Here is a 144,179-nt window from a genome sequence, read left to right on the forward strand (position 1 = left end):
GGTGATTCCTCCTTTCACTTCCCCCTCCTTCCTTACACCCGTTGTCATTCTTTTAACAAACCTTAAAAAGGCATACTATGTTCTTTATTCCTTTCAAGGACCCCATGGGGAAGATTTTACCATGTCCCTATTTTTCGGATAGGACAGCCAGTGAGGACAAGGGCCCTGCTGGTAAGAGGTGAAGGCCCAGACTCACCCACGTACCTTTCTGCCTCCCGTCGCTGGGCCCTCGCAGGTCACTGGGCTGCAGGAATGATCAGAGCCATGCTGGCCTGTGGGGAGCTCACAGCCGGGGGCAGGGGCCTGATCTTTGGGGTTGGGAGTATGTCAGGGAAGGCTTCCAGAGGAGGAGACCTGGGATCTGGGGCGAGGGAAGGAAGGTCGGAAAGTGATTCCAGTGGTGGAGAAAGCATGTGCAAAGGCCCAGTGGTGTGGGAAAGGGAAGCTTAGGCCAGTAAGGCTAGAGTGAGGGTACAAATGGAAAAGGACAGGAGATAGAGCTCTGCTCAGACGAGATGAGAGTAGATGAGGGTGGTGGAGTCAGATGGGGCTCAGGGGCCTCCAAGGCTGCAGGGAGGAGAGCCTCGACTGGCAGGCATGTCCCAGACACTTGTCAAGGCTGGGCCCCCAGCTGCCTGGGTCCTGTGCCCGCTAGAATGGGCATCTGTTAGGAGACCTGTGTGACTCAGTGGGTTAAGCATCTGCCTTTGACTCAGGTCATAATCCTAGCGTCCTGGGATCGAGTCCCACATCGGGCTCTTTGCTCAGCAGGGAGTCTGCTTCTCCCTCTGCCCCTCCCCCCACTCGTGCTCTCTCTCTCTCTCTCTCTCTCTCTCTCTCTGACAAATAAATAAAATCTTAAAAGAAAAAGAAAAAAGAAAAAAAGAAAAATCTTAAAAATAAAAAATAAATAAATAAATAAAATCTTAAAAGAAAAAAAAAAAGAATGGGCATCTGTCTCACGGGCTTAGGATCCCACAGCAGGGACAGGAACCCCTGGCAACGGGGACTTGGGGGACAAGCTCAAGGGTTCTTCCAGGCAAGAGAGGCTGAATTCCTTGGGGAGTGGCTCCCCTCTTCAGCTCTTCTTCGCAGGATGCAGCTGCCTAGGTTGGGACCTTCAGGGACTCTGGGTCCTCACACTACTTCCTGAAAACCTTATTTATACTAAAGTGCCACTGCCTCGGGGCACCTGGGTGGCTCAGTCATTAAGTACCTGCCTTCGGCTCGGGTCGGGATCTCAGGGTCCTGGGATCGAGCCCCACATCGGGCTCCCTGCTCCGCGGGAAGCCTGCTCCTCCCTCTCCCACTCCCCCTGCTTGTGTGCCCTCTTGCTGTGTTTCTCTCTGTCAAATAAATAAATAAAATCTTTAAAAAATAAAAAATAAAGTGTCAATGGCTCAAATGAAATGTAGCAGTACTCAGTTCCGGCTGTCTAGAATCATCTGAGGTGTGTGTGCTTTTATAAAAATAACACTTGCCTCATTCTCAAAAAACCAAGACGAGTGATACAGGAAAGTACAAAGAAGGAAGCAGCAACCTGCCCACCCCCATTAGAAGGCCAGCTTCCTAAGGGCAGGGTCTTTTCTCTTCTCTGCTGTCCTCCCAGCACCTGGAATTTCCTGGGACAGAGTGGATGCTTAATACAGCCCACTGCTCAGTGTTCACATTTGGGGGATGTCATCTATACACAGAGAACTTTGGAGAGGTAAAGAGGTGTCGGTAGACAGGTAAATAGGTCCAAATAATTTTAAAAGATGGGATTGTACTGCGCCTGCTAGATTTAAAACTAAAAGTAATTTTACTTGAGTTTAACAGGAAAAAAAACACCCCAAAAATTGCTGAATCTTACTTAGATGAGTTTTTACTTTCCACAGAGGTATTCGTTCATGATGAATGTGTCTCATGTTAAGAAAAAAGATGATGAAATTCATCAAGAGATTGGAGTCTTGGGGCAAAACAAGAAATGCTTCACTTGGGCAGGTGCCATCATTCCTCAGGATGAAAAAGGTGATCACCTGCCTTACCGGCCTTCTCTCTGTTCCTGACTCTGACTCTAATATTTTCCCTTTGTCAAGGTTTCTAACACTGAGATTCTGCTCTGCAGCCACTGTTCTCCTAGTATCTCATCTTAGTCCTGTATTTCAATGGATTCCATTTCCTTTTTTTTTTTTTTTAAAGATTTTATTTATTTATTTGAGACAGCGAGAATGAGAGACAGAGAGCATGAGAGGGAGGAGGGTCAGAGGGAGAAGCAGACTCCCCGCCGAGCAGGGAGCCCGATGCGGGACTCGATCCAGGGACTCCGGGATCATGACCTGAGCCAAAGGCAGTCGCTTAACCAACTGAGCCACCCGAGCACCCCTCCATTTCCTTTTTTAAAGCACATTTTGTCCCTGAGTTTTGCATTAGGAGTCATCTCCTGGTTGTACCAGGAAAAGTGGGGGGAAAGACTTTGAAACGGTATCCCTGCCCCTAAAAACAGTCTACGGGGGGTCCTGTATTTGGGGACCTGTGCCTTTCGTCATCTTGGAGCAAGTCTAAGTTGTAGAAAACCTAGGGCAATGCAAATGGGTCTTGTTCAGAGACATGGAAACGAATTTTGTGCGTTGGAATGCCTCGGAATGCCGCCTCGTGGCTCTTGTCAGTTACATACGTGTATGTACATTCATTTAGGGACTCCTTAGCTGCCTGTTTGTGTGTACTTGTTCTAATTTTCCCTTAAACCAGTTGGAACCTATTACTTGTTCCCTAATTATTTAACGGGTTAAATAAAATTTTTGACATGTGTTCATTTTATATTGTAGGAGAGTCATGATTTTACCTTTAAAAAAAAATGGACCCTTTTAACTTTCGGCTAGATTTTCATTGCTAAATAGTTTTTTTTTTTTTTTCCCCCAAAGAAGGCTCAAGGGTGCTGTTTTCCCTGATCCTTTCCATGTTGTCTATAAATCAGAACAAGCTCACTGGGTGTAATATTCTTGGGTTCCCCCTTTCCACACAACTTTGAAGACTAAGCTCCCTTGTCTTCTGGAATTGAATGTTGCTGGGGGAAAACGAGAGGCCAGATTGATTTTTTTCTCCCCTTGTTTGTGACTTGGGTTTTCCTCCTAGGAGCCTGAACGCTTGTTTTCTCTGTCCTTAAAGTTCAGTAACTCAGCCAGAGTCGATATGTTCCTGATGGTGATCATCCTGAATCCCTCTTGTGCCCTCTCCATCTCTAAATATTCTTGGGCTTCAGCTGTCGGATAATCAAGGAGCCAATCCCTCTTAGGTTGGAGGCTCTGGGCTCCATAACGACCATCTTCTATTTGAGTCTGTCCTCTGAGTTCATGGTGATTATTTCACCTATTTCACCTTTCTCTCTGCGCCGTGAGTTTGCTTTTCAGATGTGCGTGCTACACTGTGACTCGGTTTCTTAGATGTGCTGTGGTCCTACTTGGGTCCTCCTGTCTGAGAGCTCCCTCGGTTATGTCTTGATGTGGTTTCTCGACTGTCTCTTCCTGGTGCTCTTATATGTTGGATTCGGATTCTCACGCACTTTCCTCTGTCCCGGGGCTGCTGGTTTCATGGAAGCTGCCTTTGATCCTGGGCCTCTTTCAGCTTTCATGCCCTCATGTGATTTCCTTCCCTTTCCTGGTACTTGCCAGGGTGGTCCTGCAGGTTCGTTTCATCTGCATGGTTCGCTGAGCATGTCCCGTGGTCTTCTACTCGCGGCTGTAACATGGGAACCAGCCTGTGTCCCCCCAGGACAGTTGTGAGGGCTGCGTGGTTCTCAGCTCCCTTTTCAGTAGCCCGGGTGTGCAGGGACGGAGTCCTCTACGGAGGCCGCCTGGCTGGGGGCTACAGGCCTTGTCTTTGCTGCTGTTCCCTACACACTTTGCACCCAGAACCCTCTCTGCCCGGCCAGGAGGGTGTCCTTCACCCGCCACAGGGCAGCCCGGGATCCGTGAAGATGGAGGATCCTGGAGGCCACAGCTATGGAGACTCTTCTTGGTTTGTTGGTCATTCTCTTCATAAACAATTTGTCATTGTTACTCATTTCATCTGTATGGGGTGGGGGCGCCCGAATTCTTCCCCTCACTCTGTCCCCCAAAGTCTGAGCTCCTCTCCTGGGCAGCCTCCTAAGAATGCCAGTGTCCAGGACCCGAGAGACTGCTTCTGTGGGTCTGCATGGGACCTCTCCCTCCCCACCCAGAGTGGTGGGGTGTCTAGACCTGGAGGCGAGAACTGCTGAGTCATCTACCAGGGCCATTTGCATTTTGGTCACATTAAAGGAAGATGGCTCTGATTATGTGAAACCACGTGGCTCTGAACGGTTCAGTTTTGGAATGTCTAAGTGGGTGGGCAAATTGGATCACTCATTCTATTGGTGAGGGCGCGGAGGCCCAGAGAGGGGAAGTGACTGGCCCAAGGTCATGCAGCAAGCCAGCAACAGTTTTGAAGAAATGGAAATGCCAACCCCAGACATGGTGCCTGGGGATCTGGGTAGCCCACCTCTGAGGGCAGGGAGGGCTTTGTTGGTGGCATGAGGAGCCCCCCCTTCCCATCTCCCGGCCTTGCAGAGAGGAAATGGTTGTGGCCCTGCTCCTGGGGAACTGTGGTCACGAGCTTCCTTGGGGGAGGGTGGCCACCCCAGGAGGCACACTGTCAAATCCAACCCTCCCGGAAGGGGTGGCCCCACTTCCTCTCACGCCTGCCCCCCCCCCCCCCCCCCCCCCGCTTTCAGCACGAGCCGAGGGCCTGCTGATGACCCGGGGCCAGGCGGCAGGTGGAGCGGTCCTGGTCAGGAAGCAGCGGCGGGAAAGGCAGGGAATCCAGATGAGTGCCGGAGAGGGCTCGGGTCAGGCCTCTCTCAGAGGGTCCCCCAGCTGCCAGGGGAAGGGGCTGCCAAAGCAGCTGGGCCCTGGCTGGGCAGTGCAGCTTAGCACTCTGACCAGAACACTGGGCCGGGACCCTCAGGGCAGTCGGACAGAGATGCTCGGCGTGTCCTGGCTATTCGTCGGCCCCTGGCTCTGTCCTTGTCGCACCCCACCAGCCTGGGCAGCGCAAGGAGAAGCCCGTTTCCACCCCCTCCCTCCTTCCACGGCCCTCCACAGCTCCGCTGGCTCAGGAAAATAACAGGACCCTCTCCACAGGGTTGTGGCGGGGATTAATTCCTGCAAAGGCACACGGGGACAAGGCTCTCGGTAACGGGGCCGCCGAGCCCAAAATAGATCCAGTCCACAAGGTAACAAGAAATATCTCACTGGAGTTTTTTGTGAGGTGATGGGGAAAAGGAATCTCACTGTCCACCACAGAGCTGCAATTTTCTCTCTGGGGGCATTTCTGATGTTTCCCTGCTAAGTCCCCCCCACCCCCCACCTATTCCCAGCGTCCCTTCTACTGCTCAGGCCCAGCTCTCTCACGGCCCCCCAACTGTGTCCTGGGGAGTGTGTGAATCACGACAATGGCTGCAACTGGCGCCAGGCTCCGGCAAGCACCCGGTGGGGACTCTCCGGGCCCCACCAGACCCAGGAGCGCCCAGGGAGGGAGTGCCGACTCTGGCCTCAAACTCAGGCGCCCAGGCTCCAGCTGCTTCCACGGCGGACGCTGAACACGTCCCCTCCGTGTCCGGCCTTCCTGGGTCTTCACAGCAACCCCGGGGGGAAGAGGGGCCAGGCAGCCACCGCCAATTCTGGCCCCATGGAATCCCGTTTTTTGGATGAGGAAGTGAGGCGAAGAGAAGCTAAGGGCTCATGTGGTGGAGGAATGGACCCCAAACACCCCTCCACGTCTGACGGTGTGGCCGCCCAGCCGTCCCGCTGAGCAGGTCATCGCTGGGTCTGTGAGGGGCAGGCCCGCTCCCCTTTCACGGGGCCCAGACCGCCTCGTTATTATGGCCAACTGTCGTCACACAGTTTTGCCTGGGATTTCACCCTCCTCATTTGCTCTCACCATCTTACTATGGAGTCCTCCTCCCACTGTGGAGGAAGCCTGGCTCTCAGGGAAGGACAGGCAGGGCTGAGCGGCTCCCCGCATCTCTGCCCCAGGGGCTTGGCTTGGGGGAGGCCCTGTGTGTTCCCGGGAGTGGCTGTACTGTCCGGGGAGCCTGGCCAGGACCTCAGGGGCGCTGGCCCCTTTGACAACCTGATGAGAGTCGTGGCCTCTTTCCCAGAAATCTGCACAGACTCACAAACATAAACTTATAACTTAGGAGTTGATACTCCCTCTGACGTCTCTCCTTGGGTTTCCCAGGGGTTCCTGGTCTAGATTAAGGCCTCCTACGTTACGGGGTGCTGTGTGCCAAGCTCCAGAACCCCAGAATCTGGATGCTTATGATGTTTGGATAGCTGGGTGTGGCCATGCCTGAAGCAGGCATCTTTTTTGGAGAGAACAATTTTATGAGAGGATTATGTTGAGAATGGCTGACCCCACTGAGAACGATGTCCGGATTATTCGCCAGCCAACTCTGACACAGATAGAGGCCACATACAACAACAAATACATAGCGTGGGTCTTTGCTAGAATGACAGCCACCCACGTTCAGCGAGTGCCGGGCACCGTGCTGCATGCTGCTCATGTGTTATCTTAAATCTTCCTAACAAGCAATCCCACGGGGTCATGCTATTCTGATCTCTCTGAGGCAAAGGAAAGTTAAGTTACTCAAGGTCACGCAATACGCTGACCCAACCGGTGGCCTTTGACCCAGGAGCCTGTGACAGTCTTCCTTCCTGTGAGCTGGTGACAGCCAGGGCAGGCCAGCCCCGATCTGTTCTGAGACAACTCTGTCCCCAGCTCAGTTGGATCCTGTTGGGTCTGGGCAAAGAGAGCAGGCGCCAAGTAAACACCGAAATGGCGTTTTTCTGGAAAGCCTCTGTAACACATTGGCGCCCCGGCCCCCTTGTCTGAGAGTCCCCGATGGACCGTATCATGAAGTGGCATATCCCTGGCCCCAGTGGGGAGACAGAACTCCGCTCTCAGGCAAATTTGGCCGGTAATGTGATCCCATTTGACCCCGCAGGCTGGCAAGGCCTGGGAAATGTCAGCTTACACTCCTTTCCACCCTTTCCGAGGGGGTTTGCTTTGCCCCCGGGGCGCTCTGCAAAGCTGCTTCCCTGCAGCCGAGCCACAGGTGAAGATGTACGTCGGCGCTGGAAGGGGCTGCAGAGCCTGGCTCTCTCGTGACACCAGACCCCTGCCTGCAAAGGGCCCCCGCTGAGCAAGGCTGTCGCACTGCCATCTCCTTAAACGCCCTCCGGGCGCTTCTGCCCCACCCGAGGGGCTCGTCCAACATCATGCATGGAGGGAGCTTAGTCATCCGCGGAAAGCAAGGGTGAAAGCCTTGCCCAAGGCCCAAAGCTAAAATTCACAGCAGCCGAGGTTTGTATACACCCTGAGGGCTGACCCCTGGTGCCCTTTCCTCTACCTGAGGCCAGGGGTTAGGGGCTGGGATGGGGGTGGGGGGTGGTGGTGAAGGGACTGGCAGCATCTGCCTCACGGTGAGGGGGAGGGGGGCGGCGCTTGTCCTGACTGCAGACCCTCGGGCCCCAGCCCCGATCTTCGGAATCAGAAACCGTTTGCCCTACTCCTGTAGTGATGCCGAAGCTGAGAACCACTACCCTAGGCCTCCGCCTTCTTGGCTGCGACGTGAAGCCCTGTCCAGGCAGGAATGACTCAAGTTTGAATTCCCACCCTCCCCGCACCTCGGCCCCTCCCTGGAGCCTTTCCCACGCGTGATGACTCCAGATACCTCGCAGAGAATAGGGAGCTGGAAACAGATGCCGGTGACGGTACAAATCTTAGCACGTAGCGGATGATGCATCTCCCAATCAGTAAGTGGGGAAATCAGCTAGCTCTCTGATAACCGAAAACCTCAGCGAACACACACAAAAGGGGACCGAAGTGAACAAGGCCAACTGGAGGGCAACTTCCACTCGCCTTCGTGAAGCCAGCAGAAGCGGTGAGGGAAGCCCGGAGGGACGGGTCTGCCAACTGGGCTGTGGGATTCCACGGTTCAGCAGGCCCGAGGCCCCTGTCGCCAGCCTCCGACCTCATCCTCCCATGAGGAGGGCAGTCCAGGCAGACGCCTTTACAGCGGCCCTCTTCGTCCGCCCACCCACCGCTCTACCCATCCCCCAGCCATGCCCCATCCGACGGACGTTGTCAGGCACCTGTCGTGTGGTAGCTTCTCCCACCACAACCCCAGGCTGGGCCAAAGCACAAAGCTGAGGTAAGGACTGAGGAGGGAGGGATGGGACTTGTGGGGTGGGGGTCCTTGCAGCTTGGCTGGGGCCCCCTCCCGCTTCCCCTGTGCAACCCCGGCTCCTTGAGCGGGAGTTCCTGCTGTGCTCCTTGGGGCCCCCTAAGCAGGTGACCCAGCCCAGGGTGCTTGTCCCGCTGAAGGGAGGAGGGCGGTCAGGTGGAGAAGGGTCACTTTCTGCTCAGAAGTGGGTTCCTGGGCTGGCTGTGGTCCTCTCAGCCTTCCCAGAAGGTGAGGAAAGGAGAGCCAGTGGGGCTGGATGAGCCCTGGGACCCCTGGCCTGAGGGCTGCTCAGCCTCCCCCGGCCCAAGTCCAGCCCCACTGGCGCCAGCAGGCCTGGCGTGGCTCTGGGAGGGGGTGGTCGCCCGTGGCCCCACAGCCCGTTCCGAGTCCGCAGGCATCCCTACCCCACAGCCCTTCAGCAAAGCTGAACCCAAGGTGGCCGAGGGGCTGTCTCCTTGCTTTATTTGATTATAAAAATGACACAGAGCTTGTTGTAAAAGTCAATCAGTTCAGCAAAGTAAAAATCACCTCAATCCTGCCACTTTTACTGTTTTGGTCAGCAACCTTCCTACACACACACACACACACTCTCTCTCTCTTTAGTAGCCGTGCTGTTCTGTAGCCTGCTTTCAGGAAAAGAAGAGCTGATGTTTACAAGCCGTATGACCACCGAGCCCCCCCCCCCCACAGCTGTGGTGACTCCCCAGGCCAACGAGCAGTGCATTCACCACATGCTCTTCGATAAAACATAACTTAGCACAGAGGGCCGTGTGTGGCCTTTGAGGGATCACTCTCTGAGCTTGGGGGAGGCGGTGTGGGCGAGAGAGAGAACACACGCGCACATACACTCACGCACATTGGGGGAGATCCCGAGCCCAGGCGGCTGCACCGGGGGCCCCAAATGGACCCTCCAGGCAACAGTGACCTCCCGCTGGGGAGTGGGAGGGACTGTTGGTATCACTCAGGCAGACACGCCATCCCTCTGGGGTGTCACCAGAGCATGTTGGCAGCCCCTGGCCCTGCCCATTTTCCCTCCTTGGCCAGTGGGATCGGTCTGCTCCTGTCGCCTATGACCCTGAAAGCTGCCACGGACAAGCAAAGGCCTACTGCCTGTCTGCTGGCGTCCAGCTCACCTGCTCTGGTCTTTCCTGACCCTGCGGTCAGGGCAATTTATCTAACACTCACACCAGATCATAGCTCTCTCCCGCTTTAGCACCTTGCCTGGGCGCAAGGACCGTGTGGACTGGCTTCTTTCCCTCCCCCAGCCTGTCCTGAGCCCGGGGAGACCCCCTAATGGGCCGTGCTCTGTCACACCTTCAGCCCTCCCCTCTGCGGTTCCCTTTGGCCTGGGGCCTCCTTCTCTTGTTCTGAATTCCTCCTCATTCTTCAGGGCTTGAACTTCACTTCTCGTGCCCCCCCAGACTGGACTAGGCCTCCCCTGGGGGCTCCCACGGCACCCCAAATACTGCTCCGTTCTCCTTCTCCTGGGGCATGAGAGCCTTTGTCTCCCTGACCGAAGCTTGCCGAGGGCCAGGGCCATGCCCGAGTCTCTGGGTTCCGGGCAGCATACGTTCATGGAGTACGTGACCACAGCGGTGCCCACCGCCACCATGGCCCGCAGGGACCCCGTGTTTCCTGTATTGTGCGGATGAGAAACGGAGGCTCAGAGAAGCCACGGAGCACACAAAGGTCACTCACCTAGTGTGGCAGGCGCCGGGTTGCTTGGCTGGGTGCCGAGGAGCCGGCAGTGACAGAGGGACGGCCGTCCCTGCACTCGCGGTGCACGTGCAGGCTGAGTCGCAGTGGGGCTCGCGTGGGCGACTTCTCTCTGGCACTAACTGTTAAACCACAGCCGCCGCAGACGTTCACGCTTCTGTCTTGAGGTTAGAAGGGTTACAGCCTCCCGAGGGTCACGAGAGGCATGAGGTCCCTCGCTGGCGAGGCCCAAGGGTGCTGGGTGTGGGCAGGACTCCAGCTAGAGGTCTCAGTCTCTGAGACGCACTTCCTTCCCAGCTGGGATTCAGTCTCATGGAGGTTCTTCAGACCCTTCCTAAATCCGTGAAGGTCGGCTGGGTCAGGGTTCCCAGCTCACCACCCTACCTTCCACTCCAGGGTTCGCTGCTCTGGGTTCTGCCCCACGGAGGGAGCTCTCTCTGCGGGAGGCAGGGACCTGCGTGCTCCGCTCTGACCGGGAGCTGGGCAAAGGGCCAGGGTCTGACCCTCGTGGGGCCTCAAGGCTCCTGTCAGGGACTGGGGACATGGGGCCGGGACAGGCTGACACCTGCGGCCTGTGTGTATGCTGGGCCCTGTGTGGGACCCAAAGGGACAGGCCCACGGGGGTGAACTCCAGCATCCTGAGAAGGCCCAGGGGCCATCCAAGTCACTGATGGTCACCAGTGGTCACCAAACCCTCTGTGGGATGGAGGAACCACAGCCAAGCTGTGAGGACACTGACTCCTCAGGCCCCCATCCCTGCTTGAGGGATGCCTCCCCTCTTTAGGGTTCTGTGGACTCAAGTTTGGATTTCTGTCTACCCCCTTATCCTGTCCTCTGTCCTCCCCCAACAACCAGGAGAACAAGGGCCCAGCGGCCACCAGAACCACGGTGGAGTCTTGTTCCCTCTCGTTTCTCCCCCCGCCGGCAGGGAAAGCCGGTCTGGGGGTGGGAAGAACATGAGCATGAGTGCTTTTGGGAAAGCAGGAGCTTTCTAAAGGCCAAGGGTGCTTGTCCTAGCCGCTCGGCGGTGCCCTGCACAGTTGCAGACGCTGAGGCCGTGCCTCACAGCAAGAGGGGGTCTGGTCAGGGCTGGAGTGCCCTGAGCACGTCCCACCAGCCGGCTTGTCCAAACCGTCTATGAGGCCACGTGGGGGCCGAGGCAGCTGCACTGAGGGAGAAGTGGCCGCTGCCGGCTCTTGGGGACTCCACCCTACGCTCACAAAGGGCCCACAAGGCCAGTGTCTCTCCGCCCAGATGTCTCTGCCAGGGTGGGAGCCCAAGGCTGGAGACCCATGGCGGCTGCCGACCCTGGGAACCGCTCAGGGTCTGAGACGGGGCCGGGGCTCTGGGAGAGGCTCCCGAGGGCTGGGAGCAGCTCCAAGTCATAGGAGAAACAGTTTCTTAGAGCAAGAGGGCCTGGACCACAGCCTCCACTTCCTCTTCCGTTCTGGAGAAAACCCCGCAGCTCAGCTGTGCTGGCTGATAATTCTGCAGCTCTATCCCTGGAGCCTGACACTTCAGCAGGTAGTGGCAGGTGGCCCCTGGGGCTTTGGATGGAAAAATGGGGTTGGGGGGCGCCTGGGTGGCTCAATTGGTTAAGCGACTGCCTTCGGCTCGGGTCGTGATTCTGGAGTCCCGGGATCGAGTCCCGCATCAGGCTCCCTGCTCGGCAGGGAGTCTGCTTCTCCCTCTGACCTTCCCCACTCTCATGTGCTCTCTCTCATTCTCTCTCTCTCAAATTAAAAAAAAAAAAAAAATGGGGTTGGGAGAGGAGGCTGGATTGTCCAGGGAAAGAGCACAGCTGGATTCCTCAGTCTATTGTCTAAACTGGAGCACTTTCAGGAATGAAAGGGAGCTGTCTTAATTACTACACTGGGACAGCAAACACCAACTGGGACTCTTCCGGGCAAACAGGGATGTACGTTACCCTACTTATCACCACTTCCTAGCTGTGCGGATTTGGGCAGTTACATAACCTCTCTGTGGTTTCTGCATAAAAAAGGCTAATATCTTGTGCCTGCCTCCCAGGGCTGTTGGGAGGGATTAAAGGAGTGAATTAAATTATGTGAAAATTTGTGGAATAGCCCTCGGCAGAGAGTGGGGTTTGCAGGTTTGTTCTCCTCCTGTGAAGAAGTGGGGTCCCTATTCTTAAAAGCAAGCAAGGATCTGTCCGCTTGTTGGAGTCCTCACGGTGGGAGAGTCCAGCGAGGGTATGTATACAGCTGGAGTAAGATTCTAGTCCTTCTTGTGTCCTCCACAGGGCTGATGGGGGAAGGTGGTAGAGCCCTAGACCCCCGCCCCCGCCCCCCCGCCCTCAGGCCTTCCTGTACCTGGGGAGGGTGGGCCAGTGAAAGGTCCTAGGCTGGAACTCTGGCAGACTTGTCCCCCACCTTCCTTCTGCGCCACGGTGATTTCTGTGCATGAAGACCCCAGTAGGGCCCGGTGGCTTTGCTGTCACTGGCTCTCTTTGGCTGCTGGGGGCACACAAAAAAAGTCTGTGTGCTTCTGTTGTCCTGAGATTGCCCCACGTGGATGTGATGTGGCCTCATTCCCCCCCCCCCTCCCCCGCTCCGGTCCTCCAGCAGGGGGATCTGAGAAGGCTGGAGGCTGAAATGGAGGAGGAGGCCACTTATATTTTCTGTGCCTGTTCCTGGGGCCTGATGAATTGACCAGAGCCTGTTCCAACCCCGAATTTCTAAAAAGAGGTGGGTGCGGGGCCCTGCTCTGCTACTGGACCCTGGGCTGGCCCCAGGTTCCTGCTGCGAGGTGGGGTTAGGGTTAGGGTCAGAGTCGGCTCCCTCTGCACCGCCCTTCTCCAACCCCTGGCCCCGAAGATAGGGGCACTCCCGCAGAGATAGCACTCTCCAGGAGCTGGGCAGAAGAGGCCTCAGGAAAGGAACGAGTTAGGTTGGAGCCAGGAAGTGAACCATTGTCTCTGCGCAGAGCTGCCCCCTCACCCCCCCAAAGCTGCCACAGGTGGATGTGACCTCCTGCCAGACCCCCTCATGCATTGCCAACATTCCCAGGTGATCCTATCCCAGCAGCCTCAGCCACAGGCTACTTTTGTCCTGTGTCCTTTCCTCACCCAGAGAAGGTTCTTCTGGCTGTTCGAGTCAGAGCTTGCTGGAAAGATGGTTTCTTTGGAAATGTCAGCTCTGGGGGCCCCTGGGTGGCTCAGTCGTTAAGCAGCTGCCTTCAGCTCAGGTCATGATCCCAGGGTCCTGGGATTGAGCCCCGCATCGGGCTCCTGCCCGGCGGGAAGCCTGCTTCTCCCTCTCCCACTCCCCCTGCTTGTGTTCCCTCTTTCGCTGTGTCTCTGTCAAATAAATAAATAAAATCTTAAAAAAAAAAAAGAAAAAGAAAATGTCAGCTCTGGAAGACATCTTGAGAGAACAGGGCACAGCGCTCAGCAGACTCCTGTCGGGCCAGTCTCCTCCGTTCAGTGTGGAGCCCAAAGCCCCAGGTGGCAGTCACGGGAGCAGGAAGTAGGTGTGCAGCTGAGGGCTGCCCCTCAGGGTGGGTGCAGGCTCCACGGCGCAACTGAGCCTCCGGGCAGAGGCCACAAGGCTTCTAGCCACATCCCACCTCAGGACCTTCTGCCCAGGCAGGGCCTCCTGTGCTCCACTCTCCTGACTAAGGTCCAGGAGAGAAGTGGGACACGAAACAGGTCACCAGGGTAACTTACAGCTAAGAGACGAAAGGTCTCCAAAAATGAGGTACTAAAGCTCCAAAAAGAGGTGCTAAAATCCCACGTTAAGACTTTCTGGCCAAGCAGCCTACCTGCGGAAAGTCTTGAAAAGTGAGGCCTCCCTAATATTAACCATAAACAGCTCCTATATTCTCACCAGTAGAATGTTTGACCATTCTCTTGTTGGCCCCAGATTTGGGGATATTATCCACTGTTGACAACTTAAGTGGCAGAAGAATGGCATCTCATTGTTCTAATTTATATTTGTAACTGGGGAGACTGTGCGTTTTTCACATATTTGTGGGCCATTTGTACTTCTGGAAAGAGCCTGTCACAGCCTCTGTTCATTTTTCTACCGAGCTGGTTTTCTTTTCTTTTCAATGATTGATATAGGTACTCTGTATTATGGATATTAGTTCTTCGTCAGATATTTTTCTCTGTTTCCTCTGTCATTTGTCTTTTAATTTTGTTTATGTCACCTTCTGCGGAGTTTTACAGTTTCACAATGTCCCAAGCATGTCTCTTCCTGCAGCTTCTGTGTTTCATGTCGTGCTTAGAATTTCTCTCGCTGAGATGATTCAACTGCTGCTTCAGTCGTTCTGAGAAATGAAGGCCACAAGGCTTACAGTGGTAGCAAATCATGCTTATTCAAAAGAAAACGTTTATTTTAAAAATAAGAACTGTCACCCCAAGCATTTATTTAAATATTAATAGTTATGTGTAAAAATTATAAATGGTATAACAAAACTAACAGCTTTATATTCACAGATGGTGAGATGCTGACAAACAAGAAATAAGATCTATGTACATTGAGATTTGGTTGTTATGAAAATGCATATGAAGGCTTAAGAAACGGTCTATTTATAGGCTTTGGTGGAGCCATAATCCCCAATTTTCTAGTGGCTCCTGATGCTGCTTGAGAACCATGCACAGAGGAATGGGGTCCAAATATGTTGGAGGATTTACTTTTAGAAGATGTCTTTCTGCACACGGTGGACCCCCTAAAAGGTGACAAAGAAAAGAGAATTAAAATGTTAAATAAAATCAGAAGTGAACTTGCTCTCAGCCTGCACAGAGCTCTATAATCAGTCTGCGATTTTCCTTGCTCTTCCGCATCTCTGTGCATTTCCTGCCTATAAATCCCCTGGCAGTTTCCTTTACAATTCAAGGAATAAAGGACTGCTGCCCTTCTCGCAATTCTGTCCTCAACTTGTCTTCTTAAAATGGCAAGGACTGTTTCTTAATTTTGGGACTTGAGACCAACCCCCTGTGCCTGCTCCCCACCCACACCATTCACGTCTGATAATCAAAACCCTCCCTCTGGACAACAGAGCCCAGATCCACAGTGCTCAATCTATTCTGCCCAAGGAAGGGAGAATACCTTGATTTAAGGTCCCAGATGCCCGAACAATAGACACAGTGGAGTTACAGTGCTTGCCCAGCTCAGAGAAAGGTAGCTGTGTGGCTGAGTGGAGCTGGGGTCCTGCTTTCAGCCTAGCGGGGTGGCAGCAGAGCACAGCGGGGAGCCTTCTCCGGGTCAGCGGTCCCAGCGCCGGGAGGGCGGCAGATGCGGCCCCCCGGGGAGGCACCTGGGTCTGGCACCTTGTCAGGGTCGCCAGCAGCTCGCTCTCTTGCCCACTCTCCTCTCCTACTAGCTGCCTTTAAAACCAGGCAAGAAGCCCCGCCACAGCCTATTACAAAGTCCTGCCAGCAGCTTCCCCCGCACCCCCCCCCCCAACTGAAGATACCAGCTCTTTTCTCCCTGCTAATGAAACGAAAGAAGAGAACCATAGGGCTAGCATTTTACAAGGATAACGGGAGAAGTCTTTCCAAACTGCTTGGGTTATTCCCCATGGCTTGTAACCAGGCTGAGTCCGTGCCCAGAGTTAAATCGGTAACATCAGGGCCTGCAAGTGGCCTCCCATCTCTGAATGTAGAGGCCAGGGTCTCAGGGCCACCCATCTGTACTTAAGGCATTCAACTGGGGGGGGGGGGGGGGGGAGGAGTGCTTTTTTCAACCTTTTTAAACTCTTGCTTGAGGGCAGTTTTACTGCAGAACTGGCAAAGATCTGCTGCACCCGGCAGAGAAGCAGCCTTAAATTTCCCTACGCTGATTTCCTGCTGAGAAATTAAGCCCTGAGCGAAAACCTGCTGTTTATGTTGATTTACAGAAGGATTCTGCCAACAGTGGTCTCTGGCGCCCAGGCCATCCATTTCACGCCCACTCTGAGAGACCAGAACACAACTGGTTCATTGTGTGTTATTCGGAAGATGTAAAGCTCGGAAGGTAGAGAAGGGAGTTAAGGTCTCTGGCACAGAGCCGCCGTATTCCGGGGCTGCCTCTCAGCCAGGTGAGCAGCCTGGAAGTGGTGGGAAACGGTCACAGTGGTTCAGCGGCAACAAGGGGAATGAAGCACGTGCACAAAGAGGCTGCTACTGAGGGTCAAAAAAAGTTACAAAACTCCCTGGTTTTGGCCAGAAGGGATTAGAAGAGAATCCCACGGTAAACACGTAGGTTAATTAACAACCAGCATTCAAATCAGTACTGGCTTTTTGAGAAGTGTGAGTTTTACTACTTCTTCCTAGATTAGGTTCGAACCCACAGGGCGAAGTGCTTCACTCTTACAAACAGAAGTTGGAAAAACTGCAAAGGGAGCCAAGGGCAATGAACACTGAAATATGGCGCGCTCTGTTCGAACAAGAAAGAATGGGAAGATCACAGTCATGTGTAAGGGATCTCCACCGGCAATGTGCAGAAATGAAAGCACTCTGGGTGGGCGTGGGTGAGCCAGAGGCCGGTCCTACTTGGGAAATTGAGACCCGGCTGGGAAAAGCCTCACACAAGCCTTTCCCAGGCCAGGTCTCAGCTTCCTCATCATAAAACCCGGGGGGGGGGCTGGACCAGAGGCCTTTTAAATTCTCCTTCTACTCCCTGAGCTCCTGAGGAAATGAGTATTTCCCAAAACAGAGGAATAAATGAGGAAAATAAGAAAATGTTGCCACTGAAGAACATCTGCTGGTCATTTGCACACGAAAAACCATAGAATTAAACTAACAGTTACTAACGCCTTTAATTTCTGTACCCTGGCAGAGGGATCAGCACATACAAGGTGTTTGTATATGGACTTAACAAGAAAATGACAATTTGGTAACATTTGCCTTCCTTTCTCTTTCCCCACTCAATTTTTTTTTTTTAATTACCCAGCAGGAAAAGAGGTAGAAAAACTGCAAAAGAATAACAACAGCTTGCAAAAGTTTACTGAGGACTTGCTTCCTTTTTCCTGTAAGCATTTCTGTTAGGTTATGCGGTTACTTGGGGGGCCACGTTCTCCAGGCTGACGGGATGGTCCCGATCCAGCCAGACCTTGCTCACCTACAAGGCAAGGGCAGTGCAATTATGAAGACATAAGAACACTGTACAGATCATCGGCCAGGACCTGACAGGGCCTCGGTCCCCGCTGGTGTGCAGGGAGCGCCCTAAAGGTGCCACATCCCAGCCCCGGGGCCAGGAAAATGTGGGAGAGGGGAGGTGGAAGACATTCCTGCAGCCCCTGCAGGCCTGGCTTAACTGACCTTCAGGTTTCCTCTTCTCTGCTACCCTGCACAAGTTGGGAGGTCGGTTCTCCCAGGTCTTAAGGAAGGGCAGGGAGTGAGCAGGGCCTGGGGGCAAAGGCCGGGAGCTGCCACACCAATGAAAGCAGTGTAGAGGGTACTGATGGAATCATAAAAGCAACGGGAAACAAAACCCTTTGTTTACTCAGCTAGTATAGGATTTATAGCGTTTTAGGTGGAAAAGTCCCTTAAGAAGAGAAATTACAAAGAAAAAAATTTTTTTTTCCAAAGGTAACATTAAAACTGGAGACATTTTGGCAAAGCAGACAACTTGAATGATAACTTAGGAGTAGAGATTTTAAAAATCTGAAACAAATGTTTCTGTTTTGGATTCAGTCTTAATCATCACTCCATTCACTAGAGAGGCAACATTTAACAATGGCTCATTTTGATAAACGCTCCCGAGCGCACGGGAGCCGCCGCGCTTTTGCACTCTCCTCCCTGGGGCACCCGCCGCCTCGCAGCCCTGGGGGCAGGACCTACCCTTCGGTCTTGGAGCTACCAAAGCTGGTTTTCCTCCTCTTAGGCCTTTGGGAGGCTGACATTCTCTTCCTCTTTCTTTCGCTTTTGGTTTTCTTTGCAAAGTAGTGAGAAGATACGGGTGTTTCCTCATCGAACTCCTCGGCGGCGCGTCTTCTGGTGCCTCTGCGGCTGCCCGGGCTTCCCCGTGGGGAACCGTCCTCAGCTACAAATGGATAATGCAGACGTTTGTCCCTGATGCTGTGACGGCCCAGGCGCTGTGAATGTCCACGTGGAAGAACACCAGCAGGGGTGCAGTTGGGCTGATACCCAGCTGCTTTCCTGGGGGCCTCCTGCCACACGGGTTCAACAATTCCACAAGAATGGAAGATTTCTTTTATGTCAGAGCCCCAGAGTCCTCAATGGAAATTTACTTTTAACGTAAGGAGATCAGAATTTGTTAAAGAAACTGGTGAGATATATATAAAGTAAGCTCTATGCCCAGTGTGGGGCTCGAACTCACAACCCTGAGGCCAAGAGTCACATATTCCGCTGCCTGAGCCAGCCAGGTGCCCCAGAAACTTGCGAAACTCTTTAACTTAACTAGAGACATCAGGTGTCTGTTGCACATCATCTGTGTCCCTGTTATTGCTTGGGCAGTTAATCCTGCTAAGCACTTTGAAGAGTATAAAGTGCTATATAAAAGACAATTTTATTTATCATTTAACACAGGCTGTAAAAAAAAAGCCCAATATAAGAGAAACATAACAAACTATGCTCTGTACCTCACGTTTGAGCAACAGTTAGGTAGTGCTAGAAAACCCCAGACCCTATCATACTCTTCAAAGACAAAAAACTTTTCTTTGTTATGGTTGTGAACATTTCACATACCATGCAGGAAATGGGTCGGGATGAAAGCACTAGTTTGCAAAAAAGGTGGTAACTTCCACGAGTATTGGCATCCTAAGGCACCTAAAAAGCATGAAACCTCCTTGTGGGTCCACAGGGATCCCGGCTCCATTCTCGAAGGAAGGTATTTCGGGGCTGGTCTGGCTCCCCCTCGGGCTACGCTACTGCCTGACCGGAAGGGCCCTAATCCATGGGACTCCGCGTCCGCCCAACGGTTCACACGGGGAGGCAGTACGGCTCTGGTGAAGCTGTCATCCCGTCATCCTAGCTGTGGGGCTTGGCAATAAAAAGGCTATGAAATGGGGTGTTGTGAGGACTGAATGATACAAAACAGGCCAAGCTCTTGGCACGGCGTCTGTCCCTCAGTAAGTGGGAGCGATCATCACCACACTGTGGGCTGTTTCCACAGAGCAGCCTGTCTAATGTGGGCAAAAATCCCCTTCCAAACAAGTTACTACACTAAACAAATGTTAAGTTCCTACCAATATTCAAAGCAAGGCTCTTAATGGGATAATTACCACACAGAGGAATTTATAAAAACCCCACTTTTCAGCATTTTGTTAATGGGTAAAAAACGGAGGAGGAGGGACAGAACTTGAAAGAAATGCTCACTCATTCCTCATTCTGCTTACCTTTCCCATCAGCCTTGGGAAGAAACCCCCGCTGTTTGTTACAGAAACAGGAGAAACATTGAACTTGGCTTGTCTACTGGCCATATGCGGGAGGAGGGCATGGGACCTCGTATCTCCTACAAGATCTCTGTCTCGATCTTCTCACAGTTAATGCTGTCTATAGCTCAGTGAGGAGGTTGACAATGAGGGGCTACATGACGGGACCACTGTAACTCTTGGGATTGTCTGCTAACGATGCGCTCCCTTGGGCAGATTCTTTCTGATAACCGTGATTATCTAGCATTCCAATTGCACATTCATTTTCCCAAAACATTTAAACTCCGCTCTTAAATTTTATCTTTAGACATGCTTGTCAGATAACATGTTCCTCCCGCAGATAAGGAAACCAAGCACAAAGAGGTTATTTGTGGTCTGCCAAGGATAGCAGAGTAGAGATGGGAGTCCTTGGGCACTTGCCTTAACAGAATTGGAACTCCTGGGCCCAAAGGTCCTTCTCTGGGTCCTACCAGCAGGTCCAGTCACGGGCGTTCCCCCGGGGGGCCTAAGCACCAGTGTCCTCTAAGAGGTGCCTGGCACAGCACTGGGACTGCTCTGCACTTGAGTGTCAGTGTGACAAGGTGGAGGAAGCATTAATACAACCCAGAAACCACAAAATTCTAATCCAGTGAGATGCATTGCTTAACATTCAAACAGGCTTTTAGAAAACACAGAGTTAGCTATATACCAAACCTGGCAATGTCCACTCAGAGTATTTCTGTAATACTGGAATCACTTCTGCACCATATTTTTCCAGTTTGTCTTCAGTAACACCATCAATTTGAAGCAAAACCTCAGGATCAGAAGATAAAGATTCTGTGCATGGGCATAAAATTAGGAATTTAAATTACCACCCATAGAAAACCCACTGAATTCACACTCATTCACTCATTCAGCACATGCCTGTGAAGTGCCAACTCGCTGCAGGGCACCAGGCACACGGGCTAATTTTCTAAAAAGCAGTGAGAGCCAACAGAGGCAGCCGACAGGCCCGGAGGAAGGAGCCCCTCGAGCAATTCCAGCAGCAGAGGTGTGTAAGTCAGGGCAGGGGCGGCAGACGGTGAAGGGCACCAGGGGAAACTGGAGGCGGGTACCTCTGCTACGCGCCTCCGAGTTTAACCAGACTTCGCTCTCGCCTGCTGTTCTCACAACAAAGACTTGTCTAGCTGCCACACTGATGCTCCCTGTTTCTGGAGAACGCCCACATTTGTATTTCCCAGCTCCGATTGCTCCCCAGCACTCCAGACATGGATATCATCTCTTCCATAAGGCCGTAACTGAGTTCTTCCTCCACCCCCAACCCAGGCCGGTGCTTCCTCCAGTCTCTCTGCATGGGAGCAGCTGGGGGAAGCAAGTATTCGGACTTGAGCAAGTGGGCCATTAAGAGTCCTCTGCATACAGATGGCCCATCAGTCTTGTAGCTAGACAAGCCTGTCATTTTAAAGATCACTCTGGCTGCCGCATGGAAAATGAATTATCAGGGAGAGAGGAAACTGGGAGCCTGGGGGGAGCCCCTGCAGGAGAAGGCAAAGATGCTGTGAACTAACAACTCGGTACTGGATTCGGTCGGTCGGGAGAGAGATCTGGACACATTTCAGAGGCCGGATCTGGCTCTGGGGAGTGAGGAAGTGATAATTCCTACTATTTGAGCAAAGAAAGGGCTGATCTCAAATCTGTGATTTTCACATATTTCTATGTTTAGAGGAAAAGGAACAGACCTGTGGGACAGACCAGCAGGTTTAGGGAAGGTTAATGGAAGATGAAGTTGGACAGGCAAGCAGAAATCTGTCCCTCTTCGAAAAAGCTGTTGGAGTTTTAGCGGACTCTGTGGGAGATTAAAAATGGGTCTCCTGTTCGTATCTGGAGTTAGAGACCAGGTAGGGAACTCACTAATAGCCTAAAAACAAAATGCTGCATTTCCTCGATTCGAAGACACACCCTTTTCCACGCTGTGCCATTCCTGAGGTCAGCATGCGTCTGACAGGGGCTGCTGGCGAAACGGCGGCCGCCACACGAAATGTCCGCCAGAAGAGACTGCGAGAGCACTGGAAAGGTGACTGTGATGCAGAAAAGCTCAGGGTCATGGGGAACGGATTTGGCACGAATAAAGCCGATGTCTGCCTTTGAGGAAAAGCCCGTAAATTCCCTAACTTCTTGCGAGCCACAACCAAGTGCTTATGGGACCCGAAAAGGACGCCGGCAGCCAATGGAGCATCATCACGTTTGCGTCCCTGAGAGATGTGCGGCCTCCCGCCGACGCCTTCTGGCATCATCGGGGGACACGCCACCATCACATCAGAGCGGCTGGTGTGGGATTTGGTTAAAATGCCGGGGAGAAGACTGGAGTGTGCTAGAAAGGCTGTGTCGCTAGCGTTCTCAATGACACGAGGGAAAGACACGGACAGCCGAGTCCAAAAGTGATTCCCAAGAGTCGGGCTTTGGATATGAATTTCTCTAAGCACCTAAATCAACTTGCTTTGATTTTATGCGATTTTCATATATGCACAGAGTTCTATAAAATAAAAGTCTGTATTTAAATAGGTCAGAAACAATTCTTTCCATAAAAGCACTGTGTCACTGTTTAATTAGCATAATTTTTTCTCTCTTAATAGTCCACAAAATAGCAGTGCCTGAAAACAGCATCTCAGAGTTGATGAGACGCCGTGATGACCTAGGGTGGTAGGAATGGGAATGGAACAGAGAGGAGGTGTGCATCATGAGATTTTATGAAGGAAGGATGTAGAAGGCAACATGTACACTCATCAGTCAGCTATGTGAAGGACTTATTTCATTTTCCAGGTGCTTTCCTATTAGGATTCTGGGTTGAGCTGTCAGAAGCTATGGAAATAACTCAGGTCAGCATGTATTTCTTAACTCAAGATAAGCAGTGTGCTAGATCTGGGTTCAAAGAAGCATGAAACATAATGTCTTTTCATAAGGAACGTTAGCTCCTCCTTGCAAAGACATTTGTACTTAACATAGCCAATCATCATAAAGCAGGCAGAAAATGAAGACAAAATCTCTGAGTGACGGGTGGTATTAGAGATTACAATTATCCAAATCCTAACATCCGGCATTAGAGGGAGAAGTTTAAATTAAAATTATGCTGTGTGTCCGAATAACACAGTACTATATGTATCTTATTATTATTTTTAAAAGATTTTATTCATTTGTCAGAGAGAGAGAGAGAGAAAGCACAAGCTGGGGGAGTAGCAAGCAGAGGGAGAAGCAGGCTCCCCACTGAGCAGGGAGCCTGATGCCGGACTCGATCCCAGGACCCTGGGATCATGACTTGAGCTGAAGACAGACGCTTAACGACTGAGCCACCCAGGCGTCCCACTGTATACATCTTAAAGACCAGATTTCATCTCAAGTTTGGGGAAGTTGTTTCTTTGAGCTCTCAATTTAGAGATTAAATAAAAATAATGAAAATAAACTGAGCTAGATCTATGCACCTAAAAAGTTCTTTAGCAAGATTAACTTTTGGCTTATTAACTCATGCCACGTAACAGAAGATTCACCCATACCTACCTGCAAGCTTCTTGAGAGTGACAGTATTAAAAATATTGAAGTAGTGAACACCAAAAACTTTTCCCAGAGATTTGCAGACTTCTGTCAGTTCTCCAAGACACTTCTTCACCACCTCTTCCCTCTGAGATATCTTTGCCACTAACGCTTTCTGTTTTTTCACACTGGTGGAATTTTCCGTTTCCATAAAGTCTACCTTTGAGAGAGAGAAAGTGATCACAGGAGTGGGTACACACGCACTTGTATCCAAATACAGGCTTCATTTAATTCTTAATTGCATTTGTGTGCCCTTTTTTTTTTTTTTCTTGTTTTGTATTTCTGTTATGCTAAGTAGCTATAGCAAGCCCGTTAGGAATAGGGGCTGTGCATTCCTCATTTTTACATCTCCAGTGCCTGGCACAGAACAGCTTCTTGATAAACGTTTACCTAATGAATGTATGATGATTCAGAGATCGGACGACCCAACTGAATTTACTTTGGCAGGTGCTACATTACTTGGGTTCTATTTTAAGCTCTCTTTCCAGATTAAGAGGAACCGAGTACGTTCATAGGACAGTATATATAAATTCAGTATCCATAAGCTTTGGAGAAGACCCTCTAATTTGCAGTAATATATTTTTGCCCACTACTGTAAGATAATTAAAATAAACATTTAGAACATCATACCTTTAAATGCCCATTTAGTACAGTTTGGGCTTTATTTCCCAGCATTACATAGGCAATCGGCTGGTCATTGGCGTTGATATATAAGTCTTCATCCAAAATCTTGTCAAGTATCAGTTTTTTAAAAAGTCTTTCGGCATTGTGTCGTGAGTAAGTAGAGCCCTTTCCAAATATCCCCGACTGAATTTTTGCGCTCTTACTCCCTGGCAAGGAGGCCCAAGGAGTTAGATTAGTAAATGTAGGTACGTCAGAAGCCTCTAGTAGGAGAGGCTGAAAAAGTCATTTATGGACAGGTCTGGATAAATGGGGTAGATAATCTGTTCCACAGGAAAACCCACAGCACAAGTAGACACCCATTTCCATAAAATGAGAATATTTGAGTAGAACTCTAAAGTTTCTATGGTTCTATGTACTTTTCCTCATCTTTTTATAACATGCATTGACCAAAACCAGCAGCAAAATAAGGCTATCATTTTACGATGGTGCACTTACAACTTATAAAATTACATTAGAGCAAAGAAATCAAAGAGAGAGTTTACATAAACTTTAAGCACTTCATATCACTGTGCTACATTAGGATAACTGTGCATTACTGATCTAGTTACAAAAAAATTTGGACAACCATTTTCACAAATACTATGTCTGGTCCTATACTGAAAGCACTACTCGTGTGCAGTCCAATTACTGAAGCCCATACTTTTTGTGACCCTCACAGAGGAAGCCTTTAGACTGTTAAGACAAAAACACATCACTCCAGGAGACTGCGTCCTTTCCTCCTCCTCCTACTGGCTAAGAGCACCACACTGGGCTGGATCTTTGGTCTCATATCCAATCTGCTGTAATTATTAATGTCTTCATTGTAAACACAACTTTATTATTGCAATCTACTTAAGAAGGCTTGTGATGCTGATTATAATCAGAATTAACAGTTACTCTGTAAAGCTTTAGTTCTATTTTAAGAGTTCCAAATAATTACATTAGTGTAAATGTCAGATGGCTTCTGGTCATATATGCCTCATGATTCAAGTTTTCCTTCCTTTAGTGGTTTGTATCCCTAAAACATCACATTACAGGACTAGCCCTAGTACTGGGGATAACTAAGCAAGCTGGAAAAAAATAAACTTAAGTAAGGGGGGGACTGGTTTGAGTTCGAGCCCCACACTGTAGAGATTACTAAAAAAATAAAGCTGAACCACAATTTTCTTAAAAACATGAAAGAGCTAATGAGAAACTGGGTATGTCAGAAAAATGCTTGATTTAGTAATCTTTCTAGGAAACTACATGAAAGGTGCAATCAGAGATGCAGTTGAAGGTATACTTAAAAGGCCATTTATCACATCATTATGTATAATAGAAAAATATGTCCTTAAATAAGACTACTTAAAAACATCTCATCAATATGATAAAATATAAATTACTAAAAATTACTTTAGAATAAAAAAATTAAGAAATGCTTTTATCTTGTTATATAGAAATGATATAAACTATATGTACAATATGATAAATATGTGATTGTGAACAAATACATCTTAAAATATTAGCATTTTTTTCTGGAGTTACTTGTATTTTCTACACACTGCAATGTGGAGTGATCACATATCAGTCTTATAATACATTATTTTATCTGCAACCCCTTGTTCCTCCTGACTCCCGAAAGAAGTCCAAACTCAAAGGCAAAAATCCAGAAAGGGGGCGCCTGAGTGGCTCAGTCAGTTAAATGTCTGACTTCAGCTCAGGTGATGATCTCAGTGTCCTAGGGAGTCCTGGGATCCAGCCCCACATCAGGCTCTGCGCTTAGCAGGGAGTCTGTTTCTCCCTCTCCCTCTCCCTCTGCCTCTCCCCCTGCTTATGCTGTCTCTCTCTCCCAAATAAATACTATCTTAAAAAAAAAAAAAAGGAGGGACGCCCTGGGTGGTTCAATCCCTTAAGTGTCTGCCTTTGGCTCAGGTCATGATCCCAGAGCCCTGGGATCGAGCCCCGCGTCAGGCTCCTTGCACAGCGGGGAGACTGCTTCTTCTCCCTCTGCCCCTCTCCCTGCTCGTGCTCTCTCTCTCTCTCTCTAATAAATAAAATTCTCCCCCTGCCCTCTGCCCCTCCCCCTGCTCGTGCTCTCTCTCTCTAATAAATAAAATCTTAAAAAAAAAAGAAAAGAAAAAGAAAAAAGAATCCAGAACGGGAAGACCAGCACTAAAAGTTGCTTTTGTCCGGAGGAAAGAGCAGATCCAGAAGGAATAGTTGAGGAACTGAGTAAACCACATTCCTACACCAATCTAGGTTATTAATGTTTTAAAAAATAAATGCACCTATTAATTGCTTTATCTATTTTTTAAATTAAAGTAAGGTATGTACATGGGAAAAATAAAATATAGTACAGAAAGGTTTAGGATGAAAAGCAACATTCCTCTGTCCCATCCTTCCCTCCTCCCATCCTCCTCTCTTCTGGAAAGCAATCATGTTTTATTATTATTATTTTTTTCATAGTAATCTCTACTCCCAATGTGGGGCTTGAATTCATGACTCTGAGATCAAGAGTTGTGCTCTTCCTGGGGCACCTGGGTGGCTCAGTCAGTTAAGTGTCCGACTTCGGCTCAGGTCATGATCCCAGGGTCCTGGGATCGAGCCCGCATCGGGCTCCTTGCTCAGCGGGGAGCCTGCTTCTCCCTCTGCCTGCCGCTCCCCCTGCTTGTGCTCTCTCTTCTCTGTCAAATAAATAAAATAAAACCTTAAAAGAAAAAAATATATATATTATATATATAAAAGAGTTGTGCTCTTCCTACTGAGCCATTTGGGCGCCCCAAGGCAGTAATTTTTTTTTTTTTTTTTTAAGATTTTATTTATTTATTTGAGAGAGAGAGAGCATGCTCAGCGCACACACAGGGCACAGACGAGGGTGTGGGGAGGGGCAGAGAGGGAGGGAGAGGAAGAAGGAAAGACTCCCAAGCTGACTCACGAGCCCTTCTCAGGACTGAGATCATGACCTGAATGGAAGCCAAGAGTCGGATGCCTAACCGACTGAGTCAGCCAGGCACCCAGTCCTGTTTTAAATAGCTTTTGTTTTCAGCTCTTCTGGTGGCCACCTCCACAAGGAACCTAAACCCTTGCTGTCATTCCACTAGCCAGAGCCACTGCCTGACATTGACCTACTGACCCCCCACCACGTAAGATGAGGCTTCATCTCATTAGACTACTCCCTATACTTCGCCTTGCCCCAAATTCGGCTAGTTATATAATATTGTTTAATCTAATGATTATTTTGTTAACTTTATTTTTATTTTATTTTTTTAGATTTTATTTATTTGACGAGAGAGAGAGAGAAAGAGTGAGAGAGAGAGCGAACACAAGCAGGGGAAGCGGCGGGCAGAGGGAGAGGGAGAAGCAGGCTCCCTGCTGAACAAGGAGCCTGACGCAGGGCTCAATCCTAGGACCCTGGGATCATGACCTAAGCCAAAGGCAGACACTCCACCCAGGTGCCCCTATTTTGTAACTTTAGACAGAACTTCTGGTTACTCTACCTTTTACATAGGAGGTTATGAGCACCCCAAGCCTTTTATTTATTGGACTTTTATTTTTACATCATCAAGGTTAACACCTCCTGTCCTGTTCTCTAAACATATTTCAGTCTATACGTTGACTCTAACTGTTGCAGCTCGTTAGCAGTGTTTATGACAAGTTTCCTTCCCTACTTAGAAGGTCCTGACTCCCGTGCAACCCTCAGGAGAATGTCTAGTGCACCCAGACAACTGGATTGCTTTTTGTACATCTTATCAATTACTCAAAATCCTGTAACAATTTCCTTTGTTTTACATTTGACCTTGGCTCTCTTTGTATAATCTTTCCCATGGAATTTCTAAATGTCTTTCTCCTTCTGTTGAGAATTAACATTTACATTCTTTACTGCCATCAAAAAAGATCATTTCTTATTCCTTCTCACAATGCTTGGGACCTATTTTTCTTGACTTTGTTACAATTTGCACAGACTGCTTACTATACTGTGGATCCGGGCTTTCTTTTCCCTGGACTGATGGGTCAGTTCCCCTGTTATAGTATCAGAATGAGTGCACTCACTCTTTTTTGCCTTCTAGCCTCTAGGGTTGCTGATATTAATCACCAGTTTGGGTTTGGTTTCTTTCTTTCCAAAGTTTTCAGGATTATCTCTGAAGGGGTCCAGAATATGCCACTGTGGCATAAAAATTATTTTGAGCAGGCTTTTGAGTTCCTGAAACCTCTTATCGGCAAAAAAGCAGAGACCCCCCCCCCAAAAAAAACCTCAACTGTCATAAATTCTCTCCCTGAGAGCAACCAAAGAAGACTAATTCTTATCACTGGAGATGAGAAGTCTCCATACCACTCCTAAACACTGTCACAAAACTATTCTATCTCCCTCTCATCTATTCTCCTAAGGGCCCACTTATCTTTCCAAAAAATCATTTGTTTTTCCGTAAGTGTTCTTCTCCCCCTCCCTTTCTGCTATTAAGATGGTATATAAGCCCCAATTTTAATTGGCCCTTTGAGTCACATTTTGATGAAATCTGTCTTTTGTCAGTTTAATTCACAGGCTCCCAACCACTAAATCTAACAGGATGGAGGAAAAGTTTTTCCTCTCCAACATCAATTTATTCTTGGTATTCTCAAATCTCATGAAGCATCTCCTTTGGCATTCAGTGAACATTTTAATCTGAAGGCTTTTTTCTCTTTCACTCAGGGAAATTTTCTTATATCACTGATTTGATAACTCCCTATATCAAAAATTTTGTCAGATTTCACATCTCTTAAGAATTGATCTATATTTTTTCTCTCATATTTTCCATATATCTTTTTGCTCAGGTCTCAGGAAATTTTCTTGACTTTATCTTTCAACATTTCCACTAAATTTACTTTGTCAATCATTTAAAATTTTTAACAGCTCTTGGAACGCCTGGTTGGCTCAGTTGGAGGAGCCTGCGACTCTTGTTCTTGGGGTTGTGAGTTTGAGCCCCATGTTGGATGTAGAGATTACTTAAAAATAAAATATTAAAAAATAAATTTAATTTTTAAATGTTTTATTAAAAAAATTTTTTTTTTAAGTTTTATTTATTTGTCAGAGAGAGAGAGAGAGCACAAGCCGGGGGAGCGGCAGACAGAGGGAGAGGGAGAAGCAGCCTCCCCGCTGAGCAGGGAGCCTGATGTGGGACTCGATCCCAGGACCCTGGGATCATGACCTGAGCTGAAGGCAGATGCTTAACTAAGCCACCCAGGCGTCCCAAATAATAAATAAAATTTTTAACAGCTTTCTCACTCTTTGTTTCTTTTCCATAACATTCTATTATTACTTAAGTCTTTGTGAAGATTCTAAATTAGGAGTTTCTCCTCCGTTCTCCCTAAAGCTACTGCTTCTTTTCTAAATTCTCTCTATCCTCAGGGTCAAAAACTTATTTGGTTTCTCTGATTGCCCAGTTGTATTTACCTTCAGGGATCAGGTTAAACTTTTGAGGTGGATTTCCTCTGTTATTAAAAAAAAAAAAAAATTTTTTTTTAAAGATTTTACTTACTTGTTTGAGAGAGAAGCGTGAGCGCCCGGGGGGAGGGGCAGAGGGAGAGAGAATCTCAAGCAGACTCTGGATCCACTGAGTGTGGAGCCCAATAAAGGGCTTGATCTCACGACCCTGAGTTCATAACCTGAGCCGAAACCCAAGAGTCAGATGCTTAACTGATTGAGCCACTCAGGCGCTCTTCCTCTGTTATTTTATATCTATTTCCTCTCAAATTCCTCCCCTGAATGGGAATATCCAGGTTTGCTTTCGGGTAAGTGGGTGGGCTGGGTGGTCCCCAAATGCCACTTAGGCGCTCTGGCCCCTAACTCAGCTGCCTTTCTATTCCTTAGGCCATTTATTTCTGTTCTAGAATCAATTCCAGGCTGGCATTTGCTGCAGTTCTTTCCCCCCTATTTCTGGCTCCTCTGCTTTCACTCCCACCCCCTTGGACCCATAGACTCAGTCTGAGGCCTCCTGATCAGTGGAGTTCTGCCTGGTCCATAGTCCCCCCCCTTCTATGACACTTGCCTCTACATTCATTTTGCAGGTGGCTTATTGTTATTTCATTCCACATGTCACCATGCTTCTAACCATTTCCTAAAAGATTTGAAAAATCTTGAATCTGATGATGGTCTCCCTCTGGTTCTCTATGCCCTAATGAATTGAATCCCCATTTTATTTCCTATTATTTTAATAGGGTCTCAAACAAACAAACAAAAAGAAGACATACTTTTACCCAGGCTGCCATCCGGAACTGGAAGTCACTCAACAGGTAATTCTCCAAGCAAGTTATATTCCACTAATTCAGATGAAATTGTATATGCTATAATAACTTCTGTGTATTTATTTATTATTATTACTATTATATTTATTATCATATAGTTGACATACAGTATTTTATCAGTTTCAGGTGTACAACATAGCGATTCAACAATTCTCTACATTACACTATGCTCAGCATGATGGGTGTAGTCACGTTATTACAATGTCATTGACGACATTTCCTATCAGGTACTTCTCATTCCCATGACGTATTCATTTTATAACTGGAAGTTTGTACCTCTTAATCCCCTTCACCCATTTTGCCCTATTATTTGTTCTTCTGAATGTGAAAACCTCACCTTAGTAACATATAAATCCTATATAAATAATTGGTATAATTCAATAAAGTTGATTTTCTTTCATTACTCGAAAAGTTTTATTCTGAAATCTTTAATTTCTACAAGACAGACAAGAGAGATTTTTTCTATGTACTTGTGATGAATTCTTTAGATGTTCAATTTTATTTTTAAAAATATTTATTTATTTATTTGAGAGAGAGACAGAGTGCACGCCTACGTGAACGAGCACACAGAGGGAGAGGGAGAGGTAGAAGCAGGCTCCCTGCTGAGCAGGGAGCCCAATGCGGGACTCGATTCCAGGACCCTGGGATCATGACCTGAGCCAAAGGCAGACGCTTAACCAACTGAGCCACCCAGGTGCCCCTAGATGTTCAATTTTAATTGCTATAACTCAAACAATAAAAAAGATAACTTACCCAAGAAAATGTCGACCAGCATATTCATAGTAAATCTCCCAGAAGGACCTATATGGTTTTTATTTCTTGTTCCTTGCGATGAACTATGTTCTTGAACAAATCTGACAATATTTTCTACATCATCAGTCACATCTCTTGTCTTATAATCCTATGAGTAAAAAGAGATTACCTTCTGCTGTAATTAAGATGATACTTAGATCACTAGGGTTTCACACTGTGGTAGTCTCATAACAAACCATTTCCACACCAAAACCAAGATCCAAGCCCAAATTTCAAATGTTCTTTCTTTTCTATGCTCTTACATTAAGCTTGTGTCTAGAACATTAGCACTCTACGATGTCTATGTTATTACTGGGTTACAGACATACCTCTCAGCATGCTGTGGGTAGGAGTATCCTTTGCTCCTTTTCAAACCCTTCATACCCTCTAGAACAGTGCTCTGTCACTTGGATGGTGATTTCTGGGATCAAAAACACTGTCCAACCATGCAAATCTGTGAGTTCTGATCACTTTTGGGGCTTTGGTGTCATAGTCAACCCTTTTAATGATCTCCTGTCAGTTCCCTTTCTCCATCTCCTCACTGGTCTCCAAACTCGGCCTACTTTTTAAAGCCCCCATTAACTGTATGGTCTGTCTGCTTTCATCCATCCTAGATCTCCAAACTAGCAATACTAACCAGCCATTGTTCTCAAAAGCAGCATCATGCTTCTGGCCTCTGTCTATGCAGCCTCCTCACCTTCTAACCTTTGTTCCTCTGCCACAATCTCACAACCTCAAGACAAACAGGTTTCTTGTCTTATTCTAACAGTTAGTAGTGATTCTGAGGCTCTATCTAGAACCATCACGAAACAGTGCTCTGTCATTCTCTCCAACACCATTCCTGCCTTAATTCTTGGTGACTCAGCAGACAGATGATCCTCCCATCTTGGCCTCTGGCATCTTGAGCTCCTCTGCCCCACTGACCCCATCTTCCACGTATGCCCGCCGCTCACTCCCTTGGTCACACCTACGACCTTGGCCTCACTAAAATCAGCAACCCCTTCATTCTCTGACAGCCACCTCGTGCCATCTAGTATATTCTGATTCCAACAGGCCACTGAGCCTGACTATCCACTCACTCCCATCCTCGGATGCTCCCCTAACTCAGCTTAAATTCCATAACCCCTCATATACCTTCAGCTTCTTTGCCCTCAGGTCAATTCATCCCATTCGTTGTTTGACGATACACACTAGATCCAACTCTTCACCATTCTGTGCCTAAACCTCGGTAGCCAGAGACCTTGGCTGGAGAAACACATGCAACCATGTGGAAAGTCTGCACTTTCAACACATGGCCACAAACCTCAAGTGGACCCTTCACGCAGCCAGGTAATCATCACACATCCTTGGTGTCCCACTCCTCTGTTCTAGAACAGGAGTCAGCACACTAAGGCCTGTGAGCTGGATGCCTGTTTCCGTACATCAAATTTACTGGAACACGGCCATGGAAAATCGATGTATTTATTGTTTATGTCTGCTCTTGGGCTAAAAGAGCAGAGTTGAGTACTTGTGACAGAGCCTGTGATTCTAAGGCCCACAAAGCCTACCGTACGCACTCTGGCCCTTTAAGATAAAGTTCGCTGACCCTTGTCCTAGATGACAAGACTACTTCACTTTCTCCTTTCTCTTCAATCCCCTCTCTTATCCTGACTGTCAGATGACAACTTGGCCTGCTACTTCACTGAGAAAACTGAAGCAACCACATAGAGCTTTCACAAACTTCCCTCACAACATCGGTCACCAGCAAATGCCCCACATGGTCTTCTGCCTCCTCCTGCTCTTACAGATGAAATCTCTCGGTTCCTGCCTGAAGCCAATCTCTGGACTTGCACACTAGGTCCCCCTCCCCCCCACCTATTCAAGGACATTGCTTCAGTGGTTCTCCCCTTTCCTTACACATCAGCTTTTCATCCTATGCAAGTATGTTCCTATCAGCCCAGACAGATGTTACTTCTCCTGTCTTTTCCTGACTCTACTTCCCTGCCAGTTGCCGTTTCATTTCTCTGATCATCCTTGAAGCAAAACTTGAAAGAGTTCTCTGTATTCGTCGCCTCCAGGTTTGCCCCACTCTGTGGAAACTGTCAAACAAATCGAGCCACGTCTTCTCAGTCCCTTCCTGCCTGGCTTAGCGGAAGCACTCCCTCCTCCCTGGGACGCTTTCTGTACGGATTTGTGCTTTTCCTCTTACCTTGCTAATTCTCTTTCTTGGTCTCCTTCTCTAGTCCCTCCTCTTCTCCTTAATCTCTGAATGTCCCAGGACTCGGTGGTTTGGTTTTCTTCTCTTTGGTCTAACTTTATACCCCTGAAGATTTCATCTGCTCTTATGGCTCTGAATACCATCTGTACACCAACCACTCCCAAACTGGTAGGTACCACAAGCCTCTTTTCAGAAATTCTGAATCTAACAGATACATCTAATTCAAAACACCCCAAACTGAGCCGATTTGCCCTGCCAAATGGCCATCCCCAGGCATTTTGGCTGAAGGTCAGTCACACCACCCCTCCAGCTGCAGCTCTGGCCCGTCATCTCTTTCCCCCCGACTGACTCTTAGCCCTGCTCAGCTACACGCGCTCCCTTTGCTATCCCTCATATGCACGGGCATGCCCCCTACACCTGGGGGCCAAGAATGCCCATGTCCAGGGAGCTGCTCAGCTAACTCCCTTTTCAGGTGTCCCCTGCTCAGGCTGGCTGCATCTCTGTGATAAGACTTCCCTGGGCCACCGCACCTGATCCTGCAGCTTGCATCCCACCCACTACTCCTGGCTCCCACACCGCTGAGCTTCACAGACCCTTACACTGTCCGTATTCAGCCTCCCTCAGCCACAACGTAGGCCCCGCAAGGGCAGGGATCTTTTTATTTTGCTCAGTGATGCATCTCAATCTCCTAGAACAGTGCCTGCCACACAGCAGGCATTCAAGTATTTGTTAAACAAGAACTGATACTGATTGGTAACGTCTGCAGGGCAGGCCGTGGGGGGTGCAAATGGACGTGAATCTGCAGACCCCGCCCTCTGCGCTGGCTAGTGCTGCGGATCTTTGTGACTGCTTATCACGCAGCATCATTACAATCATGTGAATACGTGTATGTCTGCCCCCCTCCCGTCTATGACCTGGCCCGCAACAGGCTCGTTTGTGAGTCCCCGGCACCTTGCACAGGCGTTTCAAATAATGTATCAAATGTGAAAATGCTCTGTAAACTGTAAAGTACGGAGACATTAAAACACAGAATTACCAGGAAAGGTAAAATTAAGTACCTAATGATTGAATTTAACAACTTCTCACGGTTATTTTTAGGACAGATGATAGCAAATTCATCTAGAAGCTATTGCCATTAATTCTTTATAGTTTTTAAATAACCAATTTATAGTATAATGTAATTGACCTGATTCAAACACACAGTACACCAGTTATTATAACTCTTCAGAATGAGAACTTCAAATATATATTGGGATTGAATCTAAATATTCTACCTGCCCATGTTGATCTTTTTGGATATTTACAGATTAATGATATTTCTAAAATATTCTATAGTACACACATATAACTTCAATATTTTAGATAGGTCCACGATATTTTTTTATAGGCTTCTAATTCAAAAGCTATTCCACAGAATTACTATTAAATGTTTTCTATTCCAAATTACTATGGGGAGGAAGCCATCTTTCCCCGGTTCAATCCCTGAGGGCCCATTTATGGTAACCTTTGTTATCTTGTATCTTGTATCTAACTTCGCTAAATTAAAGTGTTGGCAATTTCCTGAATTACAAGGAATTTAAAACTTTCTTATTTTACCTTTGTTTTACAGCAATTATCACAAGAAACATCTGGGTATTTCTTACAAAAATCAGGATTAAATCCATTTTCACCAAAGTAAGCCAAAAGCTGTATTCTCCTGCATTCTGTTATATTTTCACAGTAATGCACCATACTATACAAATTATTCAAGTGAGTCTCTCTGGTATGATGGTTTCCATCTTTTTCCACTAAAAGAGGTAAAGAACAAAGTAAAAATACTTATTAGAGTAGGAAAACAGAAGAAAATATCACAGAAATATTTGTAATAGATTCATATAACTTTCAATATTAAATGAAATAAAATTACTAATAGCACTATAGATCAGTATGACATCATTCTATATCATGACCAATCTTGTACTTATGTTTATCCCTCAAATTTTTAGTTTTATAGGAATAAATGAGTAGCTGAAAAAAACGTTCAAATCTGCATGATTCCCGATGATGAAGATCTGAATCAAATTTGCCGTATTTATCAGACAAGCATGTCCTTAGCCGGACGTCCCAAGTCAGCAGAGCAGGCAATTACGGCAGTGGGCCAGGCACGTCCCTGGGTATCTGGGGTCCAAGTAGTTAAGCCAGTGGTCCCAAAGCCACGTGCCAAGGAGCCCTGGGGTGCTGCGGTGAACTCACGGGGGTGTTGGCAGGGTATTTTAAATTTAAGGGAAACACAGCAATATTCGAACACCACCCAAACTGCCAGTCTGAGGACATGGTGCCCTACACTCCTTCCAATGCCATCGCTGCGAAACTGAACTTTTGGCAGTTGTGATAAATACAAGTACCTCCAGAAAATCCATGTGAAACAGGAAATAAGGGTGGCAGTGTCTAATCTAATTTCAAGGTTTGAGAATCACATGCACATACTTTCCGTTTGTAAGCAACTGAGGTTACTTAAGAATGCAAATAAAATGGTTTTTTCTAGTTTATGACTATTCTTTTTTTCAAAACGTTGCTAAGCATTTAAAACTTAAATGCTTATTGAATTATTTGGACCTAACAATATAGGTTCTGTTAAAAACACAAACGGTCATGCTAAGTTTAAAAGTCTCATTTTTATTTTTTTAAAAAGATTTTATTTATTTGGGCGCCTGGGTGGCTCAGTTGGTTAAGCGACTGCCTTCAGCTCAGATCATGATCCTGGAGTCCCGGGATCGAGTCCCGCATCGAGCTCCCTGCTCGGCGGGGAGTCTGCTTCTCCCTCTGACCCTCCCGACCCTCCCCCCTCTCATGCTCTCTCTCTCTCAAATAAATAAATAAAATATTTTTAAAAAGAAAAAAAAAAAGATTTTATTTGAAAGAGAGAGACAAAGAGAGAGAGAGAGCACAAGGGAGGGGAGGGTCTGAGGGAGAAGCAGGCTCCCCGCTGAGCAATGAGCCGGATGCGGGGCTCGATCCCAGGACCCTGGGATCATGGCCTGAGCCGAAGGCAGATGCTTAACTGAGCCACCGAGGTGCCCTCACTGAGAATCATCTCGATAGAGCGCAAGGGGCGTGGACTTTGGGGGCTGGATAGACTTGGGCCCCATCAGGGCTCTGCCACCTACTGGCTCTACATCTGCCGTGCTCCTGTGTGAAATGAGAGTAACAGCAGTACCTGGAGGCCTGTTGTGATGAGGGGATATGATAAGCAGCTAAGACAGCGTATACAGCAGGTACCAAGCAATGTCACCTGTCAGTACTGCTACCACTGCATCCCCCCGCCCCCCACTCCTACCACTGCTGCTGCCCATCCGTGCTCTCTTGGAGGCAAGTTACAAAACCTTAATGAAGTTCCCTCTTACCATGGGATGAAGTCTACCTCAAAAGCTAGGGATGTGGGTACAAAAGATGACCCGATATTTGGCACAGTGCCTGGTAAGTGTCATATCCCATGTGTAGTATCTCTGGCAGGATCCATTCAAAAGTGGTCTCAAAATAGCAAATTTATTTAGGAAATATATTCAACTATCACAACTTAGTAGAACAGTGGGCAAAAGACATAATAAGATTCTAAAATATGTATTCACTTTGACCTGGCAAGTCTTAAGTCTGGAAATTTATCCTATGCAGACAATTGTCCAAATGCCCAGAGATACCTGCAAAAGGTGCTCAATACTGCACTGCTGATAACCACGAAAAACAATAAACAATCTAGGCACGTATTCCAAGAGGACTGGTTAAACAGACATGGAGGGTGCCCGGGTGGCTCAGTCAGTTGAGCGTCTGCCTTCGGCTTAGGTCATGATCCCAGGGTCTTGGGATTGGGTCCCGCATCAGGCTCCTTGCTCAGCAAGGGAGCCTGCTTCTCCCTCTGCCTGCCGCTCCCCCTGCTTGTGTTCCCTCTCTCTCTGGCAAGTATATAAAATCTTTTATTAAAAAAATAGACATGGAATTCTATGTAGTTGAACTACATGTATCAGTTGGAGTCATAATTCCATCCTAGTGTAGACTGAAAACAAACTATATGTACGTAACAAAGGCATATAATATAATCCCAAGCACAAATGGCAAAATATATGCACATGGCAGGGGTAATCACCAAATACAAGATACTGCTTCTCTCTGATGGGGGAGTAGAGGGCTGAGGTAGGAGAGGGATATATGGGGGGTTTTATCTCTTATCCCGGTGGTATGTGAGGGTTCGTTATTTTTCCCATTCTACCTTTCTGCATGTTTGAAATATGTGTTACATGCAAGGACGCATGCAGAGGTTGGATCTGGAAGGATACACAGGAAGCCGACAGCTGGAGTTATTTCCTAGGCCAGGACTGTATGCAAGGCACGGTCTGGACATCTTCTGCCGTGTACATGTCTGTATACACACGTCCATATCATTTGAGTTTTACATGACAAGCATGTAATATTTTTATAACCATTTAAAGAAAGCTGGAGCAAAAGCACCACAATGGTAGGAGCAGACTCTATCAGGAGACTGAAGAGGACAGGGGCTTAGCTTACTTAGTATGAGCCTCCTCAGTCGGGTCACATCATGATAGGTATAGAAGAGCAGGCAGTGCGATATCTCCCCGTCTCTCCCAGCTCTGCCGGACTCCTGGTAGTAGCCCTCCACAGACTTAGGGAGAGACGCGTGGATCACAAACCGCACGTCGGGTTTGTCAATCCCCATTCCGAATGCTATTGTTGCACAGATAACCTGATGGAAGAGCAAAAGCCGCTTAGGCTCATAATAGACAGAAAGGAACATTTTAGTAACAGGCGCCTCTAAAAGCTCTACCCTCTATTTTACTTTAAAGCGCACTCTACATAGCAATCTAATATCTTAACTTGGTCCCATTATTTAGCATGACTAATGTGAGGTCTTACTATTGATGACCTGCAATCCTTTGAAGACCCGAGAGGGTAAAGAGGAGCTTGCGGCGGCAGGCACTTCTTGTGTTATTTGGTATCATGGAAGGGGCCAGAATCAAGAGCCATGACGTCTTGGTGGGCGGCCACTGCCTGCTCTCTTCCATTTCTGATACGTGAGGGGCACTGTCCACACGGCCATGACATCCAGCGCCAGGGTCAGGAACGAGAGTTCCCAGGGCTTGAGCTCCCAGAGGTCACCTCTGCCGGTTTCTCTGATGCTCTGGGAGCAGTGGCATATTCTCACCTGCCCCCGCGCTTACCGTCTGTGCTCCCAGTGGGAGCAGCTGATGGATCACACACCAGCTCCTCTTCCTCAACAGCTGATTTCAAAGTAAAAACTTGTGAAATTTTCATTGGAACTCACGTGGGTGAAAGTCTGAGAGGTGCTTATACTAGAAAAAAAGACTGGAGACTGTGGATCTTGGCCTATGCAAATTACTTAGGACAAGCAAGGTGACAGTTAAATTTCAGGAGCTTCATAACTCCGCTTTTAGTAAAAAAAAAAAAAAAAAAATCATTTTCAAGAATGTCCATTTCCGTTGCAAACGTAGGACTTATTAACCCAGACAAAAACATTACATCTCCAGGCAAGATTATATTATACAAATAAAGGTGCAAGACTTTTTTTTTTTTTTAGCTCTCAAGAAAATAAGTAGCAACTGCAAGAACAGTATTTCAAAAGCAACTGAACTACCTGGCAGCCACACTGAGGCTGAGGACGTGGTCTCGGTGACTGAGCACCAGGGCAAGCAAGTGCAGGCGGTGGAGAAATGGCCAGCGAACGGGTGTGCTCGGCAGTGCTGGGGGCAGCTGCGGCCTGAGCTACAGGCCAGTCAGCCCTCCAAATTTAGGGCACTTTGATCGAAGGAAGTGTCCTTGGAAAAGAGAAAGTCTACTGGAGCCTCTAGTGGTGGAGAGCAGGTGAGAGGTGGTGCAGGGAGGTGTGGGCAGCCCGCAGCCGTCCAAGAAGCGGGGGTGCGGGTGTGGCTCCCCAGGTCGGGGGGGCCTCGGCCGTGAGGCAGTGTGCGGGCTCCCAGTGAGGCAAGCCCAAAGCCAGCTCCCCCTTGAAAGCCTTTACTTCTTGTCACTGGGAAAACCGGCTTAGTCGAGCTGTTACTTCCTTATTTCTGTGCTGCTTTTGAAACTTCAGACTATAATCATCTCTTCGTGAAGAAAAACAATGAAGTTTTATTCTATCTTACAAATCTAACAAGATCAAGGTTGTCCAGTGACTGTATAATTATATCTTGACTGCGAGGATTAGTCTGAAAACAGAAACAAAAACTCACCCATTTTCTTGAACTGTATTTTTGATCAAAGTGTTTTATATACATATATACAGGTATGTATGTATGTGTGCATTGATATTGTAGAATGTTTATACTATACAAAAAGATTTAAAGAACTTGAAAAGAATTAGTTTTTCTTTTTTTCTCATCTATTTTTCTATTAATTTTCTTTTTAATTTTTTTTTAAAGATTTACTTATTTATTTGAGAGAAAGCTAGAGAGAGCAGTGGGGAGGGACAGAGGGTGAAAGTCTCAAGCCGACTCTGCACTGAATGCAGAGCCCAATGTGGGGCTCAATCCCAAGACCCCAAGATCACGACCTGAGCCAAAACCAAGAGTCAGACGCTTAACTGACTGCGCCACCCAGGTGCCTCTCAATTTTCTTTCTTATGGTTGAGATTTCACTCATTTAGGTTCTATTTGTCCCTATGTTTCTCCATCATTGACATCTGAACATTTTCATATCATTATGAAATTCTTTATAAACCATTTTCAATGCCAGGAACGCACTATAATGTACCCAGTCACTCTCTCAGGACATTTAAGCTACTTAGTATTAAAAATAATACTATCAGGGCGCCTGGGTGGCTCAGTTGGTTAAGCGACTGCCTTCGGCTCAGGTCATGATCCCGGAGTCCTGGGATCGAGTTCCGCATCGGGCTCCGGCTCAGTGGGAAGCCTGCTTCTCCCTCTGACCCTCTCCCCTCTCATGCTGTTTCTCTCTCTCTCTCTCATTCTCTCTCAAATAAATAAATAAATAAAATCTTAAAAAAAACATAATACTACCATACAGTCAATGATATTGTAATAACTTTGTATGGTGCTAAGTAGTTGGTACAATTACTGTGGCGAGCATTTCGTAATGTACAGTATTGTTGAATCACTATATTGTACACCTGAAAGTAATATAATACTGTATACATCAGCTATACTTCAATTAAAAAAAAAACCAAAAACCCATAAACAAACACTGATGTAAATTCCACACGTGCGTTTCAGATCTGAGGCTCCTATAACAGTCTGCCATCTTCTTTTCCAGAAAGGCTCTCAGGAACATTGCAGGAAATCGCCTCTTATAGCACCGTCCCCAACAGGTAATAAAAGTTTGCTGATACAGAGGTGAAAATGGTCTCTCACTGTTTTAAGTTTGGATTCCTTTAATAATTAGCAAAGTTGCACTTTGAAAAACAATTCTACTTAGCCTTTTGTGGCTCCTTTTCGATGTCTCTTGATAGCCTGGGATAATTTACTATTTGAGACTCATGTTTTTCTCACCAAAGTTTTGGGATGTTTTATTTGCAGAAGACATTATTTCCCTAGTTGTTTTTTATTTGCTATTGCCTTCAATTTTGTTCATCGATATAGAAGTGTTTAGTTATTTAGATTTTTAATCATTTCTAGCAATTACTTCCTTTTGAGCTCTTTTTAAGCTTGGGTTCTCTTCCAGCCAGAGTTCATACATTTAAAAATACCAATACTTCTGGGGCACCTGGGTGGCTCAGTCGTTAAGCATCTGCCTTCGGCTCAGGTCATGATCCCAAGGTCCTGGGATCGAGCCCCGCATCGGGCTCCCTGCTCAGGGGGAAGCCTGCTTCTCCCTCTCCCACTCCCCCTGCTTGTATTCCCTCTTTCACTGTCTCTATCAAATAAATAAAATCTAAAAAACAAAACAAAAAACAATACTTTTATTTACCTGTAATTAATTTTGATAAGAGGATCCAAAATGATTCCCCCCAGCAGGTAAGTGGTACCACTGGCTGGATCATCCTCCTTTCTTCATTCTTTTTCTTTAAAGATTTTATTTATTTATTTGACAGAGAGACACAGTGAGAGAGGGAACACAAGCAGGGGGAGTGGCAGTGGGAGAGGGAGAAGCAGGCTTCCCCCTGAGCAGGGAGCCCGATGCGGGGCTCGATCCCAGGACCCTGGGATCATGACCTGAGCTGAAGGCAGACGCTTAACGACTGAGCCACCCAGCGCCCCTCCTCATTACTTTTCAATGCATCCTTGCCACATATTGTTTTTACATGTTTTCCTTTTTTTTTTTTTTTTTAAGATTTATTTATTTTTTTCGGGGTGCGGGGAGAGAGAGGGAGGGAGGGAGGATCTCAAGCAGACTCTGCCCTGAGCACGGAGCCCTATGCGGGGCTTGATCTTACGATCTAGAAACCAAGAGTTGGATGCTCAACTGACTAGCACCCAGGCACCCCGTTTTACATGTTTTCCTTCCTAATTCTGGATTTCTGTGTCACTGAACTGTCTGCAATGTACTGCAAAAATCAATGTTCATGTGTTTTCATTTTCTTGCCAAATTCTTTCAGTTATTTTAACTTGAATATTCTTCCAGGCAAACTTTAGAAAAAGTGTATCAAAGAAAAAAAAACCTACTAGAATTTTGCTTATTCAATATACAAATTAGGGAAGACTGGCATCTGTCATTACTTGAGTGAAGATAAGCTGGTGATGCGTTTCTGGACTTGACGAATCTGAAAGTGCCTTCCTGTTGGGCCCAACAGCTGTGACAATGAGCTGGCTGTGAAATCCTTCAGTCCCAAGCTTCCCTCCTGTGATTCAAGACAGTGTGTTCCTGCTTTTGTTATTTAGTGGGACAGTCTCAGGCCTGCCTGCTTTTTGTAGAGCATCCTACCTCTGTATCTTCGTGAATATAATTTTTTAGGTCTTTGCAAATCAAACAAAGTGGTGACCTTTGTCTACATGTAAGTTTTCCCCCAGCGACTCTGAGATAATGCTTTTAAATTTGTTAAATATTTGTTATGTATTCATTTAGAACACATCTGACTACTTTAGCTACTTCAGCCACCTTCATTTCTTCCTAGGATACAATGATTATTCTTAGGCTGACATTTTCAAGTTATTCACTACCTGACTGATGCAGATGTCTGCACCGAGTTGAACCATTTATGTCTTGATAGTGATCCTACTTGTTTTTTTGCCTTTTGTGCATTTTCTTATCTAGATAAACTGCATTTTTATTTGTGCCTTCATCTCAGCCTGTGATCTTCTTATGGCAAAGTACTTCTAGTTCATATACGCCAGGTATTCTGACATCTTTCCAAGGACACTAGGCTAATATCCTCTAAGATTTTCTCCTGTTTTCTGTTACAAAATAATTTTGAGAGATATTTTTCCATTGAATCTTTGGAGTAATTTCTCTTTTTATGAACTGAAAACTTCACAGGCTAAAAAAAAAAGTTATTAGTCATTTTTCTCAAATTCATCCTTGTATTTAGAAAGATCTATCCAAGGCTGGCACCTGCCACCGTACGGGATGCCTAGAGTGTTCTTAGCTTCCTCCCTCTTGATCCACTTGGGTGACAAATCTGTCATCTCAGACATCTCAACACAATTAGTTATTAGGGAAACGCAAATTAAAATCACAGTGGGATGCCACTTCACATCCCCTAGGATGGATATAGTTAAAAAAAAAAACAAAAAAAAAGTAGTAATAATAAGAAGTCAGAGACACTGGAACCTCATACATCACTGGTAGGAATGTAAAATTCTGTAGCTGCTTTGGAAAACAGTTTGGTAGTTCCTCAAAAAGTTAAACAGAGAGTTACCATATGACTAAGCAATTCCACTCTTAGGTATCTACCCAAGAGAACTGAAAACATGTTCATACAAAAACATGTACACAGGGGCGCCTGGGTGGCTCAGTTGGTTAAGCGACTGCCTTCGGCTCAGGTCATGATCCTGGAGTCCCGGGATCGAGTCCCGCATCGGGCTCCCTGCTCGGCGGGGAGTCTGCTTCTCCCTCTGACCCTCCCCCCTCTCATGTGCTCTCTCTCTCATTCTCTCTCTCAAATAAATAAATAAAATCTTAAAAAAAAAAAAAAAAAACATGTACACAGATGCTCACAGAAGCATTATTCATAATAGCCAGAAAGTGGGTGCAACTAAATGTCTACCAACTGATGAATGGGTAACAAACTAGGATATATCCATACCATGGAATGTTATCTGGTGTACAAAGAGATACACAGTGTCTTAAAAACATTATGCTAAATAAAACAGTCACAAAAGAACACATACTGTATAATTTCATTTATATGAAATGTAAAGGTTGCCAAATCTATAGAGGTTGCCAAATCTATAGAGACAGAACAGCAGTGGTTCCATTAGTGGTTGCCAGGGACTGGGGAGTGGATGCTAAAGGGTATGGAGTTTCTTTCGGGGATGATGAGATATTCTGGAATCAGACAGTGGTGATGTTTGCACAACCTTGTGAATATACTAAAACCCACTAACTTGTAAACTTTGAAAGGGCAAATTTTATGGCATGTAAATTACAACTGAATAAAAAAAAATCTTTTTTATTTAAGAAAGAAAAAGCAACTTAAGAAGTCTCAAAAAGATCTGTTTTTAAATTTCAGTCTTATTTTGATGTTTGCAGTCTTTAAAAGTAAAAACAATTTTCATCCAGCCTGTACAAGCGTGTTCACATACTATAAAAGATTATTTCCTTTATTTGTTTATTTAAAAAAATGTTACCTGGCAGCCATCCTGATTAATCCACTTGTGCTGTACTTCATCCCTGGCAGAATCACTGAGGCCGGCGTGATAAGCAAGCGCAGCGAGACCATCTTTCTGTAAAGTGTCAGCCATGGTGTCACATTCTCGTCTGGAGAGGCAGTAGATTATCCCGGAGTCACCTGCCAAGAAACCAAAACAGTACTGAGAAATGAGAGCTTTTGACATAAATAACAACACAATTTTTGTCATGTTCTTTTTTTTTTAAGTAGGCTCCACATCCAGCGCGGAGCCCAATGCGGGGCTCGAACCCACGGCCCCGAGATCAAGCTGCAAACCGAGATCCAAGAGTGGGACGCTGAACCAGCTGAGCCACCCAGGTGCCCCTCATTATGTTCTTAGAAATAAACAAACCACAAGCAGACCTCCATAGTCTTCTTAGAGTAGAGCGGGGTCACACAGAGTAATTTAAGCAAGGAGTTCACGTGTACGGGAAATCACAAGATGTGACCTTTTGTTCTGTCCCCCGAATGGCTCCTGGGGTGGACCTGGACGAAGCCCGGGCTCTACTTCACATGGGCGGTAACATGGGAGGGGACCCTTACACAAACGCTGTGGAAAGTGTGTAGTAGCACATATCAGCCTTACAAATGCTTCTAGCTTTTGATTCAGTTTCCTTCTAGGAAACTAATCTAGGAAATAAGTGGTACAAGGATTTCTACGAAAAGTTTTGTTTCTCCTTTTGAAAATTAGAAAAATTTTAATGGCCAACATTAGGAAATTAAGAAAGGACATTATGAAATAAGATATACTGAAACTTTTCACGTGATTTCTAAGTTTTAAAAAAAACCCATGAAAATGCTCAAGATATAAAACAGGTTAAGGGTAGGAAAGCTGTAGACACAGTATGCTAATGGAAAGAAAAATGCACACAACTGCTGGAAGGAAATAAACCCTGAACGGTAACGGTGACTTGTCTTGAGATAAGCTTTGCCTTTTGCTCCTTTCTTCTTGTTGCTTTCACGGTTTTTCTTCAGTGAACACGTATTATATGTACTGTTTCTAGAGTCACAAAACGAAAGTTATGAAAGAAAAAGTCCTCTCTCCTTGGCAGAGCCAAAGGTATAGACAGACAAGCTGTCTACGTTCTCTGCTTGGGAGAAGGAGGCCTGGGAGGGAGATCGTGGATGACTTCTTAGTCTATCCCTGCATCGTTTGATTTGTTCAAACAAACACATATAATAATTTTTTTAAGATTTTATTTTTTTTTTAAAGTGATCTCCAGGGCACCTGGGTGGCTCAGTCAGTTAAGTGTCTGCCTTTGGCTCGGGTCATGACCCCAGGGTCGTGGGATCAAGTCCCGCATCAGGCTCCCTGCTCAGTGGGGAGTCTGCTTCTTCCTCTCCCTCTGCCCACCCCCCCCGCTCGTGCTCTCTAACAAATACAATCTTAAAAAAAAAAAAAAAAGGTGATCTCTACACCCAACGTGGGGCTCGAACTCACGACCCCGAGATCAAGAGTCGCTTGCTCCTATGGAGCCAGCCAGGCGCCCTGCAAACATGTATACTAGTTTTCAAAAAATGAAACAGAGGTGGTTAACAGAAACAATTCTCTGCGGGAAAGTAGAAAAGGGGTTACATGGAAAACTACCAGGCATTTCAGGATCTCATTTTAGTTAACAGAACTCAGAGGCACTCTTGGGAGAAGGCCCTAACATAGAGATCGGTGTAATTCATACCAACAGAAGCCAAAGGAGAGACACTGAAACCGTGAATTATAACACGGCTGTGTAGGAGGGAATATTTCATATACTTTTTCTTAGGGTTTATTGTTATCAAACCAAATGCGATTTTATAATTTCCAGGATTGAGAGAGTTGCAATATTCTGTTCTATAAATAGCTAGTTAGTGCTATTATAACGAAAAAAGAAATGTTTAATATGCACATTGATATATTCTTTTTTTTTTTTAAAGATTTTTTATTTATTTATTTGAGAGAGAGAATGAGATAGAGACAGAGAGCATGAGAGGGAGGAGGGTCAGAGGGAGAAGCAGACTCCCTGCCGAGCAGGGAGCCTGATGCGGGACTCGATGCCGGGACTCCAGGATCATGACCTGAGCCGAAGGCAGTCGCTTAACCGACTGAGCCACCCAGGCGCCCACATTGATATATTCTATTGTGGTAATAAAAAGACATTTATTACTTCTGGACATAATCTGTCACATGGCTGTACTCACTTGGGTGATGCTTTCTGATCCATTCTAAGCAATCAAATGCCACCTTCTTGGGTTTTTTCGGTAACACGTAGTATTTCAGATTATGTCTGTTAAAGCTCATGCTGAACCTAGAAGTCCCAAACATAAAATTTTGTTATTGTAAGAAAATACAGTTTTAGCCACCTTCACACATTAAACACTGATTTTCCACTATGCCAACCTAATTATCAAGCCATCTCAAGCTGAATACGACCACCGGCAGCTTGCGTAACAGAACCCTGGAATGGAAGTCAGGTGAAGGGTTTGTGGACAGAACGGGGATAAGGAGCAAATGTCTATGGATGAGATGACAAGGAATCTGGAGGGCTGTAGAAGAGAATGTGTAGAAAGATAGGTGAGTTGGGAGCCCAGTCACCAGGACGAGGTTGACAAGCAGAGCCAGCCAAAACATTATTTAAAAGATTAAGAAAATCAGAGAAAACACACGTCTTTAGGCCACCGGCGTTCCCAAGTTTTGACTGTGTACACGAAGAGCTGATGGCAGGGCGGCAGTGGGAGCTCACGCCCTACACATCATGGGTCACCGTCCTCTGCTCTAAGCCCCAAAGGGGATGTGGCTGAGTCAGAGACAGACGCACTCCCCTTTCGATGGCCCTTTGCTCTTGGTGGCCCACTTCCTCCCTCCCACTTCCTTAGGGAGCTTTTCTCCACTCTCTCCTCTCTTGTATTTCAGTCTCTTCCACGAATTCTTCCCTTTTGTCTGAGTATGTTCTATAGGACCACCAATCCTAAAAGCAACAGAAGCTCCTCTGGACCCTATATTCCACTGTGGCTGGCACCTCATCTCTTTCCCTCCAATGGCAAGTTTCTCAGAAGACACTTAGGCCCCCAACCAACTAACCGTACATCCAATTCCAATTCTCGGCACCTCCATTCTAGCTTTTGCCATTACCATTCTGCCAAAATTGTTCTATCCAGGCTTTTAAAACTAAACAGGGGCGCCTGGGTGGCTCAGTCAGTGAAGTATTTGCCTTTGGCTCAGGTCATGATCTCAGGGTCCTGGGATTGAGTCCTGCATCGGGCTCCCTGCTCAGCGAGGAGCCTGCTTCTCCCTCTGCCTGCCACTCTGCCTACTTGTGCTCTCTCTGTCAAATAAATAAATAAATAAATAAAATCTTTATTAAAAAAAAAAAAACGTAAAGAAAGGTGAGGGGATTGTTACAGGGTCCTTGGCCCTGCAGGGACCCCCCACTACCCCAGGTCCCAACATCTCCACAGGAAGGAGAGGTAACACTGCAGAACAGTTAAGGTTAGAGCATAAAGACATGTCAGTGCCCATGTGGATGGAAGAAAAGAAAGAGACCGTAACTGTAATAACCCACGGTTAAGGAGGATGCCTACATACAGGGGGGTGGGGCTCAGAGAGAAGGAAGATGGGGAATAAAACCACTGGCTTTCTGTCTTTGTACCTGAATCCAAGCTGGTCGGGTCCAGGTTTTGTTGCCAGTGGTAGGGTAAGCTCATCTGGTTTGAGGACAGAAGAATGGCTTGTATGTGGAGGGCAGCGTGTGCGTGAAGGGACTGCTACGCAGGCAAGAAGGCCACGCAGCAGGGAGTGGTCACCTTCCTGCTGCATGCGGCGTGCGCATGGGTCTTTGTGCAGACCTCATTCTCTCTGACCTCTCTGTCACTCCGCACAGAAACCCCCTACGGGCACGGACAAGTTCACAGTCCATGGACGTGCCCCCCTTGCTCCTTTAATTTGTCTCCTTGTCTTCTTCCTTTGCTTACTCCTTAAGTGGGGACCACTCCCCAGCATCTGGCTCCTTCTCTTCTCCCCGTCACCTTCTTTGGGGACCCCACTTGCCGCTTTAAGCAGCACCCAAGTGTCGTCCCCACATGCCCCAACTTCCGTCCCCTGCTCAGACCTTAGAGTTCTAAACGACAGTCCAACTTCTTTTTAAATCAGTGGTCTGAAACTGGGGTATGCGTCCCCCAAGGGTTCACAAAGACTTTCTAAAGGTACATAAGCAAAGACAACTGTAAAGGAATCAATTTGCAGATCCTCCATTTTCACGTGTATTTTCTCCCAGAAGACTGATCTGAGGGTGCCCCTGCAGTCCCGACATCCTGCTTGTCACCCCTGCCCCGCCTCTCCCTTTTACAACTGTCCCCTCACTTTCTAAAAACAAACAAACCCCACTTTTCACCCATTCTGAACCTCACAACCGAGCACTGGTCTGGCAGTAAAAACCTCCAGGACACCACACGGAACAAACTGAATATAATTATGGGTGCAGCTGAAACTTTATCTTTTCTTTTTTTTAAGGCGGGGGAAGCGCCTGGATGGCTCAGTTGGTTAAGCGTCCAACTCTTGATTTTGGCTGAGGTTACAATCTCAGGGTCGTGGGATCGAGCCCTACATTGGGCTCTGTGTTCAGCACGGAATCTGCTTGTCCCTCTCCCTCTGCTCTTCACCGCACCCTCCCCCCCGACGTTATCTATCTCATAAATAAATAAATAAATAATCTCTGAAAAGAGAGTGTGCATGCATAAGCAGGGGTGGAGAGGTGGGGGAGATAGAGAGAGAATCTTAAGCAGGCTCCATGCACAGTGTGGAGCCCGACGCTGGGCTCGATCCCACGACCCTGAGATCATGACCTGAGCTGAAATCAAGAGTCCAATGCTCGGGGCACCTGGGTGGCTCAGTTGGTTAAGCGACTGCCTTCGGCTCAGGTCATGATCCTGGAGTCCCGGGATCGAGTCCCGCATCGGGCTCCCTGCTCGGCAGGGAGTCTGCTTCTCCCTCTGACCCTCCCCACTCTCATGTGCTCTCTCTCTCATTCTCTCTCTGTCAAATAAATAAATAAAATCTTAAAAAAAAAAAAAATAAAAGAGTCCAATGCTCAACCAACTGAGCCACCCAGGTGCCCCTGAAACTTTCTTTAATCAAAGTACCAGAAACCCTTGGTAGGGCTTCTTGTCTTGTAAGGGTTTTACAAATTTCTGCTGGGAGTAAAGTGTGACACGAGGAATGAAGTACGCTGGCCCTTGCTGGGATATTCTGATTTCAGATACACCGAGAGCAAAGTGGTGGGAGTGGAGATGATTTTCACCTTACGATGTTGCTTCTTGCATAGCTGGCTACTGTCACAGGATATCTTGCTCTAAGAGTCTTGTGAGATGTCTGTTAACCAATCCTTTGAAACCATCCCTCTTTTGCTATTTATATGCACCAAACCCTGAGAGCTCTTTTCTAGGGCTGGAAATGGCAGAGGAACGTGTAGCGGGTTGTGGCAAGAAAAAGCAGTAGGTAAAGGACTGATCCGTCGACAGACGACTTCGATCGATTGTTCTCAGTCAATTACTTACAATCACTGTTGCAGCAAAGAAAACCACAGTCCTGACAGAATGATGGCATAAAAAGAACTGCTCAGGTATACAAATGATGTAGATGGTCTTTAAAATAATTTGAGATGCTTTGGGCTTACATTGGGAATGGTGCGTGAGTCTCCCTACCCACACAAATGCTGAAATGCCTACAGACAAGAATGGCCTTGTTACCTTTCCCTACATTTTACACTATGCTTTAATTTCAGAACAGTGTTTTATGTATTTTTTTTAAAAAAAGGTCTGGGTCAAAAAAGAGACAATATCAAGTGCAGGGGGCACGAGAACTCTGCTGGTAGGAATGGGAAACGGTGCAGCTCCTTTGGAAAACAGCCTGGCAGTTCTGCAGAAGGTGAAAAAGAGAGTCACCCTACAAATGTGCACTTCACTCCTGCGTGCGTGCTCACGAGAAAGGAAGACAGGGGTCCACACAAACACCTGTGTGTGAACATATATTTTAGCATTAGTCATAAGAGCCAAAAATGGAGACAACCCCAATATTCACCAATAAATAAAATGGGCCACACCCATACGATGGACTATTATTCAGCAATAAACTTTGAAAACATCATGTTAAGAAGCCAGTTAGAGAAGACCACGGATCGGGTGATTTCATTTGTATGAGATATCCAAAACAGGCAGATCTAGAAACAGAAGGTGGATTAGAGGTTGCCGTGGGCCGGCGGGGTGTGGGGGAGGGGCAGTGACGACTACCGGACATGGGTGTTTTTGCAGGGTGAGGAAGACGTTCTAAAATTGATTGTGGTAAAACTCACTAAAACCCATTGAATTGTACACTTTAAATAGGTGAATTGTATGGTATGTGGATTACATTTCAATAAAGCGGTTATCAAAAACTGGCACAGAATCTGAAAAAAAAATTTTTTTTAAAGATTTTATTTATTTATTTGACAGAGAGAGACACAGCGAGAGAGGGAACACAAGCAGGGGGAGTGGGAGAGGGAGAAGCAGGCCTCCCGCTGAGCAGGGAGCCCGATGCGGGGCTCGATCCCAGGGCCCTGGGACCATGACCTGAGCTGAAGGCAGACGCTTAATGACTGAGCCACCCAGGAGCCCCAATCTGAAAAATTTTTAATATGTGTGTCATAATTTAAAAAAACACCTTAGAAATGTTAACTTAGTCAAACAAATTACTAAAAATAATAAAATGACATGAGATTAGGAAATAAAGCTGCCGACCTCAAACTCAAAACCACAAAGCTGCAAAAGGCCCGCTGAACCCAGCACATGGGCCCCTGGCTAAAAGCAGCTGTACACAGTTTGCTACGATGAGAACGTAAACAGAGGCTTAGAGTTTGTCTTACTTGGTCTGTTGGAAAATGGGACGTCTGGAATTACCAAATATTCCAGTCAGAGAAAGGTCCCATCAACTGATGAATGTATAAATAAACCCGGAATGCCCATACGATGGAAGATTATTCAGCCTTAAGGAACCCAGTACTGATACGTGTGGGAACATGGATAAGCCTTGAGAAAACTCTGCTCAGGGAAAGCCAATGGGCACACACGAGAAGGGGAGCATGGGGAGTGACCGCTAACAAGTTCCAGGTTTCTTTTTGGGGTGATGAAAACGTTCTACGCTTAGATTTGGGGGATGGCTGCATAACTTTGTGAAAAGACAATCCCCCCCAAATGCTAACCTTTATTATTATTATTTTTTTTAAAGATTTTATTTATTTATTTATTTATTTATTTATTTATTTATTTATTTTTAAAAGATTTTATTTATTTATTTGAGAGAGAGAGAATGAGAGAGAGCAAGCACATGAGAGGGGGGAGGGTCAGAGGGAGAAGCAGACTCCCCGCCGAGCAGGGAGCCCGATGCGGGACTCGATCCAGGGACTCCAGGATCATGACCTGAGCCGAAGGCAGTCGCTTAACCAACTGAGCCACCCAGGCGCCCAATTAAAGATTTTATCTATTCATTTGAGGCACAGAGATACACAGAGAGAGAGAGCATGAGCAGGGGGAGAGGCAGAGGGAGAGGGAGAAGCAGGCTCCCTGCTGAGCCAGGAGCCTGATGTGGGGCTCGATCCCAGGACCCCAGGATCATGACCTGAGCCGAAGGCAGACAATTAACCATCTGAGCCACCCAGGTGCCCCAAATGCTAACCTTTAAATGAGTGAATTTTATGATGTGTCAATTATCTCCCTCTCTCTTATTTTTTTTTAAGAAGGCTCTATGCCCAATGTGGGGCTTGAACTCACCACCTGGAGATCAAGGGTCTCACATTCTACCGACTAAGCCAGCCAGGCACCCCAATTATATCTCAATAAAGATCTTATTTTTTAAAAAGCTTGAGACTCTAGACTGTATCTTCACTAAGGGAGCACTGTATCAGCTGACATTAACCTGGTAACTATGATTAGGTCCAGGGTGTCAAACTCATGTCATTTTAAGTGACGTTGTCAGGAAATGGAATCAATTTGTGCTCAGCTCTTGTTGCTTTTGAAATTGAGAGAGTTGTCATGGGGATGTGTACTAAAGAGTTTATGTGGATTGAGAAACCAAGTCAGAATTTTCCTTTTAAATAAATGAAAGTAAGTTTAATTTAGGTGATGGGTCTCGTGATGTACATTGGCTTTGCCAACCAGGTTATATAGTAGTCATGTCCCAGTATTTGAAAAAGCTAACTGGTAGCCACAGAATTTTGGTAAAACTATTATTTAAAAGCATATCCCACAATAAAAATACCTGTCAAAAATATATTAAAAAGGTGTACTGAAACTAACAGCATTTTGATTCCCCCAACTCTTCCGAATATAATGGATACAAGATTAATTTCAGTGAAAGATGAACAAGAATATTTATTGATTGATTTATTGATTGGTGGGGGAAGGGCAGAGGGAGAGAGAATCTCAAGCAGGCTCCATGCCTAGTGCAGAGCCTGACGCAGGGCTCAATCTCACAACTCTGAGATCATGACCTGAGCCAAAACCAAGACTTGGATAATTAATCAACTGAGCCACCCAGGCGCCCCAGCAACAACAATATTTAATGGTCATTAGATAAGCCTTGGTAAAATATTTTTATAGCATGTTTCCCAGAAAAAGTAGTGAGTAACTAATGATCTGACTTATTTTGCCAAATAGTTTATAATTCTTTGCTTTCCACAAAATTTAAAGGACTTAAGTTGTCAACTGACAGATCATTAAAAATAATTTTTGATGACAGATCATTATGTAATTTTGGCATATACGTCAGAAAAAATTCAAATAATTGAGCGTTACTGCTATAATAAAATGCTTTCCATTCCCATCTACATGTTTATGTGAGCAATGGTTCTCAATGCTTACATCTATAAAAATAAGAAATATGAACTGTCTTGATTTGTCCACAGAGGTATCAGCTAACTGAAAAGAAGTCCTATCTCATTAAATTACATTCCCAATCAAAATGTATGCTTAAAATTTGAAAAATACAGTTAAACTATTCTGATCAGTTATATATAACTAATGATTATAATAATTCAATCTGGAAGAAAATTTTGGCATGGGAAATTTAAAAACAACTTTTAATTTATATTACCTATTTTTGTTGCAGGTAAGTATGACAGAGTAAGAAACAAGACTTCATGTATAAAAACATATTACCTTAGGATAAAAATCTGTGGGGAAACTGAAAGAGAAATAGGAGTTCAAAAAGAAAAAGGAAAGATGTAAAATATCTGTTAAAGAAATTTTTGAAGAAATTTAAAGTTAAAAAATTTTAATGTGTTTTTTAAATGAGTGAAAGTAGGTACAAAATTGCTATTATGCTTATATTCTACTGGATACATTTAAAAGGGCTAGGTAACAATTTTATTTAAAAATGTTATTTACAACAGACCATATTCTATTTAAAACTCATGCTGAAAAATATTTGGTGTCACGTTAGAAATACACAAGTGGTACGGTTTTCCAAAATTCTTTTAGGAGGCCCATATGACCAAAGAAAGTATGAAGACTGAGGCCATGACCATCCCCACTCATCCCGTAAACACCCCCAAACCACAGATCTAAAAATCAAGTTCATTACCCACCGCTCCACCCCTCTCCCCTCCTGCACGTCCAGTTATGGTCAGTGGTGCTCGTCACCTGCACCAGAAACAAGTAGAAACTTCCACGTTGTCTGCTTTTCTTATGCCATCGGCTGCCAGTCTTACGGATTCAACTGTGATTTCCCTCCACCCTGTCCCCTGCGTCCCCATCACCCCTCTCCTAGAACGCTACAGTGGGCTTCCTAGGGCCGTCTGGCCTCTGATCTCTCATTCCTCCGCTCCACCTTCTGCTCTGCTGCCACAGTGGATCATTCTACCATAGGGTTCAGGTCAAGCCACTTCCCAAGTCAAGCTGCCCACAGGACTAAGTCCAAATACTTTATCATTGCGAAACGCAAGATCCCCAGGATCAGGCATCAAGCCACCTCCCCAGGGCCAGCCCTTCTCCACGTCTCTCCACTCATCCCATGGATTATTCTCTGTTCCTTGGAACCAATCTGTACTTTGATGCCTGAAACTTCAGCCCTGAATCCTCACTCTCCACCTGCGAAAGCGCCATTCTCACCACTTCACACCCACTAGGATGAGTATCATCAAAAAGACACACAGTAACACGTGTTGGTGCGGGGAGAAACCGCAACCCTCACACACTGCGTGCTGCAGCTGCTTGGGAAAACAACCTGCAGGTCCTTTGACCCAACAACGCCACTGCTGGACAGATGTCCCCGAGAAAGGAAAGCGCCTGTCCACGTGACAACTTAGACACAAAGGTTCATGGCACTATTCCTAATAATAACAGCCACACAATGGAAACAACTCAAATATCCAACACATGATAAATGAACGAATAAAATGTAGAGAGTACGCTTACGATGGCATATTTTTTGTCACTGAAACAGGATGAAGTACTGACGCTCTACGACATGGATGACCCGTGGACATGTGATGCTACATGAGAGGCCAGTCACAAAAGGCCATGTTTTGTAAAATTCTATTTATATGAAATGTCCAGCTTAGGCAAAAATCTATAAAGACACAAAGTAGATTAGTGGTTGTCTAGGGCTGGGGAGATGGGGGGGATAGTGGGACGTGATGGCTAATGGGTATGGAGTTTCTTTTAAGGAGACAAAAATGTTCTAAAATTAGATAGTTGTGGAGTTGCACAACCCTGTGAATAAACTAAAAAAAAAAAACAACATAGAGTTGCATACTTTAAATAGGTGAATTTTAAGGTATGTAAACTGTATCTCAACACAGCTGCTTACAAAAAAGACTACTCATTCTACAAAGCCTGCTTCCCTTATAAAACCCTATCTAGGGGCGCCTGGGTGGCTCAGTCATTAAGCATCTGCCTTCGGCTCAGGTCATGATCCCAGGGTCCTGGGATCGAGCCCCGCATCGGGCTCCCTGCTCAGCGGGAAGCCTGCTTCTCCCTCTCCCACTCCCCCTGCTTGTGTTCCCTCTCTAGCTGTCTCTCTCTCTGTCAAATAAATAAAATAAAATCTTTAAAAAAAAAAAACCAACCCTATCTGACCCCTCCTCATTAACAACTAGTTGTTATTTTGGGTTATAGTCAATCTTGCCTTCCTGAGTTCCTGCAGTCATAATTTACATCTCTAATTACCACTTACTTCATTCTGCAACTTATTAAAAAGTATTTAAAGGTATTTAAATTCTAAAACCAGACTGTTTGGGTTTAAGTCCTCCCTCCAGCACTCACGAAGCATATGACCTTGTTGAAGTTATTTCTCTGTGCCTCCATTTCCTCATCCCAAAGTGAGGAAAATAGGAGTACTTAACCTCATAAGCCTTCACCTTTTGTGTAGAGAAATTGTTAATATACATAAAATGTCAAGAATAGTGCCTGGCACATTGTATAGGCGAAATATGTAACTGTCAGCTCTTGTTATTGTTGTATTACGATATTATTGTTCTATCAACTGTCTATATGTCTGTCTCCTGTTTCTCACTTTATATTTTAAGGTTCTAAGGAAAAGGAATAAAGTCTCTATTTTATTACCTATCCTTGTACTTCCCAAAGAAGAAGATCAGCACAGACTGACTGTAGGAGAGGAGCACGGGGGCCACGGCTCCAAGCCTAGGGAGACCTGCCTTCACCAGGGCCCACAGCACAGCAGCAGCTGGATAAATTTAATCCAAACAAGGGCCTTTGGCAAAAGAGATCAGGAAAAAATGTACCAGAAAGTGTCTGTTAAAATCTTTTACTTCCACTAAGAGATTTAAACTCTCCCAAATATAGAAGTACCAAATATATTAAGGAATCAACAGACTTGCCCAAATCTTCATATTTTACCCACATTTACCAAAATTCCTCCATATGTTCCATTTATTCATTCTTACTGAGTGCCAATTATGCACAGGGCGCCACATGCTAGACTCAGGAAATGTACAATCTACTGCTTTTCCAGGCTTATCTCCTCACGTGACTAGGAAAAGATACTAAAGGTGTCTGTCTCTAAATGCGTATGTGCAATGTTTACTCAAACAAAAATGACAGATTCCATACTTACAGAAAGTTACTCAAAAGGTGAGTTGAATTTATACAATTTCTTTTAACTGTGTGCATTTGGCAATTAATATGACTGGCCTAAAAGAAGAGTAGACTGCATCTGGCATAAATTTGGTGGAAAAAAGCTAAAAACATTGCCTATTAAAAAAAAGAAAGGCTTTCACAGATCAATATAGTACTTACAAAAGTGAATTTCTAGCATGTAGGTTATTCCCTAGAACCTAAAGCATACTGTGACACCTCAAATCTAATGTTATAATGTATACCAATTATGGAAGCAAAGTCTCCCAGCATCTCCAAATTCTACACAAACACCCTTCTGCAAGTGAGATTAAAGTAAAATATTCCATTCCAAATTTTGTGATTTCACACACAAAATTCTGAGGACTCTAAAATTTGCGTGCTCAAGAATGCCAGTTTAATCCCTGTGGCTGTCTTACTCCCATATCTTTCATGTGGCACTTTCGGTTCTTCCCATAACCCGTTGAGGGATGCTGCTGTTTTTACCAACGACCATACTTAGAGAGCCAGCTTATTGTCTTTACTTCCAAATGAACAAAAGGTGTGCCGTAAGAATTCACCCCAACTATCGGTCATTTCTTCAGGCATTCCTCAGACTCAAAACACCCATTAATAAATTAGAAGGGAACAGTATTTTAACTTGGCACACAGCAGCTGTTCAGTAAATATCTGCTGAGTGAATGAACCTATCAGAGAAGGCACCTGTCTCTACAAACTCACGCGGAGGTACGGAACAATCCAGGACAACCTAGATATGTGGGGATATTTTTTTTTTTATAGTAGTTTCTGTTACAAGTAATTATGGATTTGGTGGCAACAAGAAGCACTTTGCTGTTGAGATGCAAACAAAGTATAAAAGCTGTTACACATTGTTTCTGGACGGTTTTCAATATCTTGGATATAAGTGGGACTTCAGGGGAAAATGACAAAGCAGGGTCATCTGTTTATTTCATGATGTATACTCTAGGATGTATGGGAGCTGAAATGAGATGAATAAAAGCTCATTTACTCCTGGGACCATCCTAGAGTTAACAGGTACAGCACACACTTTATCTCTACTTCCAAAATATTGGGGTAGAGTTTTAATGCTAGTAAGTAAAAAGCCGTTGGGCCTCGGTTCCCAAATTTTGCTGCACAGTGGAGTCACTTGGGGATTTTTAGAAACAATGGCCCCCGGCCCCCCAAATTGTGATCTAATTGACAGAGTGCAATCTGTGCCTGGGATTTTTAAAGCTCAGTGCACGATTCCAATGTGCAGCAATCCGGGAACCACTGTCCCAGGGTTTTTAAATTCAGAACTTTCAGCAACTTACACCTGAGGTTGGAGAATCTTCAGCTGAGTGAGGATGTCCTTCTGTACCCTGGGATTAGCTGTGGCGGTAAGGGCCATCACTGGAACAGAAGGGAACTTCTGGCGAAGCATATTCATTCTTTTATAATCTTGGCGAAAATCATGTCCCCACTAGTTGGGAGAAAAAAAATACCACTTTTCAGACTATTTGGATCTTCCTTACATAAAAAGCAAACACTGCTCACTGTATTGAGAACTATCCTTTTTTTCAGTGAGCTAGAATAAGTCACTGATTTCCCTCTCTTCTGAAAATATATATCCTGTTGGTAGTATGTATTTATTGATATTTCAAGTCACATAAACCAGTATTTACCTGACTGACACAATGTGCTTCATCAATGACAAAACGTGCCAAGAGCTTCCTCTCATACAGATTCTCCAGAGTGGAAATCAGTCTATTACTCGCACAGACCTAGACCAGACATGTATCCATTAGAGATCTGAAAACATTTAAACACCACATCACCTTAAGGACTCTGTTGTCTTTAAGTTCCACTACAACTTAGGCTGCATCAACACCTCCATATAAAAGGAGTTCTTATTTCAGTGTTTGAAGAGAATTGGCAGAAGTAATAGAAAATTCCAAATGAGACCTTATAGAATATTCACCCTTCATTTAGCAAGCAGTTATGTATTAGGTCAATGGTTCTAAAACATCTTTTTTGCCTCAATATACCTGAGGTTCACCACACGTTTACGCTGGTAACAGGGTTACAGATGTGTGTCGTGGGAATGCATGTCATTTCGGGGGGCGACACATACTCTCGTATGTATGTATTTCATGGTTCTGTCTATACAGGGCCTAGAAGCAATGATAGCCCAGTAGCAATGACAACATCTGGCATCCACGTCTAGATAGGGACATGTCAAAAGGACACAGAAGCAGTGAGATGGAGCTCTTCTACTTGCCAAGTCAAGGACAATTAGAAGATCCAAATAAAGAGAACTGATTATAGCCCCCTGACAAATTAAGAACCCATGATTTTATGTTGATATAAATATATATGTAGGTAAAAGGGAAAGCTCTTCCTTACAGGAGAATGCCAACTAAAGTAGAAAAATCATCATTTGGCATCCATTATAGTAAACACTGATGGAGTCATCAACGGAGGATAAAGACTCTCCTGGGTCAAAGTCTGATGAGTAACAGGATACTTATACAGTCTCAGTGTGCCCCAGAGCAGGATACCTACTCATTACAAAAGCAAAAAATGTATGTTTATTTTTGTAATTATTATATTAATGGCAACAACAACAACAACAAAGAAATCATTGTACAGTGGAGAAATCGGGCAGACGCTACCTCAACCAAGTGATCAAAGTTAACATCACCAGTAGCGGAAGGAGTGGACATCAAGCGCGTCAGTCGGACGCACTGAGCACCTACCAACACCTGTGATACTACTGCCCAAATGAGCGACATAAACCTAGTCATGAGGGGACACGAGATGCACTCGAGCTGAACGGCAGTCCTCAGAACTACTGGCCTTCACGCCTCACCACTGTCAAAATCAGGAAAGACAGGAAAACTTTAAAGAGACATGACAACCGAATGCAATCCATAATCTAGGATTTCCTTTTGCTATAAAGGACATTATTAGGACAACTAGTGAGACCAGAATAAGGTTTACAGATTAAGTCACTGTATGGTATCAGTAAACATTTTCTCATTTCAATGATTTTTTTTTTTTAAAAGATTTTATTTATTTATTTGACAGAGAGAGACACAGCGAGAGAGGGAACACAAGCAGGGGGAGTGGGAGAGGGAGAAGCAGGCCTCCTGCAGAGCAGGGAGCCTGATGCGGGGCTCGATCCCAGGACCCTGGGATCACGACCTGAGCCGAAGGCAGACACTTAACCAACTGAGCCACCCAGGCGCCCCGGAATTTGTTTTTAGGAAATGCACAGTGAAGTGTTTAGGGTTGAAAGGGATATCATGTCTGCAACCTACTCTCAAATATTTTAGGAAAAAAGTAAAGAGAGAGAAAGAACGATAAAGCAATTATAGTAAAATAGTAAAATGTTACCATTTAGGGTTTCTGGGTGAAAGTTATACAGGAATCCTTGTACTATACTGTATATCAGAAATTACGTCAATGGCTAAGTCGGTTGGTGGCTCAGTCAGTGCTCGTGCTCTCTCTCTCAAATAAATAAATAAAATCTTTAAAAAAAAAGATCATGTCAAAATTTAAAAAATAATACGTATTCTAGTGGGCTTTAATGAGATAATAGAAAAATATATTGGTCTCTGCTTCCAGTTCCTGGCACAGAGCTCTTGAAACCCTTGTAATTTGCTAAGTGATAAGAATAGAAGCCTCCCTCGGGGCACCTGGGTGGCTCAGTCGTTAAGCGTCTGCCTTCGGCTCAGGTCATGATCCCAGGGTCCTGGGATCGAGCCCCGCATCGGGCTCCCTGCTCCGCGGGAAGCCTGCTTCTCCCTCTCCCACTCCCCCTGCTTGTGTTCCCTCTCTCGATGTGTCCCTCTCTGTCAAATAAATAAATAAAATCTTTAAAAAAAAAAAAAAAAAAAAAAAAGAATAGAAGCCTCCCTGATTCTAGTATTTGTCTCTGACCCCATCCCTGACACAAGGCTCCGAAATCCCTTCTAAATTCTTAAGTGATAAGAGCAGCAGGAGAGTCTTTTGTTCGGGTGTGGTGACTCTGGGTGGGCTCCCGGATGGCTTCTGGGTGGGGGCTGCTCACCAGAGAGACCAGCCACGATCAGAAGCTTGGAATTTTCAGTAGCACCCCGTCCTCTAGAGAGGGGAGAGGGGCTGGAAATGATCCTGCCTAAGTGAGGAGGCTGCCACAAAATCCTGAGAGTCGGGGGCTTGGCAAGTTCCAAAGTGGACGGTGAACGCATGCACACCGGGAGGGTCACTCATCCCAGTGCCACGGCGACAGAAGCTCCTGCGCTTGGGACCCTCCCAGTCCCTGCCAGTCCCCGCCCTGTGTCTCTCTCATCTGGCTGTTCATCTGCATCCTTTATCACGTCCCTTAATAAACTGGTAAATGTTAAGTGTTCCCCTGAGTTCTGCGGGCCGCTCTAGCACATTAATCGAACTGAGGAGGGGGTCATGGGAACCTCTGATTTGTTAGCCAAATCGGACAGAAGGTATGGGTAACCTGGGGACCTTCTACTTGCTGCGGCATCTAAAGAAGGGTGGGAACCATCTTGAGAGGCCAAGCCCTTAACCCGTGGGATCCGAGGCTACCTCTGTGCAGACAGTGTCAGAGTTGAGTTAAACGGTAGGACACCCTGCTGGGGTCACAGAGAGCTGCTCAGAGTGAGGAAAAACGTCCACACATTTGGTCACCAGAAGTGAAACACTCTAGGTGATGGAAAAGGAGAAAACACAGAAGGGGAAGACTGGGTTTTTCCCTCCTCAGGAGGCAGCACTGGGCGGTTTTTCTAACACAGCTTTAATACCATATTTTAAAATAATGGTATCAATACAAACCTTCTCTGGAGTAACATATAGAAGTTTGATAATTGGGTCTTTCTTGGATAATTGCACGTAAATACTTGTTGCTTCTGAGTCAGTCTTATCACCTGTCAGATATGTAGCTGGAATCTAAGTACAAAAGTGGTAAACGTAAGCATATATTTATCCTTAGGTTCTATAAATATTTTATAAGTCACATATCAAACCTGGGTCAAAGGAAAGATAATCTCAATGCAGTGAAAATAAGTATTTAGAACGTATTTAAAAAAAACTTCTCTTAGCCATAACTCAAAATATTCCCATTAATTTCTTTCTTTTTTCTCTTTTAGACTGCCTTTGCTTTTCATATCTGTAAGAAGATAAATATGAATTCAGTACCCAAGAGAGTCACATCCTAAGGTACGGCTTGTTTTAGTTTGGGAAAATGTATCTCCAGCATTTTTAAAGCACAGGGACGATGAGAGGGCCGTAGCATCAGGCCTGGTGGGCCACTGGGGATGGGCACCACACAAACACATTCTTTGGGAGAAAAATCAAACCAGTGGTCTTGTTGAGGGGTGGGGGCTCATAACCTTGAAAATATGCAGGATTTGGCAGAATACATTCATATATGTTCTTAACCTCAGCCAGGAGGAAAAAGGATGCATGTGTGGGGGTGCTCCTGTGTACGCATTTTGAGATGTGAAGAAAGGTGGGAACTATGCTGATCCCACAGTAGTAAGAAAAGAAATCCTTTCACATTAGTAAAAGAAATTCACATCAGCAAAATACAGGTTAAAAGTTCTTGATAAATTACATTTTTCTAGAATAAAATCAGACTGAACTACAGAAGGTTAGCTGTTATAAGAATTTTCAAAGACTCGTACAACTTAATGAAACTGCTGCGTTTTATTCTTATAGTTCATGAACTACTTAACAAAAAAAGGTTACCCAGAGTACTGAAATATAGTTATTTTTATGTGTTTATTAGTATTTTTATTATAATTGGTAGTGTTTTAACTTACATCCAAGGAAGTCAGCTTTTGGACTTGATCTACTATGAGTGATCTCAAGGGAGAAATGACAATAGTGACACCAGGAGAGACACAGGCAGGGAGCTGGTAACACAGACTTTTACCACCTCCTGAAAGGACAAACAAAAAAAACCAAAAAAACCAAAAAAAACAAAAACAAAAAAACCTGTCAGGTTCTATCTTGAGAACATGAAGGCAAAAGTTACAAAGTAAATCATATGGTAGTATTTAAAAGCAATTAAGTAATAGGACACCAAGTGACATTCCCCATGGTGCCAACAATTTGCCATATTCGAATGAGTCAAAATATTTAGACAATTTAAATGTGCGAAAATTACCTTTTAGGACATCTCATGTACTCATACATGAATGCAAAAGCAGGAATCAGGGCAGAGAACTTAGAGGCAATAGAATGGCTTTAAAAATCTAATTGGGAAATCCAAATGCAATACAAGGGGTATTCTACCACAGTATTAGGATGAAAATAATTACTCTGTATAATATTTTAATTTTTAAAGACTTAAAATGTGATAAACTATACATCACTTAAGACCACAGTGAACATGTTTAATATTTCTTTGATGATTAAGAAAACGCTTGCAGGATCTCACTTTTTTAAACCACTAGTATGAACCTTTCAACGTTAAATATCTGTGCTTTGACTCCCTGTATGTTTATCAATAAGGAAATATTCCCAATCTGCCTTTGAGATAAAAAGAAGGGTAGAACTACGCTGGTGTGTACTAACAGAAGATGAAGAGAAAGACATTCTGAGATGCACCCCCATCTCTCTGTGTAACTCTAATTCAAGATGGTAAGACAATCAGTACACATTTAATGAGAACTAAAATGATTAGTCTCTAATTTTCAACTTCTCCCATCCACTAAAGGTAGAAGCTTGAGCCAGGCAGTTTCTAGGAGGTTTTTTTTTTTTTTAAACTGTACATCACATTCTACCTTTTTTTTTGCATGTGGGGTAAGTACATTTCATTTTGGTATATATGTACGTGTAAATGTCAAGGAAAGATTGGGAAGCTGTGTTTTAGCTTCTATTCCACTACTTAATAGGCTGTCTGACTTAGAAACACCAGCTAACCTTACCAGGCGTCAATTTTATCACCTGCAAAATGTACTAGATCAGTGTTTTTTTTGGGGGGGGGGTGGTTCTAAAAGAAACCTTATTTGGATCTTTATCTGTATAAATCAAGAGGTTGAAACTGGGGTGGGAAGACCCTCAAAAAGCCCCTCGAAGTCCTAAAGGACCATGAAAAGTCCTGAAACCACTGGACTAGATCATTGTCATGATCCCTTCCAACTTCTGTTCTGCAATACCAAACCAAGTCAGAGCAGGAGACAGTGAACAACAAGTTAATGAAATATGGGACGCTGATTATTAAACCAGTGTTGTCTAAATTCTACAATCAGCTTGAAAAAGCTCAGATGCTTGCTCAACATAATTTAATAACGATGGCAATAACTAATTGCTAAAGTTCACAGCAAGGTGGGTAAAAGGCAGAGGGAAGGCTCCATGTAAGTACCGCAGCTCGGATTCCTGAGTTCCCTATGCTAAGTGCTGCTTTAATATTCCTTCTTGGATGACTGTAAACCATCAGACAGCTGTTATAGACTTTAATGGCACAATGAAAAGTCCTGGATCTCTTCAAAACGGAGGCCAAGAAAGCTATGGCTAAACGCTTTCCGTTTAATCCTCACGACATTCTGTGCAGTATTATCATCATCCTCCCTGCACACAGGAGGAAGCCGGCGCTCGGGGTGAAGGGCCTCGCTCAAGGTCACACTGCGAGTAAGTGGCAGGGCTGTGCGTTGAGGCCAGGCCACACCGCTCCAGAGCCGATGATCTTAACCACCCTTCAACACTAGACTGTGCCAAATAAAGTGCCAGAGATGGGCAAGGTCTCTGACGGTAATTTTTTTGTTCAAGTTCCAGACTAATTTAGACTTAAAAAAAAAGAGAGAGAGCTAGAAAGAGGGAAATTCTAGATCGATTCAACACAACAAGCTTTGAGCTGCGAATCTTAACGGGCTATTAGTGTTATCATGTCAACAGAGGACGTGAGGTAATACACTGTCTCACTGAAGCACAGGTGGTTTAGAGGTCCCTTAATGATGGAAATACCATGTGGGTGTTCGTTTTATTTCTACTAAAGGGCTTTCATTTAACATCTGCCAATGGACTCCTGCCAATTTACATCTAAAAATACATACCAGTGGGCATTAAGATAAAACAGTCTTCACCCAGCAGCGCAGCATTGATCGCCTCTAGCTGATTAGTTCTAAAATTATGCAGGCCAAATTTTTTATGAAAAATCTTCATCATTTCTTTTGTATGAGGAAAACTAAGACTTTGGAAACGCTCGTGTTTCAGATTTCTGGATGCTAAATTTTGTGCCGACTTATCTGAGAAAATAATCGATGTTAAGAAAAATCAGTGCATTATTGTTAACAAGTCAGTTTTAGCATTTACCCTTTGCCACACAAAATCAAAGGCATACATGTCCCTGCAGCACATCTTTCTTTAACCACTTATCAGGGTTTCATCCTCGCCAAATGTCAAAGCCGCCAGAGACTTCCTGAGGCCAAATTCCAGGCTTTTCCTTGATCTTTCTGCAGCACCTACCACTTACTATTTCATTTATTCCCTTCTTCCTTCTCTCTTGACCTTCAAGACAATCATGGGTTTTCTACTTAAATTCTCTCTCCTGGCTCCACTTTCTCCACCTGCCCCTTATAGTTGGGAGTCTTTGCAGACTTGAGAGTCTTTTAGCCATTCTTGCTTTGGAATTCTCCTAGTGCTCTGATCTTAAACATCACCTCTGTGCACAGAATGCTCTTTCGTAAGGTCCCACTGGCACCTGCCAAAGTGCCGGTCCTGCACGCGTCTCCAGATGTCTGCAAGACATTTCTACCTGAATGACTTATCAACACTTTAAGCTCCACAAGTCTTAAAATAGCCCTCCTCAGCTTTTCTCCCAATCGGCTCTGCCTCCTGACTCCCCTGCTCTGCTAATGGTGTCACAGATTTCTCAGTCACTGGGTCTGAAACCTCGGAGGCATCTCGGCTTCCTCTGCTCTTCTTCCAATGTGTCTATCACATCCACCCCCCTGCTCTGCTCCCTGCTCTGCATCCCTGCTCTCGCAGCCCTGGTTCAGCACATAGAACAAGGGCTGCTCACGCCAGCTCTGGCAGTCTCTCTCATCCCAACACTCGACTGTCTCAAAGATAATTGGGAACATCAAGTATGACACATTCTAATGTGATACAAAAATAAATCCATTAATGGTTATTCTAAAGGTCAACAGTGTAACTGTTAAGAACAACCTCCGTGGTATTAAGTCATCAATGGCAAAAATAGGCAAGGCTGTACTTTATAAAAGCTTACACACAGAAACTTGTTTCAGTTAAAAAACACTTGGCAATAACTTTACAGGGTTGATGTAAGGTTTTAAAATTAATTTTGGCTTCTCTCTGCAGCCTTTCCAGTGACTAATTGCACTTCTCCACAAACTTCTTCTAAACTGTGAGCTCCAGGAGGACAGGGACTACTTGTTGCTCATCTGTCTATGACCAGAACCCAGCACAGAACAGGGCCGGAGTGCGCACTCCATAAATATTTGTTGAATGAATTAAAAGGATTTTAGGCCCAAAGAAATAATTAGTCTTTTTTCTTTTTTCAGAGAGAGAGTGCACGCGCGCACAAGCAGGGGGAGCAGCAGGCAGAGGAAGAAGCAGGCTCCCCACTGAGCAAGGAGCCCAATGCAGGGCTCCATCCCAGGATCCTGGGATCATGACGTGAGTTCAAGGCAGATGCTTAACCGCCTGAGCCACCCAGGCATCCAAGAAATAATTTGTCTTAAGAAATTTCTGACTTCATGTCTTTCTTAGACTGCCCTGCATGTTTCTCTACTTTATAAATTGATCAATTTTCATCAATTCAGAGTTCTAAAAATACATACAATTACAGTTTTAACATATAAATTCAGCCTTGCTTTTACTCATCCCCCAAATTATTAAAAACTTGGTCCTATGAGCTTTATTGCTTTAGGGACTTAAAAAATGTTAATTTAAAGGCAAAGCACATTTGTAATGACTTTAGAGCTTTACTACAATAGGTTATAATTACTCATTTTATAAAACTACAGCTGCTACGGAGACAAAGGAGCAACTTGCTTTTGAAATTGTGATTTGTAATTCATAGTATCAGCAGGAATTTGCATAGAAACAATGTACTTTTCAAGCAAGGATGATTTGCTATCGGTTTTCTTACACAATTCTGATTTTGGACAGTTATGTTTTCATATAAAATATAAGCATTTATTTTAAACTTACCAGTGTAATTCTGAATTGACTCTGAGTTTTTATTTTGAGCAGTAGATGCCACTGGAAGACAGTTTGTCTTGGCTGAAGAAATTCTTTCTGATACTGGCTTAACTGGCCGACCTTCCTTAATAGGTTGACAGGCAGCTGTGGAAGATTTGCTGGCTGCTAAATTATGCATAATATCTTCCCAGTCATCATCATCATCATCGTCATCAAAGCCATCTATGTCAAAAGTGTCAATATCACAGGCAGCCTGGATTTCTCTTTCTAAGTCATTTACTGGAGCAGCGCGTTTATTCTGATCTTTCACAGCCGTGCTTGTGAGAACATTTCCCGGGAAGTAAGAGCTTTCATTTCTTTTTTCTATCCTTGGTGTTTCAGCCCAGTTGCTACTTACAAAGGACTTCTGTAAATGGGGACTGAATAACGGTCTTTCAAGGGGATTCTTCGTGGTGGCTGAGAATCCTGTCTTTCCCGGGGTAGTAGCCAGTAAACACTCCCTAGTGGAACTGGAATGTGAGGGAAGGTGTGGAAAATTTAACTCCTTAACAGAATTCCCTGTAGGACAGGAATTGCCCTTTGGAAACGCATCGAGAGCAGAAACAGAGGCCATCCCCTCCGGAGGGCTACCAGGTGAGTCAGGCCTGCATCTCCACCCTGAAGCAAGAATACTGGCGTCCCTTGTATTAAGGTCAGCTTCGGCCAGGAGCTTCCTTCTAAAGAGGAAACAGAACACCACATGAAATGTGAGGCCACGCAAGTATACCTTTAGTTTTCATCCCAAACTGTGGCGAAATATATCCTCTTTTCCTCAGTCTCGAAAATGTGAATACAAATGCTAAAGGGGCGGTTTGGAAAGTAAATAAATTTAAAACATAAAGCACAGTGATAATTAGCCTATTCCGTTTCCTGCTCAGAATGCCTGGAAATTCTGCCCCATACGTTCTGACTTAGGTCGGTCGAAATGTAATCAGATATATTCCAGAAGAAGAAAAAGTAAGATACCTTATGTCCCGCTGCTGATGCAGTTCATTCCCACAATCCAGAGCTTTCAGTTCATCATCAGGAATAGTATCGACTAATTTACAGATCTGGTCCATCACGTGAATAAGCTGCTGCTGCAAACTTGTCTGTCTAACTATAAAGTGTTATAATTTCGTTAATATTTTTCCTTGAAAAAAGACAATTTTGACAGTCACGCATGTCAAATTGACAGTAGTTTAACAACAAGATTATGAACTACCCTATATTGCCATATTATCTGCCTGTGAAATAATCTGAAATCATGTTATCTCTACTTTATTTCACGAGAGTCCAAAACTGCGTTATCATCATTTCATTTCATGTTAGTTTTCAATTATTTCTCTCAGGGTAACCAATGTCATTGTAAGATGCAAAGGTTTATCAGCTTACTATCATTTTTCACTAACTTCAGGGGTAAATCTCACCATGCCCGGACAAGGTATCAAGAACTCCACCCCACCTGCAGTCCCAGGCTGCCCGGCACCCACGCTTCCTTCAAGGAAACCACTCAGCACTGAGACTTTCTCTTTGGAGACACCAGGCCCCCAACCTCTGGGCATCTGATGTCAGGCAGCTCAAAGAGAAGTAGGTCTGGGAGTTTTCTGACTGGAAAAGAAGACTTCGCTTTTCAATAAGCTGGACAGGCTGCTGGTGGCCGCCCCTGCCACCACCCCGAGAAATACAGCTTGAAAATAAGACCCATACAAGGGAAAGCGGAAAACGAGAAAGAAAGGAGCGGGGGGACTGAGATGGGGCCAGGGGGTGGAGGAGAGGCGAGAAGACAGGTGTGAGAGAGAGAAATGCCTGGTGATGATGTTTGCACGTCAGAATCCGGCCAGCCCGCTCCACATTTTTTAAATTTACATTGTAGAACTAAGAAAAAGAATGTCAAAGGAGGTAAGGCTTTAAATGAAGGAAGAAAAGAAAGGGCTAGAGTAGCAATGGGAAGCAAGGAAGATGCCTACTCCACCCCGAGGACCTAAGGGATATGGGAGAAATAAACGGTTTAGGTGGGCTGCAGAGGGAACTATTCTCAGGAGACAATCCGAGAGCTAACAGGAAGAGAACGGTCAGAGAAGAGAATGAGGTTACCGGGAAATCACTGGAAGAGGGCAGCCCGTCGTAGGGTCCAAAGGGCAGGAAGGAGAGGGAGAGAGGACAGACGGGGGGTTGGGGGGACAAGCGTCTATGTCAGAATGACTTGGGAAACATGGACTTTTACTGTGACTGGCATGGACCAGGACGTGAGGTTGAAGATGGTGAAGAGGAATTGCTGAATCCCCGTTTTGCCTGTTTTCTCTACCTGGAGAATGGGTATCAGATTGGAAAGAGGAGAATGAACAATGGTCTGAACGAAACGAAAGCCAAGATAGGCTCAGAGAGAGAACAGCTATTGAAAAGGAGCTCAAGTCTCCTTGTCTAGACAGATTACACCTCAGAAAACAAAGGAAACCCGCAAAGAAGATCCCGCTGATATGTGAGGCCTTCAGTGAACAGGACAGTCAATGGAAGAGCGAAGACAGGCAAACCCTGTTCTAATTTTCAAAAAATTCTGAACGGATTGCCAAAAGCTATAGGCTGGTGCTTTGGATGTTAATTCAAGGCAAAATTCTAGAACATGTTATCAAATGGCTGCTTTGTGAGCTCTAAGAAGAAGAGGAAACGATTATAGAGTTAGCAAGAGTTCATATAAATAAATCAGTAATCTTAATGTATTTCCTTCTTTGAAGGGATTACCAGACTGGCAGATAACAATAGCTACCATTTATCGAAGGCCGAGAGTACACTGGGCCCTTTACCATGAATCCTGACAAATACCCGGCAAGGTAGATGTCATTCTTCTCATTCCATAGAAGAAACTGAGGTTCAGAGAAGCTTCACTAATCTTCCACAGTCTCCCAGCCAGAGGCAGGAGGAGACAGGTTCGTACCTGGGGACTGCATCACTCAGAAGCCCATGTCCCCCGCCCTGTTCCCTCTTGCCGCCTCAGACCCTGAACCTGTGGAGTCCTGTGAGTCTTCTGCAGCCCCGTGGGCCAGGGAGAGCAGCGAGGTCTCAAGGCAGGTTTGTGACAACACGACATCAGCTGAGAGGGAGACCTCGGACGACATTGTGTCCTTGCCCCCGGCCTAGCCCACCACTTTATCAGTGGGACCATGCCGCACCAGCTGCAGAGCGTGTGGCTACAAACATAAACTCGGGAGCCTGCGCACCGCTGGGTTTCAAGCCCCGCTCTGCCGTTGTCTAGTTCTGTGAGCACACGTAGTCCTAGTTAACACTCCTGTGCCTCGGTTTCCTTATTTGTAAAACGGGGAGAAGAGAAACTACCTTACAGGGCTGCTGAGAGGATGAAGTTAATAGCACAAAACATCCAGAAGAGCGCTGAGGACATCAGGTGTTTCAGGGACATCTCTAACAATAAATTCAGACACCAAAATAAAGAAAACGAAATTGGGAGGAAACAGAAACAACACACATATGTTGTGCGCACACACCCTACCACACGTGCGTGCACACACACACAAGTACAGAACCCATCAAAAAAGGCCAGAACACGTTGCAGAAATATTCAGAGAATGAAAAAAGAGCTTTTGGAAGAGGGCTGATTAAAATGAAAAATCCCATAAACGAGTTAAAGATAAAAGTTGGTAAGTCTCCCAGAAAGCAGAGAAGCAAGAGATGGAAAATAGAAAAGATAACTCATGGAAGCCTAATATCCAAATAATATAATTCCAGGAAGAGTGAAAGAGAAAAGAGAAGACAAACAAAAAAAGAAAAGAAAAAGAAATAGTATCAGAAAACTTTCCAGGATAGAAGGACACAGGCCTTGGAACTGACAGAGCCCCTGCGAAGTAGAAATCAGGAGTGGGAAAGGAGGCTGCCGCTTTCCAAAGTTGTAGGGTGGCTGCATTCTTTATATTAGATATTTAATAGAAAGTTTAAAAATGAATTAGAAACAAATCAAACAAAAAGTATTAAACTCTGCATGGACATCAAGTCATAAACCCAGAGTACAAACAAGGGAAAATCAGGAGGATGGAAGGTCTCAAAACCAGTATCTATAAAGAGAGTTAAAAGACCCAACAATATTTAGCCCTTAAAAAAAAAAAAAAAAAAAGGGAAAAAAGAAAAGCTTCTAGGAGCTTTAGACTTATCTCACAAGGATTAAAGTTCCAGGAAAGCAAATTCTGACTCAATGTGAGAAAAAACTTTCTAACTGGTAGTGTTTTCACATTAGAGAATGGACTATCTTTAGAGAACACGCGTTTCTGGGTTATTCGAGCAAATGCTGGCTAACCAGCGCCCAGGGGTGGTTCTGTGTTAGAGCTGCGGAACTGCAAGCTTGCCATCTTATGCCAGACAGCCACAGGTTAAAAATACAACCGTGCTTTGTTTTCCAGCGTTAGGTGGTTAAAATACGTGCTATGTCGAAATACCTCTTGCACCGTCACTGTCTGGGCTGGTCTCTTGAGCGGGCTGCTGCGTTGTCACCCCCTCGGGCGTTAGCAAGGCCTTGGATGTGCCAGGACTGTCCTTTGTGCCCGAGGTGTCAAGGTCCTTTAACATACTGCAAATTAAAAAATATAAGACCAACCGCAGTACAGACTTAGACCAAATGTATAATTTTTCCTCTCATGTTCTTCCACGACTGGTCAGACAATATATAACAGAAAAGAGAAACATGTTTTTTTATCTCTATTCTAGAACCTCTTCAAAGTCTCCCATCTTCTGGCCCCGAGAGACCTTTTCAATTCTATCTCCAATTATGTCCTTCCAGTAACCCTGTGAGGTGTCACAGGGCACGACTTACATTCCTCACAGGAGCCCAGCGTGGTCTACTTGGTCTACCTGAGGGATTCTGCCTCACTCTCCTCTCAATTTGGAAAATCCAGGGTCCAATCTCTTCCGATAATTTATCATTCTATATAAAAATTATTAACACATATAAACATGGTCAGCCTGACTGGATACAAGAAATACTTTAAAAGTAACAAAATAAATGAGCATTAAAATTAGTGTTAAGAGAGGGTACCATGGAAATCCAAAGATAACACCTTCTGGAACTTGAGAAGGCTTCGCCAAGGAGGGAGATTTGAGGAAGCCTTGAATGACAGGTATGGGAAAAGTAACGGAACGTGAGGAGAGACAAAGGACAATTCTCTTTATTTGATATCAACTGTACTTGCCTAAAGCAGGATTTTGGAATGCAATCCTCTTCGGTTTTTTTTTTTAAAGATTTTATTTATTTATTTGACAGAGAGAGACACAGCAAGAGAGGGAACACAAGCAGGGGGAGTGGGAGAGGGAGAAGCAGGCTTCCCGCGGAGCAGGGAGCCCGATGTGGGGCTCGATCCCAGGACCCTGGGATCATGACCTGAGCCGAATGCAGACACTTAACAACTGAACCACCCAGGCGCCCCAGAATGCAATCTTCTAACTTAATTGAACAGTGATAAATAACTATGCTTTATATAGTCTTAAAAACTGATAATTAAAGAAAAGGCCTTATATTTTTAGCAATGTTTTCTAGATTGTCGGTTTGTCTCATTTGGCTCATTGGAGCTTACGGTTATCATAAGGGCGTATGGAGATAGAAATGAAGAGGTAATGTGGGGCCTGAAGATGGAGGACTTTGAGGGCTGGCTCGAGAGGTTCGGGCACGCAGGAGATACAAAGACATTTTTCTCTTTTTTGTTATTACCTGACTGCTACACCTCCAAAATTAGTCCAGAAGTCACAACCAGTGTTTCAAAACAAGATAAAATACAAAATAAAATTTAAGTGTGTACTGCACATAGTGAGAGTATCATTTGTGAAAATTCTATTTCAGTTTTAAAATATATACAAATATGTATTTGAGATTGCAATGGAAAATACAGAGAGAGACTACTTTGGGAATAGCCCTGGAAATAAACATTTTCCAACTGCTAAAAATCTAGGTAAAGTTAACCATGGTAGGACAACTCAATAAATTAGGTAGCCATTAGAAAGAATAAAGACTATGTAGCAATATGGAACATGTTTTAAAAATGTTAAGAGAAAAGAAGAATAAAAAATTATAGCTACATATTGATTACAGCAATGCAAAAATCACATGCACATGTAGAGGGTATGAAAACCTAACACAGGTAAAGAAAATGTCTGGTTTGTTGGAACTGCAAAACGACAAGCATCCCGGTAAGCTGGCTGCAAGGTCATCTGCGCAACACACACTTTTCTAATAAATAGAGAAAAAAAACCCAGATGTTCCGTAGGAATCAGTATGGTCCAGGAAATAGCCCTACACTGGATCTTAGTCCATGTGCCATTAACTCTATCATCCTGGGCAATCCCCTGCTCCCCCCCTGGGCCTTGGCTGGTTCTCTGTTAAATGAGAATCTTGTTTAGAATCTACATTCTATATGAACTCTTGCTCAGTTCTTTCATGTTCTATAATTCTGTCCTAATTCCTATGGGAAGGGAGGAGAGGGCAGCTCCTGTAGTTTATTAGTTTATTAGTTTATTAGTTTTGTCATCAAATAGTAATCACACTCCAACTTTTCCCTCCTCTTTAACCCACCTGTTAAAACACAACCCCAGAGGAACAAGGTTATGCAGGCAAACACCTCCTTCCTGCCTGCCTTCCTTAAGGTGGTATACTAGAGGGACATGTTTCTCATCAAAATACTGGTTCACAGTAAATACTCCACCACTCACCTGGACCATGATCTAGATTGGGTCAGGGATGGAGGTAAGACTGACTACTAGTATTTTAAGCTATCGATGGGTTATGTGTACCACCTCGTTTTCCCATAATACTGCCAATTAACCACAACCATGTCACTGATTTACTAAAATTCAGTGAATGACAAATATAATGGCCAATTCTATTCTGCAGGGCAAAGAGAAAAGAAGAGAAGAGAAAAGAACAGGACATATTATTTACTAAGTCACTTCCCAAATAAGGAGTTAGTTTTGTGTCATTTCAGGTCTAGGAGTTTGGAAATATAGTATTTCTAGGAATATATTCCACACGTCAAAATCAACTAAATAAAACTGTTTGGAGGTCCCACGTAATTAATCATAATGTAACTTTACAGCTTTAAATACCACCAATTAAATAAAATGTATAAATAGGGATTTTTTTGATGCTTTCATGTGGATATAAAACTTTGCAGAAGCATGAAACGAATCTAAAACAGAAATGACACTACCCAGCTAAACAGAATTAGTTCAAATATCCCAGAAATAAACAATAATGTTCATTGATTAACTTGCTGTTTTACCTGAAACATTGTAAAGAGGAAGAAGAGGCAGAAATCACTTCTTCTTCTGGAGAAGGTGGGACAAAGTCTGTATCGTAATCATCTTCGTCAAGCTCAACACATGGAGACTTCTCAACTGAATGCAATTCCGTTTCTTCCAAGTTCTTCTTTTCACTACCATCTAAAGTAAAACCGTGGATAAACACAGGTTACTTTCATCACTACTGAGACAGAAAGTGCAGGGCAGGAGCACTGGGGTGGGCGCTCCGGGCGACTCATGCCCCCTGTGTGCCCTCCTTCCACACGTCCGTGCTGGGGCTTTCTTCATGAATAATGACGGAGTCACCTGGATTAAGTCTAACGGATGCGGGAATAAGGCTGAAGATCTGCTTAAGGATTTGCATGACGGTCTCCAGTTCAATTATGAAACTTCTGTTTTTCTATTTTTCACTCATATTTCAATAAGAGGGAAGTATAAGAGATGAATCTGATAATTGTACATTGTTAACTTTACCACAAAGGCACCCTAGTTACTGAAGTCCCCCACAGTCGGTGTCTCTCTCGACTATGTGGGATAACAATGCCCAATGGTTGCTTTCCAGTTTATCTCTGACCCAATTTTCTCTTCATAAGCAGCCAGCATTTGATTAGACTACAGTTGTACTTATTATCAATCACTTTTCTGTCCCCTCTCACCCCCTAGTAACCTTGATGGGATTCAGGTGTTTAGAAGCGTTAGTCTCACACTTACAACCACTTCATAGGGCGGGTACTTCCACACATGGCTAATCTCAGCTGTGAGGTTCTGGACACCTAAAAACTAGGAGAACTAAACAGATAATGATTTGAATGTCATCTGTAATACTTTAATAGCATAATTAGATCACGTCACACATCCACATTTGGTGGGAACAAGCCATAAAGGAATTATAATGGAAAGGCTTGGTTTCACGTCCCAATTCTGCCACAAGCTAGCCAGTAGGCCATCAGGAAACCATTTAACTGGGGCGCCTGGGTGGCTCAGTTGGTTAAGCGACTGCCTTCTGCTCCGGTCATGACCCTGGGGTCCTGGGATTGAGCCCCATATTGGGCTCCCTGCTCTGCAGGGAGCCTGTTTCTCCCTCTCCCCCTGCCTGCCACTTCCCCTGCTCTCTCTTTGTCAAATAAATAAATAAAAATCTTAACAAAAAAAGAAACCATTTAACCTCTATGGACCTTATAGAGCTATCCTTGGTGTTTATATAAAAACTGTATTAGAATAAAATTTGTCATTTCATCCGTGGGTCCTGCCTCAAGAAAGTGGCCAACAGACTGTGTAACAGGTCCCTCCACAGAGCCTAAGGACAAAGGCTGTATCTATTTGCTATTGTTCCCGGTGCCTAGCTTTGAATAAATTAATACAGTCAACATACTGAAAGGAGATAAAACATCATTTTTACCTCTTTCTTCTCCTAAATGAGTTTTTAAAGGATGACTCTCCTGAGCATCTCCACGTATAAGCTCTTCAGGACTGGGGTCATCGTCAATGCAAATCACATCGTTACTGAACCATTCCGAGTCGTCATTCTGTTTCTTAGTCAAACATGCTTGCCTGCTGTCAGAGGAGGATGGAGTCAAATCAGCCTTTCCTGTATTTGCTTCGGGAAGCTGTACTTTCAAAAAGTTTCTCTTAGACTTTTTTGATTTCTGAGCAGTGCTTACTCTCACAAAGTGATTTTTGCAGGGCGTAGCAAATGCTTTTGGATTTCCAGAAATATCAAAGTCATCCATATCATCCCAATCATTGATGGTAATAAAAGAATCTGATGAAGAACTAAATTCTAATTTCTTGAAAGTAGCATTACTGGATTTCTTTACAACTGGTGTGTTCGGCGTATTACACAAGACTCCCTGTGAAACCTGCAACACATCTGGCAATAATGGTTCTGAAACAGCTCTCCTGGTTTGCTGTCCTGCTGGAGCACTTTTGAAGTCGCTGGGCCTTGTCTGCTGACTTGTGAGGGGCGGAGGTCCAGGGAAGGAAAAGGCCTCAGTGACATTAACATCTTTATCACTGAACACAGGTGTTTTCGCTACTGACACACTAGTGACAGATACATTGCTGGCCGTCGTTATTTTCTTTTTAAAAGTAAAACCTCTGAAAGATAAGTGAAAAACTGAATTAGACTGATTAGTTTTAACAAACCCACCAACTATACGAACTCTAAAATTCGTTACTGATGTATACAGCAACTCCTTCACTGTATCACAAATGAGCAAAGAATCTATCTCCCTCTGATTTTGAAATTTATATGGTAACTTCAATTATACTTTGTATGCTCTGATCTTTCCAATTTAGAAGCTAATTATTCAGTTTTGAGAGGATTCGGGCCATTCCCACTACTTTATTTCCCAGGCAGGTCGTCCTTAATGTCCAGTGGGAGGAGACAGCATATAAAGAAAAGAGAAGAGACTCAAATGTGGTGACTTGTGGTCTCTCTGATACAAGTTCTGTGGGGAAGAGAGGTGACAACTGAACAGGCCACACTGGAATCTGAAGGACAAGTAAAAGGGACAAGTGTCTTGGATGTCTGCTGGCCTTGGTGACATGAAGTTTAATGGTAACTTTAAAGTCCAGCACCCAGAACAGTTGGTAAAGCTCTAGAAATTACTATTACATATATTATTATATTATATATAATTAAATATATTATTATCAAATAGAATAGAAATATTTATTAAAGAATAGAAATTATTATTAAATATTGTCAGAAGGAGTTTGGAGTCTAGCTTGGAGGAAAGAAAAGAAATGGAGAGCTACAGTGTCCTTATAAACTGTTTTTGGAATGGATATAAAATTATATTAAAATATTAAAAGTACCTATGTGCCCAAATTTATAAGAAGATTCATTATTCATTCAGCCCACAGATATTTACTGAGCAAGTATTACGCGCCAGGAACCATGTGAAGGTACCGAACATTTATTACCTGAGCTGCTAAAGCAAATGCTCTACCGTTAATTTACAAAGTGGGAACATCAAGGACCCCTCGGCTTCATTTCCTCATCTGTGCAGTGAAAGGGTTGAAAGACACTTCATCTGTACGATACTGTGGGTCAGTGCGTGTATGAAAGCCAAAATACTTACAAAGATCTCGGTTTAGAAGGACTTAATTTGTTATTAAGTTTGATGGCTGAATGGCGCTGTAGTTGCTCCTGTAGATTATTCTGGGGAACAGCGGCCATGATCCTAAACAGTAAGGAAAAGAACTATCAGCGGAGTTACGTACTTTGCATTAATCATAGTATTTCTTGGGGGGGGGGGTATGCACAGTACTTTCCAACTGTGCTCAGATAAATTAGGGTTTTTTTTGGTCAATGAACTGTTTCGACATTTTTTTCACAACTGGTGGTATTTGAAATATAAAACCCTTAACTCACTGAAGGCTCACTTAAATAGCAAAATGACCTGGTGTCCCTCAATGCTAAAATAAGCACAAAAGACATCAGAGAAGAGATTATCTGTAAAGGGTTTGGAGAAAAACAGGACCTGGCTTGGGCTTGAAGAGTAAACAAGCTGGATGGGAGTGGCGTGGGAGTGAACGATGAGAGCACGCGGAAAACTACAAGAACAGGTGAACAGAAAAGAAGAAAGGCATCACCAGTGAGAACAATGGTTTTCCGGCAAGATGCTGTGCTTCACAATCATTAAGTCTCTGCCTGAAAGAGTACTTTCACCAAGCACCTTTATACCCCTCGTGCGACAAGCGTGATATTGCTGAGCTACTGTGCAGGATAATGCAGTCTCAGCCACCTTAAAATTCGTGAGGCTGAAGGAAGACAGGATAGCTGATATCTATGCATAGTCAAAAATTCTCATTCAGGCTGACAGTTACAATCCTCTTTCCCATTCCATCTTTACCAGAGATCTACTTTTATTTTATGCCATGTACCTTAAGAGGAAGGGTTAACAACACTAGATGACATTCATGGAAATATGAAGTTTTACATAAATCATATTCCACTCGCTGATTATTAAAATGATCTGTTTAACAACTGTTTTACTTGATTTTTTTTTAAAGTTTATTTTAGTAATCTCCACATTCAATGTGGGGCCCAAACTCTCGACCAAGATCAAAAGTCACACTCCTGAGTGTGAGTGCCTGAGCCGGCCAGGTGCCCCTATTTTACTTTAGATAGTAGTGAAAACAACTTGGAAGAAATGGAATTATATTCAATTGAGAAATTCCCATTTGTCCAGCTTGATGAAGATGATTATGATATAAATTTTGTTCCACAATCTCCAGAAGGAATGATTTCTGCCTCTTCTTCCTCTTTAATATGCTTTAGGTAAAACAGCTAATTAATTAATAAACACTGAATAATTCACACTGATAATGTGAATTATACCTTTTTTTTTTTTTAAGATTTTTTATTTATTTGACAGAGAGAGAGACAGCAAGAGAGGGAACACAAGCAGGGAGAGGGAGAAGCAGGCTTCCCGCTGAGCAGGGACCCCGATGCGGGGCTCGATCCCAGGACCCCGGGATCATGACCTAAGCTGAAGGCAGACGCTTAACGACTGAGTCACCCAGGCGCCCCTGTGAACTAGATCTTAATAAAGTTGTTACCAAGGTAATCATAAAAAATTAGACAGAGGGTTATAATGAACTCCTACATACCCATCACCCAGAGTCAACAATTATCAACTCCTCCAATATCGTTTCATCTATACACACATCCCAGTGTCCTCACCTTACCATTCTGGAAGTTAACCTCCTCAAATAATGTATTTTAATCCTGTTGTCCCTTCTTTATTCATTACCTGCAATATTTCTATCAAGAGAAGCCTCCTTTGATCTACTATTTTGTTACCTAGTATAGTGCAGTTCACATAGGAAAGATAGGATAAATGTTAGATTCTTTCCTTTATTTATTAATTTCCAAAACAATGACTTGATTTTTTTGTTTGTTTTAAAGATTTTATTTATTTGACAGAGGGAACACAAGCAGGGGGAGGGGGAGAGGGAGAAGCAGGCTTCCCGCGGAGCAGGGAGCCTGATGTGGGGCTTGAACCCAGGACCCTGGGATCATGACCTGAGCCAAAGGCAGACACTTAATGACTGAGCCACCCAGGTGCCCCTGACTTGATTTACCAACAACCCCCCAATGATGGTCAATTTTTTCTTCAGTATTATAAACTCACAGGTTAAACATATTAGGTAATTTTTGGCCAATAGGTATCGTCCTTATTGATTCTCCAATTATTTCATGTTTGGCCAGTGGGAGTCTCCTTAGTCCTTTTGACATAAACTTATTAGTCTTTGCGAGCTCCCCTGCTATCTGGAATGAAAAGATATTCCAGGCTAATCTTGTGCACTTTTTGCCCCAGACTTAGAATCAGACATTTCCCCAAAGGGCCCCGATTTTTTTCATGGAGAATATGTTAAGACCACAGTCTCCATGTGTCCAAAGGCACCTTCCCATTTCATCCCAACGTGGGCTTTGAACTCACGGCCCCGAGATCAAGAGCTGCACGCTTCTCTGACTGAGCCTACCAGGAGCCCCGGCACCTCCCCATTTTATATCCAGTTAAAAGGAATGGTCTTTTGTTGAAATATGCTCTCTCCAAGGTCTGTCTAGTGTGGAAGTCCTTCACGGTATAAATGAGAAAGAGTGAAGTCACACTGCTGTCTCTCAGAATTTCAACCTTAGCAGCTGACACGGAGGCAGGGGAACACAGACCTTTAACCTTAAGACACTAAGTAGAACAAAATGGTCCATGGCATCATCAATACTTAACTTTTTCCCACATTCCTTCTAAGTTTTTATAGTTTTTATCTTATCCCTCTATGAATTTTCCATGTCTTATTTATGTTTGGATCAAAACCAGCCATGGTACTCTAAGAGATTTCCAACATCACTCCACAGCATGATGATATGTGTATTTAGTCATCTCAATAGTACAAATGTTTGATTAAATATTTCATAATTGTAGTGACACATTATGGATTCATAGTTAGCATGCCGTCAGCCTTAACCCTGGGCCACCTTTCCCTATTTTTAAGGAACATGACACTTTGGTTATTCCCAGAGGGCAGCATCCTCTAGCCAGAGACATATTCCAAAGCATGGTAGCAAGCACATAATTTTATTTTCCTTTTTTTATTATGTTCACAATTTTCTACTCATAATCCTTTAGTGGGAACGCTCTTAAGAAGTTGGTGAGTGCTGGGCGCCTGGGTGGCTCAGTCATTAAGCGTCTGCCTTCGGCTCAGGTCATGATCCCAGGGTCCTGGGATCGAGCCCCGCATCGGGCTCCCTGCTCGGCAGGAAGCCTGCTTCTCCCTCTCCCTCTGCCCCTGCTTGTGTTCCTGCTCTCGTTGTGTCTCTCTCTGTCAAATAAATAAATAAAATCTTTAAAAAAAAAAAAAAAGTTGGTGAGTGCTGAGAAGCAAAAAGGTGTCTCCTTTGTACCTACTCCATTAAAACATTAAATTGTTTAACACATAAAAAAAATTGTTTACTAACAACAGCAAAGATCAGTGATATAAAATTAAAGGAGGAAAATAAATTAAAAATAGAGACCAGTGAAAAGTTTCACAATACCAAAAAAGAGGAACAAAGTAATGAGCCCAGAAAACTTAAAGTAAAATAAACTTCTGAATTAGATTCACCACAGAAATCGCAAGTATAATTTGGAAATGATCAACAATTTTCTCGCACTTATAGGAGGGAAATCATTCTTATGCCATTGTAATAAGCAAAATACTGATTCAAAAGTGAGAAAAAAATTACTGAATGAAACAAAATAAACCACAAAACCAGAAAGAATAAATAAATGAGTAAAAAGAAGGAATGAGAGGATGATAACAATCCAGAGCTGGAATACAAAACATATACATAAGACTGTTGAATCTCAGATCTGTACCTCTGAAACAAACAATGCAATATATGTTAAGGAAAAAAAAAGAAAAAAAAAGAAGAAGATAGCAAGAGGGGAAGAATGAAGGGGGGGAAATCGGAGGGGGAGACGAACCATGAGAGACAGTGGACTCTGAAAAACAAACTGAGGGTTCTAGAGGGGAGGGGGGTGGGAGGATGGGTTAGCCTGGTGATGGGTATTGAGGAGGGCACGTTCTGCATGGAGCACTGGGTGTTATGCACAAACAATGAATCATGGAATGCTATTTGAATCAAGTTCAAATAGCAACACTGACATGGAATTCCATTGTAATGGAATACATTACAATGATGTAATGTATGGGGATTAACATAACAATAAAAAAATTTTTAAAAAAGATAAAGTTTAGAAATTTTAAATAAAATGCAGCCATTAATATCAGGTTAAACTCTTGTTAAGATATCCTTGGAATGATCACAGTTGACACTTAATATTTGGTATGTAATCTTGAATTAAATTTTCATATTTTACTGTTTTTAGCATGCCTAGGTCACTCCTTTATTGTATCAGACTATTAGTTATTCAAACTTTTTTTTTTCACTTCCTATCCTATAATAACAACTATAATGCCTCTCCTAGTTGTTTCCTACTTGTGCTCTGTGCTCATCTAAAATAAAGCATGAAAGTATGGATTAAAACAAAACAAAACAAAACATATACCTAGTAAACGAGACTTCAAGTCTTTGTAAATTAAAGGAAACCAATGGCAAAAAATAAATAATTAAAGGTGTCCTATCTGAACAGTATCTTGAATAAACAAAAATAATTTAGGCCAGAAATTGAGAGGACCTTTATTTAACAAGCAGGCTGTTATACTAAGAAGTAGTCCAATGACATTAAACTAAAATGAAAAAAAAAAAATTTAAGTAATCTCTACACCAATGTGGGGCTTGAACTCACAACCCTGAGATCAAGAGTTGCATGCCCCATTGACTAAGCCAGTCAGGTGGCCCTAAAAGGAAAACTTAAAAAAAAAAAAAAAAAAAATCCAAGCAACTTTCATTCACTTGTGACAAGAAGAGAAATACCTTCTTGGAGTTTTTTTTTTTTTTTTTTTTTTTTAAGATTTATTTATTTATTTGAGAGAGGGAGACAGAGAGAGAGAGAGTAGGAGAGCGAGTAGGGGTGGGGAACAGAGGGAGAGAATTTCCAGCAGATTCCACATTGAGTGTGGAGCCTGACGGGGGGGGGGGGGGCTCAATCTCACAACCCTTAGATCATGACCTGAGCCCAAACCAAGAGTCAGATGCTCAACTGACTGTGCCACACAGGTGCCTAGAGTTTTAACATTGTGAGGTACAAGCCTTATCTCCCAAATTGGCTGTTAAGAAATGTGCAAATAGATGGGGCTCCATGCTCAATAGGGAGTCTGCTTCTTTCCCTCTGTCCCTCCCCCAGCTCACACACACATGCATACTCTTTCCCTCCAAAATAAATAAATCTTTTAAAAAAGAGAAATGTTCAAATAGCAACACTGACTTTAAAAACACAAATTTCGGTAGACACAAGGGGTAGCTTGCAGACTCTGTGTCCCTGCCTTGCCAGAAAACTACGAAAGTTCCTGTGGAAGTAAAGCAGAATTTCCTAAGAACATAAGGGGTAGAGAAGAGAACACCTATGATGGCTGTGAAGGCCCGTGGACGTCAAACTGATGTCTCTGGATGATCATGAACTTATTGCGGAAAGAACATGCATTAACATCCGGAACAATAAAAGCCACGTCGCGTGGCCCGAGTCAGTCTGCTGAGAATGAGACTACTAAGGTCAATTTCAGAGAGATCCCTTCATGTATACTATCGAAAGCATGCGTGGGGGTGCCTGAGTGGCTCAGTCGGTTAGGCATCGGACTTGATTTTGGCTCAGGTCATGATCTTGGTGTCGGGAGACTGTCCCGCGTGGGGCTCCGCATTGGGCATGGAGCCTGCTTGGGATTCTCTCTCTCCTTCTGCCCCTACCACCCATCTCTCTTTTTTAAAAAAAAGTACATGTGTATTTTACCTACAAGGTTCGCTACACTAACAGCTCCACAGAAATGCCTAAATTCCCAACTGCACCTGAAACTGCGCTGGAAATGCTGGTGGCTGTGAACTTCTAGGTTGTTAAATAGATAAATCATAATAAACCATTAACTTTTTTCAGTGTTTCAAAATAAACAATAGAAACAAAAATTTAAAAAGTTCGTGGAAGGAGCAGCTCATCTGAGTTAACCAGGTCTGAGACGTATTCTGAGAACATTGGCGGGAAAAGGACAGTTGCTGTGAAATGCACAGTTATTACAACCAAAGTCAGGTTAAAGACTGCAGAAAAACAGAAGGACATAGGACAGAGAAAGCAAAGTTTTCTTCCTTTTTTTTCTTTAAGGGCAGAATTCCTTTTCTTTCAAATAAATGAGACTAAAGTTACTATTTTGGGATCTATCACAATCAGTACTACCTTCTCTCTAGGTCAAGCCTTTCTTTTATTCTTTTTGTTGTCTTAGGATGGCTACTTCAGGACATGGGGATACACTACTTAAAAAGACTGCTCTTAAGAAATCCAGTGCCAACTAACATTCAGGTATGTCTTGCACTGTTTCCAGTTTTCTGCTGGAAGTGGAGGTTTTAGGGGTGAGCTCCACTTGGTTACTGTCCAAAGGGAGGAGCTACCTTTCCTGGGGCAAAAGTGAGGGCCAATCATAACCTTACAAACCTCAACTTCACCTCAATGAGGCACCAGGGACAAGCAACACTCTCTCTAATCAAACATCAAGCAAATACAATTTCTAGAAGAGGAGGGACTTTTGACTAGGATTTCATAAATATGTGTTTTCTTTATTTATTGTCATACATAGTTTATCTTCTAGGAAGAGGCATATCTGTGTGAGTTACCCAAGAAGAGCAGAGCTGTCAAAATGTGGAATCTGACTGTATCCCACAAGAAAGGGAAATTTATTAATTACTGGGTATCAGGTGGTTGCCAGGTCCATTTTCCCAAAGATCTTTCATATCGCTATTTTTATTACAAAGGTTTTAATTATCTCTCTTTTTAATACCCATAGTAAAAATGTATTTAAAGTAATTCTCCATCTTTTAGACTTTTATTTAACTTCCAGTTATATTTAATAAGTAAAATTAAAACAACGGATAAGAGCTATAAAAAGAACCTACACATTATATCAAAGAAGAGTCCAAGGCAAAGGGAATAAATAAAAAAGTCATTGCAGAATGATAAAAAGCCCAAACTATACTTAATTTCTATGACCCAAACAACACAGCAAGAAAATGAATAAAGTTAAAACTATTAAAAATGCAAGGAGAAATAATGGAAAGAAACAGAATTGTAAGATTACTACAAAACACAAAGACCAGTGGAAATGAGAAATGTACTGAGATCCCAGCTTCTTTGGTCAATCCTGCCACAAATTCACTGTGTGGCTTGGAGGAATTCATTTACTCTCTCTAGCATCCTCATTTGTAAAATAAGGAGGTTGGGTGGGAGAATTTCTGTGTTTCCTTCTAAAATTAGCCTTCTATGATTCCAGAACTAAATGGTATCTGGCAGGAATAAAATGAGAAGTGGAGAATATAATCCTTTAAAAAATGTTGATAAGCAATAAAAAAAAACTGTCAAAGAAACAACATATACAAAAAAGTAGAGGGGAGCCTGGGTGGCTCAGTCATTAAGTGTCTGTCTTCAGGGCGCCTGGGTGGCTCAGATGGTTAAGCGTCTGCCTTTGGCTCAGGTCATGATCCCAGGGTCCTGGGATCGAGTCCCGCATCGGGCTCTCTGCTCCTTGGGAGCCTGCTTCTCCCTCTGCCTCTCTCTCTCTGTCTCTCATGAATAAATAAATAAAATCTTAAAAAAAAAAAAAAAGTGTCTGCCTTCAGCTCAGGTCATGATCCCAGGGTCCTGGGATTGAGCCCCGCATTGGGTTCCCTGCTCCTCCCTCTCCCACTCCCCCTGCTTGTGTTCCCTCTCTTGCTGTGTCTCTCTCTGCCACATAAATAAATAAAATCTTAAAAAAAAAAAAAAAGGTAGAGATTACATCATTTCAACTTGGAGGCACAAGTTAATAAAAACAAATTAATAAGGAAAATAAAAGCAAAATTTAGAAAGTTTAAATTATGGTCTAAATAAAACAACTGGAGCTGATAGAAAAATCTCAATATTATAGAATAATACTATTTTTAAACAGTGAAAATTAAAACACTATATATTGAACTCTTAGTTGGCAGTGGTTCTTAGCATTTTAGGTCAGAGATTCTGGTAACAATCTGATGAAAGTAATGGACCCTCTGTCCAAAAAAATGAACACAATTTTGTCATAAGTTTCAGGTGGTTCTGAGTCCCACCAGAAACCCATAACCCTTGGTAAGAATCTGCTTTATCTTCTTTATCCATTCTACATTATATGTTAAAAAAAAAAAAAAAAAAGATAACAGGAAGGGAAAAATGAAGGGGGGGAAATCGGAGGGGGAGACGAACCGTGAGAGACTATGGACTCTGAGAAACAAAGTGAGGGTTCTGGGGAGGGGCGGGGATATGTTAGCCTGGTGATGGGTATTAAAGAGGGCACGTATTGAATGGAGCACTGGGTGTTATATGCAAACAATGAATCATGGAACACTACATCAAAAACTAATGATGTACTGCATGGTGATTAACATAATAAAATAAAATTTAAAAAAAAGAATCTGCTTTATCTGAATATGACTGAAGGAGAGGAAAACAAGGAACTAATTATATGTATAATCTTAGAAAAAGCACAGAATAACAATTTAAAAAAATTTTTTTTAAGATTTTATTTATCTGACAGAGAGAGAGGGAGAGGGAGAGGCAGGCTCTCCACTGAGCAGGGAGCCTGATGTGGGGCTCGATCCCAGCACCCCAGGATCACAACCTGAGCCAAAGGCAGACACTTAACCAACTGACCTACCCATGGGCCCCTAAAAAAAAATTTTTTTTAATGTCATGAAAGCCAATAAAGAAAAATTAGGGGAACTGATAAGAGGTTGTTTCTAGAGCACAATAAAGGGACAAATAGTAAAACAAAATATGAAAGGACAAAGTAAAATACAAAAAAGGAAATAAAACATAAAGAGAAACATATAAACACTAAGTACAAAAGTATGCTGGTTGATTTGAAATATCCAAATTAAATACTTTTCTGAAAAAAACATGTCCTCAATATCGACACAAGATACAGGAAACCAAAATGAACAGTCAGAAACAGAAAGAACTATAAAGTTTCTCTAAAAAGCACCAAATTCATTCTATAACACAAGCATGATCCTGACCCTAAAACATCATAAGAACAAAGTAAGAAACCTAGGTAAGAAGTAAGAATGCTCACCAACCTCAAATGGGCCTGCAGCTCTGCTGGAGAAAAGTACATTTCTTTGGTCAATCTACTCTCACCTTACTTCCTCAAACTTCCTACTCCTCTCTCTCAGCAGATGACTTCCTTTCTACATTACAGAGAACATAGAAACCATCACAGGAAACTTTCTCACTTTTCTGCTGCCAAACATGCAAGCCCGCCCTTTATGTGAACCCAGCCTACTCTCTTTGACAAGATCAAGTTCTCCACCTGAAACTTTAGATTCCCCTACACATCTTCCATCTTCCCAAAAACCTTACTCTATTTATTACTAAAACCCCAAAACACGACACTTATATGACTCTGTATCTCCTTTCCTGTAGAGCCAAACTTTTTTTTTTTTTTTTAAAGATTTTATCTGTTTGAGAGAGAGAGCTCACGCAAGGGAGGAGTAGAAGGAGAGGGACAAGCAGACTCCCTGCCAAGCGCGGAGCCCGACGCTGTGCTTAATCCCACAACCCTGAGATCATGACGTGAGCTGAAATCAAGAGTTGGACGCTTAACTGACTGAGCCACCCAGGTACCCCTAGAGCCAAACTTCTTGAGAGACTTACTTTCACTCTCCATTTCCCCACTCTCACAACTCTTTTCCTCATATATATCTGGCTTCTACCCTGACCACAATGCTAAACGCTTAATAGGGCCACTAATGATCTCTATGTTACTTAATCCAATAGCCTTTTTCGACCCTTCTGTTTTCTGACCTCTAAGTATATGACATAGTTGACTATATGCTCCTTCTTGAAACAGGAGGCTTCTATCAGACCCTCTTGACACAGTTTACTCTTAACTCATCCTTCAACATGTCAACCGAATCATTACTTCCTTAAGGAAAACTCCGTATTTAGGCAGTAGCATAAGAGGTTAAGAGCATGGGTTCTGGGCCAAAGTACATGGGTTTCTGTCCTGACTCTGCCACTTACTAGCTAAGTCCCTTTGGACATTATCATTTAATCCCTTCGTACTTCAGATTCCTCATCTACACAGTGCCCACCCACCTCATGTGGTTGTTACGTGAATTTAAGTGAATTAGTGTTTGTGAAGTGTTTAGAATGGTCTCTGGTAGACAGTAAGCAATATATATGTGTGTGTGTGTTTGATAAAGAACAATTCCCCTATAATACATTCTTATAATAACAAATACTTCTCAATTGCAGTTCTTATCGTAGTTTTAACTCTACATTCATTTTTGTAATTATTTGATTGGTTATTTCTTCTACTAGATTGTAAGTACTATGCAGATTGGGCCATTATTTATTTTTTAAAAGATTTTATTTATTTATTTGTCAGAGAGAAAGAGAGAGTGTGCGCAAGCAGGGGGAGCGGCAGGCAGAGGGAGAAGCAGGCTCCCTGCCGAGCAGGGAGCCCGATATGGGACTCGATCCCAAGACCCCAGGATCACGACTTGAGCCGAAGGCAGACACCTAACCAACTGAGCCACCCAGGCATCCCCATTATTGGTTTTATAATTCATAGTGTCTCTAAGTACCTAGCACTTAACTAATATTTATTAAATGAAAGAATAAAAACAATTTTAAAGAATATAGAAAGGATGGCTCAAAAGGACTTTATTATTTTAAAGATTTATTTATTTGAGAGAGAGAGAATGTGAGAAAGAGCATACACATGTGCACAGGGGAGGAAGGGGCAGACAGAGAGGGAGAGAGAAATTCAAGCAGACTCAGCTCTGAGCGTGGAGCCTGATGCGGGGCTCAATCTCACGACCCTGAGATCACGACCTGAGCTGAAACCAAGAGTCAGATGCTTAACCAACTGCGCCAACCAGGCACCCCTCAAAAGAACTTTAACTGCGATCAACTATGGCTTATCTCAGAAATGTAAAGCTGGTTTAACATTAAGTAAAACCATTAATATATGTCATCTTAACAGTTTACTTAATAAAAATCAGTATGATCAGATGAACAGATTTTAAAAATACATTTCTAGTGGGGTAAAACACATATGCAGTAAAGTGCACTGAACTTAAATATATGTCTCAATATAGTTGTACTTATATATTCAACTACATAAACAACATTCAAATCATGGTATAGAACATTTCTAACATCTCAATATGCCTTCTTATTCCCTTTCCCAGTTAATATACCCCAGATGTAACCACTATCTGACTCTACTACCAATGATTAGTTTTGCCTCTTCTTGAACTTCTTTATTCATATATAGAGAATTATACAGTATGTACTACCAATGCATTTTTGAAAAGCCATCTGATAAAACTCAAACTATGTCTAATAGATAGACTAAAACACAGAAGTTAAAATTAAGAAAAAAAAAAAAGTTAAAATTAAGGCCCAATGTAATATCTTATATTTTACATTAGGGGTGAATCCAATAAAAACAGGGGCAAAAAACAAGGCTGTTCTCTTATTTTCACTCTCATATTGGACATTTTTGCCAATACAAAAATACTCAAAAAGGAAAATACTAGAAAAGAAGAGATGAGAGTATCATTACATGCAGACAATATGATTATATACCAACACAATCCAAAGGAAATCAGTCATAACAATAGATAATTAAAACTTCAGGAGAGTGGTTAAATAAAAGATAAATAGAAATCCACAGAAGTCAAGTGCATTCTCGTGTAGTGGTAATAACTAACTAGAAAATACAATTTTTAAAAAGCATTCAGTTAACAATAGCAATTAAAAGTATTAAACTACCAATTAACCTAACAAAAGACATACATCTTCATGATATAAAGAAAATGACCAAATATTACTGGGAGAAATAAAGAAAAGTTTGGAAAAATATTTCATAGACAAATGTTTCATATTCTTCAATGAAAGTTTTAAATATCATTAAGATAACAGTTTTTCATAAATTAATTCACGAGTTTAACAAAATTCCAATGAAAACACCACAAGAACACTTCACAAAACAACAAAAATGCTTCTAAAGTTCATCTGACAAAAGCACAAGACGAAATAACATTGGGAAATACAATTATGTTAAATATAACAGTAATTTAAATGGCATGGTACGCATCTTTAAAAAAGAAAAGTCTAGTCTCCAAAACATAATGTTTAATGTGTGGTGAGAGAAACATAACAAGATAGGGAAAATAATTAGTATTTAACAAGCATTATTGGGGTGTTAGCAAGCAATATATTCTAGATCAGGAGCTGGCAAACTACAACTCATGGGCCAAATCTGGCCTGCAGCCAGTTTTCGTAAGCAATGTTTTACTGAAACACAACCATGCTTATTTGTTCACATATTACCTATGGCTGCTTTAACACCAGAGTTGGGTAGTTATGACAGAGACTATCTGGTCTGCAAAGCCTAAACTATTTACTATCTGGCCCTTTAAAGGTTTGTTGATAGTTGCTTTAGATTACTGTTGGGTTAAAAAAAAAAAGGAATTATTAAATACATCAAATCTCCGACAAGAAGTTAAAAAAATTATCAGGCCAAAATCAAAATGAAAGTGGGCAACCAGAGAGTTATGGAAACACTGAAATTGCTTTTGTCCTAAGACAGGTGTCTAATCCCGAGAATCTAGATGTCAATTTTGATAGCCTTGGAGGGAAAAGATGGACAAAATGAGAATTAAGGCCTAACCAGTATGGGAAATGTTTGCCTATAAAACCAGCACCCCCAATGGCTATATGATTTGGGAAAATGTAAACCAAAATTAAACCCCATTTCTATCCCTGGTGTCTGTAAGCAAAGAGAAGTTACCATTTGCTGAGGGACTAAGTGGGACAGACCCTGAGACCACAAGCCCAAGAATATTTTCAAATCAATTTTTAGACCTGAATAATTCCTTAAAACTTCGAGTCATGAATTTAGATTAAAATGATCCTAACTCCAAAGCACCTGGCATAAGCAAATGCAAAAATGTCCCTGGAGAAATATACCTTTATCTTAGGGCTTAAATAATTTCCATAAATAATTTTTCAAGACAACATGTAGCAAACACAGACAAAAATAGCCAAGTACACAAGGAAACAAGGCACCAAGAATGAGAACTAGTTGTAATAGAGAAACAGTTGAACAGTATTAGGCATAAAAGTTTGAAGTAATTAAACTTACTGTGTTTAGAAAAATCAACGAGCTTGAAAGTATCTGCAGTAAACAGAAAACTATAAAAATGATCTTGCCAAGAGAACTTCTAAAAATGAAAAATACAATAACCAAAATTAAGAATTCAATGAATGGATTTACCAGTAAATTACACACAACTAAAGAGATAATTAGTAAATGGGAGGGAAAATCAGAAGCAAGTGTCCAGGATCCGTCTCCAGGGATTTCTCACATTCCTACATAGTCCAAGCCTTTTGGGCAAAGGACATGTTAAATCTTTGGCAGCTAGACATTGCGTGTCCCTCAAAGACAGATCTGGAGTCATACCTCCCCAGAGACATCCCACAGTAGTAAAGACAAAGCCATCTCCTTTCTCTCCCTGGAGACATTTCCTTACATTTCAGGGTAATAAACCTTAAGACACCTTCCCCATCTCACCCAGGGCAGATTTGCCTACATCCTAGGGTAACAAGTAATCTCTCTGGAGGGAAGGATGTGCAGTGTGTCAGCAACCCTTAAGTGCTCAGAGTCTCTAAATTTTGGAGTTCCTTTTCTGTGATGCACTAAGCTGTATGCATGCACAGATATCACCTTGCCCTCATCACCTCACCCTGTGGGAATTAGGGCATGGGGAACTGATGTAAGATATTGCTGGCTGTGCTTGCTGTAATAAATTGTCTGTATCTCTGATCCAGGGGTCTTGGATCTTGTCAGTACTATGTAAATGTACACATATGTGTGTATAAAAACCTGTGACAGGCTAACTTGCTAGTTTAAAAGAAGGGCAAAATCTAAGATCCTTCATGATTTCTGACTTAATAAATGCTTACACAGATAAAAACAGATGGAAAATATGAGAAGTTAGAAGACATGGAAGATAGAGTAAGAAACTGTAACAGAAATTAAACAGAAATCTAGTTCCAGAAAGAGGAGAAACTGGTGTAGAGCTAATACTTAAAAAGGTAACAGCTGGGATGTTTCCAGAATCAAAGACATGAATCTTCAGATTCAAGAAAGCAAACAAATTCTGAGCAGGATAGATAAAAAAGAAATCCACACCAAAATATATCATTGTACAACATTTGAATAGGAAATTGATCTCTTCCGCAAAAATGAAGATCAGAAGACAGTAGAATGATATTTTCCATGTGCTGACAGAAAATAACCTAGACCTCTTTTCCCAGCAAAAATATCCTTCAAAAATTGAGACTGAACCATATTCTTTAAAAGGATGAATTTTGTGAAATATGAATTACATCTCAGTAAAGCTGTTACTTTTAAAACTGCCTATAACAAAAGCAACAGATAATAAGTGTTGAGGATGCAGAGAAATTGGAACCCTCATACACTGCTGTTGAGAGTATAAAATGGTGCAGCTGTGTTGGAAAAGTCTGGCAGTACTTCAAAAGATTAAACAGAGAGTGATTTCACTCCTAGATATATACTCAAAAGAACGGAAAACATGGATTCAAACAAATACTTGTACCTGAATGTTCACAGAGGCATTATTCATAATAGCCAAAAAGTAGAAAAAACCCAAATGGCCATCCACTGACAAATGGAAAAATAAAACATGTGTATCCCTGTGATGAAATACTATTTGGTCATACAAAGGAATATAGTACTGATTCATGCTACAATAATGATGAACCTTGACATACTACGCTAAGGGAAAGAAGCCAGTCACAAAAACCCACATATGGTATGATTCTATTTATATGAAATGTGCAGAATAAGCAAAGCTGTATAAAGGAAGTAGGTTAGTGATTGCCTGAGGGTGGGGGTGGTGATCAGATTGGGGGGTGATGGCAAGGGGTGTGGAGGTTCTCTTTGGGTTGAGGAAAATATTTTGAAATCAACCATGACAATGGTTACACAAGTCTATGAATATAATAAGAGCCACTGAGTTGTACTCTTTAAATGGGTGAATTTCACGTTTTGTGAATCACATCTCGAAGTTGTTATAAAAAAATCAAGGTGAAATAAAAACATTTTCAGACCATCAAAACCAGTAGTTTGCCACCAACGACTCTCATTAAATGAGATTCTGAAGGAGGTACTTAAGGTAGTAGAAAAGTGAGCCTACCTGGAAGTTCTCAGATGATAGCTGGACTGAAGAAGTCAAGAAAGTGGCAAATATGTGGCTAAATCTATGAAAGCCCTGACTGCACAAAGTAACAATAATGTCTTGCAGGGCTAAAATAAATAGTTAAAATACTCAACAGTAATGACACATAAGTAGGGTAAAGAAAGTTAATGTGTTCCAAGGCCTCTGTGTTGTGAGGGGTGTATGGTGTTGTTTAGCTTTAGACTTTGAGAGGACAAATATGCATGCTGCACTTTCTAGGTAACCACTGAAGAATAAAAATAGATTAACTTAAAACTCTTGATTTCAGCTCAGGTCATGATCTCAGGGTGGTGGAATGGAGACCCGCCTCCGACTCCACGCTCAGCAGGGAGTCTACTTGAGATTCTCTCCCTCTCCCTCTGCCTTTCCCCCTGCTCACACGCTCTCTCCCTCTCAAATAAATAAGTCTTTAAGAAAAGCTATAAAAAAGGAGAGAAAAGGAAAAATATAATACAAAGTACAAAATAAGTTAGTAGTAGATTTAAATCCAAGTATTTGTTAGTTACAATAAATATAAACTGACCAGTTACTTTGCCTGAAAAGATTATCAATCTGAACTTAGAAAATGAAATCTAACTATTACATTTGCTGTTTGTTAGAGACATGTCTAAAACACTAGGTGTATAGGAAGGTTGAAAGATGAAAAATATATGTAAAAACTCACCAGAAGAAAGCTGAGATTGCTATATTAATATCAGACAAAATAGATCTTAAGACAAAAAACCTTACTAGAGGTAAAGAGGGTCACTGTATAATGATAAAGAATTCAATTCACTAGAAAGATATAACAATTTTAAATCTGTATGGCCCATAAAGTAACTGCAAAATACATGAAGCAAAAACTGATAGAATTATAAGAAACAGAAAAAGACTATAATTATAGAATTAAAATTAGCTCTCAGTAATTGATAGAACAAGTAACTAATCAGTAACAACCCAGAAGATCTGAATAACACAACCTTTACAACCACAAAATGTGCATTCTTTTCAAGAATAGACGCTTACAGAAGCTGACCATGTACTAGGCCATAAGGCAAGTCTCAACAATTTCAAAGGATTGAAGTCCCAAGATGTTCTCCAACCAAATGTAATTATGCCAGAAATCAATAATAAAAAGATAACTGGAAAAACTGTTTTAGTATCCATTGATGATTCATGCCTGAAGAAATAATAGTATGATTGTAAACAGTAGGACTGTGTAATGATGGTTTTCATAACCCCATCCATCATTCTTTGTAGTTGGCACCATGATTCAGTAGCTGGCATAAAACTGTAAAGAACTTTCCCTTCTCCCCTATTTGCTTTTTATCAGTAAGGATTCTTAACATATTTGGTGGGCTGTAATCCATTACTGTCATTATTTTCATGCTCAAATGCTTTCATATTTGATTAGTGGGAATGGAGCTCCTTAAAGCTGGCTCCTGTATCCTTTTACATTTTTAATTGTGCTAAAATACATGTAATATAAAATTTACCATCTTAATCATTTTTAAGCATACAGTTCAGTGGAATAAAGTATATTCACATTGTCGTGCAACCAATTGCCAGAACTTTTTCATCTTGCAAAAGTGAAACTCTGTACCTGTTAAACAGTAACTCTCCACTTCCCCTCTCCCCAGCCCCTGACAATCACCATTCTTTCTGTTTCTATGGATTTGACTACTTTAGTGGACCCATACAGTATTTGTCTTTTTGTGACTGGCTTGTTTCACTTAGTATATTGTCTTCAAGGTTTATTCATGGCTGTAGCATGTGTCAGAATTTCCTTCCTTTTTAAAGCTTAGTGATATCCCATTGTATGGATCTAACACATTTTGTTTATCCATTCTTCTGTCCATGGGCATTTGGGTTGCTTCCACTTTTTGGTTATTGTGAATAATGCTGCTGTGAACATATGTGTACAAATTATCTTTGAAACCCTGCTTTCAATTCTTTTGGGTCTATACCCAGAAGTGGAATTCCTGGATCCTACAGTAATTCTATTATTTTTAATTTTTGAGGAATAGCCATACTACGTTCAACAGCAGCTGCACCATTCTACATTCCCACCAGCAGCGCACAATTTCTCCATATCCTCACCAACACTTGTTGTTCTCTGTTTTGTTTTGTTTTTTATAGTAACCATCCTAACAAGTGTGAGATGATATCTTGTGTTTTCAATTTGCATTTCTCTAATAAATTTGTGATGTTGAGCATCTTTTCATGTGCTTTTTTGGTCATCTGTGTATCTTCTTTGACAAAATGTCCATTCAAATCCTTTGTTCACTTTTAATTGGGTTGTTATTTGTTTTAAGGACTATAGGAGTTCTTCATTCTGGACTAGGGGAAGGGGAGTAGAAAGGAGGCAAGACAAAGGGGCATGAGGAAACTTTTGGGAGAGATGAATATGTTAATGAACCTGATTGTGGTGATGATATCTCTTGTCAAAACTGATCAAACTGTGCACTACAGGGGCACCTGGATGGCTCAGTTGGTTGAGCAACTGACTCTTGACTTTGGCTCAGGTCATGATCTCTGGGTCATGGGATTGAGCCCCACGTCAGGCTCCATGGTTAGCATGGAGTCTGCTTGGGATTCTCTCCCTCTCCCTCTGCACAGCCCCCACCACACCCCTGCAAAAAATTGTACACTCTACATATATGCAGTTTATTGTAGATCAATAAAACTGCTTTAAAACACATAAAACCCAAAGACATCTAGAAGACTGAAAGTTTTGGGGAAATTTTATTTCATTTTAGTCCTTCAACAACTCAAGACAGATGACTAAACCAACAATAGTAAGAATACAAAGTTAACTAATAAAAAAAGAATTTGGAAGTTTTCCTTCATTTCCTATGCTCTGAAACAATGTACTTACCACTGGGATTATGTGGACTCAAAAAATTTTCAATAGAATTTCTCTATGAAACCATTTAGATCTAGTGTTTTTTTTTATGTCCAATGGGACAGTTCTTTCATAACCTTATTCTATGAAAATTGAGTTATTTAACTTCCAATCTTTGTTGGTGTCAATATTGGTAAATTGTATTTTCCTAAATAATTTTCCATTTCATTTGAATTTTCAAAATCATTTAACACAGAAGTATGCAAATTAATATCATTAAAACTTTTTTCCACTTGTCATTTGTTATTTTGTATTTGTGATTTCTCCCAATGTTCTTAACTTAGCTATTAGCTTACCTGGTTTGTTAAATAGTTTAAGATCTAAGATTGTGATTTCTTAATCAGATGTTTCTCTGTTCTCCATCTCATTAATCTCTGCTTTAATCTTTATTGTTTTTTATTCTCTTGTGCTTTCTTTTGTTTTCTTTTGTTCTTTTTCTAACTTTCTAAGTTTGGAATTTACTTCATTTATTTTCCTTCCTAAATTGACAACGTGTGTAAGACGACGAACTTCCCCCCAACCACTACTTTATATGTATTTTACAGAATCTGATATTGTGTTTTCATTTAATTAATTTTAAGGAATCCTTTATTTCAATTTGTAGTTCCTTATATCCAATAGTTCTTTAATTGAGGGTTTAATTTTCCATATGGACCAGACTTTTGCTTTTTTAAAATTTCATTTTAAATTTCTAGTTTTGTCGGGCACCTGGGTGGCTCAGTTGGTTAAGTGACTGCCTTCGGCTCAGGTCATGGTCCCGGAGTCCTGGGATCGAGTCCCGCATCGGGCTCCCTGCTCGGCGGGGAGTCTGCTTCTCCCTCTGACTCTCTCCCCTCTCATGCTGTTTCTCTCTCTCTCAAATAAATAAATAAATAAAATCTTTAAAAAAGAAATAAATAAATTTCTAGTTTTGTTGTATGATGATAACTGTTTGCAACGTTTCTACTTTATAGAAATTACTAATTTTTTCCTTGCAATGTAATATATGAACTATTTTTATGAATGTAAATACACTTAAGTACATAGATCATGGGGCGCCTGGGTGCCTCAGTGGGTTAAGCATCCAAGTCTTGGTTTCGGCTCAGGTCATGATCTCAGGGTCCTGAGATCGAGCTCTGCTTCAGACCCTACGTTCAGTTCAGCGTCCCCCTGCTGCTCCCCTTGCCCCCACTCCCTCTTCCCTCTCCTCGAATAAAGAAATAATCTTAAAAAAAAAAAGATAGATTACTGTACTAATCCTGCAACTTTTCCAAAGATTTTTAATTTTTCAAAGTAAAAGAAAAAAAAATAGGAAATCTCCATGTTTAGAAATAAATACACTTGGGGCGCCTGGGTGGCTCAGTCGTTAAGCGTCTGCCTTCGGCTCAGGTCATGATCCCAGGGTCCTGGGATCGAGCCCCGCATCGGGCTCCCTGCTCTGCAGGAAGCCTGCTTCTCCCTCTCCCACTCCCCCTGCTTGTGTTCCCTCTCTTGCTGTGTCTCTCTCTGTCAAATAAATAAATAAAATCTTTAAAAAAAAAAAAAAAGAAAAATACACTTATAAATAAACTGTGCGTCAAATAAGATATCACAATGGGTACTGGAATATATTTGGAACTGAACATAATGAAGGTCCGCATATAAAAATGTGATATGCAATTGAAGAGGTAGTGACCAGGAAATGTACAGCCATAACTGTTAGAAAAGAAGGCAGAAAATTAATGAGCAGAAAGCATCTATCTTAAATAGTTAGAAAATGTAAAACAAACTAAGCCTGATGAGAATAGAAAGGAGAAAGTTATAAACAACTAAAAATAATAAACAAATGATAGAGAGGATCAATAAGCTAAAGTTTGTTCTGTGAAAAGACTTACCAAAAACAAGAGAAAAGACACAAATCAGTTAACAGGACTGAAAGAAGAGACTTAACTATATATATCATAGACGTTAAAATATCGTAATAGATCCTGAACAACATTGTGCCAATAAACTTTAAAATTTAGATGAAATGGACAAACTTCTTTAAAAATTAACTTATCGGGGCACCTGGGTGGCTCAGTCGTTAAGCGTCTGCCTTCGGCTCAGGTCATGATCCCAGGGTCCTGGAATCGAGCTCCGCATCAGGCTCCCTGCTCTGCGGGAAGCCTGCTTCTCCCTCTCCCACTCCCCTTGCTTGTGTTCCCTGTCTCGCTGTGTGTCTCTCTCTGTCACATAAATAAATAAAATCTTTAAAAAAAGAATTAACTTATCAAGTCACTCAAAAAGAAACAGAAGGGGCGCCTGGGTGGCTCTGTTGGTTAAGTGTCTGTCTTTGGCTCAGGTCATGATCCTGGAGTTCCAGGATCGAGCCCCGCATCAGGCTCCTTGCTCAGCGGGGAGTCTACTTCTCCTTCTCACTCTCCCTCTGTGCTCTCTTTCTCTCACTCTCTCTCAAATAAATAAAACCTTAAAAAAAAAAGAACCAGAAAACCTGATAGCCTTATAACCACTTAAGGGAAATATCTATGGTTAAGACTTGCTCTGCCAGACACATAAAAGACTAATAAAAAACTTCTTTAAAACCATAGCAGTGATGGGGTGCCTGGGTAGCTTAGTCAGTTGTGTGTCCAACTCTTGATTTCGGCTCAGGTCATTATCTCAGGGTCGTGAGACTGAGACCCACATTGGGCTCTGCACTGAGCATGGAGTCTGCTTGAGATTCTCTCTCTCCCTCTCCCTTTGCCTGTCCCCCTGCTTGCATGTGCTCATTCACGCTCTCTCAAAAAAAAAAAAAAAAATAGTGGTGATGATGTAAGGACAGGCAGGAAGACCAGTGGAAGAGTAAAAGGACCCAGAAACAAACCCATACACAGATAATTTATAACAATTTATGACATTTATCACTGCAGAACACTAGAGAATGAGTCTTTTTGGTAGTTAGTGCTGGGACCCTGGATACCTATATGGAAAAGAAATGAAGTTTAAACTCTACTTCATTCACTCCATACACATAAATCACTTTCAAGTGAACTGCAGATCTAAATGTAAAGGGCAAAACAATAAAGTTTCTGGGGGTGCCTGAGTGGCTCAGTCAGTTAAATGTCTGCCTTTGGCTCAGGTCATGATCCCAGCATTCTGGGATCAAGCCCCATGTCCGGCTCCCTGCTCACCCAGGAATCTACTTGTCCCTCTCCCTCTGCCCCTCTCCCCATGCGTGCACGCTCTCTCTTTCTCTCTCTCTCTCAAATAAATAAAATCTAAAAAAAAAAAATAAAGTTTCTGGAGAATAATATAGAATAACTTCATAACTTCTAAGAGATTTCTCAGATAAGATACAAAAAGCACTAACAAAAAAAGAAAAAGACTGTAAAATTGAATTACATTTTAATTTAAGAATCTTTTATGTGTCGGGCGCCTGGGTGGCTCAGTTGGTTAAGCGACTGCCTTCGGCTCAGGTCATGATCCTGGAGTCCCTGGATCGAGTCCCGCATCAGGCTCCCTGCTCGGCAGGGAGTCTGCTTCTCCCTCTGGCCCTCCCCCCTCTCATGTGCTCTCTCTCTCAAATAAATAAATAAAATATTAAAAAAAAAAAAGAATCTTTTATGTGTCAAATAGCCTAAAACAGCAAGACTTTTGAGACAACTGAATATAAAGAAAAGCAAGGTAATGATTACACGTAAGTCAGGATAATGGTTGTTTTGGGGTAGAGGATGAGATGGGGCAGACATGGGGCCTCTGAGGGTGTTAGCTACGTGCTTGCTATTTCTTACCTGAGACATAGGTACAGGGGTGTTTGCTTTGTCAAGTATGTCATTAAGCTATTTCGGGGGCCCCAGAGACTACCCCCTCACGTTCGGTGATTCACTGGAACAACTTACAGGACTCAGCATATAGTAAGTACTACTCACAGCTAAGATCTTCTATAGCAACAGGGACACACAGCCAGATCAGCAAGGGGAAAAGACCTATCAGGCAGAGCTTGTAGGACCCTGCTCTCTAAGTCCCATGAGAGCACACTCTCTCTCAGGGAAGATGCACCATTTCTGCCCCAGGAAACCTATCAGAGACTCAAAATCTAGGGTTTTTACTGGGGACTGGTCACAAAGGAACCCTCTGCCCACTAAAAATTTGGACTCTCTGAATGTGCTAGCTCCATGAACCAAGTGGGGAGTCGTGTTCTGCCTTCTGCCGGGGCCTGCACACTATGGGAGTGGGAGAGGGAGAAGCAGGCTTCCCACGGAGCAGGGAGCCCGATGCGGGGCTCCATCCCAGGACCCCGGGATCATGACCTGAGCCGAAGGCAGACGCTTAACGACTGAGCCACCCAGGAGCCCCAAGATACAGGAATTTCTAAACAAAGTAAATTCAATAGTTCCTTGCAATTCTAGAGAACAAAGTCCATACGTCATAACCGCAAGACCTTTCACAAGCTGACTTCAGCGTGTATTTTTCACTCTGTGCCAGGCACCATGCTGGGAACTGGAGTAGAGACGGGCAAGACAGAATTACTTCTAGGCTGGCAGGAAATGGACATGTCAACAAATAATTACAACTCACTGAAGTAAGTCCCACAAAAAAAGTTTCTTCTTCAAAGTCTGACTTCCCACGGAAACAGACCCATAAATACAGAGAAGAAACTGATGGTTGCCAAAGAGGAGGGGTCAGGGGACGGGCAAAATGGGTGAAGGGGAGTGGGAGGTATAGGCTTCTAGTTACGGAATGCATAAGTCACGGGGAGGAAAGGTAGAGTGCAGGGAACAGAGTCAGTGGTACGGTAGTAGCTTTGGGTGGTGACAGGTGGTGGCTATACTTGCAGGGAGCACCGCAGAAAAGACTAGAGTTGTCAAATCACTATGTTGTACATGGGAAAGGAAGGTAACATTGTGTATCAACTATACTTCCATTTAGAAAACAAAATGGGCCAGTGTGGAGGTGGGGGCCAGTCTATAGCTCCCGAGGTGAAGGAAAAACTCAGGAAAATCATAGAGAAGCTTTCAAAAGAACACTGAATTGGATCTTGAAGGACCGGTCAAAGCTTCCAGACAGGGTGGGGGTGTGAAGGGTAGTCCATGCCTATTTGTGCCAAGTCTGAGGTAGAATAGCAGGTGCTTGGACAAGGAGACTGCTTAAAGACATGCTCCTGGCAATGGCGAACCACTAGGGTTTTTAGCATTTAGTTCCCGAGTACTTTGCAATTAAATTACTTTGGGCCTCTCTGTTCTATCCTTTCTTCCCTTAAAAGGAAGTATATAAAAGTATATACAGAAAATAGGTATTGTATGTTAGAATAAGTGTATATTTAGTTAAAATTAGTATTAATATATTTAATTTTAATATAGCATATATTTAATTTTAAATATTTCAAACATACAAAAAAATGATACCCATGTACTCACCAACCAAATTTAAGAAGTCAAATTCTGTCCTACTCTCTTTCAAAGGTATAAAATGTTTCAGATATATTTAAAATCCCACTCACTCTTTTTTTTTTTTAGATTTTATTTATTTATTCATGAGAGATAGAGAGACAGCGAGAGAGTACGAGTGGGGTGAGGGGCAGAGGGAGAAGCAGACTCCCCGCGGAGCAGGAAGCCCGATGCGGGACTCGATCCCAGGACCCTGGGGTCATGACCTGAGCTGAAAGCAGACGCTTAACCGACTGAGCCACCCAGGCGTCCCCCCACTCACTCCTCTTATCTCCTCCTCTTCCCCTCCCTCATAGATAATACTGACTATCCCAAAGTGGATGCATATGATTTCTCTGCGTATTGGTCTTTCACTACACATCTAACACTATGGGCTTTGTCCAGTTTTTAAACTCTGGGTTTCCTTATCCAGTAAAATGAAGGCAGTAACTACCTCTTCCAGTTAGTGGAGTAGAAATAGAACGTATATGGTGCCTATCATGGTGACTGGCACTGAAAAGAACTCAAGACCCAGAAATTTCGTTCCCTCCTAGTAGACTGTAAGCTAGTCTTGCAGCCTTGCTGACAAAATGTTGGTTCAATTTAGTTCTATTTACATTCCCCATAGGCAATACTTCTGCCTTCCTTCCTTCCTTCCCAATTTCTGACCTCTACACCAGTCTCTGCCATTACTGCCCTTTAACCTTGACAGGGACCCAAAAATGCTACTTATCTACATTGCTGGCACCAGGAGCTGTAGGGTGGCTGCTCCATCGGAGGCCATTAAATGTCCAAAGTGCTGAGTAACCTGAGGGCAGGCGAAGTGTATGGGAGAAAGTCTGGTGTGGAAGATGCCTGGAGTCAGGCAGCTCTTTCAACACAGGAACAATCTCCTGGTGCTGCAGATTCTCCTTGTCAAAAATCAGGACACCTTTACCAACTTCTCTGGGTAACGGTGATAACAGAACCTTACTATGTGCCAAGCACTCTCTGAAGCATTACTGCATATATTAAGCCGTTCAATCCTAACAAGCCCTCCAGGATGTGGCAGATTTCCCCCGGAGGACAGAAGGAAACCGAGGCACTGAGTTTAAATGACGAGCGGACCCAGTCACTGAGCTGGTACGTGGGAGGGCCGGGATTCGAACCCAGCAATGGGATGCAGCCTGTGCCTGAGCACTCCCCTTCGCGCAGGTATCGTGGAGCTACACGTGTAAGATAAAGGGTCCCAAGCACGTGGCACGCTGTACACCCAAAACACAGCAGCCCGGCACGTGACCGTGGAAGGGCACGGGAAGAGTAGAGTTTGGGTCTTCGGGGGTAGGCGGGGAGCGCCAGAGGACTGGGCTGGGATCACGGCAGGCACCGGAGCACGGGAACAAGAACAGAAGGGCGCTGGGCCGGCTCTTCCACCGACGCCCGGGGCGACCCTGGCCCCACCCCCGGGCCTCTGCGGGTCTGCGAACACGCGTGCTTTTCTGCTCCCCTCCCAGGCTACTGGCCGCGACAGAGGAGGGCTCCGCGGGCCTAGCCGGACCGGGGCGGGCAAGGAGGAGACGGCGAGCCTTCCACTCCGGCCCCGGGGCCGGGTCGTGGGAGCGGGGCTGGGCCGGGCCAGGGCTGGGGCCCGTCCGCCCGTAAGTCCGAGCGCGCCGCACTCACCTGTCCCGCAGGCTCGCAGCGGGGGGAACCCGGGTCCAAACTCCCCGCGCCGCCTCCTCAGCCCCCGCGCCGAGCGCGAGCTCCCTTCGCGCCGGAAGCCGGCCGATCCCGATTGGCTGCTTCCTGAGGAAACCGACCAGTGCCGTCGCCCCGTGGCACCTGTCCCCGCCCCCGGAGGGGCTGCTGGGGCGGGGTGTTCCCAACGCCCAATCAGAGTCCGGAAGCCGAAGTCACGCGACCACGGTTAAACCCCGGGCTTCCGGCACCCTCGGGATCTTTGTTTCCCGTGAGTTGTTTAGTGTCTGCGGAGGCTTTGAATAAGACAGGATCCTGAGACCGAGAGCTGTGGCGGGAGTGAAAAACCCCGGAGTTGAGGGGAGCCTGAGACGTGGCAGTTTCCACGGGCCAAGCTGAGGCTCTTACCCACGGTCTCTGTGAGGCTTCGGCGGATTCTCGCCTCCACTTCTTGTAACGCTGGCCTCTGCCCGACCCGAGCTCCTGTAAATCGTCATTGACGGGAAAAGGGGTCGCAAGCTCAGATGCTTCGGGGGACATGGGCAGTACCCGAGTGAGAAGCCACGCTGCTCGGCTGATTGTTGCCACGCCGGACTGTGGGCCCTGTGATGCCAGATTTGTTTTCCTTCCCTCCCTTCCCCCCTCCTTCTCTCTTTTCCTCCCTCCCTTTCTTCCTTCTTTCCTTTCTCTTCTCTAAGAAAAATGGAAAATGCGTTTATGTGTGAAATCTGCCGATTTTAAAATGCTACAAAAATAACACGCTGCAGTCAAACAGAACACGCTGGGAAAAAGCAAAAGCAGGTTTTTCATAGAAAAATGGCCAAATAGCAGGATAGAGACAAAGGAGGAGGTATGAAAAATCTACCAAAAGAGAAAGCCCCTAAGACTCAAAGGGTACTACTACCCAGAATAAGTAGGATCGTCTCAGAACTCAATGAGGGGTGACACTCAGCTGAAATCGCCTGGGCCACACACTGCCTCAATTTTCCTTTAGCTTGTTACTAAATTGCCCTTCACATTTCTGCCATCTCTAGTGCCAGGCATTGTGCTAAGCTCTTGAGAGCTTTCTCATGGAGCGCACAGGACATTAGACTTGCACGTTGGTGACAAAAGCGATAGGAATGCTGATGGATGTTTTGGGAGCACCCAGGAGAGACACATACACAGATTGGCAGCATTAGGTAAGACTCTGGGAGATGAATAAGAGGTATGATTTGGAGGCAAAGGCCAGGAAACAGGAAAGACCACAGTAAGGTACCTTTGAGGAAATGTCAGGAAAATGAGCAACAGAGAGAGATGTCAGGAGAGGAAACAGGGACCGGATCTCAGTTTGGACTTCACCCCAAAGATAAATGGCAATTGTTGGAGGGATCTGGGAACAAGTGGGATAGGGAGAGCTTTGTTCATTAATTTTAAGTAAAATCAACAATTTTACATATATGTGTATATATATGTATCTCCACCGCCCAAATCAGGGTATATACCATTTCCAGCACCCGGTAAGATTCCCTTGGGGAGCTTCCCATCTCTCTGTGCCCCCAGCCGTAAGCTGCTATCACCAAGTGTATACTCCTCCATATCTGCCTTTTTTGGCTCAACATAATGTCTGTGAGCTTCATGTATATTGTGTGTACCAGTGACTCATTCTCTTTATTACTGTGTAGAGAAAATTCATGAAAGCTTAGAAATGGTCCCCAAAATATTACTTCTTGTCCAGTGAGCAGGTGTTGTCTAGCATACCCTCAGGGATATCTGATTCTATGCAGGCTCTACACCTTTCATTGTCTTTGATATAAAGAACAACTCTGTAAGGTTTTTTCAAAAAACGGTTCTTGTCTAGAAAAATACAAGTTGTGTCCAGTGGAATGCATTTAATTATTGTCAATTTCATCACTCCTGCCAGCTTTTCATCTATTTGTAAAGTATTTCATTATTTCTTATTTAACTACAGTATATATGTACAGTACTTTAAATTTTAAATTTAAATTTTCCTTTGACTCAGTTGTAATATCCTTCTGGATCTCATTAATTAAAGAGCTAAATAAAACCTTTGGCGTGTTTATTTTATGAGAATGAGATGAGAATCATGATTATACTTGATTTTAAAAATTATTCTTTAACACCAGTAAGCTATTGTATGAACACGCCACAATTTATTTATCCATTCATCTACTGATGGACATTTAAGTTTTTTCCCTTTGGCTATTATAAATAAAGCTGCTATGGACATTTTTGTATAAATCTTTTGTGATTGTATGCATTACTTTTTCTTGAGTAAACAGTAGGAATGGGATTTCTGGGCTATCGGGTTAAGTATATATATTACTTTGGTAGAGGCAGTCATGTTTTCAAAGTGGTTGTATCATTTTATACTACCACTAACGCTGGGTGAGTGTCCCATTATCTGCATCCTTGCCAACACTGAAATTGTCAATCCTTTTCATTTTAGCTATTCTGCAGGGTGTGTAATGGTATCTCATTGTTGCTCGTTGTTGTTGTTTTAGAGATTTTATTTATTTATTTGAGAGAGAGAGAGAGCATAAGCAGGCGGGAAGAAGTAAGGGGAGAGGGAGCAGGGCAGGGAGCCTGATAGGGGACTCGATCTGGGATCATAACCTGAGCTGAAGATGGCCACTTAACACCCAGGCGCCCTCACTGTTATTTAATTAACCATAGAAGGTCTTCAGGAGGGAAGTGAGTTGAACAGATTTTAGAAAGCTCTTTTCAGTTGTCATGTGGAGAATGACATTTGTATACCAGCGCTCACAGCAGTGTCACTGATAATGGCCAAAACGTGGAAACAAACCAGGAGTCCATTGGCGGGTGAACAGATAAACAAGCGTGCTGTATACATGCAACGGAGTATGTATGATTCAGTCTCAAAAAGGAATGAAATTCGGACACATGGAACAATATGAACCCTGAAGACAGCACACTAAATAAAATCAGCCAGGTACAAAAGGACCATTGACTGTATGATTCCACTCATATCAGGTACCCAGAATTCAGAGACGGAAAGTGAAATGGTGGATACCAGGATTTGGGATGGGGGGTATAATGAGGAGTTACTGTTTAACAGGTAGAATTTATGTTTGGGATGGTGAAAAAGTTCTAGAGATGGATGTTGGGGATGGTTGTGCAACACTGTGAATGGAATTAATGTCACTGAGCTGTACACTTAAAATGGTGAATGGTAAATTCTATGTCATATGCACCTTCACACATGCACACACACATAGACCCACAGATCCACACATGAGCCTAGTATTCTGGGTCTGACGACTGAGCAGTGGCTCCTGTCTCAACTGTACCTGCAAAATTTTAATTCATGCAACTGACTGAATGAGGACACAGAAGATTTTATTAGTTAGTGTTTCCTGAAAGGAGGAAGCACACCGCACAGGGCCATGTGGGGAAGCAACAGGTTTGGTCAGGATGCAGAGAGGAGCAAGGGAAAGCCTAAGCCAGAGCCCTTATTGGGGTGTGTGCAGGCAAGGCAGGCCAGGGCAGGGAAAATAGCTCAGGATTGGCTAGTGTGAATAATCCTGGTGGGCTTTGGGTCTAGTACCTGGCCCTGAATGGATTTCGGCCAGGGGAAAACACTGGCATGGTGTGTGAGAGTCAGATAAGGAGGTGACTGTGGTTACAGACTGGAGATTGGAGGCAGGGTTTCTAATATGACTTTTCTGTGCTTGAAAAAGCAGGATCGCAGACTTTGGCTATTCATCTGGCTGTGTGGTTAAGAGATGTCAAAAGGACAAATACAGAATTGAAAAAAAACACAAAACAGTTGGTGCTGTGGCTATCTGCATCATTTCAAGGGAACTTTTCGGTGATGATAGTGGAGAACTTCAGGAAGTATGGCCTAAGTTGCTCCATACAACACAGGAAACATTTTACTATGAGCATGAAATGGAGGAACAGGTGAAGTATAAGGAGTTCTTCTAGGCCAGCCCATAACCAGGTTTTCCATTTGTACAGTATTAGTCGAAAAAACACCAGAAATTTTTAGAGTCTCTTAACAATATTTTGGTGGAGTTTGTAAAGTGTATTAAAAACATGAGTTTGACAATAATGTCTTGGTGTATTTCTCAGGCCAATTTGTACCCTCAGGCCAGGTATATTTCTTGACAGTTACGTTGCTGGAGGGTATGAGCTGATACTTATAAAAGCACATTGGATATGGAAAGTCACAGACTCAAGGTCTGTGAGAGCCTCTATTTCCAGGAGAGCCCAGTGTGTAGCCCGTTATTTGTTGTTTTAATAGTGTATAGCATGGGGGCGCCTGGGTGGCTCAGTGGGTTAAGTGTCTGCCTTTGGCTCAAGTCATGATCCCGGAGTCCCAGGATGGAGTTCCACGTTGGGCTTCCTGCTCAGCGGGGAGTCAGCTTCTCCCTCTGACCCTCTTCCCTCTCATGCTCTCTCTCACGTGCTCTCTCTCCCAAATAAATAAATTTTAAAAATCTTTTAAAAAAATAGTGTATAGCATGAGGCTAAGAGAGCTAGTTTCTTGTATCACAAGCTCTTGGGCAACTTATGGCCATCATAAGTAGTCTAGAAACTCCAGGAGGCATAAGAAGAGGTTGCCAAAGACTCTACAGTGAAGGAGTTTCTGAGGGCACGAATGGGAGTGCCTACTGATTTTAATTTGGAAGGAAATCTGTAAATGAGGAATATGTCACAACCAGCCCCCAAAGGACTAAAAGAAACGGGACTTATATGTCTGCAAGGGGTCAAATGAGTCTCCTTGGAGAAGGATGTCATCAGCCATGGCATACCTGTGCTCCTGGTGGGCATGGTGAAGATCTTGTTTTCACAGGCCGTATGTGGTGGCAAAGCTGTTGAGAGTCCCCATGCCTGGAAAAGGTAAGTTGTGTCCCTTCAGGGGTGAAGGCAAAATGCAGCTGAGAGGCTGTTGGAATAGGCACTTGATATAACATCTTAGCCACATTTATAAGAGCAAAATATAAACCTATTACTGATTGGATGGATTCAGTAATCTTAATAGTATTAGATATTGGGTATCTAAATACCCAAGGATGGGACCAGAGCATAATGGGACCCAAATGGATGGGACCAGAGCACTAATGTTGTAGAATTCCACCATGAATCACCTGTTAATGGACTGATTATGAGTGTTCTTAGAAAACTGATATGTTGAAGCCCCAACCCCCACTGTGACTGGATTTGGAAATAAGGCCTTTATGAAGATAACTAAGATTCAATGAGGTCATAAGGGCAGGCAAGTAATCCAATAGGACTGGTGGCTTTACAAGAGGAAGAGAGAGATTTCTCCTTCTCTGCACCACCAGAGGGAAGGCCATGTAAGGACACAGTGAGAAGGCCTACAAGCCAGGAAGAAAGGTCTGACTAGAAACTGAGTCAACCGACCCCTGGATCTTGGACATCCCAGCTTTCACAACTGTGAGAAAATCAGTTCCTGCTGGTTAAGTCACCCAGTCTGTGGTATTTGGTTATGACAACCCAAGCTAACTAATACAGCACCCTTTATTTTGTCCAGGTTTAAGAACAGGAGAAATTGGGCTGTCAAATGGGGAAGCAGCAGGGATAATCACCCTTTTGTTAATTAGGTTTTATATAATAAGTTTTAATCCTCGAAGGCCCTGTTGTAACTTACATTGGGCCATAATAGCTATTTTAACTAAGGGGTCCGTGGAGTCCCATTGTATCAAGCCAATCTGTAAGTGTCAAAGATTTAGTTTTAATTTATTTTTCATTGTGCTAGAGTGTATGTGCCCAATATGGGATATTTTTAGGACAATGGGTATTATGACTATGGGGAATTTAGGCAAAGCTATAGTTAAAGTGAGACATTCCTACTTTTTTTTCTCTATTTTATATTTAGTTACTTTCTTAAGATTATAGCAGGCACGATGTTTAAATTTAGTGGAATCTCTAGCTATAACTATAATTTGAGCCCCAGTATTAAGACCACGAAATTGTGTCAATTGGTGCATTTTAGCAAATGCTAAAGTTAATTTGGAACTTTGGTTGCAGACACACAAAAGACAATCAGCACCATTTTTATCTTTTTGTTACATAAATTCTTTTAGTATATACATTTTCTGTACACAAATTTTGGATTTCTAATTGGGTCAAATTAAGAAAATTTCTTTTAGTTAGATGTCATCTATACATATGTAATGTATCTATTACACATTTGTGTTAAAATATTCTATAGACACATAATTTATTTAGTTATCTTTTATTTTCTCCCCCTGTATCTAGGATTTGGTTTGGTTTTGTTCTTTTTTTCTCTGCCTAATGTTTTTCTCCTGTTTCAGGCTTCTAGCTGCTGGAAGCAGTGGTTTTTAGTTTCTGTCTCTGGCTGATAAGAGGAAAGAAGGAGGGGAAGAGCCCCCTGATTCCAGGCAGCAGCCTCTCCCTGCCCACAGCCTAATCTGTCCCCTTCTTGCCATCCCCCCCAACACACACCTTTTTTCCTCTTAAGCAAAATCTTTCAGAACAGCCAGACAGAGGTATCTCTAGGTGGGTAAAGGGGGGGAACTTTCTTTTTCTTCCTTCCTTCCTTCCTTTCTTTCTTCCTTCCTTCCTTCCTTCCTTCCTTCCTTCCTTCCTTCCTTCCTTCCTTCCTTCCTTCCTTTCTTTCTTTCCTTCCTTCCTTCCTTCTTTCCTTCCTTCCTTCCTTCCTTTCTTTTCTTTCTTTCTTTCTTTTTCTTTTCTTTTCTTTCTTTCTCTTCCTTCCTTCCTTTCTTCCTTCCTTCCTTTCCTTCTCTTTCTTTCTTCTTTTCTCCTGTCACTGACTGTTCCCACCCACCCCCCTTTTTTGCTTTTGAGTGTTTATATGATAAAGTCCTAGTTTGAATAATTCCAGCAGGATCTGGAAGGCATAGGGGCTGTCCCTAAATGTCTGTTCCTAGCCCTGGGCTGATTTAGGGCAGGGGAAATACTGGCAAAGGATGTGGGGTTATATAAAGGAGGTGGCTGTGGGTGTGGACTTGGGATGGGTTGGAGGGTTTGTAACAGGGCTTTCCGAGCTTGCAAAAGCGGATCGCAGGCGAGATGTAAACAACTTCGGCTGTTCTTTTGGCCCTGTGGCTAACAGATGTCAAAGAGACAAATACGGAATCCGGGAAAACATAGTTTGAGCAGCCCTTCTCCACCCTGGGGCATTTTCCAAGAGGCCAGTGCTAGCGGCTGTGTGTCACCGCAGCCACACGTGTTAGGCGTAACAACACAGCTTCCAGGCATGAAAGAGCAAAAAAAAAAAAAAAAAAAAAAAGCCCAAACAACCCCAAAGACAGCGAAACAGCATCCTTCGTAGTAGACATCTGTCACTTTCACCTTTCTGCTCGCAGCACCTTGATACCCCTTTGGAGAGCCACGCCTTCCCACCTCCCAGCCACGCCCCTGTCGGGACGGACTTCTCAAGCCTAGAGCGCCCCGGGTGGTCAGGTGACTTCCGCTTGGCCAATCAGCCTCACCCCGCTGTCTTGGCCTCCGTGATTGGTTGACGGATGGGCCTGTGATTCCCGCCAGGCCACTGCCAGAATGTACTGGGGGCCTGGCAGGTGCGCTCTTTCTAGTGTCATCTTGGAACTGGGACTGGGAGGGGAGCACCAGGTGGAGGAGAGGGAGCTGGCCTGGGAAGAAACCACCACCACCGAGGAGAGTACAGGCAAGAGCGGGAGGGAAACTGGGTTCTGACTGGATTGTCCGACACCGTGGATACTGCGGTGCGGTCAAGTACATGAACTGATAAGTTCCCCTTCATACTTAAAAAACGCAAGGTGCAAACTAGGGGGCCTAATATACTACTGTTTGTGTAATAAAAGGAGGGGAAAATAGTGTTTATATGTATCTGCTTGCAAATGCATTTAATCTTTTCTGATAAGTAAGAAACTAATAATCGAGCATACCTATTATGGAATGAGAACTGAGTAAATGGGGAAAGAATCATAGAAAGACTTCACTGTATATTTTAAAATATCTTTTGACATTTACACATCTGAGAATGTTACCTATTCATAGTATTAAATAACAGAATTCTAAAAGTACAAAAACTAGAGTTTGCAATGGTATCTGATAAACCTTAGGAAGAACAAATCCTATTACATCAACTACATTGAATTTTCAAAGCGTGTGCTAGTAAGATATTTATATTCCTAACCACCTAGGAACAAAGTAAAAAAAAAGAACAGTTAAAAGACCAGGTATAGAGAAATATCTTCATTAAGGTTAGGGGCGCCTGGCTGGCTCAGAGGACCATGCGACTCTTGATCTTGGGGTTGTGAATTTGAGCCCCAGGTTTGGCATAGAGATTACTTAAAAAAAAAAAAACTTAAAAAAAAGTAAATAGGGACGCCTGCGTGGCTCAGTCACTTAAGTGGCTGCCTTCGGCTCAGGTCACAATCCCAGGGTCCTGAGACTGAGCCCTGCATAGGGCTCCCTGCTCAGCAGGGAGTCTGCTTCTCTCTCTCCCTCTGCCCCTCCCCCCGTGCACGCTCTCTCAAATAAATAAATAAAATCTTAAAAAAAAAACCTTAAAAAAATAAATAGGGGCGCCTAAGTGGCTCAGTTGGTTAAGCATCCAACTCTTGATCTCAGCTCAGTTCTTGATCTCAGGGTCATGAGTTGAAGCCCTGTGTTGGGCTCCATGCTGGGCACGGAGCCTACTTAACTAAATAAATAAATAAACAAATAAATGATTTTAAAGTTATGTATACATAGCCTGCCTTGTGTTGTTTGCTGAGAAGATGCAAGAAGCTTTTTGAGATATCCAGTGATAACTGCAAAGTTCTAGAATATTCAGTGTTATCCACAAGGAACTTCACCTCTGAGTAGGAAGTAGTAGGTATCAGTAGTCATCAGTCCTGCTACAATAATTGGGTGGGGGGAAAGGATAAACTACAAAAATCATATTTTTTTATTAAAATATTTTATGTATTTATTAGGGAGAGAGAGAGAGAAAGCACAAGCAGGGGGAGTGGCAGGCAGAGGGAGAGGCAGGCTCCTTGCTGAGCAGGGAGCCCAATGTGGGACTCGATCCCAGGACCCTGGGATCATGACCTGAGTTGAAGGCAGACGCTTAACTGACTGAGCCACCCAGGCGTCCCTACAAAAATCGTATTTTTAAAGACATCAGAGAGCAGTGGAAGCAGAGAAGGAAGAGCCCTTTCTAGGTGAGCTGAGATTGTTGGTCTTTTTTTGCCTGGGTCATTTGTGAAGTCTGGGCATAGGCTAAAGCCTGGGCTTGGTTTACACTGAACTGTTGAGGCCACTCAGGCTATTGTTATAGGCTAGAATCTAGATATGAGGTTCTTTTCCCCTTGGGATATTTGGTAAGTGCTGGGGTAGATTGGGGCTGGAGGAGGGGGTAGGGGAGGGTCTGTCTGGGGCCTGGGCTGGAAAGACAGAGTAAGATCCGCTGTCTCTTAGCGTTTGGAAGGTGAAGTCCTCCTAGAGGGAAGGGCCTGCAAAAAACACAAGGCAGGTCTCATTCTCAAGATAATTAAAAACAGAGGTGGACAGAGTCTAATTAAAGCTGCAACTCACTCCAACTCAGCTCAGTTCCTGATTGGATTGAGGCATCATCCCTTTGAGCTACATTGCCTTACAGAGGATGGGTAAACCCTCCAGGAGAAAATATGATTACAACTTTTGTGATTCTTTTATACACAATATTTGGCATATAGTAGAAAATTACAAGTCATAGAAAAAGCAGGTACAGTAGACTGAACAATGGCCTTCCAAAATGTGTGTGTCCTAATTCCTGGAGCCTGTGGATGCAGAGACTTTGTGGATGTGATTAAGGATCTTGAGATGGAGAGATGATCCTGGTTTATCCAGGGGGAGGGGACTGATAAAAGCACAGGGGTCCCTATGAGAGAGGCAGGAGGGTCAGAGTCAGTAGTCAGAGATGTGAGGATGGAAGCCAGAAGTTGGAGTTACATGAAGAAGAGGTCACAAGGCAAGGAATGCAGGTGGTCCCTAGAAGCTGTAAAAGACAAAGAAATGGATTTTCCCCTGGAGCCTCTAGAAGGAAGCAGCACTGCCAACACCTTGACTTTAGCCCAGTGAGACTGGTTCTGGACTTCTGACTTCTGGAACTGGAAGATAATAAATCAGTGTTGTCTGAGATCACTAAATTTAGGGTTATTTATTAGAGCAGCAATAGGAAATGAATACAGCAGGGCAATGCGACTGAGAATCAAGAGAAAAAAAAAATGAGACGGGAGAGGGAGGCTCCCGAGGCGGGGGCCTGCTGAGATGGCGGCAGCGGCGGCTGGGGCTGGGCCCGGGGTGGCCCAGGAGAAGCAGTTCCCGCCAGCGCTGCTGAGCTTCTTCATCTACAACCCGCGCTTCGGGCCGCGCGAGGGCGAGGAGGAAAATAAAATTTTGTTTTACCATCCAAATGAAGTAGAAAAGAATGAGAAAATTAGAAATGTTGGATTATGTGAAGCTATTGTACAGTTTACAAGGACCTTTAGTCCATCAAAACCTGCAAAGTCTTTACATACACAGAAGAATAGACAGTTCTTCAATGAACCAGAAGAGAATTTCTGGATGGTCATGGTTGTTCGGAATCCTATAATTGAAAAGCAAAGTAAAGATGGAAAACCAGTTGTCGAATACCAAGAGGAGGAGTTGTTGGACAAGGTTTATAGCTCAGTGTTAGGACAGTGCTACAGTATGTACAAGCTTTTTAATGGGACATTTCTGAGAGCCATGGAAGATGGAGGTGTCAAGCTCCTAAAAGAAAGATTAGAGAAATTCTTCCATCGGTACTTGCAAACGTTGCATTTGCAGTCATGTGATCTCCTTGACATTTTTGGTGGAATCAGCTTCTTCCCATTGGATAAAATGACTTATTTGAAAATCCAGTCCTTTATTAATAGAATGGAGGAAAGCCTGAGTATAGTCAAATACACTGCCTTTCTCTATAACGATCAACTAATCTGGAGTGGGTTAGAACAAGATGACATGAGAATTTTATACAAATACCTCACCACGTCTCTGTTTCCAAGGCATATCGAACCCGAGTTGGCGGGAAGGGATTCTCCAGTAAGGGCGGAGATGCCAGGAAATCTTCAGCATTATGGAAGATTTCTTACTGGACCCTTGAACCTTAATGATCCAGAAGCAAAATGCAGATTCCCCAAAATTTTTGTAAATACGGATGACACTTACGAAGCACTGCATTTAATTGTTTATAAGGCCATGAGTGCAGCTGTGTGCTTTATGATTGATGCCTCTGTACAGCCCACGTTGGATTTTTGCCGAAGACTGGACAGCGTTGTTGGGCCCCAGCTCACAGTGCTGGCATCTGACATTTGTGAGCAGTTTAACATCAACAAAAGAATGTCTGGGTCTGAAAAAGAACCCCAGTTTAAGTTTATCTACTTCAACCATATGAATTTAGCTGAGAAAAGTACAATTCACATGAGGAAAACACCTAGTGTGTCACTTACATCCGTGCATCTGGATTTAATGAAGATTCTGGGTGACATCAACAGTGATTTTACTAGAGTGGATGAGAACGAAGAAGTCATTGTGAAGGCAATGAGCGATTACTGGGTTGTCGGGAAGAAGTCTGACCAGCGGGAACTGTATGTTATTCTGAATCAAAAAAACGCAAACCTGATTGAAGTCAATGAAGAGGTAAAGAAACTTTGTGCAACGCAGTTCAATAACATATTCTTCTTGGATTGACCCGTAATGACTCGCCGAAACATCTTTTAAAAAACAACTCAGCAGGCATTTTGTTTACCGCTGCAGGTTCTCGGTCATATTATTGACTGAATTAATGACAATAGTAAAGCAATATGTGCTTTGAAGAATCAAATGTCTACTCAGTCCGATGATCCGCTGGGGTTTTTAGATTTTAAATATTTATGTGGAAATAATTAAAGGTAGTTGGCTACATCTCTTTCATTCCATTCTTTTGACATTATGTGAATATTTTATTGGAAAATAAGACAAATAAATTGTTAAGGTTTTTAAAAAAAAAAAAATGAGACCGTAAAAGTAGACCCACATCTGATCTGGATGTTAAGGATTTAAAATAACTATTTAAATATGTTAAAGAAGGGGCGGCACCTGGGTGGTTCGGTCTGTTGAGCGTCCAACTCTTGATTTCAACTCAGGTTGTGATCTCATGGTTGTGGGATTGAGCCCCGAGTTGTGTTCCACACTCAGCAGGGAGCCTGCTTGAGACTCTCTCTCTCCCCCCTCTGCCCCTCCCCCCCCCATAAAATGAATAAATAAAATCTTTTAGAAAAGTAAATATGTTCAAGAAAATAGTGGGAACAGTGGACAAAATGGTGACAAAGTGGGGAATTTCAATAGAGAATTGGAATATGTGAAAACCAAATGAACATTCTAGAATTGACAGATACAATATCTGAAATAAAGAATTCAGATGGGCTGGGCAGCAGAGTGGACACAGCAGAGGCAAGAGATTAGTAAATTTGAAGACAGGCCAATGGAGAACATCCAAACTAAAGTTCAGAAAGATAAAAGAATAGAAAGAACAATGTTAACTGCAAAGTTCTTGTTTAATGGCTTCCCAGAATACAGTATTTAACCAAGAAGATTATTCCTTTTAATCTTAGAATAGTTGTAGAAAATAAAAGGGAATTTGTGTATTTAAACTATAAATAAACTCACTCTATAAATCCTATCATAGATGCTCCTATTAGACTCCTGGATCTAGTTTTCTCTCACGGATTATAAATAACATAAAGTAAAGCTTCTAGCAGGTTTGAATCTAAAAGCCGCATCATTTGACAACTCTGAATTTGTTTTCACATTTGAAAAATGGAGGTGGTAGTACATGTCTCACAGTTTTAGGATGAGGATTAAGTGACATAAGGCCCTTAGCATAATGCCTGGCACAGAGTAAATGTCTGTTCTTATTAAGTTTTTCTCAGGCGGGTACATCTGCCTTGTCAGAAGACTCATCGGGGGAGTATGAGGCAGTGAACTTCCATCACATGAAATGAGGTTAAATGAGATAATGGGTGTAAAGTTTTCCATAAAGTCCTTACAAATGGTGGCTTTTCCTATTATGGCACGAATCTCAGTTTACCAACTCAGGTGTGCAATAAATAGCATTTTCTTTATTTTTAGATAATTTTATGTTGTGGGCTCCCAGTTGGCTAGAGTGATGGCACATTAATCTCAGGAATTTGGGGTCTTCCTTCCTTTCTGCTGAATGGTGCCGAAGTTCTAGGGGCTCACATGGCATCAACGTGTTAGGGGGGGTGGTCCCGATCATCCTTCCCCGTAGTCACAAAGCATTATCCTGTCCTTGTGCATGTGTCTTCTTCCCATCAGTGGACTCTCTCCTCAACTTCCATTCCCAGTTTGGGGGCCATGGGAATCTTTCTGCTGCAACTGGGCCAACCCAGAGCATGGGAATCTTGGAGAGGCTGCCTGGGGCCTGGCTGGTCCACACATCTAGAGAGTAGTGCCCTCTCTGCAATCACGTTCCAGGGGGTGCTGGCCAGGAAGCAGGGTCCCAGGCCTTTCTTTCTTGAACCCACCACATCACTGTTCTCACAAATCAATTCCTCGTTTATCTTTCCCCTTCTTAAGGGGCTTTTATCTGGTCTCCATAGAGAACCCTGTCTTCTTAATAGGTGTAGGCCTCTGGAAACTATTGTTTTCAGACTATAGTAGTCCCCCTTTATCTGCAGGGGGTACTTCCAAGACACCCCCCCTCCCCGCACACGATGCCTGAAACTGCAGATAGTACTGAACCAATATGCTGTCTTTTCCCTATACATACATGCCTATGACAAAGTTTCATTTACAAATTAAGAGATTAACAATAACTAATAATGGAACAATTCTAACACTTTACTGTAATGAAAGTTATGTGAATTTGGCCTCCCTCTCAAACTACCTTATTGTTTTATACTCACTTTTTTTTTCCTTTGAAGATTTATTTATTTATTTATTTGAGAATGAGAGAGAGAGTGTGCAGGAGGGAGGGAAAGAGGGAGAGGAAGAGAGAATCTGAAGCAGACTCCATGCTGAGCGCAGAGCCCGATGCGGGGCTCAATCCCAGGACCTTGAGATCACAACCTGAGTCAAAACCAAGAGTTGGACGCGTAACTGACTCCACCACCAGGCACCCCTCTGTGCTCATCCTTCTTATGAGGATGGGAGATGACAGAATGCCTATGTGATGGACAAAGTGAGGTGAATGACGTAGGACTGTGATGTAGCGTTAGGCTACTACTGACCTTCTGACAATATGTCAGAAGGAAGAATCATCTGCTTCTGAACCACGGCGACCATGGATAATGAAAGCACAGTTGAGAGGAGGACTGCTGTATTGTTTTCTGCTTTCATTACTGCTTCATCTCTCACCTGAGCCAACAAACAGAGAACTGTCTTAAATTGATGAAGAAGGGAGGAGGGAGGATACTACAAGAAAATAAAAATCTAGGGGCACTTGGGTGGCTCAGTCAGTTAATCATCTGCCTTCAGCTCAGGTCATGATCTCAGGGTCCTGGGATCGAGCCCCAAGTCAGGCTCCCTGCTCAGCGGGGAGTCTGCTTCTCCCTCTGCCTATCCCCCAACTCGTGCTCACGCACTCTCTCAAATAAATAAATATAATCTTTTTTAAAAAAGAAAAAGAAAATAAAAATACAGTATTTGAGGGTTCCAGTGATGGTGTAATCTTGGTACCAGATTAGCTTTCCTGCCATAAACCACAGTAAAACTGGGCAAAAGATATGAGCCACCACTCTCAGGCACTGGACAACAGGCAGTGCGTGATGGTGATCTCTGAGAGAAGGGGAACTCAGGAGATAGACCCCAGATCGTTTTGGCTCTCTGCTGGGGAATAGTTTTCCAACCACAACATAGCAAGCAGAGTAGGGATGCCCTGCTGTGTTTTGGAGGCAGAGATCAGAGTCCACAGTTGCTGAAGTGGACACAATCTATAGGTCATGGCACTGGAAAGGACGTTGCTCCACGTGTGGGAGGCAAAAATCTATGTGGCAGGTCCCCTGTGTCATTGCCTGAGAGCTGGAATGCACATGTGTTGGGGAAGACTGCCTGAAGCTTCTCAGAGAGAAGCTGCTACAGAGTTGAGAACAGAAGAGATACTAGAGGTCTACCAGATAACGGAATCTAGAGCATCTACAGTGTATCATTCACAGTGTCCATGAAGCAATCTAAAATTCCTACACATGCAGGAAAACAGGAAAATGTGACCCAAACTAACAACAACAACAGTCAATAGAAACTGACCTCAAGATGGTCCAGATGTTGGATTTAGCAAAGACTTTAAGGAAAATATTATAAATGAGTTCAAAAATGTAAAAGAAAATATGTCCAAAGAATTAAATGAAAATATGGTCATAATGAGTGTGCTAATGGGAAACCAAGCCCAAAGGTATGCAGTAGGTAAGGGATCCAAGGATCTAACTGCTCTCAAGCTACTTGCACCTAATCCTCATTATTTTAGACTTTCCTTCACTCCTAATTCCAGAGATACCTGGTTCTTTTGATGGCTGTTCCTTTTTTAGGATTCTGTGGTATAAACTGAATTGGTTTTCACCTTATCCCACTACTGGCTCAGGAATGGTCCCTTCTTAGATCAGCTAAGACAATCACCATTCCTATTCTGTTGTGTCGCCTCCAAAACTGTATTACTGTTGTCTCCTCTGTTGTCCTCATCCTTGTAGATATATTGTTTTTTTGTTTTTTGTTTTGTTTTTTAATCAGTTTACTGTGGTTTTAATAAGGGTTTTAGAGGGAATGAATATAGACGTGCATGCTTAACCCACAGTTACAGCCCAGAACTCCTGTACTAAGTCTTTTTTTTTTAAAAGATTTTTTTATTTATTCATTTGAGAGAGAGAGAGAGAGAGAGCACAAGCAGGCGGAGAGGCAGAGGGAGAGGGAGAGGGAGAAGCTGACTCCCCACTGAGCTGGGAGCCCAACGTGGGACTCGATCCTAGACCTGGAGATCATGACCCAAGGCAAACGCAGATGCTTAACCATCTGAGCCACCCAGGTGCCCCTCCTGTACTAAGTCTTAAAAGTGATTTCAAAAACATAACTTTTCCTGGAAACTGTTCTCATCCAATATGTGAACAGCCTTCTGTTTGCCTCCCCCTCACTAAAAGGCCTCAAATGAGATTCCTCAATTTGTCTTTCTTCTTGTGTTCTCAAGGGCCACAAAGCCTCTAACATAAAGTATAGTTATGCCAGTCCCAAGCCCATTACTTGGAGATGACAAATCAGGAAGAGAGAGACACTCATTTTCTTCTAAGGAAGTAGCCCTCCTCAAGGGACTTGCGCTCACCACAATTTTACAAATGCACACCTTCTTAGACATGTCTGGCTTTTGATGACAGTAAATATTGTTTCAAATATAAAACCTCTACTGCATCTAACTCAAGCTAACAACATTAAATGCCTCCCTAGTTTTAAAAATCTAAAAGGCTTTTTCTTCCCTTAAACAAGTCCTGTCAGTCTCAGCTCAGCATTAATTATTCTCGATTCTAGTGAGCACTTCACTCTTTTCTGCCATTGGGCGGGGGGAGGCGGGGGAAGCACCTCTGTTGTACAAAGACTAACGGAGACAACTCCGTTTTGCCTATTATCATTCTCCATGCAGTTGGTGGCACCAGATGCACCACCAGCCTGTGGTCTGTGGTCTGTGATTAGGACATCGATCTGGTTGAAGCTTTCTTCTCTTTTGGACTTGGCCATCCCCTGAATGGGGAGGGGGCTGCGGTACAGTTTGGCCAATGGCATGCATCAGGGGAGTAGGTACAGCACTCCTTCTAAAAACCAAACTACAATTCCTACCTACTGTCCAAGTACGTTAGTATTAATTTTACCTATTTCAGCTGGTCATATTATCTTCATCCCTTGGGCCCAAGTAGACCCTGCACCTTCATTTCCAACTCCAACATACCAGAAACCTTATAATTGCCTTACAGATTCTGCACCCCCCTCTGTTTGCCTTCACACAAGCTTTCTGCCCTCTCTTTTGTTAACAGAATCTTGATTTCATGCAAGCATCTGTGCATATCCCTCCTCTTCTAGAAACTGACACTGTCCCCAGCTCAGGGGCAAATCTTGATTAATTGGGTACCCTTTCCCTAGATGGGATTTTTCCAGTATGGATAAAGTTCTTCCAGTGACACATGTGGACACATCTCCTGGAGAGACTCCTGAGAAAGGTTTCCTCATTCCCAAAAAGAGACCCCTAGGAAGAGTCATTCTCTTTCGCTGATCATTGTCAGATCTGAGTGTGGCACCTAGAGCTACAGCAACCTTCTTGTGATGGGGACAGAATCTAGCCTGGGGAGGGCAGAGGAGAAAGATGGAAAGACTTTGGGTCCTCCATGACATCCCCAATTATACCAATCATGGAGCTTCCCCACTTCAGGAAATCTTGTTAAATAAATAAAATGCTCTTAATTTTTAAAGCCAAATTGAAGTTGAGCATATTACATTTTTTCTGTTTGGCACTTCAGGTCCACTGTCCACTCCTCTCTGGATCAGGAAGCCGGAGTAGATCAAAGGGTAAGAATAGAGAGCCGTTCCCATAACTACTCCTTCTCTTTGCCCTCTCAAGTACGAGGGTAGCTTCTCTGTTACTAGTTATATCCCTTGGTTTCCTGAACCCAGCCCATGCTTTGTAATCCCTCCATTAACCTCCCTGAAATGTCCCCTTTTCAACATGCCATCTCTTTCCGGCTAAGACCCTGACTGATACATCGGGTTTTCAACGGATGAAGTTACTGTCCACCTGACTGAACTATAATGGCCTCAAAGACATTTTACTGTCTTTTACAAAGATGGATCTGTTCACTGGTTTCAGTTCATGAGGTAGGGTAGTGTTCCCCTTTGATGTCTCACATCTGCACAGTTGATGGGCTGACTATTTTTTTTTTTAAAGATTTTATTTATTTATTTGACAGAGAGAGACACAGCGAGAGAGGGAACACAAGCAGGGGGAGTGGGAGAGGGAGAAGCAGGCTCCCTGCTGAGCAGGGAGCCCGATGCGGGGCTTGATCCCAGGACCTTGGGATCAGACCGGAGCCGAAGGCAGACACTTAACGACTGAGCCATCCAGGTGCCCCTGGGCTGACTACTTTCAACACACATACCCTTCTAATAAATCTACCCATGTTTTTATTGACTGCAGGTGACTTTGGGATTGTTCATATTTATGGCCAAGGAAAACAATGAAGAGAAATAAATCTCCAAGTGTCATTAGATTAAGGACTTTTTCTGCCTTACAAACTGTCTTCCAAAGAAGCCTTGCAAGAAGATGCTCCAGCTGAAAATGCTTTGGCAGCTGCAGCCATTTCTCTCCTCAGGCCACCGCTTTGTTTTCCTCACCCACCAACCAGGCTCCTCTGACAACTTTCTTGAAAGTTGCTCTGCTCCAAAACCAGGCCCCACATTCGGCGGTCGTCGGGGGCGGGGGGGGGGGGGAACAGCTGGGGGGCTGGGGGGGCTTCACCCAGATGACCTTAGTAATACCCCAGATGGCCACTGGATGGCGCCCGAGAATCTTCTCCTTCACTTTGCTCACATGCTCCAGGAACTGCTCACGTGAATAAAGCAGGTATGATAAAGACGTCGGACGAAAGCTATTGATGCGTTCTGAACGTTCCATTGTGGGTCATAGTACTGTCGTGCCTGCCATTTTTATGTTATTTATTTATTTATTTATTTATTTATTTATTTATTTAGAGGGAGAGACAGAACAGGAGCGCTGGGAAGGGAAGGCGAGGGGAGGGGCAGAGGGAGAGGGAGAAGCGGAGTCTCCGCTGAGCAGGGAGCCTGTCGTGGGGCTCCATCCCAGGACCCTGGGATCATGACCAGGACTGAAGGTAGCCGCTTAACCGACTGAGCCACCCAGGGCTCCATGCCTGCCATTTTTAAAGCATGCAATGGAAGGGCACAATCCACAGCAGGATTATTCTGTTTAATTTCATCCAGATGAAGAACTACTGATCACATAAACAGAAATGTATGTTCATAGGATATATAGAAATATCACCATATGCAAAATGTTATATACTATTGTCATCAAAGAGCTGTGGAAAGGTTTCACAGTCAGATCTGAAATACCCTGTCCTTTAAGATAAGGAGACACACACTTTATAGATTATACTGAAAAGGAAGTCTGTGAAGCCTCTCAGAAACAGCATGAAATTCACTGTAGACTTTCAGCAAGGGGGGTGAAGTGGCAAAATAGGATTTTGAAAATTAAATTGTCCAAGATATGTGCAGATACCTGAATCAAACAGCCTAGATCTTGCCCTTAGTTCTTGCAAGCACAAGATGCATAGCTATCAAACAGACAAGACTTTCTTGCCTTGAAATATTACTGGGTTGACTCATGAAACTTTCTTCTGTACTCTCAGGAACACCCACTTAAAAAGCATCATTACTAAATGCCATCTTACTATAGTGCAAAGCATTTAAAAAAAAAAAAGTATGTCAAGCTCTTCCATACATAAGTGTCCTACCATAGCAAATGCTGTTGCTGCTTCACCTATATCCCTTTGGATCCCTCTGATTCTGATTCTAATTCCAACAGGTATTGTTTCTTCCCACACCAAGTAATTCTCTGCATCACCATCTATCTAATTCCACTCAGTTCCGACACAATCTACCTGGAGATAACATCAGATCCCACAGGTTAAGGCGAAGTCCTACAAGATTGTCCCCCTCTTCAGATGCCAAACATAAGTCTAGGTTGTCCCCTGGGCTTCTGACCAAACACTATAGGTTGGCGGTTCCCATGGCCCCCTCCTTGGGCTCGATTAATTTTCTAGAGCAGCTCACAGAAAAAGAAACACTGAACTCACTAGATTACCAATTTATTATAAAAGGATGTGACTCAGCAACAGCCCGATGGAAGAGAGGCACAGAACAAGGGATGGGGAAGGGGTGCAGAGCTTCCATGTCTTCTCCAAGCATCAGTCTCCCCAAATCTACACTTGTTCACCAACCTGGAAGCTCTCCAAACCCCATCCTTCTGTTTTTTTTTTTTTATGGAGGATTCATTACATAGGCACGACTGATAAAATCATTAGCCACTGGCAAATGATTAACCTCCAGTTCCTCTCCCCTCCGTGGAGGTCAGGGGGTAGGACCAAAAGTTCCAACGCTCTGATCACAAAATTGGCTCTGCTGGCAAGACCTTCCCCTTAGGAAGACTAAGGGCTTCCCAGGTCACCTCATTCACCCAACTTTAAAAGACACCTTTATGACTCTCATCACTTAGACAATTCCAAGAATTTTAGGAGCTCTGTGCCAGGATCAGGGACAAAGACCAAATATACATTTCTTATTATAAATCACAATATCACAATCCCTTTCACCCTTTCTGTTCTGTGATCCTCCAGCCCCTGTGCCATTCATTTCCAACAGCTTCTCCCTGTGATTGTTCGAGGATCTCCCTTGGGCTACGGGGACTGCTTTGCACACCAGCACACAAAGCTTGCCAGGATGCCTGGGAGTTAATGTGCCCCTCCTCTGAGTCTGTGGCTACTGACCTGTGCGGGGGCCTGAGGAGGGACACACTCCAAGGCATGCTTTACCCTTCAGAACTCCCCTTTGTATCTCTTGGCGCTTGGCCAACATCACACTCTTGCTGGCTTCTTATCTTTCCTATATGTCTCTCCCCCATTCCTTCCCTTGTTTCTCTCTGGAGCACTTCCTTAATAAATCATTTGCACATGACTTCTGTCTCACTATTTGCTTTTGGGAACCCAACCTAAGAAACCAACATCCCTATAAACCATGGGGCCATCCCCTTACATTGGGATACACATCAAAGTCCACCAGAAAAAAAAACAAAACCCTTACTGAAACATTGCAGAAAGTCTTTGGCCTGGAATCCATTCCTGCAAAGAGAATTCGGCTTCAGAGAGGCAGAGTAATAATGCCTACAGCTTCGCTCTTGACAAGCAGACAGGAGCTGCCAGTGAAATGTCCACCAGCATCCTTTCTGCTTCAAGAGGACCAGCCACAGGGGCTCTTGGTAGGGACCCTGTTCTGGGTGGCGGGGGGGGGGGGGGGGGGGGGGGGGGGGGGGGCGCCTGGGGGGCTTGGTTGGTTGACCATCCGCCTTTGGCTCAGGTCATGATCCCAGGGTTCCTGCTCGAGCTCTCTGTTGCTATTTCTGTCTCTCTCTCAAATAAATAAATTAAATCTTAAAAAAAAAAAAAAAAAAGGAATGATCCTGGGTCTCTCTTTTAATTTCCTATTCAGTTGAAGATTTGCAACCCCGAGACAAAGATATTTGCCAAACAAGTTTTTAAAACCCAGTGTCTCGAGAACTATTGGCTACACACTGGCTACAACTCTAATTTTCTCACTCATCATTTCTGTCCATGCCTGTGTCCAGAACACTATGCCCAATAACTGTGGAGTACGCTTTTTGTTTAAGAACACACGGAACTTTCCCCAAGATAAGCCACATGCTAGACCATGAAATAAATAAATACATACATAAATACATAGATAAATAAATAAATAATGAAGGATTGATATAGAGTCTGTTCTCTGATAACAATGGAATTATATTATAAATGTTAAAAATAATTTAACCAAGTAAATTTGATGATCTAAGGGGTTTTACTAAAGGATTCATGATCGGGCAGCATCCCATCTAGCAAGTAGAACAGACCTCCAAAGGGCCACAGAAAAGGGAGGGTTTTTAAAGGTAGAGCGGGAGTGGAAAAAAGGAAATTATAGCAAAGAATCCATTCTTCTAGGCCAGGTTACCCTCTTAAGGGGAACAGAAGGAGCCTATCAGTATATTTCCTAATGCTGATCAGGAAATTGCCATGTCCACTGGTAAAAAGTTACATTTCTGGGGGGGTTGAAACTGCAGTTAGGTTAGGTGTTAAGTCCTGGTTTACTGACTTAGGGCCTTAACCTAAGTGATACAATTCTGGGTCTGTGGTTTTTCTTTTGAAGAGAAATAATAAAAAGGAACCTAGAAGAGCCTAAACTATTTGGAAATTAAGCAACACACTACTAAAAAACTCACGAGTCAAAGAAAAAATCCACAAGGGAAATTTTATAATATCTTAGGGGTGCCTGGGTGGCTCAGTCAGTTGAGTGTCTGACTTTTGGTTTCAGCTCAGGTCATGCTCTCAGGGTCCTGGCATCGAGTCCTGCATAGGGTTCCTCACTCAGTGGGGAGTCTGCTTGGGATTCTCTCACTCCCTCTCCCTCTGCCCCTCCCCACCTCTAAAACAAACAAACAAATAAAATCTTCAATAAATAAATAAAAATATCTTAAACTAAAGAGAATGAAGATACAACATATCAAAATATGTGGGATGCAGATAAAGCTGTGCTTAGAGGAAATTTATGGTTTTAAGTGCTTATATTACAGAACAAAAGTTTTGAATCAGTGATCTAATGGTCCACCTTAAGTAGCGAGAAAAAGAACAAATTAAGTCGAAAGTAACAGGAAGAAAGGAGATAATAAAGACAAGAGTAGAAATCCGTGAAATAGAAAACTAACAAAAATAGAGAAAACCAAAAGTTGGGTCTTGGAAAAGATGAATGAAATTGGTAAACCAAATAAAGACTTAGCAAAAAAGAGAGAGATAGAAAATAAAAGTGAGACCAGGATATGAAAAAATAGACACTCAGGGGCACCTGGGTGGCTCAGATGGTTAAGCGTCTGCCTTCGGCTCGGGTCATGATCCCAGGGGTCCTGGGATCGAGTCCCACATCGGGCTCCCGGCTCAGCAGGGAGCCTGCTTCTCCCTCTGACCCTCTCCCCTCTCATGCTGTTTCTCTCTCGCTCACTCTCTAAAAAATAAATTAAAAAAAAAAAAGAAAGAAAAAGAAAAAATAGACACTCAGATCAATGGAACAGAATAGAGAGCCCAGAAATAAACCCACAATTATATGGTCAATTAACCTACAACAAAAGAGGCAAGAATTCCAAGGGGAAAAGACAAGCTCAACAAATGGTGTTGGGAAAACTGGACAGCTCCATGCGGAAGAATGAGACTAGACCACTTTCTTTCACCAGACACAAAAATAAACTCAAAATGGATTAAAGACCTAATGTGAGACCTGAAACCATAAAACTCCTGGAAGAAAACAGGCAGTAATTTCTTGACATCGCCCATCGCAACACGTCTCTAGATATGTCTCCTCGGGCAAAAAAAAAAAAAAAAGAAAAGAAAAAATAAATAGTTAGAACTACACCAACATAATAAGCTTTTGCACAGTGAAGGAAATCATCAACAAAATGAAAAGGCAGTCTATCGAATGGGAGAAGATATTTGCAAACAATATATCCGATAAGAAGTTAATATTTAAAATATATAAAGAACTTATACAACTTGGGGTGCCTCAGTGGCACAGTTGGTTATGGGTCCAACTCTTGGTTTCAGCTCAGGTTGTAAGATGGAGCCCTGCATTAGACTCCCTGCTGTGTGTGTGTGTGGGGGGGGGGGTCTGCTTAAGATTCTCCTTCCCTCTCCCCCTGCCCTTCTTTTTCTCTCTCTCTAAAATAAATCTTAAAAAAAAAAAAAGAACTTATACAACTCAACACTAAAAAAACCCCAAATAATCTGATTAAAAATGGGCAGAGGACCTGAATAGACAGGTCCTCATTTCCAAAGAAGACCTCCAGATGCCCAACACATGAAAAGATGCTCAATATCACTCATCCTCAGGGAAATGCAAATCATAACCACAATGAGATATCACCTCACACCTGTTAGAATGGCTAATATCAAAAACACAAGAAACAATAAGTGTTGGCGAGGATGTGGAGAAAAAGGAACCCTCATGCACTGTTGGTGGGAATGCAAACTGGTGCAGCCACTGTGGAAAACAGTGTGGGGCCTCCTCAAAAAGTTACAAATAGAACTACCATATGATTCACTAATTCCACTACTGGGTGTCTACCAAGGAAAATGAAAACACTAATTCAAAAAGATATAGGCACCCCTCTGTTTATAGCAGCATTATTTACAATAGCCAAGATCTGGAAGCAGCCCAAGTGTCCAATAGATGAATGGATAAAGACGATGTGGTACACACACACACACAGGAATATTAGCCATTTTTTGAAAAGGAGGAGACTGTGCCATTTTCTTTTTTCTTTTTTTTTTTTAAGATTTTATTTATTTGAGAGAGAGAGAGAATGAGAGAGAGCACATGAGAGGGGGGAGGGTCAGAGGGAGAAGCAGACTCCCCGCCGAGCAGGGAGCCCGATGCGGGACTCGATCCCGGGACCCCAGGATCATGACCTGAGCCGAAGGCAGTCGCTTAACCAACTGAGCCACCCAGGCGCCCGAGACTGTGTCATTTTCAATAACATAGTTGAACCCAGAGGGTATAACATTAAGTAAAATAAGTCAGACAGAGAAAGATAAATGCCATATGATTTCACTTAAAGTGGAATCTAAGAAAACAAAACAAACAAACAAAGGCAGAAACAGACTCATAAATCCAGAGAACACACTGATGGTTGCCAGAGGTGGGGGGGGTCACGGGGGGATGGGCAAAACAGGTGTTGGGGAATGGAAGGTACAGGCTCCCAGGTACGGAATGAATAAGTCACGGGGATGCAATGTAGTCAGGGGTGCTCGAATAGCGTCGTGTGCTGGGCCCCGCGGAAGGCAAAGAGATGCTGAATCAGCACGTTGTACACTTGAGACTAACGTCGCATGTTTGACATCACAGTGATCTCCCCCCTTACCTGCAGTTTTACTTTCCACGGTCTCAACCATGGTCCTCATCAGAAGCTCACCGGCAGCCTAGTGCTAAGTCACAATGTCCACGTAATCGACCTCATGTCAGCTCAGCACCGAGGCATTTTATCCCCTCACATCTCACAGGAAGAAGGGGGAGTACAGACAATAAGATATTCAGAGGAAGAGAGGGACCACGTTCACCTACCTTGTATCACAGAGGCTTGTTATAAATGTTCTATTTTAATCATCAGTCATTGCTGCTCATCTCTTACTCTGCCTAACTGATACCCCAATTTCTCATAGGTATGTACGTGTAGGAAGAGACATCGTGTGTCCCTTTGGTGCTATCTGCGGTGTCGGCATCCACTGGGGGGTCTTGGAACGTATCCCCCATGGAGAAGGGGTGACTACCGTATGTCAGAATACAAACTTCAACAAAGTGGGTGAAGTGTGCCAACTGATCATCTTGAACGACTCAAATTTTTGTCAAGAGGGATTGTCTTTTTCTGCTGAATGGAAGACGGGAGGGGGAGAAGCGTGGGAAGGAATAAAAGTGGCGGTGGCAGAAACGCAAGGCTGAGCCCTCGGCTGCCCCCCGCGACCCCTCAGCTGGGAGGTCGGGCGCCAGCCTCGCGAACCCACAGGCCTGAGTGTGCGCGGTGGTGGCTCGGCCATGCGGAGCTGAGCTTGTTGCACGTTTCCGCTCCGGTGTGCATACTGTTCTGGACGTTTCTTGCGTTTAAGCCTCTTGCAGCTTTAACCCAAACACTGTGTGAAGCCAAGTCTTTTCTTCGGTGTTACAGGGAAGAGGACTGAGTTTTATGGGAGGGAGAAGACAGGCATTTATATTTAGACGTGGTGAATGAAAGCAAGTCTCATGCTGCATCTGAAATCAGAAACGAGGCAGAGACCCTTCTTTATTCTAAAAGCCAGCAGCTGCTCAGAGACAAGCAGATTGAACCACTTCCTCCTTGCTCAGAAACTCTGAGTACACACACACACACACACACACATTTATATACACATATGGTTAGAAGAATGAAGAGGAGCACAAAGAAAAATAATTCATTGATGATGTCATTCGCAACTTCCACGCACGGTTACATGTCTCATGTCCCATGATGTCCTGCAAAAAAGCACGGTCACGAGCCCAGGCAATTCTCTTAAACCAGGTTAAGGATTGCATGACAGATAAGCACTCACCAACCAATTAAGACAGACTGGTTACTTTTATAAAACACACAGAGGGAGATGTTACTTCTTTTTTTAGATTCTCATGAAAAATTTCAAACACACACAAAAGAATAGTGTAATGATCCCCTCCTATACCCATCACCCAGACGGAACATTCCAATTACACTGAGTTGGAAGGAATCATGAAACAGGAAGTCTGCAGTTTGGGATACAGAACAGGGCAGAGTTAAATTTAGCTTTCCTGGGAACTTGCTCCAACTTGATTAATCAGCTAATCAAAGCTCTTTGTCTGATTTCAGTTTCCTTATCAGGGTAAAGAAAGGCTATTCAGAGCTCACCATCTGTGCCCGGTTTCTATAGGTCTGGATCGAATGCTCATGCTCTGTTCAAGATTCTCAGTCTTAGCTGATCCCTTTCTCATCAGGTTTTGGGGGGAAAAAAGTTGACTTATATTATTTTCTATAGTTCTTTCGACATAAATGAGACTTAGATTTTTAAACCGCAATCTGCCGTGTTTGAAAGGGTGGCAGGGTCCCCACGTGGAGACAATCACGGGGTCAATGAAGCTCTGCACCTGGCCATCAGGAGAGAGTTTTGGACGGCACATCTGTTAGGATGGTCCATAGACCCGGGAGACAATGTCAGGAAAGAAGAGTGTGGGTGGAGGGGAGAGCCCGAGTGGAATTCTGTGGGACACTCCCATTCAGGGTAGGTCAGAGCTAGGTCCTGACACGCAGCCCTGGGAGAACAGAGGAAATGCAGGGCTCACCCCACAGAGGGTGCAGACATCCCTCGGAACTCAGCAGGAGAACGACATGGCACAGAAATGATGCGGCAGAGATAAAAACCTACTTTCTACCCAGCCCATCTCATCCCGCTCCCCCTGCCCTGTCGGTCTCTCCTCCTTCTGGAATCCTGGTACCCTGGGGGAAGACTGCCCTTACTCCTTTATCTCAGTCCCCTTGTCACCTTCCTCCCTATTCCTCCTGGACTAGCTAATTCCTACTCAACAGTCAGACCTCAGCCTCAAGCTCTTTCCTGACTTTCCAGGGAGGCCAAACCCCACTATTCTTTGCTCTGTACTTTTCCTCTATAAAACATCTAGGTGGTCACTGTGTATCTTCCTGACTCTTTATTACCCACCGCCCTGAGTAGACCATCCACCCCATGAGGGTAGAGACTAGGTCCGTTTCATTCACAAGGTGGAGGCCAAGTGCCTCCCTCAGTGGCTGGCCTGAGTAATGCTCAATAGACAGGGAACAAACGAAGGAAGGAAGGAGGAATGAAGGCAAGGAGGTGTTGGCACATTCCCAGGACTCCAGGCCAGCTATTCTTTCTGGAATTGCTCGGAAGGTCCAAGCTACCATCTGCAGTTCTGCTCACAACCCTGGCGAAGGCCAAGCGTGGCCGTCCCCTGGGGCCGCTCCCACGGCCAGAGTCCCTGCTGGGGTCAGGCCGGCCTCCCGCTCTCCAGCGGCTGCTCAGCCCTGCCCGGATCATGGCCATTCTAGCTGTCTCCAGGGCCTGGTGAGGGCGGAAGCCAGACTGCAGTGAGTGAGGTGAGGACAGGGAGGCAGTGGGTGTAGACAGCTTTCTCCAAGTGTGGCTTTGAAGGGGAAGGGAGAATTGGGGTGATAGCTGCAAGGAGCTTCGGGGTCAAAGCAGGTTGGTTTTGTTCTTTGCTTTTAATTTTGGGAGAGACTTAAACATGTTTAAAGGTTCCAGTTAGGAGGAGGAGGCTAAATAAACAGGAGGGAGAAAGAATCCAGAGAAGAGGAGCAAAGTTGCCTCTGAAGGGCCCACGGATGTTAACACCAGCTCCTTCTGCCTCACGGTGGCTTAGGCCACCTGACAAGCCCCCCCCCCCCCCCCCCCCGTTTCCCCGTGCAATGCCGGAGCTCCCAAGCAGGGCCAGGAAGGGAGATGTCAGAGCACGGGGTCTGAGTCACTACACTGACCGCCCACCTTATACAGAGGTTGGATGGGCCCAGGGAGGAGCCAGGAACTCTGAAGTTGATTTCTGCAGGAGATGCCTGCACTGTAGAGTGCAAGCGGAGAGGAGAGGCGTGCTTTTTCTTTTCTCAAATCAGCTGTGGGGGGGGGGCCATCTGCAGGACCTGAAGTGTGGTCCTTAGAGCTGGGGAGACACAGGGGTGCCCGAGTCATGCCTGGAAATCTAGGGGAGGCTGTGGCCATGGCCATGGCTAGGCTTTCATGAAGGGCTCTATTTGAGAGGTAGGTGAAGGTTGGTCAAATGTGTGTACTTCCTGTGGATCAGACGTGGGCCCCAAGTGTAAGACAGAGTGACCGGTGGTTGGTCTTCAGTGGGTCTCACCTGGGGAGACTTTACACCCCAGGTACATGTGGCAATGTCTGGAGACATTTCGATTGTCATGACTCATGGGGGGAGGGTCAGCTAGTGGACAGAGGCCGGGGGAGCTGCAGGGCACAAGCCAGGGAAGCACAGAGGGGAAGGAGGTGCAGGTTTTGTGTTGGGAAGATGAAGGAGTTCCTGTATGACAGTCTAAACTTTTTCTGTAGAGTAAGAAACTTGTCTTCTGCTGGGAGTGAAGGGGATGGGAAGGCCACAGAGATTGGAAAGAATGGATAATTGAGAGAGTCGTTTTAGGAGGGGGAGAACTAGGTGATGCACAGTAGGGTTGTCAGACAACAGGCAAGAGAGAGCAACGGGGGAACTGGAATAAGATGGAGGGTCCAGAGGCGGAGTCAGGACAGATTCCCGGGGGGCCCCCAGGGGCAGGCCTCTCCAGGGGCTCCATAGCTGAGCCCGAGCACCCAGGCCCCCAGCACAGCATGGCGGGAACCCAGAGTGGCACTGGGGTCCTCCCTGATAACAGGCTCATTTTCTCTTGTTGCTGAAGGCCTCAGTCCCTTGCCGCCATCCCCCACTGGCCCACATCCAGGGCCAGGTCCTCGGCCGGGCATGATGCAGTAAGTGTAGGGAGGTTTCCGCCTCGATGGCTCCCACTTCGCCTTAAAGAGGGGAGACTTCCTAACTTGCACCCCGTAAATGTCACTGAGCGTGGTTCTAGCCCCACATGCTCTCGGCGGGAGGCGGCTTTCACAGAAGGCCTTGGTGCTGTGTGGTGAGGAACAGACGCTGGCCCCGACCAGGGCGAGTTCCCTGCAAGGACACAGTCCTCATGAAGTGAGGGGGAAAGGTGAAGAACCTACTCGGAAAAGGACAGAAACCAGGGAGGCCTTGGGGACCCAGAAGCGGAAACTGACTGACAGTCTCATCCAGCTGCTACAAGGACGGGTCAGCCCTCACCTGTTCCCAGCTTTTTCCTCCTTCCATTCAAGGATCAGAGTCCCAGGAGAGAGTGCCTGGGGGGCCCAGTGTCCTCAGCCCGCAGAGAGGATAGACACCGGTTCCAACGCCCATAGACTAGAATCCGGGGAAATAGAGGCAGGCTCACGGGAGAGAGGTCTGGATGCTCATTTCCTGGAAGGCCCTCCACAAGCTCCCCAGAGGCCCTTCCTTCCCAATGGAGATTCCTATGCTCTGAGTCTCGGATGGAAACAGAGCTGCAAAACAGCATCAGGGGGTCGCTGGACCCCCAGTCTAGACTCCCCTCCTGCAGCTGCAGGCCTCACAGTGTCTCGAGGGAGGACATGTGCTCACCCCTTTCAGACCCACTGACACATGGGTTACGCAAAGTGGGGCTCTAAGCCTGTTCTTAACCGCGTAAAATAATTTTTTTTTCTCAAAGGGAAAAACACTATTTTAGTCACTGTTTTGCAGAGAGAAAAAAGCCCTGTTTGTCCTTATGACTCATGTCGGTGGTTTTTGGATGATGTTGTATTGATTCACGACGACTCACTCAGCATCTGGTATGAATTAAGTGGGACTTTCTCTTGGTGACAGTAAAACGAGAGCTCTGAAACAGGGCTAACATGAAAAGGAGCCTCGTGGGAGCACAGAGAGTTTGAGCAATCTTCGGGCCTTGAGTCGGTTCAGTCAGATGCTGCATGGGCTCAGCAAAGTGAGCAAAAAGTGACATGTGGCTTCGGTGTGGGGCCGCCCGTGACGTAATGGCTGATCCTCACTTTCGCGCTGATGACTCCTTGCGGGTCAGATGGCTTCCCATAATGTGTTGTTTTACCCTGTAGCCATTACCCTGACTAGACCCACGGGGGAAGGAGAGGCAAGGAAGCTTGCCATAAGTGGCCCATCAGGGCCCAGGTTTTCTCTAGTTGGTCCAAGACGCTTCCCGTAGAATTCCAGAGCCTATCTGGTGGTTCTGAATGGGGGATGATTTTGGCATTCCAAGGGGCATCTGGCAATGTCTGGAGGCATTTCTGGCTGTCACGGCTGGAAGGGGGCTACTCGAATGGAGTGTGTAGAGGGCAGGGAGGCTGCTGAACATCCTACAGAGCACAGGACAGTCTCCACAACAAAGAATTTTCCGGCCCCAGATGTCAACAGTGCTAAGGTTGAGAAACCGCTCTAATCCAAACCAACCCTTCCTTAATCCCAAGCGACTCGATGGTTTCAGGTCATTAACTGACTTAAAGAAAAGGCCTCTAGCCCCTAGCTGCCATCTTGTGTCCCTGCGTGTGTGTTCCTAATCTCAGCTGGTCCGCCCGAGACCCCCTGAGCGCCAACCCTATTCCCCCGCGCGGTCCCATTTCCGCTCCAACAAGATGAAAGAAACGATCATGAACCAGGAGAAACTCGCCAAACTGCAAGCACAAGTGCGCATTGGTGGGAAAGGAACTGCTCGCCGAAAGAAGAAGGTGGTTCATAGAACGGCTACAGCAGATGATAAAAAACTTCAGTTCTCCTTAAAGAAGTTAGGGGTAAACAATATCTCTGGTATTGAAGAAGTGAATATGTTCACAAACCAAGGAACAGTGATTCCACTTTAACAACCCCAAAGTTCAGGCATCACTGGCAGCGAACACTTTCCCCATCACAGGCCATGCTGAGACAAAGCAGCTGACAGAAATGCTACCCAGGATCTTAAACCAACTTGGTGCAGACAGTCTGACTAGTTGAAGAAGACTGGCCGAAGCTCTGCCCACACAATCTGTGGATGGAAAAGCACCACTTGCTACCGGAGAGGAGGATGATGATGAAGTTCCAGATCTTGTGGAGAATTTTGATGAAGCTTCCAAGAATGAAGCAAACTGAATTGAGTCAACTTCTGAAGAACAGAAAACTTGAAGAAGTTACTGGGAGTTGCTATTTTATATTATGACTGCTTTTTAAAATTTTGTTCGTGGATCTGATAAAATCTAGATCTCTAATATTTTTAAGCCCAAGCCCCTTGGACACTGCAGCTCTTTTCAGTTTTTGCTTATACACAATTCATTCTTTGCAGCTAGTTAAGCTGAAGAAGTCTGGGAATAAAGTTTGAAACAAGGTTAATAAAGTTCTTTGCCTAGGGAAAAAAAAAAAGGCCTCTAGTTATGGTTAAAGAAAAAAAAAAACGAACAAACAGATCTTCTGAAAAATCATGTAATTTCTCTGTTTAAAAAATACACAGTTGACCCTTGAACAACATGGGTTTGAACTATGTGGGCCCACTGATACACAGATTTTTTTCAATAAATACAGTCCAGTCCTGTAAATGTATTTTCTCTTCCTTATGATTTTCTTAATAATATTTTCTTTTCTCTAGCTTACTTGATTATAAGAAAATAATATATAATACATATAACATATGAAATGTGTGTTAATTGACTGTTTAAGTTATCGGCAAGGCTTTTGGTCATCCAGAGGCTATTAGCAGTTAAGTTTTGGGGGACTCAAGAGTTCTACATGGATTTTTGACAGTGCAGGGGTCGATGCCCCTAAAACCCCTGCATTATTTCAAGGATCAACCATCTATATCTTGCCTAGATCTTAGTCTTTTTTTTTTTTTTTTAAGATTTTATTTAATTTTAGAGAGTGGGCGAGCAGGTAAGGGAGCAGAGAGAGAGAGACAGGCAGACTCCGTGCTGAGTGTGGAGCCCAATGTGGGGCTCAATCTCAGGACCATGAGATCATGACCTGAGTGGAAGTCAAAAGCTGGATGCTCAACCGACTGAGCCCCCCAGGTGCCCCAAGAACTTAGTCTTTAAATACCATTCTCCACTGAAATGAGCCAGGACTTCAGAGAAATGGCTATCCCAAGGCTGCAACGGTCAAGCAAGGAAGGTATCAAAGACCATGAGGTGCATTTAAAGGACACAGGAGGCAACCCAAAGGAGCTCTCTCTGCTCACATGTGGGATGATTTGAGTGTCCAAAAAATGCCAATATGCTGAAATCCATATCTGCTATCCTGTGGCTTCTAGAGTTTCCCTTTATAAAATAAAAAGAAATGGTGCTTCCATTTCCTCTCAAACTTAAGTGTTCTCAGTTTTCTTTAGCATTATCCACAATGGAGGGAAGGAAGTTTACATCATCTTGGCTCTGCTCCAGAAAGGGGGCCAGAATGAGGTACACGGTAATCACATAGTCATCATCAAACAAACCATGACTGCACACTACTCTGGGATGGTTGTAGCTCTTGTGTGGGAGAGAGAGAGAAACGTGTTAACAGGGGACTGCAGAATAGATGGATATGTCTGTGGGAGGGTACTTCAGCTGGAATCTTCCTCTTCTAACCAAAAACCCAACTCAAATAAGTTTAAACAATAAAAAGAAGTTACTGGCTCATATAATCAAGACATCTAGACAGTGTTGTTGTTGTTTTTTTTTTAAGATTTTATTTATTTGCGAGAGAGAGAATGAGAGACAGAGAACATGAGAGGGAGGAGGGTCAGAGGGAGAAGCAGACTCCACGCCGAGCAGGGAGCCCGATGCGGGATTCGATCCTGGGACTCCAGGATCATGACCTGAGCCGAAGGCAGTCGTTTAACCAACTGAGCCACCCAGGCGCCCCATCTAGACAGTGTTACTCAAAGCATGGTCCATGGACCGGAATGGTCCACAAACTGTTACTGTTCCACAGTGAGATACAACTATACTGTTGAAACGACTATGTGCATAATCCTCTTTGTACAAACTTCCTTTCCTCTGTTGTTGATAATAATAAAGAATAATGAGAACACTTGGATTTAAGAGGCAATGGAAGTACCACTTTTCAGCAGGGAAACTTCTAGAAACCATACAGTTCATTTTTGTCATATGTTACAAAGTATCATAAGATAACACGAATATAAAAGTGAATAAAAAGACCCAAAATACTGCCTTTGTTACAGACAGTTTGAGAAACACTAGCCTAGGATGGTGGTGATTCACCATCTTGGCTGACCCTTAAACCCACCTGCTGGGTTTTGACAACTACTCATCCTGGAGCTCATTCCCAAAGATTTTGACTTAATTGGCCTGAGGTGGGGCCCAGGCAAGGGTATTTTTAGAAGCTTCCTGGTGGCTCTACTGTGTAGCGAGAGGTGAGAACCAGTGGCCTCAGATGAGACTTGACCCAGTGCTCAAGTCATGGGCTGTTATCCGGGACCTGCGTTCTTACAGCACTAAATGCTTACATTAGAAAAGAAGACAGCTCTCACATTGGTGACCCCAGCTTCGACCTTAAGAAACTAGAAAACAGTGAGTAAATTAAATCCAAAAGAAGCAAATGAAAGGAAATCGTAAAGATCAAAGAAGGTATCAGCGAGATAGGAAAGAGAACAATAAAGGAAATCAATGAAGCCAAAAGCTGGTTCTTTGAGAAAATCAATGAAATTGATAAACCTCTAGCCAAACTGACCAGGAAAAAATAGAGAAAACACAATTTACCGATATCAAGAATGAGAGAGGGGACAACACTACAGATTGTACACATGTGAAAAGGCTAATAAGACAATATTATGAACTTTATAGCAATAAGATCAATAACTTAGATGATATGGACAATTTCCTGTTGTTTTTTTTTTAAAGATTTTTTATTTATTTGAGAGAGAGAGTGCACGCGTGTGCGCTCATGAGCAGGAGGGAGGGGCAGAGGGAGAAGCAGACTTCCCACTGAGCAGGGAGCCTGATGTGGGGCTCGATCCCAAGACCTGGAGATCATGACCTGAGCCAAAGGCAGACGCTTAACCAACTGAGCCACCCACGTGTCCCGATACAGACAATTCCCTCAAAAGACTCCAACTACCAAAGCCAACTCAGGAAGAAACAGATAACTTGAATAGCCCCATATTTATTAAAGAAATTGAATTTGTAGCTAAGAAATTTTCACACGAAGAGAACTCCGGGCCCAGATGGCTTTACTGTTGAATTTCACCAAACCTTTCAGGAAGAAAGAATGCCAGTTCTCCACAAACACTTCCAGAAAACCGAAGAGGAGAGAACACTTCCCAATGCGCTGTTTCCGACCAGCTTTCCCTTGAGACCCAAACTAAAAACATAACAAGAAAATATATATGGAGATCCTTAAAACTTACCATTCTTGAGAAAGTCATCTCTTATTGCCTTCTCCTCCACAGCTCTTTTGAAAATGGGTTATTCTAACCCAGCACCTGGCCCGTACGTAACTTCAAACTGTACCACATGACCTCCTTCTTCTTGCTGCAGATGTTTGGACCCAAGGGCAGCCTTTTCACTTACATTGGGACACTGGCTCAAAAAGGTGTGCTGGAACCCTTCTCGGGAGGTTGACCTAAGAGACACAAAGGGAAGGAATAGTTGATTAGGAGCTGAGGAGGGAGACTCATACTGATCCAACAGCTGTGGCAGCCATATTGGAACCACGATGAGAAAAGAGAGGAAATGGGTCCAAAGACTGAAGTGGGGCAGATACACAGGCATAGTCAGAAATTGCAGAAGAGAGGGGGAGACTGAGAGGGAGACAGAGACAGAGAGAGAGAGAGATGGGGACAGAGAGAGACAGAAAGAGACGGAAGGAGTCAGAGAGGGAGAGACAGAGAGAGACAGAGAGACTGAGAGAGAGACTGTGTTAGCAAAGAGGGAGTAACCCAGTTTCTGTCCCTTGTGAGGTCTTGCTCTTCAGACTCTTTTGAATTCATGTAAAACTCTTTCTACTTGACACAGTGAGTAGACTTCCCTTTCCTATAGCCAAAACTACCCTGACAAAACAAAATGCTCAATAAAAGCTAAGATGCTTCCATTCCTGCACGTTAAAGCCTTGGTGTCAATTCCTAGCCTAAGGACACCACAGGCCACCTTCTTCATTCCCAAAGGCCTCAGAGATTTAATTGGATTCTCTTTTCTTTTCTGAGTGTTCATTAAAAAATTTTTTTATTGAGGTGTAACATACATATAGCAAAGCATACAATTCTTAAGCATATACCTTGAATAATTTATGCACACACACACACACCTGTGTAACCACCACACAGAGAACATTTCTAACACTTTCAGAAAGTTGACTCTTTCTATTCTTTGTGGAGTTGCAGACCAGATTATGAGCAGTTGTTGGGTGTCTATGTGCAATGGAGTCGGTTGTGTTCTTCCATAATGCATGTTTTAAAATCCTAACCCCCATGTGACTATATTTGGAGATAGGGTCTTTAGGATGTAATTTAGGTTAAATGAAGTCATAAGGGTGGGGCCCTAATCTAACACAACTGATGTCCTGGTAGGAAGAAAAGACACCACAGCTCACTCTCTCCTCCCCCTACCCTCCCCACCGTGCACAAAGATGAGGTCCTGTGAGCCCACTGAGACAGTAGCCCCCTACCTACAAGCCAGGAGAGACCTCATAATGAAGCCTGCCTTGCTGGCACCTTGATCTTGGACTTCCAGCCTCCAGACCTGGGAGAAATACATTTCTGTTGTTTAAGCCGCTGGGTCTATGGTATTTTGTTATGGCAGTTCGAGCAGATTACTATACCATGTGACCCATACAAAGAACAAAGAGAGGAGAAAGACGTCTTGAACAGAAAACTACCGTTGATAGGAGCTCAGGCAAGTGATTTCACGACACAGGCAGGTGGCCTGTGCCCAGCGTGGGGCAGGAGGAGAGAGCAGGCAGGACAAACGGCAGGCCCACAGTCCCTCTGGCCACCGGGCCTGGTCCACCTCTAGGCTGGCTCGGACATACTGCACAGAGGTATTTGATAAATTTGGAACCGTAGTTAAATGTCAACCGACAGCCTCTCATTCATCTGTCCCCTCGGAAGTGCTCTAAGAGAGCCCGGCAATCCAATAGGGCTTGTATTTGATTTTCCTGAGCCAAATGGGAGCCTGGTGGGTAGACCCATCTGAGTATCGACTTGTAGGAAACACGGAGCCCTCACCATGCAATGGGCTGAGTGCACCGGACCAGCCAGACGATACTGGGCCACCTCTGGAAACAACGCTCCGTCTGGTATGAACTGGGAACTCCTCCTCCCCTGGACCTGGGTGAAACCTTACCACGGGTAGCTGGGAGGGGTCCTTCCTGGTCCAGGCCCTGTTACTTTGTCATTGTCCCGTGGGTTGTCCACTCCTGGGCTTCTGTCTCCTAAGATGGCCACTCGCTAAACTTGTCACTCCTGTGTCAGAGCCGATGTATCAGGGACAGAGAGCTTCTGGTCTCTCTCTCTCTCTCTCTGCAATAGCATGTTTCTCTTTTTTTTTTTTTTAAGATTTTATTTTTAAGTAATTTCTACACCCAACGTGGGCCTCGAACTCATAACCCTGAGATTAAGAGTTGTATGCTCCTATGACTGAGCCTGCCAGACACCCCATGCAATTGCTGTATTTCGATTGCTAGAGTTTTCCTGTCTTTTTTGTTGCTGCCATGATTTCTCTTCCTACTTGTTCCTGCAATGCTGAGAGGCAACCCCTTCACCCACAAGACTCACCGCACAAGGCCATCCTGTCTGGGTTGCTGTGGTGGAGGGTGCAGGAAGGATACACCCCAGACTCAAGGTAGCAGGGGCCTCGAGGCAGGGGGAGGGGATGCAGTGAGAGAGGGACGCTCTGGGGCCTTTGCCTCTCTTGGTGATATTTGTTTTCTTTTCCTTACACTTGGTGATGGGACGTGAGCGTTCTGTATTAGTCTTTATGCCTTTTTGTATATCATCCCGCAGATACCTCAGACCCAGGGTGTCCAAACCAGAGTTCATCATCTCCCTTGGATGCCAGCTTCTCCTTCTCTCTGCTCCCATGACCGGTGTCCCCACCCGGTCAGGTGCCCTGGGGTTTCCCAGACTGCTGGGTCCAGGCCTGCACCATGTCTTCCTCGGGGAAACTGCTTCAGGCCTGCCCCTTCCATCTGTGCTCACACGGCAGCCACAGGCCTCGTTCTCAAATGCAGTCTGATCGTGACACTGCTCTGCGCCCAACTCCCCTGTGGCATCCCAGCTCATGTCCCACTGCCCCCCCCACCCCTCAGCCCCTGCTCCGGCCCACTGCCCACATTAGGCCCCCAGCATCCCGTCGTCCCTTTGCTGTCTCGGGCTTGTTCAACTCCCACTTTTGTCTCTTACTTCTTCCAGAAATCTCCCCCCACCCCCAACTTAGGGTTAGGTGCCCTCCCCATGATGGGGGGTGGGCATTAATAGCATCTTCGGCAATCAGAATAACGTAAACACTATTGATTAAATTAAAATTGTGCTAGAATTCTCCTGGGAAGGTGAGGGAGGGGAAAAGGTGTGTTTAGTGTGGGTGTTGGAGTGTGCAGGGGGAGAGGGGCGTGATAAGAGCTTCCTTTTCCTCTTCCAGAGCCGGAGGTTGGGAATCAGGACAGGATGGCTCAAACGGAAAAACCAATGAACAATCATGGGAGCTCATCATTGAGGATTATGGAGGTAAATACCAAAAGAACTAACTTCAGAATGTGAACTTTGCGGGGCCGGACCAGGGGACTGCTGCTGTTGAATCAATATTTATCGTACGACTGACCAAATCAAAATTAAATTAGGAAAATAATGGAAACAGATCAACTCAGAGCCTCTGTGCTCGGGCGAAGAGGGCAGACCTGGTCCTACCCATCCCGGGGACTTTGCACAGTTGGAAACTAGACAAACCATGGTTTCAGAAATGCCCAGGAAACGAGGGGAGAACCGCCAAATGCCTTGGATGAGACACAGCTACTCGAACAACAATTAGTCTGTGATTCAGGATGGCAGAATTCTGCTGTATTTCATTTCTCGAACACCGACATCTCTCTTTTGCAGTTTGTTGGGCATTCAGGAGCTGGAAGAGGCTGGGGGCTCTGCCCCAGGCTGTGTTCCCTGAAACGTACAGACTGTCCTGGCCCCACATTTAAGAAGCTGTGTTTATTGAGTGGTTTTTCCTGGCTACACATGTACCTTCCTGGCCCTCTGCAGAGAGGTGAGGAGGAGGAGGTCTGGATAAGGTGCACAGGAAAAAGCACTGTTCCCAGAGCAGTCTCGGACAAGATGTAGGCTTTTTTTCAGACGTGATTCTGGCCATTTGTAAATCAAGGAAGCTGCGTGTTTTGGGTAGGTCCTTCCCAGGCCAAGTTTCTACACAGATTTTCAGCAATGTCAATGCATGATATATAATTATAGTCTCTTTAAATTAGGAAGAGGCTGCATGAAGATGCTAATGCAGCTAGATGCATTTAGAAAAGCTTTCAGCCCGAATCATGTGGAACGGGGACCTATTTTACTATTTTTTTCACAGTCACATGTGAAACATGTCTTTTTTGAGCCTTAGAAATTTGTATATATTTATAAAACCTGCAAAAAGGGAGCATTGCATGTGGGGTCCGCCCCAGAGATTTCCAAGAACACCTCTTCTGTGGGGTTTGTAACATAGAAGACTTTTTGGAGGTGTATCCCCAGGGTTTGCCCCTGTATCTGAGAACTCTCACACCTACCACCATTCCCAAGAGGGGGTCCTGCTGTTCCCTGCCCCGTGCCCCAGCACGCATGCTCCCAGAACCATAGGACAGTGGGGAGGGCTGGCCCAGAGGAAGTGCTCCGGAGGCTGAGCCAACCTTCCTCCCTATCCTACGGATTCGGACCCGGGACACCTGGAGACCAGGTCAGCTAGTGTAGGCACCAAACTTGTTAGGGTCATGAAAAGAACCGTCGTGGTTCAGCAGAGATGAGAAAGCCACTCTGCAAAGAGAGGGAGAGAGGAGGGGCACCTGGGTGGCTCAGTTGTTAAGCGTCTGCCTTCGGCTCAGGTTGTGGTCCCAGGGTCCTGGGATCGAGCCCCGCGTCGGGCTCCCTGCTCTGTGAGAAGCCTGCTTCTGCCTCTCCCACTCCCCCTGCTTGTGTTCCCTCTCGCTGTGTCTCTCTGTCAAATAAATAAATCTTTAAAAAAAAAAGAGAGAGAGAGGGAGAGAGGAAAAGCAGATGCTCTGGGCAAGCAGAGAGGACAGATCTCGTGTCCTAAGAGAGGCCAGCCGGCAGACACCTACAGGGACCAGGAGACAGAGAGACAGCAAGACAGAGACAGATGCATAGACAGAGAAGACAAAGGGAGAGAAGATTGGCATTGGCTCCCCACACATCCCCCTGTCCCCAGGCCTGGCTACTCTCCGCCAGCATCCCCAAGCTGGTCCCGCCACTGGCAGGCGCATCATCCTTTCCTCTTAACCTAACGGACGGGACTCTGTCCCTTTCGGAAGAGTCCCTGGGTGAGTCAGTCACCAGACAGTGCTTGCCATGGAAGGGAGCTGGGGCTGCTATTTTGCGTCTGTTCTGGTAATCTATTTTTATCCTTTTTTGGGGGGGTGAGGGTGGGGGTGAGGGGAACACTCGGTGCTTTCTTTCCCCCAGAGACCTGGGAATTAAGCATGTCAGTCAGTATAATAAAACTCCCCAAATATGCCCCTTTGTTCAGACAATGGTATTTTTTTTTCCTAGTCATTAAGACAATGGTGCTGCAAGAGTAACACTTAAGTGGCTGGGTTTTTATTTTTGTCCCCAAGGTACAAAAAGTACTGCTTACTTTCTTACTGTGTATGGGCGGGGTGATGTGTTCCAGAGCCTCGGAGAGCCGGAAACGATTGCTCTGTGTAGAGATCTGCCTTGGCCACCACCTCTGCAGAGTCAAAAACCCCACAAAGGCACGTTTTGAGACGTCTGCCCACCGGCTTGTAGTGCACAGTGGGTACTCAACAAACACATTAGAAAGGATGGGCAAGAGGCGTACACATGAGTGCTGTGGCCGGAACGTGGCTGCAGGGGGGTAGGGGGGAAGGAAGGAGAGCAGGGGGCTGAGGATCTGGGCTTCGGGGGTGCTCTCTCCATTGCCTTTCCTGCCTTGCAGGCATGCTGAGGCTGGGGGTTGGCGGGGGGGGGGCGGCAGGCGCCTGCTCGCCTCTGGTCTGGCTTACCTGGAAGGACGGAAGGCTTTTCCAGGTCCACAGGAGCCGAGCTCTGGAGGGCGGGGGCCACAGGGGATCCGGGAGAGGGACCGGGCTGCCCGTTCCACATCACAATGAACACAGACACGCTGGCCGGACTCTGAGGACCTCATCACCATGAAGCTCTCCACGGCCTCCAGCGTCCCTGCCCCAACTCTGCCGGGGTGAAGGGGTGCCCGGCCTGAGCCCACCCCGGGGCACAGCGTGATCATAGGTTCTGGGAAGACCATCTGTGGGTCACCACCCGGGGCCAAGGGGCCTGCAGGGTCCCAGAGCTGCAGCTGCCAGGAGTGGGCTGGGCGGCAACCTCCCCAGTGGACCTCTGGGGAGGGTCGAGGCTGCCCTGCCAGGCCTGACAACGTCCTGGCAGCGAGGCCAACCCCGCTCTGAGCGCTGATTCAGTCTTCCTTCCCTTGTGGCTCCAGGCCTGAGAGAAAGAACAGGGCGGGCAGGGCTCGAGGGTGCTCCCAAAGTGTTGGTGGAGGGAGGAAGTGCTCTCCCTCTGCAGGTGGCCTTTAACCTCTGCCTTCGCCAAAGGCCCCATGAGGCCGATTCTCTGCTTCTCTGCGGCCCCATTGGAGATCACCTCCCATTGTCTTCCAGGCTTCAGGAGTCCTGGGGGCCTCGCATTCCCTCAAGGACTCTGTGGTTTTCACTCCATGGTCTCAGGCTGTGACTGTTGCCCTGTGGAATTCAAAGCTGTCTCAGTTATCAAGATTTTGGAAAATTATTTAACTTTCTGTTTTCTGCTTAAAATTTAGGAGAAGTCTTTATTTTCTTTCCATCAAGTTTTGGGATCCCACCGAGTTGCATCTTAGGGTTAGTGGGCTTCTCATTTTAAGTAGTGCAACATGACCTGTCTCAGTTCATTATAAAGTCTTTCACGCATTTATTTAACAAATATTAAAGGCTTACTGTGACCTAGGCACTGTTTTGGGTTTTGTTTGGTTGGTTTTTTAAAAGATTTTATTTATTTATTTATTTATTTATTTATTTATTTATTTGAGAGCGAGAGAGCGCAAAGGTGCAGTGGGGAGAGGCAGAGACTCAGAGGGAGAAGCAGGCTCCCTCCTGAGCAGGGAGCCCAACGTGGGGCTCAACCCCGGGACCCGGAGATCCTGACCTGAGCTGAAGGCAGATGCTTAACCGACTGAGCCACCTAGGCACCCCTGTTTGTTTTTTTAAAGTAAGCTCTAGGTGCAACATGGAGTTTGAACTCAGGACCTGGAGATCAAGAGTCACATGCTCTACGGACTGAGTCAGCCAGGCGCTTCTGGAGGAAGCACTTTTTTAAGTTCTGGGGAGACAGCTGTGAAGAAAACAGACAAGACTCTCTGCCTGTGTGTGTGTATGTGTGTGTATGTGACAGACAGACAGACAGCAGGTGAGGGGGGCAGGGAGGAGGGAGGGAGAAAGGGAAGGAGAAAGAGGAAGAGGAGGAAAGAGGAAGAGGGAGAGAAAACATAAACACGTTTTGATTATTGATTCTGTTCCACTTGATTTATTCTGAAATTTCAGGGACTTTTCTGTCCCCCCTGTATGTTCACATTTTCTCCTAGAGGTCCGGCACACTCCCAGCTTTCCTTCCCTCTCACCAGTGATTTCCCCCACATGCCACAAAGGTTTCTCTTGTCTCTCTTCTGTTTAATCATCCAACCTCCTGTAATCCTATTAACCAGAGGTTCCAGTGACAAGCTGAGGTGACGGGCCCCTAGCTCTCCTGCACTGTCCTTGGCTCATCCCCCCCAGCAATAGGAATAGCTGTTTTCTAAAATCTTCTTTCCTTTCCTCTGAGAGATCTATTTCAGAGAATAGGATTATCAAGATTTCACTGCTTTCTCCTTTTACTTCTGTGCTCGGGGCTTTCTCATGGGATCAGATTCATTTTCTTCCTCTTATATTCAGACTTCTTGAAATTCATGTGTAAATCCAGTAAGAGCAAGTGGATTTTTTTTTTTTTTTAAATCACCAAACCTTATAATACATATGTGCTCGAGAGGGAAGAGAAAGAGGAAAACAGAAAGAAGCGGGGAGGGGAGGACAACGTACTTAGGGTTGAGGTCCCGCGTTCCATAGCTCACGGCAGGTGTCCCTCAGGGAGCAACAGGAAGAAGGTGTGATGGGCATCCGTGCTTTGTCAGTGGGTCGGGCCCCCCGTGCCTCTAACACTGCGAGCATCTCACGTGTGCTCTCCATACCACACGACCCATAAGACAATCCAGCTCTGCCTGGTGCTCCACCAGAGGAGGAGCCATCTGTCCCCACTTGGAAGGGAAACACGCTGAGCTGGAGTTTTCCGAAGTGGGTGTGGTTCTGGAGAGAAATTTGTGGTAATGTAAGGGACTTTGACTAGACGCCACAATGTCTTACATGGAGAGATGAGAATGCCATCCTCAAATGAGATTGACCCCCTGTACTAGACACGTGAGCACCTCACACACATCTTGGGATCTCGCAGTCCCTTCTGATGGGCTGATGTCGGCAGACATCTCTCCCCAGAGCCTCTAATTTATAGGCCCTCCTGACAATCGATGGCTTGGTA

General features: G+C 44.3%; 2 protein-coding genes across 4 annotated transcripts; one reads left to right on the forward strand and one right to left on the reverse strand.

Annotated features, from left to right (window-relative positions):
- Window positions 1–13,336: 13,336 nt before the first annotated feature.
- Window positions 13,337–101,559, reverse strand: BLM (BLM RecQ like helicase). Of its 3 annotated transcripts, none has more exons than XR_004682653.1 (22): window positions 101,465–101,559; window positions 76,203–76,304; window positions 74,516–75,213; window positions 73,098–73,257; window positions 70,269–70,399; window positions 66,814–66,946; window positions 65,818–66,524; window positions 63,696–63,887; window positions 61,461–61,579; window positions 60,472–60,585; window positions 57,324–57,422; window positions 56,973–57,121; window positions 45,739–45,845; window positions 43,523–43,683; window positions 37,311–37,506; window positions 34,368–34,558; window positions 30,536–30,683; window positions 23,492–23,691; window positions 22,829–23,017; window positions 19,991–20,113; window positions 17,745–17,946; window positions 13,337–14,650 (listed from the first exon to the last, which is right to left on the reverse strand). XR_004682653.1 is itself a non-coding variant. In XM_035024182.1 (22 exons), the coding sequence occupies exons 2-22, from the start codon at window positions 76,298–76,300 to the stop codon at window positions 14,473–14,475; spliced, it is 4,290 nt and encodes a 1,429-aa protein (XP_034880073.1). In that variant the 5' UTR covers window positions 76,301–76,304; window positions 101,465–101,559; the 3' UTR covers window positions 13,337–14,472. The 3 variants fall into 3 exon arrangements, 2 of the variants coding, with proteins under 2 accessions (XP_034880073.1, XP_034880072.1); XM_035024182.1 differs by having other exon boundaries at window positions 22,829–23,021; window positions 70,278–70,399; XM_035024181.1 differs by having other exon boundaries at window positions 22,829–23,021.
- Window positions 101,560–111,700: 10,141 nt separating this feature from the next.
- On the forward strand, window positions 111,701–113,196 carry LOC118023199 (vacuolar fusion protein CCZ1 homolog). The gene has a single exon (XM_035024355.1). It carries the CDS (start codon window positions 111,731–111,733, stop codon window positions 113,171–113,173), a length of 1,443 nt encoding a protein of 480 aa, XP_034880246.1. The 5' UTR covers window positions 111,701–111,730; the 3' UTR covers window positions 113,174–113,196.
- The last annotated feature ends 30,983 nt before the right edge of the window (window positions 113,197–144,179 follow it).

This window comes from Mirounga leonina, unplaced genomic scaffold (genome assembly GCF_011800145.1).
Source record: "Mirounga leonina isolate KUSES-001 unplaced genomic scaffold, KU_Mleo_1.0 Mir_178, whole genome shotgun sequence".
Classification (NCBI taxonomy): domain Eukaryota; kingdom Metazoa; phylum Chordata; class Mammalia; order Carnivora; family Phocidae; genus Mirounga; species Mirounga leonina.

What these genes read in the sequence shown, in the direction of transcription:
- BLM (XM_035024181.1), bottom strand. Translation starts at nt 76,300, where the DNA reads ATGGCCGCTGTTCCCCAGAATAATCTACAGGAGCAACTACAGCGCCAT. An exon ending in TCCTCTTTACAATGTTTCAG is followed by an intron (nt 70,400 to 73,097) that starts GTAAAACAGCAA and finishes TTTAATTTGCAG; the next exon opens with TATGTTAAAGGACCTTGACA. An exon ending in GATCAGAAAGCATCACCCAA is followed by an intron (nt 43,684 to 45,738) that starts GTGAGTACAGCC and finishes GTTTCTTGGCAG; the next exon opens with GTGACTCCGGGATAATCTAC.
- LOC118023199 (XM_035024355.1), top strand. Translation starts at nt 111,731, where the DNA reads ATGGCGGCAGCGGCGGCTGGGGCTGGGCCCGGGGTGGCCCAGGAGAAG.